The sequence below is a fragment of the Chiloscyllium plagiosum genome, unplaced genomic scaffold (genome assembly GCF_037043375.1).
Source record: "Chiloscyllium plagiosum isolate Xiang-an unplaced genomic scaffold, Cpla_swu_hap1 HiC_scaffold_40, whole genome shotgun sequence".
NCBI lineage: Eukaryota > Metazoa > Chordata > Chondrichthyes > Orectolobiformes > Hemiscylliidae > Chiloscyllium > Chiloscyllium plagiosum.
In genome coordinates, this window is record NW_028270178.1 from 31,947,110 (window position 1) to 32,084,906 (window position 137,797).

Genomic DNA, 137,797 nt, shown 5'->3' on the forward strand with positions numbered 1-137,797 from the left:
ATCTCACACTAAACCTATGCCCTCTAGTTCTGGACTCCCCGGTCCCAAGGAAAAGACTTTGTCTATTTATCCTATCCATGCCCCTCATGATTTTGTAAACCTCTATAGGATCACCCCTCAGCCTCCGATGCTCCAGGGAAAACAGCCCCAGCCTGTTCAGTTTCTCCCTATAGCTCATATCCTCCAACCCTGGCAACATCAGAGGGGAATGTCTTCTCTCACTGTTGAGTGTCTTTGGAACTCCCTGCCACAGAGAGCTCTGTGTTTTGTGTGTGTGTTGGGGGCAGAGATCTAATGTCTATTCAAGGTTGAGATAGGCAGTTTCTTGATTGGTTGGATAATCAAGGGTTATGGGCAAAGTGGATATGAGGAATGCTGGATCAATTATGATCCTACTGAATGGGTGGAACAGACTCAAGGAGCTGAACATCTACATTGTTCTAATTTCTTATGTCCTGAAAGGGAGTAATAGCAGATGACATGACTTAATTGATCAGACACTCCTCGAGACAATTAGAATGTAATAACAGCACTGATCTGACGATAGGGCATGGCTTGGAAATAGCAAGCAGCAGCTTTCAGTGACCAAAGTGCGTGCACCAAGTTTGTAACTGAACTTAACATCGCCTGCTGTCCAGTCAGAAACACAAGGACATCGAGGTAGTGGAGTGGGTCCAGAAATCGAGTGTCAACTCCATGCCCCCAGCCAAATGGAAAAGCAAAGCTGCAGTATGCCTTTCAATTCAACACCCTGCTTTATCAAGCATTACTTTAGTAATGTTTCCAAAACCACTTCATCAGGCTGTCTCCTGTTGCTTGAACTGGTTAAAGTCTCAAATAAAACAAAACAAAAGTTAGGATATGTGTTTAATTGGTAACCTAAACTTTCAGTGGTGAGACTTGCGAAGAGCAGAGAAGGGTGAGGAGACTTTTAACAGAGCTATTAAAAATCAGCAAATATTTAACAAGGTAAATGGGAAGGGCCTGCTTTCAGTGATTACAGATGTGAAACAAGACAACGCTCATTGAAGGTAATTGGTGAATTAACCAAAGCCAACTTGACAGCATTCTTCTTCACGCTGCGGGTTGCTGTGTTCTGAGACACACTCACTGAAAGGGAAATGGAAACTCATGCAATGGGACCTCATCAAAAGAAATCAGGTCAATGTATGAAACCTCTGCAAGATTAAAAGTGTGGGACAAATTCAACAACACTTCAACAAGCTCAAAGATGGCCAAATGTGCCCCTCCTGAACTCGAAGTGTGTGATGTTACTGTACAGAACCACGATAACATCAGACAATCACTTGCAGACGTTACCTGACATGTAGAAACATATCAGGGAGGTTTTTGGAAACAATTTGAGGCACTGAAGGATGGCCCGATTAATAAAGGGGCATTTTCAGCAATCCAATCCTCTTGGCCAGCTTTACAGCTGAGGTTCATCTTGACAACATGAAGAGGTCAACGGTGATCAGTGCTGAGAGAGATCAGCCTTGACCCCTGTGACTAAGATAGTCATGTGGCCTATTTGCTTTTTAACCTCTTCTTTCCCTGTGCAATCCCAACTTCAATCGCTTCAACAGAAGAGGAACCTTTGGACTAAAATGGAACATGATCAGCTGGCGACATTTCTGGAGGGAATGAAGGATGTCCCAAACCAAAGAGCCACCTTGGCTTCAAGAGGGAGCTGCTGTTTCCATCTGCAATTCCAAACGGCAAACTGGTCTTTCCAGGATCTTCCAGTAGCAACATTCAACGTGGACTTCGGAAATGCAATTGGGATTTCCTGGCTAAAAATATTAATGTGGAGATTGTTTCCTGTTTTACTTCAAGAATGTAGCTTCAAGAGCAGCATTAACCTGCCCTCCCAGACCACCACCCTCCCTACTCACCCGAACACCTCTCCCCAAATTACCCAACCTCTCCACAGCACCAACCCTCACCGCAGTCACATCCCTTTGCACAGCTCTGCCCTCAGCACAGGCCTCGCATCCACTCCCACCTAACTGGCAGCAGTCCATACCTCCACAGAATGATTCCCACCTCCTACTCTCTAATCAGAAACCTTACATGTGTGCACCACCCACAAACAGAGTAGGTTACAGAAGTGAGGCAGGTTGCAAGAGGTGACAGAGACATGGAAATTTGTAGCAGCTGAAAGAGCACAGAGAAGAGGAGTTGCCACAGACAGGGAAGGTTGCAGGAGCCTGGAACAGTACAAGAGAGAGGGAGTTTTGTAGCTGTTGCAGGAGATTATAACATTGGGAGGTTCAAGGAGCTGCAAAGGTTAAAAAGATAGAAATAGTTGTTGGAGTCTGAGGTTACAAACTTGGAGATTTCAATGGGCTGAGATCACAGAGATAGGGGCTGGAGGAGGTTAAAGAGGTAGGGAGGCAGTGTAGGGGCCAAATGAGGTTATGGAGATAGGGAGGGTGTAGGGAATACAGGAGGTTATAGACATAGGGAGGGATGTAGGGTCTGGAAGACGTTACAGAGATAGGGAGAGGTGTGTTACCTGATGGAGGTTAGACACGGAGGAGTGTAGGACCTGTATGGGCTTACAGATGTAGAGAGCGTACAGGACCTGAAGGAGATTACAGAGAAAGAGGGAGCGGAGAAATTGTAAAGGCTGAAGGGGGTTACAGATATAGGGAGGGGTGTAGGGACTAGAGTAGATTACAGAGAAAGGGAAGGGTATAGGGGCTGGAGGAGTCTATAGAGATAGGAAGGGGTCTAGGGGTTGAAGGAGGTTACAAAGATAGGGATGGTTGTCTGACTTGAATAAGATGGTGGTTGGACATAAAGCATACAGAAATGCGGAGGTTTTATGGGACTTAGACTGGAAGATATATGCAAGGTGAAGGAGTAATAGGAGATCAGGAAGAATTAGGTGCCTGCAGTGGTCACTGTGAGGGAGTGACCTACTTGCCCACACTGCCTTTAGACACATACGTGCTGCTGAGCAATACTGAATGAGAGATGTGAAACTATCCACCACTCAAACACCCTCTGACCTTCCTGAAAAGCTTACCATGCACACTCTGAGCGAGGACTGAACAGTGAAGGAATAAAACGAAAAAGGCAATGATACATTCCAGGAAACACAGCAGCAAGAGGAAGAATACCAGCATCAATGGCCCCAACTGTAAAACACAAAAGTGGGACACTCCAATCACCACTCTTCAGTGTGGGACCCACCCCTCATCCTTTACTTCTTGAACTCTATTCCTGATCAACAATGCAAACCCAGCCTCTTTCACTGTCTCGCACTCAATCCCCACTTTATAAGAGGTAGACATCTCCCCGAGCCCTGCTTCCTTTCTCTTCTTCCCCACCCCATGAACTGTCACTGTCTCCTCTCGCCAGCAGTGGCCCCTTCACCCAATCACTGCCCTATCACCATCATCCAATCCAGTGCTTCAGACTTGAGTGCAGTCTCCAACTCTGACGTTTGCCCTTCTCCTACCGGAGCACTGCTCTACTGTCACGTCCTCCCTCTTCCAGGTACAAATCCAATCCCTTTGCTGTGTCCTGTACCAATTTCTAAGGAACATTTCTTACTCTCCCCGCTTTTTTTCGTCAGTATTCACAATGGAAGAGGGCAATGTTAGTGAGAATACGGAGATACAGGCTACAAGATTAGGTGGGATTGAGGTTGACAAAGAAGAGGTTTTAGCAATTTTGGAAGACCTGAAAATAGATAAGACCTGGGAATGGATGGGATTTATTCTCAGATTCTCTGTAAAGCCCAGGAGCCTTTGGCTTCAATTCTTATGTCATCGTTGTTGACAGGAGTAGTGCCAGAAGACAGGAGGACAGCAAATGCTATTCCCTTGTTTAAGAATGGGAGTCAGGACAACACTGGTAATTATAGGCCAGTGAGCCTTACTTCGGTTGTACGTAACGTGTTGTAAAAGGTTATAAGGGACAGATTTATAATCATCTGGAAAGGAATAATTTGATTCAGGATAGTCAACAGTTTTGTGAAGGGTGGGTTGTGTCTCACTAACCTTATTGAGTTCTTTGAGAAGGTGACAAAACAAGTGGATGATGGTAAGGCAGTTGATGTGGTATAAATGGACTTCAATAAGGCGTTAGATAAGGTTCCACACAGTAGGCTATTGTACGAAATAGGCAGTTTTGGGATTGAAGGTGATTTAATGGTTTGGATCAGAAATTGACTGGCTGAAAGAAGACAGAGGGTGGTGGTTGATGAGAAATATTCATCCTGGAGCTCAGTTACCAATGGTGTGTCCCAAGGATCTGTTTTGGGGCTAGTGCTGTTTGTCATTTTTATAAATGACCTGGATGTGGGCGTAGAAGGATGGGTTAAAAATTTGCGGATGACACTAAGGTAGAGTTATGGATAGTGCCGAAGGATGTTTTGAGTTATTGTGGGATATATATAAGATGCAGAGATGGACTGAGAAGTGGCAAATAGAGTTTAATGAGGAAAAGTGTGAGGTAGTTCACTTCAGAAGTAACAGGAATGTACAGTACTCGGCTAATAGTAAAATTCTTGGCAGTGTAGATGAACAGAGATATCTCGGTGTCCAGGTGCATAAATCCCTGAAAGTTGCCACCCAGATTGATAAGGCTGTTAAGGCAGCATATGGTGTGTTGGTATTATTGGTAGGGAGATTGAGTTTCGGAGCCATAAGGTCATGCTTCAGTTGTACAAGACACTAGTAAGGCCTCACCTGAAGTATTGGGTGCAGTTCTGGTCACTGCATTATAAGAAGGACGTGGAAGCTTTGGAGGGAGTTCAGAGGAGATTTACTAGGATGTTGCCTGGTATGGAAGGAAGGTCTTATGAGGAAAGGCTGAGAGAACTGAGGCTGTTTTCATTGGAGAGAAGAAGGTTGAGAGGTGCTTAATCGAGATGTGTAAGATAATCAGAGGGTTAGATAGGGTGGACAGTGAGAGCCTTTTTCCTCAGATAGCGAAGGCTAACATGAGGGGACATAGCTTTAAATTGAGGGGTGATAGATTTAGGACAGCTATCAGGGGTAGTTTCTTTACTCAAAGTAGTAGGGGCGTGGAATGACCTGCCTCCAATAGGAGTAGGCTTGCTGACATTAAGGACATTTAAATGGGCATTGGACATACATATGGACAATAATGGAAGGGTGTAGGTTAGGGGGCATCAGATAAATTTTCGCAGGTCAGCGCAACATCGAGGCCGAAGGGCCTCTACCTCGCTGTAACATTCTATGTTCTCCCCACATCTGACCTGCACCCCAACGCCAAGACTGTCTCTCACTCTTAAATCTGACATCTTGCTAGATTTCTTCCCCGATGACGTAACCATCTCTCTCTTTTCCCAGCTCTGAATTCTGGCTCGCTCTCTCTCTTCCCTCCAGCCTCTCTCTCTCTCTCCCCCCCAGCCTCTCTCTCTCTCTCCCCCTACCCCCCCCCCCCCAAACACCCCCTTATTCCAAAGCACTGTCTCCACTTTGTACCACTGACTCCTTCTCTCCCTCTTTGAGAACAACCTCCCTTTCTCTCAAGTATCTGCTTTCTATTCTTCTCTCCCTCTTTCTAAATCTTACTGTTGCCGAACACTCACAACGGAAGAGCTACTCACAAAGTAAAAGCTTGAGGTTAGTGGTTCCATCAAGTTGAGTGTGACAAAGTAAACTCCTGTACCGACAATAGCTGCGATACAGCTGACTATGTGCATCACTATTATTGCTTGTTTCTGCAGGAAGTTTAAACAGGTTACTTTGCAATCAGCTCATTATCAAATCCACTTACAACTAAGATGTCCTCTCCCTTCTGGAGGAACTACTAACTGCGCCTCTCCCCCCTCACCACGTCTTCCTGAAATCGTTGACCACATCAGTGTCTCTTCTCCAGCCCTCTGGACCCAAAGAATAGGGAAAGTACAGGAGGAGTTCATTTGGCCCACATGCATGTCCAGTCTCAATGAAGCAGTGACTCAACTAGCGCCCCTCCCTGGTCAACTTCCCATTGTCCTGTGCATTCTTCCTTTGCAGATAACGTCCTGTTGAATTCCTCAACTGAAGCTGTTGCCACCAAACTCCTGGGCACCTAATTCCGAATCCTAACGACTCAGGTGGCAAAAAGCTCTGTTGCTGTCATTTCTTTTGTCAATTGAATTCAATTTTCTTCTGATTCCTGATCAGTTTATTTGTATTTATTCTATCCAAATCCCTCATGCTTTCAAACACATTAGAAAGAGGATCCAAACTTCTCCAATTTATCTGCAAAACAGATGACCCTCAGCCCTGGAACTATTTTTGTGAACTTTTTCTGCAATCTTTCAGAAAAGTCTGGTGCCAAATGCACCAGCTGTGACCCAGTATTCTACACAAGTTGCCCTGTCCAAAGAATAACCATTAACTACTCTGTACTGCTTCTCGTCACTCAGACAATTTTGGATCCATTTTTCTGCTATTCCTTTATCGAGGGAACTCTTAGCTGCACACCACTGCAGAGACTTTACCAAATGCCTTTTGTAATTTCCCTAGTTAATTATTCTAACCCTGGATTGTTCCATGTACTTGCCCAAAGTAAACCTAAACCTTTCATGATAATGACCACCGTCCCTCAATGCTCTCCACTCAACACACCTCACTCCCAAGAATCATTAACCAAACTGACCGTTCGGTTGTCATCCATTTTAACTCCCTCTCCCATTCCCCCGATGACATGTCCATCCTTGGCCTCCTCTACTGTCAGAGTGGAAACCCTTTGTCAGGACTGGGGAGGGGGAGCCCAAATGTTATATGCCACCTAAGATGCTTACAGACCAATGGACTCAACATTAATTTCACCAACTTCAAAATCCCTCCAACCCCAACCTTATCCCATGTCTAACCCCATCCTTCCCCCCCCTCACCTCCCTGATCTGACCGAACCTGTCCATCTTCCTACTCACCGATCTGCTCCAACCTTCCCACTGACCAATCACTAAAACCCTCTACCTTCACTCACCTATCAAGTTCCCACCTACCTTTCCCCCATCCCCATTAACACCTCCCTCTACATACTATTGGGTTCCCCTCCCCCTCCCCAGTCCTGGAGAAGGGTTTCCACCCGGAACGTTGACTTTCCTACTCTTTGGATGCTGCCTGACCTATTGTGCTTTTCCAGTTCCACATCTATTGACTCTGACTTCCAGCATCCGCAGTCCATGTTTGCTCCATGTTTGCTTGACTGAAATTGTGCTGATTCTGAAAATTGTCCTGAACACATTCTAGGAACTCTGTTGTACAACTGTCCCAGTCCAAATCACATGATTAAAATTCATTATAATTACTCGACAATTCTTATATTTCTCCCTAATGTCCCTGTAAACTGGTGGTGGTTTATAGATAGCAATAAGCAATATAGCTGCCCTGTTTTTGTTCGCAGAAAACTAATTCAAACCTTCAATCCTCTGGATATCTCTTCCTTGTACTGCAAAATTCTCCTTAATAATCATGACTTTCCTCCACCCTTCTTTCCTGAAAATCTTGTATCCACAAATAGTTAAAAATCACACAACACCAGGTTATAGCCCAAAACGTTTGTTTCGAAGCACTAACATTAACAACCACCTGATGAAGGAGCAGCATTCTGAAAGCTAGTGTCTGTTGAATTATAACCTGGTGTTGTGTGGTTTTTAACTTTGTCCACCCCAGTCCAACACCAGCACCTCCAAGTCATGACAAGTAGTTATGCTTGTCCAGTTGTGTCCTACTGAGGGCCAGGTTTCAGTTATACCCACAACATTAGATTTCCATGTGCCTATAACTCACCAGTCTTATTTACCTCACTCCACACATTCAGATATATCCTCAGATAGACATTATTCCTTTCCACTCAGCATGAAGCAACAACTATTTTGGTCTTTGCTCTTTGTACAAATCTCCGTCCACTCCATCCTTCCCATCTCAGCTTTTCAGCTGATCTTTCTATACACTGTTCTCTTATCTACTCACCTGATTTTCTTTTGGAAGACTCTGAACTTTCAATCTAACTCTCTGTCTTTGACATTCAATGGAATTGTCGCATATGAATCTCCCATTACACACGTGCTGAGGGCTGACCAATGATCTGTCAAAGCCACAAGCTCTCCCTGCGTGAAGGACAAGCTCATAGATAACATGACGTACTAACTCCACGGTTGACAGACTTTCCCTGCACATTGGCATCCTTCTTTAATATCACTTCTAGGTTCCCATATACCAAAGCTAATTCAGTTCAAATGTTCCCAGACTCATCCAGGAAGAAAAAGGATCCTGTTTCAGTTGCGGTCCAGTCTACCAGGGCCTGCTCAGGTCCCATTTCCCTTGAATTTATGTTCCTGTCCCAGAAATCAAAAACACTCCTCTCCAATACATTATCTTTCCAGCCACTCACTTATCTATTTTACGCTCGTACTACCACATTCACTTAAGCATTATATTGCAAAATAAAATGGAAATAACAACTGGGCTTGGGTCAGTTTATATCGTAAATTCCCACCTGGAGGATTTGAGAAGGGGATCTTCAGAGCTGAAAATGTGTTGCTGGAAAAGCGCAGCAGGTCAGGCAGCATCCAGGGAACAGGAGAATCGACGTTTCGGGCATAAGCCCTTCTTCAGGACCGAAACGTCGATTCTCTTGTTCCCTGGATGCTGCCTGACCTGCTGCGCTTTTCCAGCAACACATTTTCAGCTCTGATCTCCAGCATCTGGAGACCTCACTTTCTCCTCAAGGGGATCTTCAGGACAAACTGTGACCAGGTCGTGCAACACAATCCCAAGAAGTTAAAATGTTAAAAATACTTACGAGGTGGATATTCGCGGTGTTTATAATGTCCACCACCAGTGATCCTGCTATGATAAACTGTGGGATAGAAGTACACTGTGTAAGAAACATTGGTGGTGTAACAATAATTGTAAACTGAATATCAAAACACTTTGCAGCATACTCTGTATTTATAAATACATATGTAAAGGATTAAAATGTATGTGTACAGCATGAAGTAGCAATTATTTTGTATAAGTCTCCACCCATTCCATCCTCATCACAGCTTTTCAGCTGATCTTTCTATACACTTTTCTCTCAACTACTCACCTGATTTTCTTTTGGAAGAGTCTGAACTTTTAATCTAACTCTCTGTCTTTGACATTCAATAGAACTGTCACATATAAATCTCCCAATACTCACATGCTGAGGGCTGACCAATGATCTGCCAAGCTCTCCCTGCCAAAAGGACAAGCTCACAGATGCCAAAGGAGCACCATCGCTTGTGAGTGCCCATCCAAGTGACACACCATCCTGTCATGGAACTATATGGCAGTTCACTCATTGTCTGTGGATCAATATCCTGGAGCTCCGTTCCTAACAGAACTGTGGGCATACCAACACCCAAAAATCTATAGCAGTATAAAATCACAGCTCATGAGCACTTTCCCAACAGCTGTTAGGAAGGAATAATAAATACTGATTTAGGCAGCTACCTCCACATGCCTTGAACAAACATATTAAGAAAATTACTTTGATCACTATCTGTGGTAGCAAGTTCCACATCTCACCACTATGACTTGAACCTCTCCCTATCTGACCAGAAACTGAACTGGACTACCCATGCTGCAAAAACAGGTCAGGGGCTAGGGATTCTGTGTGAGTACTCACATCTTGTCTCTCCAAAATCCTAGTCATTATCCAGAAAGCACAAGTAAGAAATTTGGTGAAGTACTCTCCAGCAGACCTGGATGGGTGCAATTCACACAACACTCAAGAAATTCAACACCATCCTGGACAAGCAACCCGTTTTATTGGTGCCCCTCCCATTACTTAGAAAATTCACTCCCTCACCACTGTCACTCACTGGCAGCATTGTGTACCGTCTACAAGATATTCAGCAGTAACCACCAAGGAACTTTCCAAAGCTGGCATTTCTACCACCTAGGAACACAAAGGTAGCAAAAGCATAGGAATACACCACATACAACTTGTCCTTCCAGGCGACGCATCATCCTGACATGGAATTGCATCTACATTCCTTCACTTGCCAGGTGAAAATTCTGGAATTCTCTTTCTAATAAACACCCCAATGACTGTGGTTCACCACTAACTTCTTTGGAACAATTCTGCACAGGAAATAAATGCTAGCCCTAGCTAGAGGCTGACATTGCATGACTGAAGGAAAAAGATGATGTCTCTGCAATGACAGCTGAGAAAAACGTTGTGGATTTTAAAAATCAGTTATGAATGTAGGAAATGCTTAAAATATTCAGTAAGTCTGGCAGCATATTTCCTCTTGTCAACACCATGAGAACTTTACACCTTCCATTAAGTTACGTGCATAGAGAAAAGGAGTTCCAGTTTGTTTAAGGTCTTCCAATAGGTGTTCCAGAATTGGCCTTTGAAGACTGAGATGAAGTGACATTCCCGTATTCACAGGGCTGTGAATCTTTGAAATTCTCTAGCCTGGAGATTTAGGGGTATTCAACGATTGTGTTTATTCAAAGGCTGAGCTCTTTCGACTCTGAGCCAAGGGTTATGAGGTTTGGGTGAAACAGTAGAAGCGAGAGAGAAACCAGCAGTGATCATACTGAATACTCTTATTTTTGCTCTTGTGAATTTCTTTGGCCTTTTGAGTGATTTGTCAATATCGATAAGAAAACAAACGCACCAAAACTCCTGTCCACCAGGGAATCCCGATTAAAACAGCAAAGATGTAACTTTCAGTGAAATTCAGGGAAATACTGAACACCACCTGAGTGATTCCAATCATTATCTCGGTGATCTGCAAGAGAAGAAGAGTTCAGCTGTAATTCCACACCAGAATGTTAAGTTATTCAAATGGCAGGGAGACAATAGTACAGGTTTAGCAACAAAAACTCCTGGGTGAGACAGATAGAAATTATCATCCAGGATTTGGGTGAGAGAGAGAGAAACATTAATTAGAGTTCATGACAGATGAAAACATGAGACTATAACACAGAGGAGGTGTGAAACCATTCAGGATTTGTGCGTGACAGGAAAATATCAGGCAGGATTTGTTTGAGTTCCTCAGAATGTGAGGCTGTTACTAGTGGAGTACAGAAAGGGTCAGTGCAATATACATATTTTATATATATATGCTTGGATGCGCCGACCAATTATAATATTTTCCAATTTGCTGATAGCACCAAACTGAGTTAAGGGGACAAGAAGGGGACAGGGGAAGAGGGAGCAAGCTGTTTGGAAGGTGCAAAGAAGCCTCAAGAGGACTTTGACAGGCTTAGTAAATGGGTTGGAACATGACAAATGACATATAATGTAAATAGAGGTAGATTATTCACTTTGGTAGAATAAACTGAAAGACAGAATATTTCTTAAATAATGATCAGTTGGGAAATGCCAATTTCCAAAGGAATCTGGGTGGCTTTCTTGAGAAATCATTAAACGGTAGCATGTAGGTGCAGAAAGCTATTATAAAGGAAAACAATTCATTTTGAGAGAATCTGAGGACAGAAGAATACAACCACAATTGTCTAGAACCTTAGTGAGACGTCATATTGAGCAGTGTGTAGAGGAAATACTTGCCAGGGAGGGAGAACAATGTAGGTTTACCAGATTAATCCCTGGGATGATGGGATGTTTACATGGGGAGAATGGGAAACTAAGTCTGAGTCTGCAGAATTTCAAACAACAAGAAGTGATCTCATTGTAACTTAAAAATTCTTCCAAGGGCTAGATGGTGACATCTTGAAAAATGTCCATATTACAGAGGAGAATGTGCTGGATGTCTTGAAATGCATGAAGGTGGATAAATCCCCAGGACCTGAACAGGTGAACCTTAGAACTCTGTGGGAGGCCAGAGAAGTGACTGCTGGGCCTCTTGCTGAGATATTTGTATTGCTGATAGTCACAGCTGAGGTGCTGAAAGACTGGAGGTTGGCTAACGTGGTGCCACCGCTTAAGAAGGGCGGTAAGGATAAGCCAGGAAACTATAGACCAGTGAGCTGACGTCGGTGGTGGGCAAGTTGTTGGAGGGAAGTCTGAGGGTCAGGATGTACATGTATTTGGAAAGGCAAGGACTGATTTGGGATAGTCAACATGGCTTTGTGCGTGGGAAATCATGTCTCACAAACTTGATTGAGTTTTTTGAAGAAGTAACAAAGAAGATTGATGAGGGCAGAGCAGTAGATGTGATCTATATGGACTTCAGTAAGGCGTTCGACAAGGTTCCCCATGGGAGACTGGTTATTAAGGTTAGATCTCACAAAAATAGGGAGAACTAGCCATATGGATACAGATCTGGCTCAAACGAAAAAGGCAAAGGATGGTGGTGGAGGGTTGTTTTTCAGACTGGAGGCCTGTGACCAGTGGAGTGTCTCAAGAATCAGTGCTGACTCCACTTCTTTTCGTCATTTACAGAAATGATTTGAATGTGAACATAAAAGGTATGCTTAGTAAGTTTGCAGATGACACCAAAATTGGAGGTGTAGTGGACAGCAAAGAAGGTTACCTCAGATTACAACAGGATCTTGATCAGATAGGCCAGAGGGCTGAGAAGTGGCAGATGGAGTTTAATTTAGATAAATGCGAGGTGTTGCATTTCGGGCAAGCAAATCTCAGCAGGATTTATACACTCAATGGTAAGGTCCGAGGGAGTGTTGCTGAACAAAAAGACCTTAGAGTGCAGGTTCATAGCTCCTTGAAAGTCAAGTCGAAGGTAGATAGGATAGTGAAGAAGGCGTTTGATATGCTTTCCTTTATTGGTCAGAGTATTGAGTACAGGAATTGGGAGGTCATGTTGCGGCTGTACTGCAGATTGGTTAGGCCACAGTTGGAATAGTGCGTGCAATTCTGGTCTCCTTCCTATTGCAAAGGTGTTGTGAAACTTGAAATGGTTCAGAAAAGGTTTATAAGGACGTTGCCACGGTTGGAGGGTTTGAGCTACAGGAAGAGGCTGAACAGGCTGGGGCTGTTTTCACTGAAGCGTCGGAGGCTGAGGGGTGACCTTATACAGGTTTACAAAATCACGAGGGGCACGGATAAGATAAATAGACAAAGTCTTTTCCCTGGGGTTGTGGAGTCCAGAACTAGAGGGCATAGGTTTAGGGTGAGAGGGTCAAAGATACACAAGAGACCTAAGGGGCAATATTTTCACGCAGGTGGTACATGTATGGAACGAGTTGCCAGAGGAGGTGGTGGAGGCTGGTACAATTGCAACATTTAAAAGGCATTTGGATGGGTATATGAATAGGAAGGGTTTGGAAGGACATGGGTCGGGTGCTGGCAGGTGGGACGAGATTGGGTTGGGATATCTGGTCGGCACAGACGGGTTGGACCGAAGGGTCTGTTTCCATGCTGTATATCTCTAGGACTCTATGACTGAAGGATGAATATACATAGGATTTCAATGTGTATTACCTCTGGAACCAGCAGCCATAATCTCAAAGGTCTGTTAAGACTGAGATGAAGAGGAATTTCTTTATTGAGAGAATGGTAACTCTTCACAATTCTCTTCCCCAAAGGACTGTGAAAGCTCAATCATTAATCAAGTTTGAGATAGAACTGGTTTGACTTCTGGAGTGTAATGTCATAAGAAATGTGGAGAAAGTGTGGGAAAATGATATTGAGGACATGGTTAGTCATGATCTGCACGATTGAGACAGACTCGATGTACTTACATTTCAATGACAGATCAAGAAAAAACGTCATTTCGAGTTTGTTGTGGGAAACAGTGAAATATCAGGCATGACTTTAAAGTTATGGGAGGATAGCAGACGGGACCATGTCAGCAAGAGAGAGATATGAAATAGCTTTCATCCGTGAAAGAGGGAACTATTAGGCCAGCTCTGTGACAGAGAGAATATCTGACACAGCTGGAGAGAACCATCAGAGGTTGATGTGCTCGAAAAAGACATTATGATACATCTGAGTTAGCTCAGTTGGCTGGACAGCTGGTTTGTTATACAGAGTAACAACAAACAAGTTTAATACCTGAGGCTACAGTGAAGGACATTCCTTCTCAACCTCTCCCCTCAAATGACTCTCAAATGACAGAGCAGCTCGAGCGCCTGGCAGGAACTTTTAATTTGACGTGACAGGAATTGTGTGAGAGAGAAAGAAATATCAGAATGTGTGAAAAGCAGGAATATCAGTGAGGGGTTATGTGTGAGAGACAGGAATATTAGACAGGGGTTTATGTGTGAGAGACAGGAATATCAGACAGGGGTTTACGTGTGTGAGAGACAGGAATATCAGACAGGGGTTTGTGTGTGAGAGACAGGAATATCAGACAGGGGTTTATGTGAGAGAGAGATGAGAGGAATATCAGACAGGGGATTATGTGTGAGAGACAGGAATATCAGACAGGGGTTTATGTGTGAGAGACAGGAATATCAGACAGGGGTTTATGTGAGAGAGAGAGAGAAGAATATCAGACAGGGGATTATGTGTGAGAGAGAGGAATATCAGACAGGGAATTACGTGTGAGCGAGAGGGATATCAGGAAGGGTTTGTGTGTGTGAGAGAGGAATATCAGTCAGGGGTTTATGTGTGAGAGACAGAAATATCAATCAGGGTTTATGTGAGAGACAGGAAAATCAAACAGCGGTTTATGAGTGAGCGACAGGAATATCAGACAGGAATTTGTGAATGAGAGGGAGGAATACCAGTCAGGGTTTACGTGTGAGAGGCAGGAATATCAGACAGGTTTATGCGTGACAGAGAGGAATATCAGAAAAGGGTTTATGTGTGAGAGACAGGAATATCAGGCAGGAGTTTATGTATGAGAGAGAAGAGTATCAGTCAGGGATTATGTGTGAGAGAGAGGAATATCAAAAAAGGGGTTTGGGTGTGAGAGAGAGGAATATCAAACAGGGGTTTATCTCTGAGAGACAGGAATATCAGACAGGGTTTATGTGTGAGAGAGAGGAATATCAGACAGGGGTTTATGTGTGAGAGACAGGAATATCAGTCAGGGGTGCATGTGTGAGAGAGATGAATATCAGACAGGATTTATGCGTGAGAGAGAGGAATATCAGACACGGTTTGTGTGAGAGAAAGGAATATCAGATAGGGGTTTATGTGTGAGAGAGAGGAATATCAAACAGGGGTTTGTCTGTGAGAGACAGGGATATCAGACAGAGGTTTGTGTGTGAGAGAGAGGAATATCAGACAGGGGATTATGTGTAAGAGACAGGAATATCAGACAGAGGTTTATATGTGAGAGAGAGGAATATCAGAGGTTTATGTGAGAAAGACAGGAATATCAGGCAGGGGTCCTTGAGTGTGAGACAGGAATACCACACAAGGTTTATGTGTGAGAGACAGGAATACCAGACAGGTTTGCGTGTGTGAGAGAGATGAATATCAGACAGGGGTTTATATGTGAGAGACAGGAATATCAGTCAGGGGTGCATGTGTCAGAGACAGGAATATCAGAAAGGGTTTGTGTGAGAGAGAAAGGAACATCAAATAGGGGTTTATGTATGAGAAAGGTGAATATCAAACAGGGGTCCATGTGTGAGAGACAGGAATATCAGAAAGGGGTGCATGTGTGAGAGAGATGAATATCAGACAGGATTTATGCGTGAGAGAGAGGAATATCAGACACGGTTTGTGTGAGAGAAAGGAATATCAGATAGGGGTTTATGTGTGAGAGAGAGGAATATCAAACAGGGGTTTGTCTGTGAGAGACAGGGATATCAGACAGAGGTTTGTGTGTGAGAGAGAGGAATATCAGACAGGGGATTATGTGTAAGAGACAGGAATATCAGACAGAGGTTTATATGTGAGAGAGAGGAATATCAGACAGAGGTTTATGTGAGAAAGACAGGAATATCAGGCAGGGGTCCTTGAGTGTGAGACAGGAATACCACACGAGGTTTATGTGTGAGAGACAGGAATACCAGACAGGTTTGCGTGTGTGAGAGAGATGAATATCAGACAGGGGTTTATATGTGAGAGACAGGAATATCAGTCAGGGGTGCATGTGTCAGAGACAGGAATATCAGAAAGGGTTTGTGTGAGAGAGAAAGGAACATCAAATAGGGGTTTATGTATGAGAAAGGTGAATATCAAACAGGGGTCCATGTGTGAGAGACAGGAATATCAGAAAGGGGTGTATGTGTGAGAGAGGAATATCAGACAGGGCTTTGTGTGTGAGAGACTGGAATATCAAATAGGGGTTTATGTGTGAGAGAAAGGAATATCAAATAGGGGTTTATGTGCGAGAAAGGTGAATATCAGACAGGGATATATGTGTGAGAGAGAGCGGAATATCAGAAAGGGGTTAACGTGTGAGGGACAGGAATATCAAATATGGGTTTATGCGTGTGAGAGACAGGAATGTCAGACAGGGGTTTATGTGTGAGAGAAAGCGGAATATCAGAAAGGGGTGAACGTGTGAGGGACAGGAATATCAAATAGGGGTTTATGCGTGTGAGATACAGGAATGTCAGACAGGGGTTTATGTGTGAGAGAAAGCGGAATATCAGAAAGGGGTTAACGTGTGAGGGACAGGAATATCAAATAGAGGTTTATGTGTGAGAAAGGTGAATATCAGACAGGGATATATGTGTGAGAGAGAGTGGAATATCAGAAAGGGGTTAACGTGTGAGGGACAGGAATATCAAATAGGGGTTTATGTGTGTGAGAGACAGGAATATCAGACAGGGGTTTATGTGTGAGAGAGAGGAATACCAGACAGGGTTTATGTGTGAGAGAGAGGAATATCAGAAAGGGGTTAACGTGTCAGAGACAGGAATATCAAATATGGGTTAATGCTTGAGAGAGACAGGAATATCAGACAGGATTATGTCTGAGAGAGAGGATTATCAGACAGGGATTATGTGTGAGAAAGTGGAATATCAGACAGGGGTTTATGTGTAAGAGACAGGAATATCAGACAGAGGATTATATGTGAGAGAGAGGAATATCAGACAGGGGTTTATGTGAGAGAGAGAGGAATATCAGGCAGGGGTTTATGTGAGAGAGAGAGAGAGAGAGAGAGGAATATCAGGCAGGGGTCCTTGAGTGTGAGAGAGGAATACCAGACAAGGTTTATGTGTGAGAGACAGGAATAGCAGACAGGTTTGTGTGTGTGAGAGAGATGAATATCAGACAGGGGTATGTATGTGAGAGACAGGAATATCAGTCAGGGGTGTATGTGTGAGAGAGAGGGATATCAGGCAGGGCTTTGTGTGTGAGAGACAGGAATATCAGAAAGGATTTGTGTGTGAGAGAAAGGAATATCAAATAGGGTTTTATGTGTGAGAAAGGTGAATATCAGACAGGGATATATGTGTGAGAGAGAGCGGAATATCAGAAAGGGGTTAACGTGTGAGGGACAGGAATAACAAATAGGGGTTTATGCGTGTGTGAGAGAGGAATATCAAACAGGGGTTTATGTGTATGAGAGAGAGGAATATCAGACAGGGGTTTATGTGTATGAGAGAGAGGAATATCAGACAGGGTTTATGTGTGTGAGAGAGAGGAACATCAACCTGAGTTTATGTGAGAGAGAGAGAGGAATATCAAATACGGGTTAATGCTTGTGAGAGACAGGAATATCACACAGGGTTATGTCTGAGAGAGAGGAATATCAGACAGGGTTATGTCTGACAGAGAGGATTATCAGACAGGGATTATGTGTGAGAAAGTGGAATATCAGACAGGGGATTATGTGTAAGAGACAGGAATATCAGACTGAGGTTTATATGTGAGAGAGAGGAATATCCAACAGGGGTTTATGTGAGAGAGAGAGAGAGGAATATCAGGCAGGGGTTGATGCTTGAGAGACAGGAATATCCGACAGGTGGTGTTGTGAGAGAGAGAGGAATATCAGGTAGGGATTGATGCGTGAGAGACAGGAATATCAGACAGGGGTTTATGTGTGAGAGACAGGAATATCAGACAGGGGTTGATGTGTGAGAGAGAGGAAAATCACCCAGGGGTTCATGCGTGACAGACAGGAATATCAGACGGAGGTTATGTGTGAGAGAAAGGAAAATCAAACAGGGTTTATGTGCAAGAGACAGGAATATCAGACAGGGTTTGTGTCAGAAACAGGAATATCAATCATGGGTTTTTGTGTGTGAGAGAGAGGAATATCACGCAGGGGTTTATGTGTGTGAGAGAGGAGTATCAGTCAGGGTTTATGTGTGAGAGACAGGAATATCAGATTCGGGTTTATGTGTGAGAAAGAGGAATATCAAACAGGCGTCTATCTGTGAGAGACAGGAATATCAGACAGGGTTTATGTGTGAGAGACAGGAATATCAGTCAGGGGTTCTTGTGTGAGAGACTGGAAAATCAGACAGGGGTTTATGTGTGAGAGACAGGAATATCAGTCAGGGGTTCTTGTGTGAGAGACTGGAATATCAGACAGGGGTTTATGTGTGAGAGACAGGAATATCAGTCAGGGGTTCTTATGTGAGAGAGATTAATACCAGACAAGGTTTATGTGAGAGAGACAGGAATAACAGTCAGGAGTGTATGTGTGAGAGAGATGAATATCAGACAGGGGGTTATGTGTGAGAGACAGGAATATCAGTCAGGGGTTGATGTGTGAGAGACAGGAATATCAGACAGGGGTTCTTGTTGACAGAGATTAATACCAGACAAGGTTTATGTGAGAGAGAATGGAATATGAGAAAAGGGTCTATGTATGAGAGAGAGGAATATCAGATAGGGGTTTATGTTTGAGGGACAGGAATATTAAACAGGGGTTTGTCTGTGTGAGAGAGGAATATCAAACAGAGGTTTATCTGTGAGAGACAGGAATATCAGTCAGGGGTGTATGTGTGAGAGAGATGAATATCAGAAAGGATTTGTGAGTGAGAGAAGGAATATCAGACAGGGCTCTATGTGTGAAAGAGGAATGTTACACATGCGTTTATGTGTGAGAGACTGGAATATCAGACAGGGTTTATGTGTAAGAGACAGGAATATCAGACAGGGATTTATATGTGAGAGAGAGGAATATCAGACATGGGTTTATGTGTGTGAGAGAGAGGAATATCAGACATGGGTTTATGTGTGAGAGAGGAATATCAGGCAGGGGTTTCTGTATATGAGAGAGAGGAATATCAGAGAGGGGGTTTTGTGTGAGAGACAGAAATATCAGACAAGGGTTTATGTGTGTGAGAGACAGGAATATCAGACAGGGGTTTATGTTGGAGAGAGAGGAATATCAGACAGGGTTTGTGTGTGAGAGACAGGAATATCAGACAGGGGTTTATGTGTGAGAGAGGGGAATATCACACAGGAGTTCATGCGTGACAAACAGGAATATCAGACAGGGGTTTATATATGAGAGAGAGGAATATCAGTCAGGGGTTCTTGTGAGAGAGAGATTAATACCAGACAAGGTTTCTCTGTAAGAGACAGGAATATCAGTCAGGGGTGTATGTGTGTGAGAGAGATGATTATCAGACAGGGGTTTATGTGTGAAAGAGGAATATCAGACAGGGGTTCATGTGTCAGAGACTGGAATATCAGACAGGGTTTATGCGTGAGAGAGAGGAATATCAGACAGGGGTTTGTGTGTGAAAGAGGAATGTTACACAGGCGTTTATGTGTGAGAGACTGGAATATCAGACAGGGTTTATGTGTGAGAGACAGGAATATCAGACAGGGGTTTATGTTGGAGAGAGAGGAATATCAGACAGGGTTTGTGTGTGAGAGACAGGAATATCAGACAGGGGTTTATGTGTGAGAGAGGGGAATATCACACAGGGGTTCATGCGTGACAAACAGGAATATCAGACAGGGGTTTATATATGAGAGAGAGGAATATCAGTCAGGGGTTCTTGTGAGAGAGAGATTAATACCAGACAAGGTTTCTCTGTAAGAGACAGGAATATCAGTCAGGGGTGTATGTGTGTGAGAGAGATGATTATCAGACAGGGGTTTATGTGTGAAAGAGGAATATCAGACAGGGGTTCATGTGTCAGAGACTGGAATATCAGACAGGGTTTATGCGTGAGAGAGAGGAATATCAGACAGGGGTTTGTGTGTGAAAGAGGAATGTTACACAGGCGTTTATGTGTGAGAGACTGGAATATCAGACAGGGTTTATGTGTGAGAGACAGGAATATCAGACAGGGGTTTATGTGTGAGAGAGATGAATATGAGACAGGGGTTTATGTGTGAGAGACAGGAATATCAGACAGGAGTTTATGTGTGAGAGAAAGCAATATCAGTCAGGGTTTATGTGTGAGAGACAGGAATATCAGACAGGAGTGTATGTGTGAGAGACAGGAATATAAGACAGGAGTGTATGTGTGAGAGACAGGAATATCAGACAGGGGTTTAAGTGTGAGAGAAAGCGGAATATCAGAAAGGGGTTAACGTGTGAGGGACAGGAATATCAAATAGAGGTTTATGTGTGAGAAAGGTGAATATCAGACAGGGATATATGTGTGAGAGAGAGTGGAATATCAGAAAGCAGTTAACATGTGAGGGACAGGAAAATCAAATAGGGGTTTATGCGTGTGAGAGAAAGGACTATCAGACAGGGTTTATGTGTCAGAGACAGGAATATCAGACAGGGTTTATGTGTGAGAGAGAGGAATATCAGACAGGGGTTTGTGTGTGTGAGAAAGCAATACCAGTCAGGGGCTTAGATGTGAGAGAGCGGAATATCAGAAAGGGGTTAACGTGTGAGGGACAGGAATATCAAATAGGGGTTTATGTGTGTGAGAGACAGGAATATCAGACAGGGGTTCATGTGTGAGAGAGAGGAATACCAGACAGGGTTTATGTGTGAGAGAGAGGAATATCAGAAAGGGGTTAACGTGTCAGAGACAGGAATATCAAATAGGGGTTAATGCTTGAGAGAGACAGGAATAGCAGACAGGATTATGTCTGAGAGAGAGGATTATCAGACTGGGATTATGTGTGAGAAAGTGGAATATCAGACAGGGGTTTATGTGTAAGAGACAGGAATATCAGGCAGGGGATTATATGTGAGAGAGAGGAATATCAGACAGGGGTTTATGTGAGAGAGAGAGAGGAATATCAGGCAGGGATCCTTGAGTGTGAGAGAGGAATACCAGACAAGGTTTATGTGTGAGAGACAGGAATAGCAGACAGGTTTGTGTGTGTGAGAGAGATGAATATCAGACAGGGGTTTATATGAGAGAGACAGGAATATCAGTCAGGGGTGTATGTATGAGAGAGAGGAATATCAGACAGGGCTTTGTGTATGAGACAAAAGGAATACCAAATAGGGGTTTATGTGTGAGAAAGGTGAATATCAGACAGGGATAGATTTGTGAGAGAGAGAGAGCGGAATATCAGAAAGGGGTTAACGTGTGAGGGACAGGAATATCAGATAGGGGTTTATGTGTCTGAGAGACAGGAATATCAGACAGGGGTTTATGTGTGAGAGAGAGGAATATCAGACTGGGTTTACGTGAGAGAGAGAGGAACATCAGACTGAGTTTATGTGAGAGAGAGAGGAATACCAGACAGGGTTTATGTGTGAGAGAGTGGAATATCAGTCAGGGGTTAACGTGTCAGAGACAGGAATATCAAATAGGGGTTAATGCTTGTGAGAGACAGGAATATCACACAGGGTTATGTCTGAGAGAGAGGAATATCAGACAGGGTTATGTCTGAGAGAGAGGATTATCAGACAGGGATTATGTGTGAGAAAGTGGAATATCAGACAGGGGATTATGTGTAAAAGACAGGAATATCAGACTGAGGTTTATATGTGAGAGAGAGGAATATCCGACAGGGGTTTATGAGAGAGAGAGAGGAATATCAGGCAGGGGTTGATGCGTGAGAGACAGGAATATCAGACAGGGGGTTTTGTGTGAGAGACAGGAGTATCAGTCAGGGGTTGATGTGTGAGAGAGAGGAAAATCACCCAGCTGTTCATGCGTGACAGACAGGAATATCAGACGGAGGTTATGTGTGAGAGAAAGGAAAATCAAACAGGGTTTGTGTGCAAGAGACAGGAATATCAGACAGGGTTTGTGTCAGAAACAGGAATATCAATCATGGGTTTTTGTGTGTGAGAGAGAAGATTATCACGCAGGGGTTTAGTTGTGTGAGAGAGGAGTATCAGTCAGGGTTTATGTGTGAGACAGGAATATCAGATTCGGGTTTATGTGTGAGAGAGAGAAATATCAAACAGAGGTGTATGTGTGAGAGAGATGAATATCAGACAGGGGGTTATGTGTGAGAGACAGGAATATCAGACAGGGGTTCTTGTGTGACAGAGATAAATACCAGACAAGATTTATGTGAGAGAGAAAGGAATATCAGAAAAGGGTCTATGTTTGAGAGAGAGGAATATCAGATAGGGGTTCATGTTTGAGAGACAGGAATATTAAACAGGGGTTTGGCTGTGTGAGAGAGGAATATCAAACAGAGGTTTATCTGTGAGAGACAGGAATATCATTCAGGGGTGTATGTGTGAGAGAGATGAATATCAGAAAGGATTTGTGAGTGAGAGAGAGGAATATCAGACAAGGCTCTATGTGTGAAAGAGGAATGTTACACATGCGTTTATGTGTGAGAGACTGGAATATCAGACACGGTTTGTGTGTAAGAGACAGGAATATCAGACAGGGGTTTAAGTGTGAGAGAAAGCGGAATATCAGAAAGGGGTTAACGTGTGAGGGACAGGAATATCAAATAGAGGTTTATGTGTGAGAAAGGTGAATATCAGACAGGGATATATGTGTGAGAGAGAGTGGAATATCAGAAAGGGGTTAACGTGTGAGGGACAGGAATATCAAATAGGGGTTTATGTGTGTGAGAGACAGGAATATCAGACAGGGGTTTATGTGTGAGAGAGAGGAATACCAGACAGGGTTTATGTGTGAGAGAGAGGAATATCAGAAAGGGGTTAACGTGTCAGAGACAGGAATATCAAATATGGGTTAATGCTTGAGAGAGACAGGAATATCAGACAGGATTATGTCTGAGAGAGAGGATTATCAGACAGGGATTATGTGTGAGAAAGTGGAATATCAGACAGGGGTTTATGTGTAAGAGACAGGAATATCAGACAGAGGATTATATGTGAGAGAGAGGAATATCAGGCAGGGGTTTATGTGAGAGAGAGAGAGAGAGAGAGGAATATCAGGCAGGGGTCCTTGAGTGTGAGAGAGGAATACCAGACAAGGTTTATGTGTGAGAGACAGGAATAGCAGACAGGTTTGTGTGTGTGAGAGAGATGAATATCAGACAGGGGTATGTATGTGAGAGACAGGAATATCAGTCAGGGGTGTATGTGTGAGAGAGAGGGATATCAGGCAGGGCTTTGTGTGTGAGAGACAGGAATATCAGAAAGGATTTGTGTGTGAGAGAAAGGAATATCAAATAGGGTTTTATGTGTGAGAAAGGTGAATATCAGACAGGGATATATGTGTGAGAGAGAGCGGAATATCAGAAAGGGGTTAACGTGTGAGGGACAGGAATAACAAATAGGGGTTTATGCGTGTGTGAGAGAGGAATATCAAACAGGGGTTTATGTGTATGAGAGAGAGGAATATCAGACAGGGATTTATGTGTATGAGAGAGAGGAATATCAGACAGGGTTTATGTGTGTGAGAGAGAGGAACATCAACCTGAGTTTATGTGAGAGAGAGAGAGGAATATCAAATACGGGTTAATGCTTGTGAGAGACAGGAATATCACACAGGGTTATGTCTGAGAGAGAGGAATATCAGACAGGGTTATGTCTGACAGAGAGGATTATCAGACAGGGATTATGTGTGAGAAAGTGGAATATCAGACAGGGATATATGTGTGAGAGAGAGCGGAATATCAGAAAGGGGTTAACGTGTGAGGGACAGGAATATCAAATAGGGGTTTATGCGTGTGTGAGAGAGGAATATCAAACAGGGGTTTATGTGTATGAGAGAGAGGAATATCAGACAGGGGTTTATGTATATGAGAGAGAGGAATATCAGACAGGGTTTATGTGTGTGACATAGAGGAACATCAACCTGAGTTTATGTGAGAGAGAGAGAGGAATATCAAATACGGGTTAATGCTTGTGAGAGACAGGAATATCACACAGGATTATGTCTGAGAGAGAGGAATATCAGACAGGGTTATGTCTGACAGAGAGGATTATCAGACAGGGATTATGTGTGAGAAAGTGGAATATCAGACAGGGGATTATGTGTAAGAGACAGGAATATCAGACTGAGGTTTATATGTGAGAGAGAGGAATATCCAACAGGGGTTTATGTGAGAGAGAGAGAGAGGAATATCAGGCAGGGGTTGATGCTTGAGAGACAGGAATATCCGACAGGTGGTGTTGTGAGAGAGAGAGGAATATCAGGTAGGGATTGATGCGTGAGAGACAGGAATATCAGACAGGGGTTTATGTGTGAGAGACAGGAATATCAGACAGGGGTTGATGTGTGAGAGACAGGAATATCAGACAGGGGTTGATGTGTGAGAGAGAGGAAAATCACCCAGGGGTTCATGCGTGACAGACAGGAATATCAGACGGAGGTTATGTGTGAGAGAAAGGAAAATCAAACAGGGTTTATGTGCAAGAGACAGGAATATCAGACAGGGTTTGTGTCAGAAACAGGAATATCAATCATGGGTTTTTGTGTGTGAGAGAGAGGAATATCACGCAGGGGTTTATGTGTGTGAGAGAGGAGTATCAGTCAGGGTTTATGTGTGAGAGACAGGAATATCAGATTCGGGTTTATGTGTGAGAAAGAGGAATATCAAACAGGGGTCTATCTGTGAGAGACAGGAATATCAGACAGGGGTTCTTGTGTGAGAGACTGGAAAATCAGACAGGGGTTTATGTGTGAGAGACAGGAATATCAGTCAGGGGTTCTTATGTGAGAGAGATTAATACCAGACAAGGTTTATGTGAGAGAGACAGGAATAACAGTCAGGAGTGTATGTGTGAGAGAGATGAATATCAGACAGGGGGTTATGTGTGAGAGACAGGAATATCAGTCAGGGGTTGATGTGTGAGAGACAGGAATATCAGACAGGGGTTCTTGTTGACAGAGATTAATACCAGACAAGGTTTATGTGAGAGAGAATGGAATATGAGAAAAGGGTCTATGTATGAGAGAGAGGAATATCAGATAGGGGTTTATGTTTGAGGGACAGGAATATTAAACAGGGGTTTGTCTGTGTGAGAGAGGAATATCAAACAGAGGTTTATCTGTGAGAGACAGGAATATCAGTCAGGGGTGTATGTGTGAGAGAGATGAATATCAGAAAGGATTTGTGAGTGAGAGAAGGAATATCAGACAGGGCTCTATGTGTGAAAGAGGAATGTTACACATGCGTTTATGTGTGAGAGACTGGAATATCAGACAGGGTTTATGTGTAAGAGACAGGAATATCAGACAGGGATTTATATGTGAGAGAGAGGAATATCAGACATGGGTTTATGTGTGTGAGAGAGAGGAATATCAGACATGGGTTTATGTGTGAGAGAGGAATATCAGGCAGGGGTTTCTGTATATGAGAGAGAGAGGAATATCAGAGAGGGGGTTTTGTGTGAGAGACAGAAATATCAGACAAGGGTTTATGTGTGTGAGAGACAGGAAATCAGACAGGGGTTTATGTTGGAGAGAGAGGAATATCAGACAGGGTTTGTGTGTGAGAGACAGGAATATCAGACAGGGGTTTATGTGTGAGAGAGGGGAATATCACTCAGGGGTTCATGCGTGACAAACAGGAATATCAGACAGGGGTTTATATATGAGAGAGAGGAATATCAGTCAGGGGTTCTTGTGAGAGAGAGATTAATACCAGACAAGGTTTCTCTGTAAGAGACAGGAATATCAGTCAGGGGTGTATGTGTGTGAGAGAGATGATTATCAGACAGGGGTTTATGTGTGAAAGAGGAATTTCAGACAGGGGTTCATGTGTCAGAGACTGGAATATCAGACAGGGTTTATGCGTGAGAGAGAGGAATATCAGACAGGGGTTTGTGTGTGAAAGAGGAATGTTACACAGGCGTTTATGTGTGAGAGACTGGAATATCAGACAGGGTTTATGTGTGAGAGACAGGAATATCAGACAGGGGTTTATGTGTGAGAGAGATGAATATGAGACAGGGATATATGTGTGAGAGAGAGTGGAATATCAGAAAGCGGTTAACATGTGAGGGACAGGAAAATCAAATAGGGGTTTATGCGTGTGAGAGAAAGGACTATCAGACAGGGTTTATGTGTCAGAGACAGGAATATCAGACAGGGTTTATGTGTGAGAGAGAGGAATATCAGACAGGGGTTTGTGTGTGTGAGAAAGCAATACCAGTCAGGGGCTTAGATGTGAGAGAGCGGAATATCAGAAAGGGGTTAACGTGTGAGGGACAGGAATATCAAATAGGGGTTTATGTGTGTGAGAGACAGGAATATCAGACAGGGGTTCATGTGTGAGAGAGAGGAATACCAGACAGGGTTTATGTGTGAGAGAGAGGAATATCAGAAAGGGGTTAACGTGTCAGAGACAGGAATATCAAATAGGGATTAATGCTTGAGAGAGACAGGAATAGCAGACAGGATTATGTCTGAGAGAGAGGATTATCAGACTGGGATTATGTGTGAGAAAGTGGAATATCAGACAGGGGTTTATGTGTAAGAGACAGGAATATCAGGCAGGGGATTATATGTGAGAGAGAGGAATATCAGACAGGGGTTTATGTGAGAGAGAGAGAGGAATATCAGGCAGGGATCCTTGAGTGTGAGAGAGGAATACCAGACAAGGTTTATGTGTGAGAGACAGGAATAGCAGACAGGTTTGTGTGTGTGAGAGAGATGAATATCAGACAGGGGTTTATATGAGAGAGACAGGAATATCAGTCAGGGGTGTATGTATGAGAGAGAGGAATATCAGACAGGGCTTTGTGTATGAGACAAAAGGAATACCAAATAGGGGTTTATGTGTGAGAAAGGTGAATATCAGACAGGGATAGATTTGTGAGAGAGAGAGAGCAGAATATCAGAAAGGGGTTAACGTGTGAGGGACAGGAATATCAGATAGGGGTTTATGTGTCTGAGAGACAGGAATATCAGACAGGGGTTTATGTGTGAGAGAGAGGAATATCAGACTGGGTTTACGTGAGAGAGAGAGGAACATCAGACTGAGTTTATGTGAGAGAGAGAGGAATACCAGACAGGGTTTATGTGTGAGAGAGTGGAATATCAGTCAGGGGTTAACGTGTCAGAGACAGGAATATCAAATAGGGGTTAATGCTTGTGAGAGACAGGAATATCACACAGGGTTATGTCTGAGAGAGAGGAATATCAGACAGGGTTATGTCTGAGAGAGGGGATTATCAGACAGGGATTATGTGTGAGAAAGTGGAATATCAGACAGGGGATTATGTGTAAAAGACAGGAATATCAGACTGAGGTTTATATGTGAGAGAGAGGAATATCCGACAGGGGTTTATGAGAGAGAGAGAGGAATATCAGGCAGGGGTTGATGCGTGAGAGACAGGAATATCAGACAGGGGGTTTTGTGTGAGAGACAGGAGTATCAGTCAGGGGTTGATGTGTGAGAGAGAGGAAAATCACCCAGCTGTTCATGCGTGACAGACAGGAATATCAGACGGAGGTTATGTGTGAGAGAAAGGAAAATCAAACAGGGTTTGTGTGCAAGAGACAGGAATATCAGACAGGGTTTGTGTCAGAAACAGGAATATCAATCATGGGTTTTTGTGTGTGAGAGAGAAGATTATCACGCAGGGGTTTAGTTGTGTGAGAGAGGAGTATCAGTCAGGGTTTATGTGTGAGACAGGAATATCAGATTCGGGTTTATGTGTGAGAGAGAGAAATATCAAACAGAGGTGTATGTGTGAGAGAGATGAATATCAGACAGGGGGTTATGTGTGAGAGACAGGAATATCAGACAGGGGTTCTTGTGTGACAGAGATAAATACCAGACAAGATTTATGTGAGAGAGAAAGGAATATCAGAAAAGGGTCTATGTTTGAGAGAGAGGAATATCAGATAGGGGTTCATGTTTGAGAGACAGGAATATTAAACAGGGGTTTGGCTGTGTGAGAGAGGAATATCAAACAGAGGTTTATCTGTGAGAGACAGGAATATCATTCAGGGGTGTATGTGTGAGAGAGATGAATATCAGAAAGGATTTGTGAGTGAGAGAGAGGAATATCAGACAGGGCTCTATGTGTGAAAGAGGAATGTTACACATGCGTTTATGTGTGAGAGACTGGAATATCAGACACGGTTTGTGTGTAAGAGACAGGAATATCAGACAGGGATTTATATGTGAGAGAGAGGAATATCAGACAGGGGTTTATGTGTGAGAGAGGAATATCAGGCAGGGGTTTCTGTATATGAGAGAGAGGAATATCAGAGAGGGGGTTTTGTGTGAGAGACAGGAATATCAGACAGGGGGTTTTGTGTGAGAGACAGGAATATCAGACAGGAGTTTATGTATGAGAGAGAGGAATATCAGTCAGGGGCTTATATGTGAGAGAGAGGAATATCAGACAGGGTTCATGTGTGAGAGAGAGGAATATCAGACAGGGGTTCATGTGTGAGAGAGAGGTATATCAGACAGGTTTGCGTGTGTGAGAGAGGAATATCAGACAGGGCTTACGTGTGAAGCGAGGAATATCAGACACGGGTTCATGTGTGAGAGTGAGGAATATCAGACAGGGGTTTATGTGTGAGAGACAGGAATATCAGACAGGGGTTTATGTGTGAGAGACAGGAATATCAGACAGGGGTTTATGTGTGAGAGAGAGGAATATCAGACAGGGTTCATGTGTGAGAGAGAGGAATATCAGACAGGAGTTTATGTATGAGAGAGAGGAATATCAGTCAGGAGCTTATATGTGAGAAAGAGGAATATCAGACAGGGTTCATGTGAGAGAGATAGGAATATCAGACAGGTTTGTGTGGGTGAGAGAGGAATATCAGACAGGGTTTATGTGTGAGAGAGGGGAATATCAGACAGGAGTTTATGTGTGAGAGATAGGAATATCAGACAGGGGTTGATGTGAGAGAGAGAGGAATATCAGTCAGGGGTGTATGTGTGAGAGAGATGAATATGAGACAGGGGTTTATGTGTGAGAGACAGGAATATCAGACAGGGGTTTATATGTGAGAGAGAGGAATATCAGACATGGGTTCATGTGTCAGAGACAGGAATATCAGACAGGAGTTTATGTATGAGAGAGAGGAATATCAGTCAGGGGCTTATATTTGAGAAAGAGGAATATCAGACAGGGTTTATGTGTGAGAGATAGGAATATCAGACAGGGTTGCACGTGTGAGAGAGGAATATCAGACAGGGCTTACGTGTGAAGCGAGGAATATCAGACAGGGGTTCATGTGTGAGAGACAGGAGTGTATGTGCGAAAGAGAGGAATATCAGGCAGGGGTTTATATGTGAGAGAGAGAGGAATATCAGTCAGGGGTGTATGTGTGAGAGAGAGGAAGATCAGACAGGGCTTTGTGTGTGAGATATAGGAATATCAGAAAGGGTTTGTGTGAGAGAGAAAGGAATATCAAATAGGGGTTTATGTGTGAGAAAGGTGAATATCAGACAGGGATATATGTGTGAGAGAGAGAGCGGAATATCAGAAAGGGGTTAACGTGTGAGGGACAGGAATATCAAATAGGGGTTTATGCGTGTGAGAGACAGGAATCCCAGACAGGGGTTTATGTGTGAGAGAGAGGAATATCAGTCAGGGGTTTGTGTGTGAGATATAGGAATATCAGAAAGGGGTTAACGTGTCAGAGACAGGAATATCAAATACGGGTTAATGCTTGTGAGAGACAGGAATATCACACAGGATTATGTCTGAGAGAGAGGAATATCAGACAGGGTTATGTCTGACAGAGAGGATTATCAGACAGGGATTATGTGTGAGAAAGTGGAATATCAGACAGGGGATTATGTGTAAGAGACAGGAATATCAGACTGAGGTTTATATGTGAGAGAAAGGAATATCCGACAGGGGTTGATGTGAGAGAGAGAGTGGAATATCAGGCAGGGGTTGATGAGTGAGAGACAGGAATATCAGACAAGTGGTTTTGTGTGAGAGAGAGGAATATCAGGTAGGGATTGATGCGTGAGAGACAGGAATATCAGACAGGGGGTTTTGTGTGAGAGAAAGGAATATCAAATAGAGGTTTATGTATGAATGACAGGAATATCAGACAGGGGTTTATGTGCGAGAGACAGGAATATCAGTCATGGGTTTTTGTGTGTGAGAGAGAGGAATATCACGCAGGGGTTTATGTGTGTGAGAGAGGAGTATCAGTGAGGGTTTATGTGTGAGAGACAGGAATATCAGATTCGGGTTTATGTGTGAGAGAGAGGAATATCAAACAGGGGTTTGTGTGTGTGAGAGAGAGAGAGAGAGTGAGAGAGAGAGAGAGAGAGAGAGAGGAATATCAAACAGGAGGTCTATCTGTGAGAGACAGGAATATCAGACAGGATTTGTGTGTGAGAGACAGGAATATCAGTCAGGGGTTGATGTGTGAGAAAGAGGAATATCAGACAGGGGTTTATGTGTGAAAGAGAGGAATATCAGGCAGGGGTTCATGCGTGACAAACAGGAATATCAGACAGGGTTTTATGTGTGAGAGAAGAATATCAGTCAGTGTTTATGTGAGAGCGAGAGAGGAATATCAGAGAGAGGTTTCTGTGTGAGAGAGAGGAATATCACACAAGAGTTTATGAATGAGAGAAAGGAAAATCAGTCAGGGGTGCTTGTGAGAAAGAGATTAATACCAGACACGATTTCTGTGTGAGAGACAGGAATATCAGTCAGGGGTTCTTTAGAGAGAGAGATTAATACCAGACAAGGTTTCTCAGTGAGAGATAGGAATATCAGTCAGGGGTGTATGTGTGAGAGAGAGGAATATCAGACAGGGGTTTATGTGTGAAAGAGGAATATCAGACAGGCGTTTATGTGTGAGAGACTGGAATGTCAGACAGGGTTTATGTGTGAGACAGAGGAATATCAGAAACGGTTTCTGTGAAAAAGAAAGGAATATCAGACAGGGTTTACGTGTGAGAGGGAAAGGAATACCAGATAGCGGTTCATGTGTGAGAGACAGGATTATCAGACAGTGGATTATATGAGAGAGAGAGAGAGGAATATCAGACAGGGGTTTATGTGTCAGAGACAGGAATATCAGACAGGAGTTTATGTATGAGAGAGAGGAATATCAGTCAGGGGCTTATATGTGAGAGAGAGGAATATCAGACAGGGTTTATGTGTGAGACAGAGGAATATCAGACAGGGCTTACGTGTGTGAGAGAGGAATATCAGACGGGCTTACGTGTGAAGCAAGGAATATCAGACAGGGGTTCATGTGTGAGAGTGAGGAATATCAGACAGGGGTTTATGTGTGAGAGACAGGAATATCAGACAGGGGTTTATGTGTGAGAGAGAGGAATATCAGACAGGGTTCATGTGTGAGAGAGAGGAATATCAGACAGGAGTTTATGTGTGAGAGAGAGGAATATCAGTCAGGGGCTTATATGTGAGAGAGAGGAATATCAGACAGGGTTCATGTGTGAGAGAGAGGAATATCAGACAGGAGTTTATGTATGAGACAGAGGAATATCAGTCAGGGGCTTATATGTGAGAAAGAGGAATATCAGACAGGGTTCATGTGTGAGAGAGAGGAATATGAGACAGGGGTTTATGTGTGAGAGATAGGAATATCAGAGAGGTGTGCGCGTGTGAGAGAGGAATATCAGACAGGGCTTACGTGTGAAGCGAGGAATATCAGACAGGGGTTCATGTGTGAGAGACAGGAATATCAGACAGGGGTTTAAATATGAGAGAGAGGAATATCAGACAGGGTTTATGCGTGAGAGAAAGGAATATCAGACAGGGTTTATGCGTGACAGAGAGGAATATCAATCAGGGGCTCATGTGTGAGAGAGTATCAGACAGTGGTTCATTGTGAGAGAGAGGAATATTAGACAGGGTTTATGTGTGAGAGACAGGAATATCAGACAGGGGTTTATGTGTGAGAGAAAGCAATATCAGTCAGGATTTATGTGTGAGAGACAGGAATATCAGACAGGAGTATATGTGTGAGAGACAGGAATATCAGACAGGGGTTTGTGTGTGTGAGAAAGCAATACCAGTCAGGGGTTTATGTGTCAGAGACAGGAATATCAGACAGGGTTTACGTGTGAGAGAGAGGAACATCAGACAGGGGTTTGTGTGTGTGAGAAAGCAATACCAGTCAGGGGCTTATATGTGAGACAGAGGAATATCAGATAGGGGTTTATGTGTGAGAGAGAGGAATATCAGAGAGGGTTCATGTGTGAGAGAGGGGAATATGAGACAGGGGTTCATGTGTCAGAGACAGGAATATCAGACAGGGTTTATGCGCGAGAGAGAGGAATATCAGACAGGGGTTTGTGTGTGAGCGAGAGGAATATCAGACAGGTTTGTGTGGGTGAGAGAGGAATATCAGACAGGGTTTACGTGCGAGACCGAGGAATATCAGACAGGGTTTATGTGTGAGAGAGGGGAATATCAGACAGGAGTTTATGTGTGAGAGATAGGAATATCAGACAGGTTTGTGTGTGAGAGAGAGGAATATCGCACAGGGCTTACGTGCAAAATGAGAAATATCAGACAGGGTTTATCTGTGAGAGACAGGAATATCAGTCAGGGGTGTATATGTGATAGAGAGATATATCAGACAGAGATTTATGTGTGATGGTAAGAAATATCAGACGGGGGTTTGTGTGTGAGAGAGGAATATCAGTCAGAGGTTTATGGGTGAGAGACAAGAATATCAGTCAGGGTTTATGCGTGAGAGACAAGAATATCAGACAGGGGTTTATGTGTGAGAGAGGGGAATATCAGACAGGGGTTTATGTGAGAGAGAGAGGAATATCAGGCAGGGGTTTCTGTGTATGAGAGAGAGGAATATCAGACAGGGGGTTTTGTGTGAGAGACAGGAATATCAGACAGGGGTTTATGTGTAAGAGAGGGGAATATCAGACAGGGATTGACGTGAGAGAGAGAGGAATATCACACAGGGGTTCATGCGTGACAAACAGGAATATCAGACGGGGGTTATGTGTGAGAGAGAGAGAGGAATATCAGACAGGGTTTGTGTGTGAGAGAGAGGAATATCAGACAGGGTTTGTGTGAGAGAGACAGGAATATCAGACAGGGTTTGTGTGTGAGAGAGAGGAATATCAGGCAGGGGTTTCTGTGTATGAGAGAGAGGAATGTCAGACAGCGGGTTTTGTGTGAGAGACAGGAATATCAGACAGGGTTTGTGTGTGAGAGACAGGAATATCAGACAGGGGTTTACGTGTGAGAGGGAGGAATATCACACAGGGGTTCATGCGTGACAAATAGGAATATCAGATGGGGGTTATGTGTGAGAGAGAGAGGAATATCAGACAGGGTTTATGTATGAGAGAGAGGAATATCAGACAGGGTTTGTGTGAGAGAGAGGGGAATATCAGACAGGGGTTCATGCGTGACAAATAGTAATATCAGACGGGGGTTATGTGTGAGAGAGAGAGGAATATCAGACAGGGTTTATGCGTGAGAGAGAGGAATATCAGACAGGGTTTGTGTGAAACAGACAGGAATATCACTTAGGGTTTATGTGTGAGTGAGGGGAATATCAGACAGGGGTTGATGTGTGAGAGAGAGGAATATCACACAGGGGTTCATGCATGACAAATAGGAATATCAGACGGGGGTTATGTGTGAGAGAGACAGGAATATCAGACAGGGTTTATGTGTGAGTGAGAGGAATATCAAACAGGGGTTTGTGTGAGAGAGAGGAATATCAGAGAGGAGTTTATGTGTGAGAGACAGGAATATTAGACAGGGTTTAGGTGTGAGAGAGAGGAATATCAGACCGGGGTTTATGTGTGTGTGAGAGAATATCAGACAAGGGTTTGTGTGTGTGAGAGAGGAATATCAGACCGGGGACTATGTCTGGGAGAGAGAGGTGAATATCAGATTGGGGTTTAGGTGTGAGAGACAGGAATATTAGACAGGGTTTAGGTGTGAGAGAGAGGAATATCAGACAGGGGTTTGTGTGAGAGAGAGGAATATCAGAGAGGAGTTTATGTGTGAGAGTGAGGAATGTCAGAAAGGATTTATGTGTGAGAGTGTGGAATATCAGACCGGGGTGTATGTGTGGGAGAGAGAGGGGAATATCAGATTGGGGTTTATGTGTGAGAGAGAGGAATATCAGACATGGTTTATGTGAGAGAGAAAGGAATGTCAGACAGGGGTTTCTGTGTGAAAGAGAGGTTTATCAGACAGGGGTTTATGTGTGAGGGTGAGAAATATCAGACAAGGGTTTGTGTGTGAGAGACAGCAATATCAGTCGGGGTTGGTGTGTGAAAGAGAGGAATATCAGGCAGGGGTTTATGTGAGAGAGAGGAATATTAGACAGGGATTTGTGTGTGAAAGAGAGGAATTACAGGCAGGGGTTTCTGTGTGAGAGAGAGGAATATCAGTCAGGGTTTTATGGGTGAGAGACAGGAATATCAGACAGGAGTGTATGTGTGAGAGACAGGAATATAAGACAGGGGTTTATGTGTGAGAGACAGGAATATCAGACAGGTGTTTGCGTGTGTTTGAGAGGAATATCAGTCAGGGGTTTATGTGTGATAGACAAGAATATCAGTCAGGGTTTATGCGTGAGAGACAGGAATATCAGTCAGGGGTTCATGTGTGAGAGAAAGGAATATCAGACATAGGTTTATGTATGAGAGTGAGGAATGTCAGAAAGGATTTATGTGTGAGGGACAGGAATATCAGACAGGGGTTTCTGTGTGAGAGACAGGAATATCAGACAGGGGTTCATGTGTGAGACAGGAATATCAGACAGGAGTGTATGTGTGAGAGACAGGAATATCAGACAGGTGTTTGCGTGTGTGAGAGGGGAATATCAGTCAGGGGTTTATTTGTGTGAGAGAGAGGAATATCAGACAGGGGTTTATATGAGAGACAGGAATATCAGGCAGTGGTTTCGGTGTGAGAGAGAGGAATATCAGACAGTCTTTGTGTGTGAGAAAAAGGAATATCAGATATGGTTTCTGTGTGAGAGAGAGGAATATCAGACAGTGTTTACGAGTGAGAGAGAGGAATGTCAGACATTCTGTAAAATGTGCATTTCAGCCTGACAGACATTTCTGCTGCGTAATGGAATGCTTTAGACATTGTTGAAGGCAAGTTATCTCTGATTGGGAACGGGCAGCCAGTGATAGCAAACCAGGTAGAATGAGCAACAGTTGAAACATGGGTGAAATTGGTATGGAGAAGAAATATTTGGTTCTTACACCAAAAATCTTCAGTTCTCTGCTGAAAAAAGAGTTCACAATCCTGAGACAGTCATTCTCCTCCTCGACTATATCTAAGTACAGTGTTGAAATGTTTCTGTATTCAGGTAGCTGGAAGAAAAGGAAGATTAAGCACATTTCAGGGGATTCCAAGGTACTTTGTAGTCAGCGAATGAATAAATGACTCACTGTAAGGGTAAACAAATAAAAATTGTACATTTTAAACACAGCAATGTAAGATTTAAGCAGAGATAATCTTATTCAATGATGCAAGCTGAAAGAAAAATATTTGGCTCAGGATTCAAGGAGAATCCATTTTTAACCTCTTTATGCAGGTCACTCAGTACAGAAGAACCATTGCACTGTTGGAAAGTCAGCACTGAGGGAGCGCTGCACTGTCAGAGGGTCAGTATTGAGGGAGAATCACACTGCCAGAGGGTCAGTACTGCGAGAGTACCGCACTGTCAGATGGTCAGTACTGAGGGAGTGCCACACTGTCGGAGGGTTGGTACTGAGGGAGTACCGCACTGTCGGAGGGTCAGTACTGAAGGAGCAACACACTGTCAGGGGGTCAGTAACGAACATGTTTAAAAAGTGCCATGAGTCCACTTTGTGTGAACAAAGCTGTTTCCCACTCACCTGACTTAAACTCTTAGTGTCAAGCCCGAACCTCGACCCAGTCTGAAAAGAAATCACCAAAACATTTGGATGTTAGCAGTGGCACTATTGCCAAATACACTGGAATTAATTTACTGAGAAAATGCAAAGGACGTAGTTATTTGGGACAATGTGATGGAGTGCTGCACTATTGAAGGGTCAGTACTCAGGGAGTGCCGCACTGTTGGAGAGTCAATACTGAGGGTGCGCCAAACTGTCTGAGGGTCGGTACTGCAAGAGTATCGTGCTCAGAGGATCAGTACTGAGGGAGCGCTGCACTGTCAAAGGGTCAGTACTGAGGGATCACTGCACTGTCAGAGGGTCAGTACTGAGGGAGGGTCACACTGTCAGAGGATCAGTGCTGAGGGGGCGCTGCACTGTCAGAGGGTCAGTACTGAGGGAACACCACAGTGTCAGTGGGTCAGTACTGAGGGAATGCCGCATTGTTGAAGGGTCAGTACCGAGAGAGTGCCGCACTGGCGGAGGGTCAGTACTGAGTGAGCGCTGCACTGTCAGAGGGTCAGTAATGAACATGTTCAGAAAGTGGCATGAGTCTACTTTGTGTGAACAAAGCTGTTTCCCACTCACATGAGTTAAACTCTTGCTGTCAAGCCCGAACCTCGACCCAGTCTGAAAAGAAATCACCAAAACATTTGGATGTTAGCAGTGGCACTGTTGCCAAATACACTGGAATTAAGTTACTGAGAAAATGCAAAGGATGTAGTTGTTTGGGACAATGTGATGAAGTGCTGCACTATAGAGAGTCAGTGATCAGGGAGTGCAGCACTGTTGGAGAGTCAATACTGAGGGAGTGCCACACTGTCAGAGGGTCAGCACTGCGAGAGTACAGCACTGTCAGAGGTTCCGTCCTGAGGGAACACCACACTGTCAGAGGATCAGTACTGAGGGGACGTTGCACTGTCAGAGGGTCAGTGCTGAGGGGGCGATGCACTGTCAGAGGGTCAGTGCTATGGCAACACTGCACTGTCAGAGGGTCAGTGCTGAGGGGGCGATGCACTGTCAGAGGGTCAGTGCTATGGCAACACTGCACTGTCAGAGGGTCAGTGCTGAGGGAACACTGCACTGTCAGAGGGTCAGTGCTATGGCAACACTGCACTGTCAGAGGGTCAGTGCTGAGGGAACACTGCACTGTCAGAGGGTCAGTGCTATGGCAACACTGCACTGTCAGAGGGTCAGTGCTGAGGGAACACTGCACTGTCAGAGGGTCAGTGCTATGGCAACACTGCACTGTCAGAGGGTCAGTGCTGAGGGAACACTGCACTGTCAGAGGGTCAGTGCTATGGCAACACTGCACTGTCAGAGGGTCAGTGCTGAGGGAACACTACACTGTCAGAGGGTCAGTACTGAGGGGGCGCTGCACTGTCAGCGGGTCAGTACTGAGGGAATGCCGCACAGTTGGAGGGTAGGTACTGAGGGAATGCCGCACTGTTGAAGGGTCAGTATCGAGGGAGTGCCGCATTGGCGGAGGGTCAGTACTGAGTGAGCGCTGCACTGTCAAAGGGTCAGTAATGAACACGTTTAGAATGTGCCATGAGTCTACTTCTTGTTAACAAAGCTGCTTCCCACTCACCTGAGTTAAAGTCTTTCTGTCAATGCCTAACCTCGACTCTGTCTGAAAAGAAATCACCAAAACATTTGGATGTTAGCAGTGGCACTGTTGCCAAATACACTGGAATTAATTTACTGAGAAAATGCAAAGGATGCAGTTGTTTGGGACAATGTGATGGAGTGCTGCACTACTGGAGAGTTAGTACTGATGGAGTGCTGCACTGTTGGAGAGTCAGTACTGAGAGAATGCTGCAGTGTCCCAGGATCAACACTGAAAGAAAGCTGCACTGTCAGCGGATCCCAGGATCAATACTGAAAGAAAGCTGCACTGTCAGCGGATCAGTACTGAGGAAGCATCGCACCAGCGAAGGGTCTACACTAAGAGAGCTCTGTGCTATTGGAAGAATTATACTGCAGGAATGCAGCATTTTCAAGCAGCAATAGGTGCTGCACTGTCAGAGGGTCATTACTGAGGGCATACTGCCCTGTTTCAAAGGTGGGGGCAGTACTGAAGGAGCAAAGCACCATTGGGGGCAGTACTGACAGCACACAGGTGGTCCATTATGAGGCACCTACACTCTTTTGGGAGGCATGACTAAGGGATAGCTGCAATGTCAATGGTGTCACAATCAGATTAGATACTAAAAGAGACCGTCTGACTCCTTTCAGTGTGCTTCTTATAGTCATGTTGGGAAACATAATGGATAATTTGTGTACAGCAAGATCCCTCAAACAGCATCATGATAAAAGTTCAGAAAGTGCAATAGAATATAGAACATTACAGTGTAGTACAGGCCCTTCAGCCCTCGATGTTGCACTGACGATCTGAAGCCCACCTAATCTACACTATTCCATTCTCATCTAGCCATCACCATCTGAGAAAAAGGCTCTCACTACCCAAACCTCTGATTATCTTATACATCTCAATTAACTCACCTCTCAACCTTCTTCTCTCTAACAAAAACAGCCTCAAGTCCCTCAGCCTTTCCTCGTAAGACCTTCCCTCCATATCAGGCTCCATCCTATTAAATCTCCTCTGAACCATTTCCAAAGCTTCCACATCCTTCCTATGATGTGGTGACCAGAACTGTACATAATACACCAAACGTGGCCGCACCAGAGTTTTGTACTGCTGCAGCATAATCTCATGTTACCGAAACTCAATCCCTCTACCAATAAACACACCATATGCCTTCTTAACAACCTTATCAACTGGGTGGCAACTTTCAAGGATCTATGTATCTGGATGCAGAGATCTTTCTGCTCATCTCCACTGCCAAGAATCTTACCCTTAGACCAATATTCCGCATTCCTGTCACTTCTTCCAAAGTGAATCATCTCTCACTTTTCCATATTAAACTCCATTTGCCACTTCTCAGCCCAGCTCTGCAGCTTATCTATGTCTCCCTGAAATCCACAACTCTACCGACCTTAGTGTAATCCGCAAATTTACTAATCCATCCTTCTCTGCCCTCATCCAGGTCATTTATAAAAATGACAAACAACAGTGGACCCAAAACAGATCCTTGCGGCACACCACTGGCAATTGAACTCCAGGATAAATATTTCCCATCAACCACCACCCTTTGTCTTCTTTTATCAAGGCAATTTCTGATCCAAACCGCTGAATCACCCTCAAACCCATGCCTCCATGTTTTGTGCAATAGCTTACCGTGGGGAACCTTATTCAAAAGCCTTTACTGAAATCCATACACACCACATTATTGAGATTTATGAGAATGTGACCAAACAGGTGGATGAGGGTAAAGCAGTTAAAGTTTGTGAGGCACGACCTACCCTTCGCGTGTTGACTATCTCTAATCAACTTATTCATCTCTAGATGATTATAAATCCTATCTCTTATAACCCTTCCGACACTTGACCTACAACCAAACTATGGTTCATGGGTCTACAATTTCCAGGGTTGTCTCGACTCCTCTTCTTGAACAAGGGAACAGTATTTGCTATCCTCCAGTCTTCTGGCACTATTCCCATAGACAATGATGACAAAGATGAAAGCCAAAGGCTTGGCAACCTCTTTCCTGGCTTTTCATAGAATCCTAGGATAAATCCCATGTGGTCCAGTGGACTTATCTATTTTCAGACTTTGCAGAATTGCTAACACCTCCTCCTTATGCACCTTAATCCCATCTAGTCTAGTAGCAAGTATCCCAATATTCCCCTCAACCACATTGTCTTTTTCTAGTATGAATACTGACGAAAAGTATTCATTTCACACTTTATCTCCTCAGCTCCACGCACAACTTCCTACTACTACGCTTGATTGTCCCTAACCTTACTCTAGTCATTCTTTTATTCCTTATATACCTGTAGAAATCCTTACGGTTCTCCTTGATCCTATCCACCAACAACTTCTCATGTCTCCTCCTGGCTCTTCTCAGCTCTCTTTAGGTCTTTCCTGGCTAACTTGTAACTCTCAAGCGCCCTAACTGAGCCTTCATATCTCATCCTAACATAAGCCTTCTTCTTCCTCTTGAAAAGAGATTCGACTTCCTTAGTAAACCACAGCTCCCGAGCTCGACAACGTTCTCCCTGCCTGACCGGTACACACTTACCAAGGAGCCGCAGTAGCTGGTCCTTCAATAAGCTCCACATTTCAATTGTGCCCATCTCCTGCAGTTTCCTTCCCCATCCTATGCATCCTAAATCTTACCTAATCGCATTGTAACTGCCTTTCCCCCAGTATAACTTTTGCCCTGTGGTATGTACGTCATCTTTTCCATTACTAAAGTAAACATTATTGAATCATGGTCACTATCACCAAAGTGCTCACCTATCTCCAAATCTAACACCTAACCAGGTTCATTACCCAGAAACAATTCTAATGTGGCCTTGCTCTTTGTTGGCCTGTCTACATACTGTGTCAGGAAACTCTCCTGCACACATTGAACAAAAACTGACCTATCTAAAGTACTTGAACTACAGTATTCCCAGTCAATATTTGCAAAGTTAAAGTCTCCCATAACAACTACCCTGTTACTCTCACTCCTATCAAGGATCATCTTCACTATCCTACCCTCGACATCTCGAACTATTTGGAGGCCTATAGAAAACTCCCAACAAGGTAACCTCTCCTTTCCTGTTTCTAATCTCAGCCCATACTATCTCAGTAGGAGAGTCCTCAAATGTCCTTTCTGCAACTGTATTACTGCCCTTGTCTCAAAGTGCCACACCACCCCCTCGTTTACCATTTTCTCTGTTCTTACTGAAATATCTAAATCCCAGAACCTGCTCTACCCATGTCTCTGAAGTGGCCACAACATCAAAATCTCAGGTACCAACCCATGCTGCAAGTTTACCCACCTCATTCCGGACGCAATGAGTCTACTTTGTGTTCACAAAGCCTTTTCCCACTCACCTGAGTTAAAGTCTTTCTGTCAAGGCCTAACCTCGACTCTGTCTGAAAAGAAATCATCCAAACATCTGGATGTTAGCACTGTTACTGTTGCCAAATACACTGGAATTAATTTACTGAGAAAATGCGAACGATGTAGTTGTTTGGGACATTGTGAGGTTACTATGTTGCCTGCCAGTCACATGTACATGTTAACTGTTAACATGGGAATTCCTGCACATGTGAGATTCACAGTAGGAATTAATCAAAGTGATCTACGAATATCATCCATTGCGTTACCTGTCTACTGCTTTTGTCACGTATTCAAAAAACGTTGTCATGTTTGTCAGGAATGACATACCCTTCCTGAATCTATGCTGACACATCCTGATTAACTGAAACTGTTTGGGCTGATGAGTTACCCTACCCTTGATGATAGACTCCAACAATTTCCCCAGTGCAAATTGTGGCAGTACAGAGGGACAGCTGCACAGGCAGGAGGTCAGTACAGAGGGAATACTGCACTCTCTGGCTGCAATATACAGAGAATACTGCAGTGTCAAGGGACAGCAAAGAGAGACTATGGCACAATTTGGGGGTAAGTCCAGAGGTTGGGTGCACCTTCAGGAGTCAGTGCTGGGGGACTGCTGCACTATTAGTGGGGTAGTACACGTTACATGCTGCATCACTAGGGGTGAGTACTGAGACAGCAAACTCAAGGATTCTGCACTGAGATCACTACGCTGTTTTCAGACGTATGGTTAAGAGTGAGCTGCAATCTCAACCATGTCACTGTCCAGCGAGATGTTAAACTAAGTCTCTGTTCTCTTTTAGTGTACGGCCACTGTTCTCATGTAGGGAAATACAATGGCCCATTTGTGCAGCGCAAGATCCATTAAATAACACGATGATAAACGAGCACTTTCAGAAAGCAACTACACTAGGGCGACTTTTCTTTCTTGGTAAGGCCTCTTCCCTCTCATCGGATGTATACTCTCCCTCAGCATGTTGCAATGTCTGGGTCAAATGCGCAGAGCGAGTGTAATGACATGGGGTAAACTCTCCTGCTTAATTTAAAACCAGCAACACAGAAAAGATTTATCCCATGTAGTAATCTGTAAACTTCGAGTGGCCAAGAACTATTTAAAGTAAAAATAACAACTTTATTTCTTAAATTATAGCAGAGAATAATTAACTAATAATTATTTACAAGTCCTTACTCTAACCTATCTTTTACCTTCCCTTCTATATTAGTAGTCTGATTAAACTCCCGATTATAATTTACAAAACAAAACGCCTGATTAAAAACCAGGCAGCTTTCATTCTACTCTGTATTTCGGTCTTTTCTTCTGCTTGGGAATACTGTTTCACAGGTGACTGATCGATAAAGGGACCTTTTAAGAGAATGATTTTCTGGACAGTGCGCAGATGTTATTGGCTTGGCAGTTCTCCTCTCAATTATTTAATTTTCCCCAGTCTTGTACCCCCCCACCCCCAAAGCATCAGATTGTGTCATTGGCTTTTAAGATTGTCAATATACTCAATTCAAACTGGATCTGGGTATAATTTAAACTGATGGGCCTAATTTGAATCTGTTTTGTCATGGGCGGCACGTTGGCACAGTGGTTAGCACTACTGCCTCACAGCGCCAGAGATCCGGGATCAATTCCCGCCTCAGGGGACTGACTGTGTGGAGTTTGCATGTTCTCCCCGTGTCTGCGTGGGTTTCCTCCGGGTGCTCCGGTTTCCTCCCACAGTCACAAAGATGCGCAGGTTAGGTGAATTGGCCATGCTAAATTCCCGAAGTGTTAGGTAAGGGGTAAATGTAAGGGGTAAATGTAGGGGTATGGGTGGGTTGCGCTTCGGCGGGGCGGTGTGGACTTGGTGGGCCGAAGGGCCTGTTTCCACACTGTAAGTAATCTAATCATCTAGTCATTTCCAGGCAGCCAGCTAATTTAGCTTTCGACCAAGTGTTACATTGTTACCTCATTGAGAACGCTTGGTACTGTCAAGTAACTCTCTTAAAGGTACAGTACACCCTACATCTTCGTAACAGGGAGTGCTAGACCATTAGGGGTGCAGGACAGAGAGGGTGCTGCACTGTCAGGGGTCCAGTGATGAGATAGCAAACTCAGGCAGCTACAATGTTGATGGTGTCACTGTCACACGAAATCTGAATCCCAGGTTCTGTCTGCCCTCTATCACATTGCAGTCCACGATCAACATAACGTTCAATTTCTGATGAGAATGGTCTCTCAAATAACTTTATGATGAATGAGCACTTTCAGAAAACAGGGACAGGCTGACCAACCTGTCTTGGTAAAAGCCAATTCCTCTTTACTGAATCTGAGAACTTCAACAAAATATCTGAGCCAACCTGGAAACAAATCATCTATCACTCTGTGTAAAAACCTTGCCCAAAAATATTCTTTGAACTTTACCCCCTCACCTTAAATTGAGTATGAGACATTTCAGGTCTGAGAGGATGCAGCATAGTCTGGAAAGAAATGAAGAAAACATTTGGATGTTAGCAGTCTCACTGTTGCTAAACACATTAAAATTAATTTACTGAGAAAAACTCAAGGATACAGTAATTCAGGATTCTGGGAAGTTACCATGTAGCCTGCCAGTCACAGCTAAGAACTACATGGCAACCTGTGAACACAGGAAATCATTATTACACCTAACATTCATAAAGATGCGCAAGACACAATCATGAATCTTAAAACCCAGGAAGCCATTCAGCACTCAACTGCACCATGGTGGCAGTGCAGAGGGAGTCAGCAAAGAGTGCATGCAGCTGTGTTGGCGGCAGCATAGAACAAGTGTTGCACCATCAGGAAGGTCTATACACAGGGAGTGTGCACAGTCAGGGAGGACTCGACACAAGGAGTGTTGTACCAGAGAGACTGTATAGAGGGAATCCTGCACCAGAGACACTGTACAGAGTGAGTGCTGTACTATCAGGAAGTACTGTACACAGGGAGTATTGCACCAGAGATAATGCATACAGGGAATCCTGCCCCATGGACACTGTACAGAGTGAGTGATGCACGAGCAGAGACACTGTACAGGGGGCAAAGGGCTGTACCATCAGAGAGAGCTTTACAGTGCAAGTGCTGCATCATCAGAGACCCTGTACCGAGGGAGTGCCGAACTGTCAGGGAGGACTGTATAGAGGGAGTGCCACACCATCTGTCTGCCCTCTATCACTACGCAGTCCCTGTTGTCATGTGATCAACATAACAACCAATTTCTGTACAGAATGATCTCTCAAATAATATTGCGGTGAAAGAGCACTTTCAGAAAACAGGTATGTAAGGCTGACTAACTGGTAAAAGTTGATTCGCCCTTACCGAAGCTATGAACTTCACCGAAATGTCTGAGTCAACCTGAAAACAAATCACCAAAACATTTGCATGTTAACAATGTCACTGCTGCCAAATGCACTAGAATGAATTAACTGAGAAAACGGTGAAGGTGTGATAGTCAGGACCCCATGAGATATGCTGCCTGTTAGTCACAGCTAAAAACAGCACGGCTGCATACAACATAGAACAGTATAGCACAGGAACAGGCCCTGTTCATGCTTAACATGACACCAAATTAAACAAGTTCCTGCTGCCTACCCTGGCCAATATCCCTACATCCCTTGCTTATTCACGGGTTTATCTAAAAGCCATTTAAACACCTCTGTCATATCTGTTTCTATCATTACTTCTGGCAGCGTTCCAAGCACCTATCACTCTGTGTAAACATTTTGCCCAAACACATTCTTTGAGCTTTCCCCCCCTCTCCCCCTCACTTCAAATTCATGCTCTTTAGTACGAAACATTTCAACTTTGGGATAAAAATTCTGACCGTCAAACCTATTAATGCATCATAATTTAATAAACTTCTAACAGCTCTCCCCTTAGCCTCTGCCCTCCAGAGAAAATAACCGTAGTCTGCCAGCCACTTCTGAGAGCTCATACCCTCTAATCTGGGCAGCATCCTGATACACCTCTTCTGCACGCTTTCCAAGGCCTCCACATCCTTCCTGTAGTTTGGCAATCCCACACTTTCCACCTTGGTCCTTCCAACTCACTAGAACATGCCGGCCCTGAATTCTGATTAGGAGAATTTTAAACAATTCCCACATGTGAAATGTAGACTTGCCCAATAGCAGCTCCTCCCAATTAACACTCCCGAGCTTCTGGCTAATACTGTTATAATTTTCCCTCCCCCAATTTAGTACCTTCCCGCAAGGTCCTGATTTATCATTATTCATAACTGTCTTAAAACTTGAGGAGCTGTTTCCAAAATACTGCCCCACTGGAAGATTAGTCACCTGGCCAGGCTCATTTGCCAACACAAGATCCAGTATGACCCCTCCTCTAGTTGGACTATCCATATTCTGTTTTACAAATTCAGCTTGCATATACCTAACAAATCTGTCCCATCTAAGCTTCTTGCTGTGAGGGAGTCACAGTCAATTTCACAGGAGTTAAAGTCACCCACTATGGCAAACCTGTTATTTTGGCATTATTCTATAATCCACCTATATATCTGTTCCTCAATGTCCCGGTGACTGTTGGCAGCCCTATAGTGTAATGCCATCAGAGTGATTTCACCTTTCCTATTTTTGAGCTCTACCCATATTGCCATGGTGGATGACCCCAGCAATATGTCCTCTCTGACTACAACTGTGACATTCTCCCTGATTAATAATGCAACTCTCCATCTTCTTTTACTTTCTTCTCTATCTCGTCTAAAACATCGAAACCCTGGAACACTGCCCAGGCCTGTCCTGTCCCTCTCTGAAACCAAGTCCCTGTAATGGCCACAACATGAACTGATGTCTTATGTCATGATCCAGGCTCTAAGCTCATCCGCCTCAGCCAAAATACTCTTGCACTGAGAAATAAACACAATCAAACCCCTAGCCCCACTGTGTTCATTAACTGTGTCCCTATCTATTCTTCCTTTCAGACTTATTGATCATTATAACTGTCTTCCCCTCAATCTCTCAACTTGCTGCCCTGGTTCCCACCCCCCGCCACTCGAGTTTAAAGAGTAGTCCTTTGAGGATACTAGTTCCCCTCATATTAGGTACAACCCATCCCTCCTATACAGGTCACTCCTGTCCCAGAAGAGGTCCCACTGATTCAAGAACATGCAACCCTGTACCAGTGCCTTTGCCATGCACTTATCTGTCTTATTTTCCTGTTTTGACACTCACTAGCGGATGGCATCAGAAGTATTCCAGAGATTACAATCTTTGAGGTCTTGCTTTAACCTGCTGCTAACTCCCTGAACTCTTGGTGTAAGACTTTATTCCTCACTTTGCCCGTAACATTGGTACCAACATATACCACAATGAATAGGGTAAATACACAAGGCTTTTTCCCCTGGGGTGAGGGAGTCCAGAACTAGAGGGCATAGGTTTAGGGTGAGACAGAAAAGATATAAAAGACCTAAGGGGCAACTTTTTCACTCCAAGGGTAGAAAGGGCTGCCAGAGGAAGTGGTGGAGGCTGGTACAATTGCAACATTTAAGAGGCATCTGGATGGGTATATGATTAGGAAGGGTTTGGAGGGATATCGGCCGGGTGCTGGCAGGTGGGACTAGTTTGGGTTGGGATATCTGGTCGGCATGGACGGGTTGGACAGAAGGGCCTGTTTCCGTGCTGTACATCTCTATGACTCTAAAACCTCGAACTCATCACCTTCTCCTTTAATGATGCCGTGCAGCCATTCAGTGGCATCCTTGACCCTGGCTCCAGGGAGACAACACACTCACCTGCAGTCTTGACTTTGAATGCAGAAATGCCTTTCTGCTCCCCTGACGAAAGAATCTTCCATCATTACCGCTCTTCCTTTCCTCTTCCTCCCACCAGTTTGTAAGTGGGACTCCGGTAGACTGCTGCACTACCTATCTGTTCTTTCAGGGCTGTCTGATGGTCACCACCCATTCCCTTCCTTCCTCTAGGCCCTTGAGCTGTGGTGTGACCTCTCTAAACTTGCTACCCACATAACTCTCAGCCTCGAGAATGTGGCATGGGAGCTAAGAGATTATGAGCTCCAGCTTCTGCAAATGGGAACCCTTCCTCCACGTGTGGTCACCCAGGACACAGACAGCATCCAGGTCTCTCCACATGTGACAAGCTGTATATTCCACTTGGCTGGCCTCTCCTGACATCTCTTACATTTATAATTATCCCTTTAGACTGGAACAAAGTTTTACAACACCTTCAGCTGGTGAAAAACAGTCCCTATTGTCAATTACTCACTAACCAATCAGATTACCATGCTTTCCTGGGACATCTATCTTCTGTGTTATCCAAACTCTCAATCCCGCTCCCCCCTTACCAATTCCGTAGTTTCTGCCATCCCACTGGTCCCGGGGTAAGTCCTTGTAGGTCCCTGTTAACATGAGAAATTACAATTATCACTATTCACATTCATAATGGAGCTAGCTATACAATCATGAATCCAACAATCTAAGAAGCCATTCAGCCCTCGTCTCTTTACCACAGTGGCTGTAAGGGGGAGTGCTATACAATAAGGGGTTGCAGTGCAGAGGGAGTGCTGTACAATCAGGGGAGGCAATAGAGACAGAGTGCTACACAATCACAGGGACAGTACCCAGGGAGTGCAGCACTGTCAGATGCCAGTACAAAGGGAGTACTGCAATGTCACCAGGCAGTATAGACGGAATGCCATACCATCAGGGAGAAGCACAGAGGGAGTGCTGCACTGTCAGGGCGGCCATACAGAGTAAGTGATGCACCAGAGTTGTCAGGCCTTAGACAGCAAACTCAGGGAGTCCGTATTGACAGCATTACACTGTATTGTGAGACATGATTATGGGAGAGCTACAATGTTGATGGTGTCACTATCAGGTGAGATGTTAAACCAAGACACGTCTGCCCTCTTTCAGTGTTCAGTCACTGTTGTCATGTTGGGAAACACAATGGCCCATTTGTGCAAAGCAAGATGCATCAAATAACACTATGCTAAATGAGCACTTTCAGAAAGCAGCTGTATGAGAGAGAGAGAGTGTCAGCAAAGTTTCGTCCAACTCATTTGATCCACACTTCCCCTTTCAAATCTGACCCTTGACCCCACCTGGAAAGCACTTGGAAGTTCGCTATGCCACCATTTTCAATTAACTTGCAACTAATTTACTAAATAAATACTCAGGATGCAGTTTTTAGAACTCACTGAAATTACCATGTAGCCTGCTATTCACAACCAGGATTTCTTGAGTTATACTTCATAATGGAGTTAGCTACACAATCTTGAATCTAACAATCCAAGAAGCCATTCAGACCTCATCCCTGTACAATGGTGGGTGGGGGAAAGCACAGTTCAGAGGGAGGGCTGCACTGTCAGAGGGCGTACTGCATTGTCAGGGGATAAATGCTTCCACAGCAAACTCCGGGAATCTGTACTGAACAGCATTACACTGTTTTCAGAGACATGACTGAGAACTGCAATGTTGACAGTGTCAATGCAAGCAAGATATTAAACTATGGCTCTGTCAGCCTTCCTTCAATGGACAGTCACTGTTGTCACATGGTCCACACAATGTCCAAACTCTGCAGGGAAAAACATTATAAAGAATACTGTGATAAAGGAGCACTTTTGGAAATCAGCTATGTGAAGACAACAAATCTGTCTTGATAAAGCATTTTCTCCCTCACCAGATCTGTATCCGTCTTCAAAATTACTGACTTTGTTCCTTTCTGAAAAGAAATGAAGAAAACATTTGGATGTTAGCAGTGTCACTGTTACCAAACACACTGGAATTAATTTCTCTTGAGTTACCAGTTAACATGGGAAATTCCCATTATCACTGCTCACATTCATTATTCTGTTAGATACACAATCATGAATCACTGCGATAAATGCGAACTGTCAGAAAAAAGCTAAGCAAGGGAGACAAATGCGAGGTTACCCTGTAGCCAGCTGGTCACAGGTAGGAACTGCCTTGTCACCTATTAACGTGGGAAACTACTATGATTGCTCCTCACATTTGTAATTATGTTAATGACAAGACGGCCTTTGTGTGGAGCCTCAGAAAATGGGGGAGATATTAAATGAATATTTTGCATCAGTATTTACTGTGGAAAAGGATATAGAAGATATAGACTGTAGGGAAATAGATGGTGACATCTTGCAAAATGTCCAGATTACAGAGGAGGAAGTGCTGGATGTCTTGAAACGGTTAAAGGTGGATAAATCCCCAAGACCTGATCAGGTGTACCCGAGAACTCTGTGGGAAGCTAGAGAAGTGATTCCTGGGCCTCTTGCTGAGATATTTGTATCATCGATAGTCACAGGGGAGGTGCCGGAAGACTGGAGGTTGGCAAACGTGATGCCACTGTTTAAGAAGGGTGGTAAGGACAAGCCAGGGAACTATAGACCAGTGAGCCTGACCTCGGTGGTGGGCAAGTTGTTGGAGGGAATCCTGACAGACAGGATGTACATGTATTTGGAAAGGCAAGGACTGATTTGGGATAGTCAACATGGTATTGTGCGTGGGAAATCATGTCTCACAAACTTGATTGAGTTTTTTGAAGAAATAACAAAGAAGATTGATGAGGGCAGAGCAGTAGATGTGATCTGTATGGACTTCAGTAAGGCGTTCGACAAGGTTCCCCATGGGAGACTGGTTAGTAAGGTTAGATCTCACGGAATATAGGGAGAACTAGCCATTTGGATACAGAAATGGCTCAAAGGTAGAAGACAGAGGGTGGTGGTGGAGGGTTGTTTTTCAGACTGGAGGCCTGTGACCAATGGAGTGCCACAAGGATCGGTGCTGAGCCCTCTACTTTTTGTCATTTACATAAATGATTTGGATGCGAGCATAAGAGGTACAGTTAGTAAGTTTGCAGATGACACCAAAATTGGAGGTGTAATGGACAGCGAAGAGGGTTACCTCAGATTACAACAGGATCTGGACCAGATGGGCCAATGGGCTGAGAAGTGGTAGATGGAGTTTAATTTAGATAAATGCGAGGTGCTGCATTTTGGAAAAGCAAATCTTAGCAGGACTTATACACTTAATGGTAAGGTTCTAGGGAGTGTTGCTGAACAAAGAGACCTTGGAGTACAGGTTCATAGCTCCTCGAAAGTGGAGTCGCAGGTAGATAGGATAGTGAAGGCAGCGTTTGGTATGCTTTCCTTTATTGGTCACAGTATTAAGTACAGGAGTTGGGAGCTCATGTTGTGGCTGTACAGGACATTGGTTAGGCCACTGTTGGAATATTGCAAGTCTGGTCTCCTTCCTATCGTAAAGATGTTGTGAAACTTGAAAGGGTTGAGAAAAGATTTACAAGGATGTTACCAGGGTTGGAGGATCTGAGCCACAGGGAGAGGCTGAACAGGCTGGGGCTGTTTTTCCTAGAGCTTCGGAGGCTGAGGGGTGACCTTACAGAGGTTTACAAAATTATGAGGGGCATGGATAGGATAAATAGACAAAGTCTTTACCCTGGGGTCGGGGACTCAAGAACTAGAGGGCATAGATTTAGGGTCAGAGGGGAAAGATATAAAAGAGACCTCGGGGCAGCTTTTTCACGCAGAGGGTGGTACGTGTTTGGAATGAGCTGCCAGAGAATGTGGTGGAGGCTGGTACAATTGCAACATTTAAGAGGCATTTGGATGGGTATATGAATAGGAAGAGTTTGGAGGGATATGGGCCGGGTGCTGGCAGGTGGGACTAGATTGGGTTGGGACATCTGGTTAGCATGGACGGGTTGGACCAAAGGGTCTGTTTCCATGCTGTACATTTCTATGACTCTATGACACACTCAAGAATGTTCCAGCCCAGGGAACCATTCAGCAGTCATTCATGTGACAGCTAGAGGGCTCCACTGTCAGGGGTCAGTACTGAGACAGCAAACTCAGGGAGTCTGCACTGACATCATTACACTGTTTTCAGAGACACAGTGAAGGAAGAGCTGTAATGTTGATGGTCAGATCTGATGTTAAAGCAAGGCTTTGCCTCCCTTTCAGTGTAAAGTCACTGTTGTCATGTCAGTAAACATAACATCCAATTTATCCAAGTAAAATCTCTCAAATAACATTGTGATAATTGACAACGTTGAGAAAAACAGCGATGCAGGGTGATGAATTGGTCACGGTCAAGATGTTTAACCTCACCTGATCTGTTCTTATTGAAATTTTTGACACAGTCTGGAAAGAAATCACCATACCATGTGGGTGCTGGCAGTGTCATTGCTGCCAAATACAATGGAATTAATTTCCTGAGAAAATGTCAAGGATTCAGTAGTTCCAGACGCTGTCAGGTTACCAGCTGCTACCTGCACACTTACCTGTTAACAAATTACCCTGACTACTGTTCACATTCATAACCCTAGTTCCACAACAATGAACGTTACAACCCAGGAAGCTATGCAGCACTCCCCTCTGTATCACAGTGGACAATCGGGGGGGGAAGGCTAGATATATTAAGCTGTCTCATGGTGGGCAATCAGGAGGATGCTGGATGTATTACGGTGGGCAATCGGGGGGGGGGGGGGGGGGCTAGATGTATTACTCTGTATCATGGTGGGCAATCGGGGGGAAGGCTGGATGTATTACTCTGTATCATGGTAGGCAAACGGGGGGGGGGGGGAGGCTGGACGTATTACTCTGTATCATGGTGGGCAATCGGGGGGAAGGCTGGATGTATTACTCTGTATCATGGTGGGCAATCGGGGGGAAGGCTGGATGTATTACTCCGTATCATGGTAGGCAATCGGGGGGAGGCTGGATGTATTACTCTGTATCATGGTAGGCAATCGGGGGGAGGCTGGACGTATTACTCTGTATTACGGTGGGCAATCGGGGGGAGGCTGGGTGTATTACTCTGTATCATGGTAGGCAATCGGGGGGAGGCTGGATGTATTACTCTGTATCATGGTAGGCAAACGGAGGGGAGGCTGGACGTATTACTCTGTATCATGGTAGGCAATCGGGGGGAGGCTGGGTGTATTACTCTGTATCATGGTAGGCAATCGGGGGGAGGCTGGATGTATTACTCTGTATCATGGTAGGCAATCGGGGGGAGGCTGGACGTATTACTCTGTATTACGGTGGGCAATCGGGGGGAGGCTGGGTGTATTACTCTGTATCATGGTAGGCAATCGGGGGGAGGCTGGACGTATTACTCTGTATCATAGTGGGCAATCGGGGGGAGGCTGGATGTATTACTCTGTATCATGGTGGGCTATCGGGGGAGGGGAGGCTGGGTGTATTACTCTGTATCATGGTGGGCAATCGGGGGGAGGCTGGATGTATTGCTCTGTATCATGGTGGGCAATCGGGGGGAGGCTGGATGTATTACTCTGTATCATGGTGGGAAATTGGCGGGGGTGGGGAGGCTGGATGTATTACACAGTTACAGAGAACTGCACACAGCAAGGGCTCTGTAGAAAGAGTGTGCTGCATCATCTGGCTGGTCGTACAGAGGGTGTGCTGCACTGTCAGGAGGGGCAGCACACAGTGAGTGTTGCACTGTAAGGGAGAAATATACCGAGCTGGAGATGCACCTTCAGGGGGTCAGTATTGAGACAACAAGCTCAAGAAGTTTGTACTGACGACATTACGCTGTCTTCAGAGTTTCAAGGAAGTGAGAGTTGCAATGTTGGTGGGGTCACTGGCAGGCAGGGTAATAAACCAAGGCTCTCTCTCTGCTCTGAGTCGCTATGCAGTCCCTGTTGTCAGGGAGCCAACATAACTTTCAACTTCAGCAGGGAAAGATCTCTCAAATAACACAGCAACGAATGAGCACTTTCACAAAACAGCCATGAGGTTGAAAAATCTGTCTTCATGATTGCCCATTTGCCCTCACCAGATCTGTACTCTTCATCGCAAATCCTGTCCCTGACAGTTTGGGATTCAAATCACCGAAACATTTGGATGTTAACAGTGTCACTGTCATCAAATACAATGTACATTATAATTAATTTACTGAGAAAACGGGAAAGATGTAGTATTCAACGCCCCATGAGACACCATGTAGACTGCCCGTCACAGGTAAAAACTGCAGGGTTACCTGATCGCCTGGGAAATTACCATTATCCCAGCTTACATTCATATTGGAGTTAGCTACACAATCTTCAATCTAACAACTCAAGAAGAGATTCAGACCTCATCGCTGTACTATGGGGGGCAGTACAGAGGGAGGGCTGCACTGTTAGGGGCAGTACACAGGGAGTGCTGCTCTATCAGGGGATAAATGCTTCCACAGCAAACTTCGGGAATCTGTACTGACGGCATTACACTGTTTTCAGAGACATGACTGAGAGCTGCAATGTTGACAGTGTCAATGCAAGCAAGATGTTAAACTATGGCTCTGTCGGCCTTCTTTCAGTGGGCAGTCACTGTTGTCACATGGTCAATACAATGTCCAACTCCTGCTGGGACAAATATTATAAATGTGTGAGAAAGGAGCATTTTCAGGAAACAGCTATGCGAGTACATCAAATCTGTCTTGATAAAGCATCTTCTCCCTCACCAGATCTGTACCCTTCTTCAAAATGCCTGACTTCGCCCCTTTCTGGAAAGAAATGAAGAAAACATTTGGATGTTAGCAGTGTCAGTGTTACCAAACACACTGGGATTAATTTCCAGAGAGAACACTCAGAATTCATTAGTTTGGGACCCCATGGGGTTACCATGAAGCCGATTAATTACAGCTAGTAACGGTGCGGTTACCTGTTAACCCGGAAAATTGCCTTTATCATGTCCACATTCAAAACGATGCTAGATACATAATCATGAATCTTACAATGAATGAATCCATTCAGCCCCGACCCCTTTTACCAGGATTGCAGTGCAGATGGAGTACTGTGCCTATGGGATACAGTACAGAGTGAGTGCGGAAGGCAGCATCATCAGGGAGACTATACACAGCGAGTGTTACATGTTCAGGAGGCTGTGTGGAGGGAGTACTGCACTGTCAGAGAGGCTGAACAGACTGAATGTCTGTGGGTAAGCACTGAGACAGCAAACTCAGCAAATCTGTACTGACACCATTACCCTGTTTGCAGAGACACAATTAAGTGTGAGCTGCAATATTGTCACTGTCACTATCAGGAGAGATGTTAAACCAAAGTTCTGTCTGCCCTTTTTCAGTTTTTTATGTTATCATGTGGGCAACATAAATGTCCAATTTCTGCTGAAAAAGATCTCTCAAATAACACTGCAATGACTGAGCACTTTCCAAACACAGCTACATGAGGCCAGCCAAATGTCACAGTAATGGTCCATTTGCCCTCACCGGATCTGTACTCTTCATCGCAAGTGCTGTCCTCGACACAGTCTGGAAACAAATCACCAAAATATTTGGATGTTAGCAGTGTTGCTGATGTCAAGTACATTATAATTTATTTACTGAGAAAACAGGAAAGATGTAGTATTCAACGCCCCATGAGATACCATGTAGACTGCCCATCACAGCTAAAAACTGCAGGGTTACCAGTTCACCTGGGAAATTACCATTATCCCAGTTTACATTCATAATGGAGTTAGTGGACAATCATACATCTAACAACCCAAGAAGCCATTCACACCTCATCCCTGTACTATGGGGCAGTACAGAGGGAGGGCTGCACTGTCAGGGGATAAATGTTTATACAGCAAACTCAGAGTCTGTACTGACAGCATGACGCTGTGTTCAGAGACACGATTCAGAGCTGCAATGCTGACAGTGGCAATGCAGGCAAGATGTTAAACTGTGGCTCTGTCTGCCCTGTTTCAATGTACAGTCTCTGTTGTCATGTGGTCAACATAATATCCAACTTCTGCAGAAACAAATATTTCAGAGAGCACTATGATAAAGGAGCACTTTCAGAAAACAACAACACAAATACAACAAATCTGTTTTGATAAAGCAATTTCTCCCTCACCAGATCTGTACCCTTCTTCAAAATGCCTGACTTCGTCCCTTTCTGGAAAGAAACAAAGAAAACATTTAGATGTTAGCAGTGACACTGTTGTCAAAAACACTGGGATTTATTTCCTGACAGAACACTCTGAATTCATTAGTTTGGGACTCCATGAGGTTACATGAGTCACAGGTAGTATCTGCATTGTCACCTGCAGACCTTTGAAATTATTATTGTACTGTCCACATTCAAAACTATGTTAGATACATAATCATGAATCTTACAAAGAATGAAGCCATTTAGCCCCCATCCCCTCTACCAGGATTGCAGTGCAGACGGAGTATTGTGCCTATGGGATACAGTACAGAGTGAGTGCGGACGGCAGCATCATCAGGGAGACTATACACAGCGAGTGTTACATGTTCAGGAGGCTGTGTGGAGGGAGTACTGCACTGTCAGAGAGGCTGAACAGTCTGAATGCTGCATCATCAGTGGGTAAGCACTGAAACAGCAAACTCAGCGAATCTGTACTGACACCATTACCCTGTTTGCAGAGACACAATTAAATGTGAGCTGAAATGTTGACGGTGTCACTATCAGGAGAGATGTTAAACCAAAGTTCTGTCTGCCCTTTTTCAGTGTGCAGTCACTGTTGTCATGTGGGCAACATAATGACCAATTTCTTCCGAGAAAGATCTCTGAAATAACACTGCAATGACTGAGCACTTTTCAAACACAGCTACATGAGGCCAGCCAAATGTCACAGTAATGGTCCATTTGCCCTCACCGGATCTGTACTCTTCATCGCAAGTGCTGTCCTCGACACAGTCTGGAAACAAATCACCAAAAAGTATGGATGTTAGCAGTGTTACTGCTGCTATGTACTCTATAATTAATTTACTGAGAAAACAGGAAAGATGTAGTATTCAACATCCCATGAGATACCATGTAGACTGCCCATCACAGCTAAAAACTGCAGGGTTACCTGTTCATCTGGGAAATTACCATTATCACAGCTTACATTCATAATGGAGTTAGCTGGACAATCATACATCTAACAACCCAAGAAGCCATTCACACCATATCCCTGTACTAGTATAGAGTATAGAGGAAGTGCTGCACTGTCAGGGGATAAATATTTTGACAGCGATCACCGGGAGTCTGTACTGATAGCATGACACTGTGTTCAGAGACACGATTCAGAGCTGCAATGCTGACAGTGGCAATGCAGGCGAGATATTAAACTGTGGCTCTGTCTGCCTGTTTCAATGTACAGACTCTGTTGTCATGTGGTCAACATAATATCCATCTTCTGCAGAGACAAATATTTCGAATAGCATATGATAAAGGAGCACTTTCAGAAAACAGCTAAGCGAGTATGACAAATCTGTTTTGATAAAGCAATTTCTCCCTCACCAGATTAGATTAGATTAGATTACTTACAGTGTGGAAACAGGCCCTTCGGCCCAACAAGTCCACACCGACCCGCCGAAGCGTAACCCACCCAGACCCATTCTCCTACATTTACCCCTTCACCTAACACTTCGGGCAATTTAGCATGGCCAATTCACCTTCAAAATTTCTGACTTCTTCCCTTTTTGGAAAGAAATAAAGAAAACATTTGGATGTTAGCAGTGTCACTGTTGTCAAATACACTGGGATTAATTTCCTTACAGAAATACTCCAGATGGATTAGTTTGAGACTACATGAGGTTACCACGCAGCCCACTAATCACAGCTAGTACCTACGCGGTGGTATGACACGGGGTAATCCCCTCTGCAAATTTAAACCAGCCACACAGAAAAGTTCACCTCACACCCTAATCTGTTAAAATTCGAGAGGCAAGCAACAATCCGAGAGGTCACTATTTAAAGGAAACATTCACAATTTCATTTTTTACGTACAACAGCGAATATTAAAACCAACAACTGTTTACAACTCCTTTCTCTTAAACCGATCTTTTGCCTCCCGCTCAGCAATGCCGGTCCAGTTAAAAATCCTGATTATGATTTACAAAAATAAGATCACATTTCAAAATACCAGTCAGCTTTATCAAGTCTCCTTTGTAGATTTTATCTCGGTCAGTTTTAATTTTCTGCTGCGCACATTTCTTATTGACAGGTACCTTTCAGAGAGTTCTTCAACTCGCAGTCTATATTTGTGATGTCCTTGGCAGTTCCCCTTCTAACTGTTCAAAATGTCTAGTTTTATACCCCAAAACATCGGATTCGTTTCATTGCTTTAATATTATCAAAATCCTAAATTAAAATGTGCTTGGATTTCGGTATCTTGAGGTATAGTTTAAACTGACTGGCCAAATTTGACTTTGTTTCATGGCAACTCATCTGCAGCTGTTTATTTCCCAAGTGTTACATTGTTACTTTGTTCAGGAGTCTCTGTACTTCGTCAGTCCTTCTAGTTTTTCAATGCTCTTAAAGGTACAATACAGCTCCACATTTTAATAATAGCCGTTAACTGTTCACCTTGGAAATTATCAATATACAGTTCACATTCAAAACTACGCCAGATACATAATCATGAATCTTACAATGAAGGAAAGCATTCAGCCCTCATCCCCTTTACCAGGATTGCAGTGCAGACGGAGTACTGTGCCTCTGCGGTACAGTACAGAGTGAGTGAGGAAGGCAGCATCATCAGGGAGACTATACACAGCGAGTGTTACATGTTCAGGAGGCTGTGTGGAGGGAGTACTGCACTGTCAGGGAGGCTGAACAGACTGAATGCTGCATCATCAGTGGGTAAGCACTGAGACAGCAAACTCAGCAAATCTGTACTGACACCATTACCCTGTTTGCAGAGACACAATTAAGTGTGAGCTGAAATGTTGATGGTGCCACGATCAGGAGAGATGTTAAACCAAAGTTCTGTTTGCCCTTTTCGAGTGTGCAGTCACTGTTGTCATGTGGGCAACATAATGACCAATTTCTGCCAAGAAAGATCTCTCAAATAATGAATGACTGAGCACTTTCCAAACACAGCTACATGAGGCCAGCCAAATGTCACAGTAATGGTTCATTTGCCTTCACCGGATCTGTACTCTTCATCGCAAGTGCTGTCCTCGACACAGTCTGGAAACAAATCACCAAAATATTTGGACGTTAGCAGTGTTGCTGATGTCAAGTACGTTATAATTTATTTACTGAGAAAACAGGAAAGATGGAGTATTCAACACCCCATGAGATACCATGTAGACTGCCCATCACAGCTAAAAACTGCAGTGTTACCTGTTCACCTGGGAAATTACCATTATCCCAGTTTACATTCATAATGGAGTTAGCTGGACAATCATACATCTAACAACCCAAGAAGCCATTCACACCTCAACCCTGTACTATGGGGCAGTACAGAGGGAGGGCTGCACTGTCAGGGGATAAATGTTTATACAGCAAACTCAGAGTCTGTACTGACAGCATGACACTGTGTTCAGAGACACGATTCAGAGCTGCAATGTTGACAGTGGCAATGCAGGCAAGATGTTAAACTGTGGCTCTGTCTGCCCTGTTTCAATGTACAGTCTCTGTTGTCATGTGGTCAACATAATATCCAACTTCTGCAGAAACAAATATTTCAGAGAGCACTATGATAAAGGAGCACTTTCAGAAAACAACAACACAAATACAACAAATCTGTTTTGATAAAGCAATTTCTCCCTCACCAGATCTGTACCCTTCTTCAAAATGCCTGACTTCGTCCCTTTCTGGAAAGAAACAAAGAAAACATTTAGATGTTAGCAGTGTCAGTGTTGTCAAACACACTGGGATTTATTTCCTGACAGAACACTCTGAATTCATTAGTTTGGGACTCCATGAGGTTACATGAGTCACAGGTAGTATTTGCATTGTCACCTGCAGACCTTTGAAATTATTATTGTACTGTCCACATTCAAAACTATGTTAGATACATAATCATGAATCTTACAAAGAATGAAGCCATTTAGCCCCCATCCCCTCTACCAGGATTGCAGTGCAGATGGAGTACTGTGCCTATGGGATACAGTACAGAGTGAGTGCGGAAGGCAGCATCATCAGGGAGACTATACACAGCGAGTGTTACATGTTCAGGAGGCTGTGTGGAGGGAGTACTGCACTGTCAGAGAGCCTGAACAGACTGAATGCTGCATCATCAGTGGGTAAGCACTGAGACAGCAAACTCAGCGAATCTGTACTGACACCATTACCCTGTTTGCAGAGACACAATTAAATGTGAGCTGAAATGTTGACGATGTCACTATCAGGAGAGATGTTAAACCAAAGTTCTGTCTGCCCTTTTTCAGTGTGCAGTCACTGTTGTCATGTGGGCAACGTAATATCCAATTTCTTCCAAGAAAGATCTCTCAAATAACACTGCAATGACTGAGCACTTTCCAAACACAGCTACATGAGGCCAGCCAAATGTCACAGTAATGGTCCATTTGCCCTCACCGGATGTGTACTCTTCATCGCAAGTGCTGTCCTCGACACAGTCTGGAAACAAATCACCAAAATATTTGGATGTTAGCAGTGTTGCTGATGTCAAGTACATTATATTTTAATTACTGAGAAAACAGGAAAGATGTAGTATTCAACGCCCCATGAGATACCATGTAGACTGCCCATCACAGGTAAAAACTGCAGGGTTACCTGTTCACCTGGGAAATTACCATTATCACAGTTTACATTCATATTGGAGTTAGTGGACAATCATACATCTAACAACCCAAGAAGCCATTCACACCTCATCGCTGCGCTGGCAGGGGGTGGTACAGAGAGAGGGCTGCACTGTCAGGGGCCAGTACAGAGGGAGGGCTGCGCTGTCAGGGGGCGGTACAGAGGGAAGGCTGCGCTGTCAGGGGGCAGTACAGAGGGAGGACTGCTCTATCAGGGGATAAATGTTTCCACAGCAAACTTGGGGAATCTGTCCTGACAACATTACACTGTTTTCAGAGTCATGACTGAGAGCTGCAATGTTGACAGTGTCAATGCAAGCACGGTGGTAAACTATGGCTCTGTCAGCCTTCTTTCAGCGGCAGTCACTGTTGTGACACGGTCCACACAATTTCCAACTTCTGCAGAGACAAATATTTCAAATAACAGTGTGATAAAAGAGCACTTTTAGGAAACAGCTATGCGAGTACTACAAATCTGTCTCGATAAAGTATTTTCTCCCTCACCACATCTGTATCCTTCTTGAAAATTCCTGACTTCTTCCCTTTCTGGAAAGAAATGAAGAAAACATTTAGATGTTAGCAGTGTCACTGTTACCAAATACACCGGAACCAATCTCCAGAGTGAATACTCAGAATGCATCAGGGAGGCTGTGCACAGCAAGTGTTGCACCTGCAGTAGGCTGTACAACAGGAGTGCTGCACTGTCAGGAAGGCCGTACAAGAGCGAATGCTGCATTGTCAGAGTGTAAACACTGACACATGCCAATGTGACGCTGTTTTCAGAGACACAATTAAGTGTGAGCTGCAATGTTGACATTGTCCCTGTCAGACAAAACATGAAACTGAAGCTCTGTCTGCCCCTTTTCGATGTGCAGTCACCTTTGTCGTGCGGTCAACATAACACCCAATCTCTACAGGGAAAGATCTCTCAAATAACAGTGATTGATGAATGTACACTCTCAGAAAACAGCCACGTGCATCTGTCTTGGCAATGGCCTTGTCGCGTCTCTACGTTCTTCACCAAAATTCCTGCCCTCAACTCCGTCTGGAATGAAATCACCCAAACACGTGGATGTGAGCAGGTGTCACTGACCCCAAACGGACTGGGATTCAATTTCCTGAGGAAATGCTGAGGACACGGTGGGTTACCGTGTAGCCTGCGGGTCACAGCTGGGACCTCGCAATGTCCATCTGTGCGGCTGGGACATTACCATTATCCCTGAACATATCTGAAATAACCCCTCCAGTGTGTGTTTTATTATTGTTAATGGGTGACGGTGGGATGGGGAGAGGGGTGACCCTGCCTGTCCCTGAGGGTGGAGTGTGTCTGCCAGTGCCCGAGGGTGGGGAGGGGGATGTCTCTGCCTGTCCCTGAGGGTGCGGAGGGGGCTGTCACAGCCTGTCCCTGAGGGTAGGGGAGTGGACGGAGGGGGGGGGGGGTCACTGCGAGTCCCTGAAGGTGGAGGGGGGATTTGTCACTGCCTGTCCCTGAGAGTGGGGGAGTGGAAGGGGTGTCACTGCCTGTCCCTGAGGGTGGGGTGGGGAGGGGAGGAGGGTGTCACTGCCTGTCCCTGAGGGTGGGGAAGTGGAGGGGGGTGTCAGTGTCTGTCCCCGAGAGTGGGGAGGGTGTCACTGCCTGTTGCTGAGGAGGCGGGTGTCACTGCCTGTCCCTGAGGGTGGGGGAGGGGGGTGTCACTGCCTGTTCCTTAGGGTGGGGGGTGTCACTGCATGTCCCTGAGAGTGGGGGAGGGGAGGGAGGTGTCACTGCCTGTTCTGAGGGTGGGGGGTATCTGTCTGTCCCTGAGGGTGGGGTGGGGTGGGAGGGGGTGTCACTGTCCCTGTGGGTGGGGGAGGAGAGGGGGGTGTCACTGCCTGTCCCTGGGGGTGGGGGAGGGGAGTGTCACTGCCTGTTCCTGAGGGTGGGGGAGGGAAGGGGGGTGTCACTGCCTGTCCCTAGGGTGGGGCAGAGGAGGGGGGTGTATCAGTGCCTGTCCCTGAGGGTGGGGAGGGGTGTGTCACTGCCTGTCCCTAGGGTGGGGGAGGGGAGGGGAGTGTTACTGCCTGTTCTGAGGGTGGAGGGTAGCTGTCTGTCCCTGAGGGAGGGGGAGGGGTGTGTCACTGCCTGTTCCTGAGGGTGGGGGAGGGAAGGGGGGTGTCACTGCCTGTCCCTAGGGTGGGGGAGGGAAGGGGGGTGTTACTGCCTGTTCTGAGGGTGGAGGGTATCTGTCTGTCCCTGAGGGAGGGGGAGGGGTGTGTCACTGCCTGTCCCTGAGGGTGGGGGAGGGGAGTGTCACTGCCTGTCCCTGAGGGTGGGGGAGGGGAGTGTCACTGCCTGTCCCTGAGGGTGGGGGAGGGGAGGGGGGTGTCACTGCCTGTCCCTGAGGGAGGATGAGGGGAGGGGGGTGTCACTGCCTGTCCCTGAGGGTAGGGGAGGGGAGGGGGGTGTCACTGCCTGTTCTGAGAGTGGGGGAGGGGAGGGGGGTGTCACTGCATGTACCTGAGGGTAGGGGAGGGGAGGAGGGTGTCACTGCCTGTTCTGAGAGTGGGGGAGGGGAGGGGGGTGTCACTGCCTGTCCCTGAGGGAGGATGAGGGGAGGGGGTGTCACTGCCTGTCCCTGAGGGTGGGGGAGGGGAGGGGGGTGTCACTGCCTGTTCTGAGAGTGGGGGAGGGGAGGGGGGTGTCACTGCATGTACCTGAGGGTGGGGGAGGGGAGGGGGGTGTCACTGCCTGTCCCTGAGGGAGGATGAGGGGAGGGGGGTGTCACTGCCTGTCCCTGAGGGTGGGGGAGGGGAGGTGGTTGTCACTGCCTGTCCCTGAGGGTGGGGAAAGGAAGGGGGGTGTATCAATGCCTGTTCTGAGGGTGGGGGTATCTATCTGTCCCTGAGGGTAGGGTGGGGAGGGGGGTGTCACTGCCTGTCCCTGAGGGTGGGGGAGGGGAGGGGGGTGTATCAATGCCTGTTCTGAGGGTGGGGGTATCTATCTGTCCCTGAGGGTAGGGTGGGGAGGGGGGTGTCATTGCCTGTCCCTGAGGGTAGGGTGGGGAGTGGGGTGTCACTGCCTGTCCCTGAGGGAGGATGAGGGGAGGTGGTTGTCACTGCCTGTCCCTGAGGGTGGGGAAAGGGAGGGGGGTGTATCAGTGCCTGTCCCTGAGGGTGGGGGTATCTGTCTGTCCCTGAGGGTAGGGTGGGGAGGGGGGTGTCACTGTCTGTGCCTGAGGGTGGGGGAGGGGAGGGGGAGGGGATGTCACTACCTGTCCCTGAGGGTGGGGGAGGGGTGTGTCACTGCCTGTTCCTGAGGGTGGGGGAGGGAAGGGGGGTGTCACTGCCTGTCCCTAGGGTGGGGGAGGGGAGGGGAGGGGGTGTCACTGCCTGTCCCTGAGGGTGGGGAAGGGGAGGGGGGTGTATCAGTGCCTGTCCCTGAGGGTGGGGGAGGGGGGGTGTCACTCTCTGTCCCTGAGGGTGGGGGAGGGGTGTGTCACTGCCTGTCCCTGAGGGTGGGGGAGGGGGGGTGTCACTCTCCGTCCCTGAGGGTGGGATGTATCTCTCTGTCCCTGAGGGTGGGGGTATCTCTCTGTCCCTGAGGGTGGGGTGTATCTCTCTGTCCCTGAGGGTGGGGGGTATCTCTCTGTCCCTGAGAGTGGGGGGTGTCACTGCCTGTCCCTGAGGGTGGGGGGTATCTTCTGTCCCTGAGGGTGGGGGAGGGGAGGGGGGTGTCACTGCCTGTCCCTGAGGGTGGGGGGTATCTCTCTGTCCCTGAGGGTGGGGGGTATCTCTCTGTCCCTGAGGGATGGGGTGTATCTCTCTGTCCCTGAGGGTGGGGGGTGTCACTGCCTGTCCCTGAGGGTGGGGGGTATCTCTCTGTCCCTGAGGGTGGGGGGTGTCACTGCCTGTCCCTGAGGGTGGGGGGTATCTCTCTGTCCCTGAGGGTGGGGGTATCTCTCTGTCCCTGAGGGTGGGGGGTATCTCTCTGTCCCTGAGGGTGGGGTGTCACTCTCTGTCCCTGAGGGTGGGGGAGGGGAGGGGGGTGTCTCTCTGTCCCTGAGGGTGGGGTGTCACTCTCTGTCCCTGAGGGTGGGGGGGTCTCTCTGTCCCTGAGGGTGGGGGGTATCTCTCTGTCCCTGAGGGTGGGGGTATCTCTCTGTCCCTGAGGGTGGGGGGTATCTCTCTGTCCCTGAGGGTGGGGTGTCACTCTCTGTCCCTGAGGGTGGGGGGTATCTCTCTGTCCCTGAGGGTGGGGTGTCACTCTCTGTCCCTGAGGGTGGGGTTATCTCTCTGTCCCTGAGGGTGGGGTGTCACTCTCTGTCCCTGAGGGTGGGGGGTATCTCTCTGTCCCTGAGGGTGGGGGGTGTCTCTCTGTCCCTGAGGGTGGGGGGTGTCACTGCCTGTCCCTGAGGGTGGGGGGGGGGAGGGGGGTGTCTCTCTGTCCCTGAGGGTGGGGGGTGTCTCTCTGTCCCTGAGGGTGGGGGGTGTCTCTCTGTCCCTGAGGGTGGGGGGTGTCTCTCTGTCCCTGAGGGTGGGGGGGGGGAGGGGGGTGTCTCTCTGTCCCTGAGAGTGGGGGTGTCTCTCTGTCCCTGAGGGTGGGGGGTGTCTCTCTGTCCCTGAGGGTGGGGGTATCTCTCTGTCCCTGAGGGTGGGGGTGTCTCTCTGTCCCTGAGGGTGGGGGGTGTCTCTCTGTCCCTGAGGGTGGGGGGTGTCTCTCTGTCCCTGAGGGTGGGGGGGGGGTCTCTCCCTTTGAACAGCCCGAGGACTGTCCCACTGGCTCCCTCCAGCTTCACTGTGAAACCACATCATCATTTATTCACCAAACACCGAAAGACAGCGATTGAATCAGTCGCTTGGGGCGGGGAGGGGGGTGATGGTCTCCCTCCAGCATCCAGCCCACCCTCCCCCCCCCGTCCTCACCACTTTATCCATCGCCTTCCTCCCTCTTTCTTTCCTGTTTTTGTTTCTCAACCGTCGCCCCAGGAAAAGGCGGGAAAAGGGGATAGCCCTGAGCCGCATGCGCACTCCCGCGAGACAGGGGTGGGGCAAAGTCGACCGCGTGCGTACCGCCGTCAGGGCCGTGTGTGCAGGTACCCCGCGTGCGTGCTGCCGTCAGGGCCGTGTGTGCCGCTAACCCGCGTTCGCGCCGCCGTCAGGGCCGTGTGTGCCGCTAACCCGCGTGCGTGCTGCCGTCAGGGCCGTGCGTGCCGGTAACCCGCATGCGTGCTGCCGTCAGGGCCGTGCGTGCCGGTAACCCGCATGCGTGCTGCCGTCAGGGCCGTGTGTGCCGCTAACCCGCGTGCGCGCTGCCGTCAGGGCCGTGCGTGCCGGTAACCTGCGTCAGTTTCTCATTGATCTGCAGCCTCCATCTCCACCTTGTGGCTGCAGTAGGGGTTGCAGCTCCTCCTCCTCCTCCTTCGTGCAGCTCCTTGAATTTCTCACAGGGGAAATTTCACACTTTAAGGAAACTCTCTCTCACAAGTTGCATCAAGTTTTCCCCAGTGCGCTTCGTGGGGGTCTTTGCACCATGAATATTTCACGGCCGGGTTCACAAGGTGACCCAAAAACATGGCAAAGAAAGAAACTAGAAGATGTCTCTTCATTCTGATCAAACTCAAACTCAGCAAACTTGCAGATATCAGTGGTTCATTGCAGTTTCATTAAACTGTGCACAAATCTGGTGTTAAACTGTGGAATAAATCTGTGCACATTTGGGCAAAAATGGATCAATTTTTACAAAAAAAAGTGTGTTGTTTTGAGCAAATACCTTGTGTAAATATGTGGAATGAACTTGAGTTACTTTGGTCTTAAAAAGTTGTCTCAATCTGTACAAAACTCTTATCCTAATTTGTGAAATAAGCCTGTGCTCACCCGGGCAAAAATGTTGCCTCAATGTTTACAAAGAATTTTATGTTAAGTTGTGCAGAGGTCTTGTGTTAACACCTCTATTCCTGATGAAGGGCTTGTGCCCGAAACATCGATTTTCCTGCTCCCCGGATGCTGCCTGACCTGCTGTGCTTTTCCAGCACCACTCTAATCTAGACTCTGGTTTCCAGCATCTGCAGTCATTGTTTTTACCTAGTGTGAGTCTGTGACTGGGGCTGTTCAGGATTTGATCCTGCAGCTTTGTAAGTGTGTGAGAAAGTGTCAGTGTCAGTGTCTGTGTGTCTGAGAGTGTCAGTGTCGCTGTGTGTGTATTCCCAGGCTGGGTCAGTGAGGGGGAATAGGGAAAGGACAGGGACACATTGGCACATCCCTGGTCTAAACCACTGACCTGTGGCTTTCTCCCAACCCCGCCCCCACTGTAATCCCACAAAGTTTATGGTTGGTGTGTTCCATACCTGGGGGAGGTGTGTTCCAGATAGTGAGAGCTGGGAGCTGACTGGATGAGCTAGGATTTGGGAAGAGATGGGGTTTGAATGACAGACCTGGGGCTATTTAAACCTGGCTCAGGAAGCTATCATTCCTTTTGCTATGTGGTGAGGCCAGGGTTGAGTATTGGGGAAGTTCATCTCTCTCTCTCTCTCTCTCTCTCTGCACCTGAGAATGTGTGGGTTGTGTTTGAATCTCAATCCCAGGCTTGACCCTTTCAGCTGTCCTAAAACAGCCTCTGTCCCTGATGGGACACAGAGAGAGACCTTGGGGAGAGGGAGTTGGGAGCAGCTGGGATAGTGAGTATGGGTCTCCTTACCCTCTCCATGTCTCTCCTTGCCTCACTCTTTTCTCTACTTCACTGTTTCCCTCTTTCCTTTCTGTCTCTGTGTCTTTCTTTTCTTTTCTTTTCTTTCTTCTCTCTGCCTTTTGCTCTTGATGTCCCCCCCCCCCCCCGTGGTGGGTGATATTATCAGGCAGATAGAATGATCCTCAGCCAGGAACAGCAAGATCCCACAGGGCTGACAGAAACCAAGAAAGGTGTGAGGGGAGTGGAAAAATTCCATCAGTTCCAAGGAAGAGGTAAGATCCAGAGAGTTGTGGAAGGGAATCCACAGGGGAATGTGAACAGGCCGGAGGTGGGAAGGATGGGGACTGAAGGAAAGGTGTGGGACAGACAGAGGGACACGGAGCTGGGAACCCGGAGGTAGAGATGGGAGCTGGAGTGAGAGAGGGAGGCAGTGACATTGGTGGGATCAGACTGTGCAGCAGCTCCCCTTCCATCTTTTTGTTCCTGCCCCAGACCAGAACACGGCCATTACGGTAAAAATGTGTGTCTGTCTGTCTGTCTGATCACTGCAGAGCAGCTGACTAGAGGTTAGACTAACCACAGGCACATCGTAGGTGATGCTGGTTAAGGGTTCGATTAGTTGACTACTCACTGCCTGCAACAATGGCATTAGGGCAACTGATGCACAGCAAGATCCCACAAATGACAGTGCTGCAGAAGCTCAATAATCTGATCATTTTTATTTCCAGTTTAATTAATTCCTATCACCCCAGAATCAAATATTACAGCTATCTCACACTGCCTCTCTCTCTCTCTCTCTCTCTCTCTTCACTTTTCTGCTTTCCCAACAAAAGTTCCTCGGGATAGAAGTTGGGGGGGGTTTGCTGCAAAATTACACAGCAAGATCCCAGGTTTAAACACAACCCCACCACCCCCTTCCCCATCCCCATCCCTAATGCATTTCATAACACCACAGCAACATCAAAATACACACAAATTATATGAAAACAATTAACCAGAGGCTGGAAACATTATTAAACACACACACACATACGCACACAGTCTCAACCAGACTCTCTCTCTCTCACTCTCTCTCTCACTCTCTCACACACTCTCTCTCTCTCTCACACTCTCTCTCTCTCACACTCTCTGTCTCACACTCTCTCTCTCACACACACTCTCTTTCTCTCACACACTCTTTCTCTCACTCTCTCTCTCACTCTCTCTCTCTCACACACTCTCTCACACACTCTCTCTCACACACTCTCTCTCACACACTCTCTCTCTCACTCTCTCTCTCACTCTCTCTCTCTCACTCTCTCTCTCACTCTCTCTCTCTCACTCTCTCTCTCTCACTCTCTCTCTCACTCTCTCTCTCACTCTCTCTCTCACTCTCTCTCACATTCTCTCTCACATTCTCTCTCACACACTCTCTCACACACTCTCTCACACACTCTCTCACACACTCTCTCACACACTCTCTCACACACTCTCTCACTCTCTCACTCACTCACTCTCTCACTCACTCTCTCACTCACTCTCTCACTCACTCACACACACTCTCTCTCACTCACTCACACACACTCTCTCTCACTCACTCACTCTCTCTCTCACTCACACTCTCTCTCTCTCTCTCACTCACTCACACACTCTCTCTCTCTCTCTCGCAGGCACAATCTCTTGCAATCTCTCACTCTCTCTCTCTCTCCCCCCATCTCTCAGGCACACTCACACAAAGTGCGTACACACATTCTTCCCTTCACTCTCTCTTACAGGCACGTACTCTCGTTCTCTTTTGGACACACACACACACACTCGTATGCACACTCTCTCTCATGCTCTCACACAGTTTCTCACGTATGCACACACTTTCTCTTGCACGCACACATTCTCTCTTGCGCATGTGCACACTCTGTTGCACGTGCAGACATTCTTTCTCTCGCACATGCACTCTATCTCTCACGTGCACACTCACACGTTCACTTGTCCATGCACTCTCACACAAACACATCTCTCTCTCATATGTGCACACACTCTTTCTCTGTTGTACACATACATATTCTCTCTCTTGTGCATATGTGCACTCTCTCGCACACGCAGACACGCTCTTTTTCACGCACACTCTCTTCTCATGCACACAATCACTCGTTATCTTGTACACACACTCTCTCTGACATGCACACATACACTCACTCTTTCACAAATGCACACACTTACTTTCTTGCATACACACACACTTTCTCTCACACTCACACACTTTCTCTCACGCATGTGCACACTGTCTATCATACATGCTCACTCTCACAAGCACACACTCTTATCTCATGTGCACACACTCTCTCTGGCGCATGCACGCACTCGCTTTCTCTCACATGCACACACACTCTCTGTCGCACAGTCCCACACGCTCTCTTTCTCTCACATGCACATTCTCTGTCGTACGTACACACTCTTACACTCATGTATTCACGTTCTCTCGCATGCACTCTCTCACACATGCACGCACACTTTTCCTGTCACGCACACTCTCTCTCTTGCACAGGAACACACACTCTCTCTCTCACGTGCGTGTACACTGTCTCATGCACAAACTTTCTTTCTTTCATGCATTCTCTCTTGCACATACAGTCTCTCTTGCTCTCGCGCGCGCGGTCTCTCTCTCGAAAGCGCGCGCGGTCTCTCTCTCGAAAGCGCGTGCTCTCTCTCTCTCGAAAGCGCACGAGGTCTCTCTCTCTCGAAAGCGCGCGAGCTCTCTCTCTCTCACGTGCGCGCATGCGCTCTCTCTTTCTCTCTCTTGCGCGCTCTCTCTCGCGCGCTCTCTCTCTCGCGCTCTCTCTCTCGAAAGCTCTCTCTCTCTCGAAAGCACACTCTTTCTCTCTCTCTCTCTCGAAAGTGCACTCTCTCTCTCTATTTCTCTCTCTCTCGAAAGCGCGCGCTCTCTCGCGAAAGCGCACTCTCTCTCTCTCTCTCTCTCTCGAAAGCGTGCTCACTCTCTCTCTCTCTCTCTCAAAAGCGCGCGCACTCTCTCTCTCTCGAAAGCGCACTCTCTCTCTCTCTCGAAAGCGCGTGCTCTCTCTCTCTCGAAAGCGCGTGCTCTCTCTCTCTCGAAAGCGCATGATCTCTCTCTCTCGAAAGCGTGTGCTCTCTCTCTCTCGAAAGCGCGTGCTCTCTCTCTCTTGAAAGCGCGCACTCTCTCTCTCGAAAGCGCGCGCTCTCTCTCTCGAAAGCGCGCGCACTCTCTCTCCCTCCCTCTCTCGAACGCGCGCGCTCTCTCTCTCCCTCCCTCTCTCTCAAAAGCGCACTCTCTCTCTCTCGAAAGCGCGCGCTCTCTCTCTCCCTCCCTCTCTCTCAAAAGCGCACTCTCTCTCTCTCGAAAGTGCGTGCGCTCTCGCGAAAGCGCACTCTCTCTCTCTCTCTCTCTCTCTCTCAAAAGCGCGCGCTCTCTCTCTCTCAAAAGCGCGTGCTGTCTCTCTCTCGAAAGCGCGTGCTCTCTCTCTCGAAAGCGCGTGCTCTCTCTCTCGAAAGCGCGTGCTCTCTCTCTCGAAAGCGCGTGCTCTCTCTCTTGAAAGCGCGTGCTCTCTCTCTCTCGAAAGCGCGTGCTCTCCCTCTCTCGAAAGCGCGCGCACTCTCTCTCGAAAGCGCGCGCACTCTCTCTCTCGAAAGCGCGCGCACTCTCTCTCTCGAAAGCGAGCGCTCTCTCTCTCTCTCAAGCGCGTGCTCTCTCTCTCTTGAAAGCGCGCGTGTTCTCTCTGTCTCTTGAAAGCGCGCGCGGTCTCTCTCTCGAAAGCGCGTGCTCTCTCTCTCGAAAGCGCACGAGCTCTCTCTCTCTCACGTGCGCGCATGCGCTCTCTCTTTCTCTCTCTCGCGCGCTCTCACTCGCGCGCTCTCTCTCTCTCGCGCTCTCTCTCGAAAGCTCTCTCTCTCTCTCAAAAGCGCTCTCTCTCTCTCTCTCGAAAGTGCACTCTCTCTCTCTATTTCTCTCTCTCTCGAAAGCACGCGCTCTCTCTCTCTCTCTCTCTCGAAAGCGCGCTCTCTCTCTCTCGAAAGCACGTGCTCTCTCTCTCTCGAAAGCGCGCGTGCTCTCTCTCTCTCTCGAAAGCATGCGCTCTCTCTCTCGAAAGCGCGCTCTCTCTCAAGCACGCGCGCTCTCTGTCTCTCTCGAAAGCTCTGGCGCGCTCTCTCTCGAAAGCGCGTTCTCTCTCTCTCGAAAGTGCGCGCGCTCTCTCTCGAAAGTGCGCGCGCTCTCTCTCTCTCTCTCGAAAACGCGCGCACTCTCTCTCTCAAAAGCGCGCGCTCTCTCTCTCCCTCCCTCTCTCGAAAGCGCGCGTGCTCTCTCTCCCTCCCTCTCCCTCCCTCTCTCTCAAAAGCGCACTCTCTCTCTCTCTCGAAAGTGCGCGCTCTCTCGCAAAAGCGCACTCTCTCTCTCTCTCTCTCTCTCGAAAGCGTGCTCACTCTCTCCCTCTCTCTCTCTCAAAAGCGCGCGCACTCTCTCTCTCTCGAAAGCGCACTCTCCCTCTCTCTCTCGAAAGCGCGTGCTCGCTCTCTCTCGAAAGCGCGCGCTCTCTCTTTCCCTCCCTCTCTCTCAAAAGCGCACTCACTCTCTCTCTCGAAAGTGCGCGCTCTCTCGCGAAAGCGCACTCTCTCTCTCTCTCTCTCCTGAAAGCGTGCTCACTCTCTCCCTCTCTCTCTCTCAAAAGCGCGCGCACTCTCTCTCTCTCGAAAGCGCACTCTCCCTCTCTCTCTCGAAAGCGCGTGCTCGCTCTCTCTCGAAAGCGCGTGCTCGCTCTCTCTCGAAAGCGCGTGCTCTCTCTCTCTAAAGCGCGCGCTCTCTCTCTCTCTCGAAAGCGCGCGCTCTCTCTCTCTCGAAAGCGCGCGCTCTCTCTCTCTCTCGAAAGCGCGCACTCACTCTCTCTCTCGAAAGCGCGCGCACTCTCTCTCCCTCCCTCTCTCGAAAGCGTGTGCTCTCTCTCTCCCTCACTCACTCTCAAAAGCACACTCTCTCTCTCTCTCGAAAGCGCGCGCTCTCTCGCGAAAGCGCACTCTCTCTCTCTCTCGAAAGCGTGCTCACTCTCTCCCTCTCTCTCTCTCTCAAAAGCGCGCGCACTCTCTCTCTCTCGAAAGCGCACTCTCTCTCTCTCTCGAAAGCGCACTCTCTCTCTCTCTCGAAAGCGCGTGCTCTCTCTCTCTCGAAAGCGCGTGCTCTCTCTCTCTCGAAAGCGCGTGCTCTCTCTCTCTTGAAAGCGCGTGCTCTCTCTCTCTTGAAAGCGCGCGCTCTCTCTCGAAAGCGCGTGCTCTCTCTCTCTTGAAAGCGCATGCTCTCTCTCTCTTGAAAGCGCGTGCTCTCTCTCTCTTGAAAGCGCGCGCTCTCTCTCGAAAGCGCGCGCTCTCTCTCTCGAAAGCACGCGCTCTCTCTCTCGAAAGCGCGCGCACTCTCTCTCCCTCCCTCTCTCGAACGCGCGCGCACTCTCTCTCCCTCCCTCTCTCGAAAGCGCGCGCTCTCTCGCGAAAGCGCACTCTCTCTCTCTCTCGAAAGCGTGCTCACTCTCTCCCTCTCTCTCTCTCTCTCAAAAGCGCGCGCACTCTCTCTCTCGAAAGCGCACTCTCTCTCTCTCTCGAAAGCGCACTCTCTCTCTCTCGAAAGCGCGTGCTCTCTCTCTCTCGAAAGCGCGTGCTCTCTCTCTCTTGAAAGCGCGTGCTCTCTCTCTCTTGAAAGCGCGCGCTCTCTCTCTCGAAAGCGCGCGCTCTCTCTCTCGAAAGCGCGCGCTCTCACTCTCGAAAGCGCGCGCACTCTCTCTCCCTCCCTCTCTCGAACGCGCGCGCTCTCTCTCTCCCTCCCTCTCTCTCAAAAGCGCACTCTCTCTCTCTCGAAAGCGCGCGCTCTCTCTCTCCCTCCCTCTCTCTCAAAAGCGCACTCTCTCTCTCGAAAGTGCGTGCTCTCTTGCGAAAGCGCACTCTCTCTCTCTCTCTCTCAAAAGCACGCGCGCTCTCTCTCTCTCAAAAGCGCGTGCTCTCTCTCTCGAAAGCGCGTGCTCTCTCTCTCGAAAGCGCGTGCTCTCTCTCTGTCTAAAGCGCGTGCTCTCTCTCTCTCGAAAGCGCGCGCACTCTCTCTCTCGAAAGCGCGCGCACTCTCTCTCTCGAAAGCGCGCGCTCTCTCTCTCTCGAAAGCGCGCGCTCTCTCTCTCTCGAAAGCTCTCTCTCTCGAAAGCGCGCTCTCTATCTCTCGAAAACGCGCTCTCTCTCTCTATTTCTCTCTCTCTCGAAAGCGCGTGTGCGCTCTCTCTCTCTCTCTCGAAAGCGCCCGCTTTCTCTCTTTCTCTCTCTCTCTCTCTCGAAAGCACGTGCTCTCTCTCTCTCTCTCTCGAAAGCGCCCGTGCTCTCTCTCTCTCTCTCGAAAGCGCACGCTCTCCCTCAAGCGCGTTCTCTCTCTCTCTCTCAAAAGCGCTGGCGCTCTCTCTCTCTCTGTCTCGAAAGTGCGTGCTCTCTCTCGAAAGCGCGTGCTCTCTCTCTCTCGAAAGCGCGTGCTCTCTCTCTCTCGAAAGCGCGTGCTCTCTCTCTCTCGAAAGCGCGTGCTCACTCTCTCTCGAAAGCGCGCGTTCTCTCTCGAAAGAGCGAGCGCTCTCTCTCTCTCACGAAAGCACGCGCTCACTCTCTCTCTCGAAAGCGCGCTCACTCTCTCTCTCGAAAGTGCGCGCTCTCTCTCTCTTGAACGCGCGCCCTGTCTCTCTCTCAAGCGCGTTCTCTCTCTCTCTCTCGAAAGCGCTCTCTCTCTCTCTCATGCACGCGTGCTCTCTCTCTCTCTTGAAAGCGCTGGCGCTCTCTCTCTCTCGAAAGCGCTGGCGCTCTCTCTCTCTCTCTCTCGAAAGCGCTGGCGCTCTCTCTCTCTCTCTCTCAAAAGCGCTGGCGCTCTCTCTCTCTCTCTCGAAAGCGCGTGCTCACTCTCTCTCTCGAAAGCGCGTGCACTCTCTCTCCCTCCCTCTCTCGAAAGCGTGTGCTCTCTCTCTCCCTCCCTCTCTCTCAAAAGCGCACTCTCTCTCTCTCTCGAAAGCGCGTGCTCTCTCGCGAAAGCGCACTCTCTCTCTCTCTCTCGAAAGCGTGCTCACTCTCTCCCTCTCTCTCTCTCAAAAGCGCGCGCACTCTCTCTCTCTCGAAAGCGCACTCTCTCTCTCTCTCGAAAGCGCACTCTCTCTCTCTCGAAAGCGCGTGCTCTCTCTCTCGAAAGCGCGTGCTCTCTCTCTCTTGAAAGCGCGTGCTCTCTCTCTCTTGAAAGCGCGCGCTCTCTCTCTCGAAAGCACGCGCTCTCTCTCTCGAAAGCGCGCGCTCTCTCTCTCGAAAGCGCGCGCACTCTCTCTCCCTCCCTCTCGAACGCGCGCGCTCTCTCTCTCCCTCCCTCTCTCTCAAAAGCGCACTCTCTCTCTCTCGAAAGCGCGCGCTCTCTCTCTCCCTCCCTCTCTCTCAAAAGCGCACTCTCTCTCTCGAAAGTGCGTGCTCTCTCGCGAAAGCGCACTCTCTCTCTCTCTCTCTCAAAAGCGCGCGCGCTCTCTCTCTCTCAAAAGCGCGTGCTCTCTCTCTCTCAAAAGCGCGTGCTCTCTCTCTCTCGAAAGCGCGTGCTCTCTCTCGAAAGCGTGTGCTCTCTCTCTCTCGAAAGCGCGTGCTCTCTCTCTCTCTAAAGCGCGCGCACTCTCTCTCTCGAAAGCGCGCGCACTCTCTCTCTCGAAAGCGCGCGCACTCTCTCTCTCGAAAGCGCGCGCTCTCTCTCTCTCGAAAGCGCGCGCTCTCTCTCTCTCGAAAGCTCTCTCTCTCGAAAGCGCGCTCTCTCTCTCTCGAAAACGCGCTCTCTCTCTCTATTTCTCTCTCTCTCGAAAGCGCGTGTGCGCTCTCTCTCTCTCTCTCTCGAAAGCGCCCGCTTTCTCTCTTTCTCTCTCTCTCTCTCGAAAGCACGTGCTCTCTCTCTCTCTCTCTCGAAAGCGCCCGTGCTCTCTCTCTCTCTCGAAAGCGCATGCTCTCTCTCAAGCGCGTTCTCTCTCTCTCTCTCAAAAGCGCTGGCGCTCTCTCTCTCTCTGTCTCGAAAGTGCGTGCTGTCTCTCTCTCGAAAGCGCGTGCTCTCTCTCTCTCGAAAGCGCGTGCTCTCTCTCTCTCGAAAGCGCGTGCTCACTCTCTCTCGAAAGCGCGCGTTCTCTCTCGAAAGCGCGAGCGCTCTCTCTCTCTCTCGAAAGCACGCGCTCACTCTCTCTCTCGAAAGCGCGCTCACTCTCTCTCTCGAAAGTGCGCGCTCTCTCTCTCTTGAAAGCGCGCCCTGTCTCTCTCTCAAGCGCGTTCTCTCTCTCTCTCGAAAGCGCTCTCTCTCTCTCTCTCATGCACGCGTGCTCTCTCTCTCTCTCGAAAGCGCTGGCGCTCTCTCTCTCTCTCTCGAAAGCGCTGGCGCTCTCTCTCTCTCTCTCGAAAGCGCTGGTGCACTCTCTCGAAAGCGCGCGCTCTCTCTCTCTCTCTCTCTCGAAAGAGCGCCCTCTCTGTGTCTCTCTCTTGAAAGCGTGCTCTCTCTCTTGAAAGCGTGCTCTCTCTCTTGAAAGCGCGCGCTCTCTCTCTCTTGAAAGCACGCGCTCTCTCTCTCTCTCTCTCGAAAGCGCGCGCTCTCTCTCTATCTCGAAAGCGCGTGCTCTCTCTCTCTCTCGAAAGCGCGCGCTCTCTCTCTCTCTCGAAAGCACGCGCTCACTCTCTCTCTCGAAAGCGCGCTCACTCTCTCTCTCGAAAGTGCGCGCTCTCTCTCGAAAGCGCGCCCTGTCTCTCTCTCAAGCGCGTTCTCTCTCTCTCTCGAAAGCGCTCTCTCTCTCTCTCTCATGCACGCGTGCTCTCTCTCTCTCTCGAAAGCGCTGGCGTTCTCTCTCTCTCTCGAAAGCGCTGGCGCTCTCTCTCTCTCTCGAAAGCGCTGGCGCTCTCTCTCTCTCTCTCGAAAGCGCGTGCACTCTCTCGAAAGCGCGCGCTCTCTCTCTCTCTCGAAAGAGCGCCCTCTCTGTGTCTCTCTCTTGAAAGCGTGCTCTCTCTCTTGAAAGCGTGCTCTCTCTCTTGAAAGCGCGCGCTCTCTCTCTCTTGAAAGCGCGCGCTCCCTCGAAAGCGCACGCTCTCTCTCCCTCGAAAGCGCGCGCTCTCTCTCTCTCTCGAAAGCGCGCGCTCTCCCTCTCTCTCGAAAGCGCGCGCTCTCTCTCTCTCTCGAAAGCGCGCGCTCTCTCTCTCTCTCGAAAGCGCGCGCTCTCTCTCTCTCTCAAAAGCGCGCCCTCTCTGTGTCTCTCTCTCAAAAGCACGCGCTTTCTATCTCGAAAGCATGCTCACTCTCTCCCTCTCTCTCTCTCTCTCGAAAGCGCGCGCGCTCTCTCTCTCTCTCAAAAGCCCGCGCTCTCTCTCTCTCTCTCGAAAGCACACTAACTCTCCCTCTCTCTCACTCACGCGCGTGCATGCGCTCTCTCTCAAGCGCGCGCTTTCTCCCTCGCGCGCGCTCTCTCTCTCGAAAGCTCTCTCTCTCTCTCAGAAGCGCGCTCTCTCTCGAAAGCTCTCTCTCTCTCTCAAAAGCGCGCTCTCTCTCGAAAGCGCGCGCTCTCTCTCTCGAATGCGCGCGCTCTCTCTCTCGAATGCGCGCGCTCTCTCTCTCGAAAGCGCGCGCTCTCTCTCTCGAAAGCGCGCGCACTCTCTCTCCCTCCCTCTCTCGAACGTGCGCGCTCTCTCTCTCCCTCCCTCTCTCTCAAAAGCGCACTCTCTCTCTCTCGAAAGCGCGCGCTCTCTCTCTCCCTCCCTCTCTCTCAAAAGCGCACTCTCTCTCGAAAGTGCGTGCTCTCTCGCGAAAGCGCACTCTCTCTCTCTCTCTCAAAAGCGCGCGCGCTCTCTCTCTCTCTCAAAAGCGCGTGCTCTCTCTCTCTCGAAAGCGCGTGCTCTCTCTCTCGAAAGCGCGTGCTCTCTCTCTCGAAAGCGCGTGCTCTCTCTCTCTTGAAAGCGCGTGCTCTCCCTCTCTCGAAAGCGCGCGCACTCTCTCTCGAAAGCGCGCGCACTCTCTCTCAAAAGCGCGCGCACTCTCTCTCTCGAAAGCGCGCGCACTCTCTCTCTCGAAAAAGCGCGCTCTCTCTCTCTCGAAAGCGCGCGCTCTCTCTCTCTCGAAAGCTCTCTCTCTCGAAAGCGCGCTCTCTCTCTCTCTCTCGAAAACGCGCTCTCTCTCTCTCTATTTCTCTCTCTCTCGAAAGCGCGTGTGCGCTCTCTCTCTCTCTCTCGAAAGCGCCCGCTTTCTCTCTTTCTCTCTCTCTCTCTCTCGAAAGCGCGCGCACTCTCTCTCCCTCCCTCTCTCGAACGTGCGCGCTCTCTCTCTCCCTCCCTCTCTCTCAAAAGCGCACTCTCTCTCTCTCGAAAGCGCGCGCTCTCTCTCTCCCTCCCTCTCTCTCAAAAGCGCACTCTCTCTCGAAAGTGCGTGCTCTCTCGCGAAAGCGCACTCTCTCTCTCTCTCTCAAAAGCGCGCGCGCTCTCTCTCTCTCAAAAGCGCGTGCTCTCTCTCTCTCGAAAGCGCGTGCTCTCTCTCTCGAAAGCGCGTGCTCTCTCTCTCGAAAGCGCGTGCTCTCTCTCTCTTGAAAGCGCGTGCTCTCCCTCTCTCGAAAGCGCGCGCACTCTCTCTCGAAAGCGCGCGCACTCTCTCTCAAAAGCGCGCGCACTCTCTCTCTCGAAAGCGCGCGCACTCTCTCTCTCGAAAAAGCGCGCTCTCTCTCTCTCGAAAGCGCGCGCTCTCTCTCTCTCGAAAGCTCTCTCTCTCGAAAGCGCGCTCTCTCTCTCTCTCTCGAAAACGCGCTCTCTCTCTCTCTATTTCTCTCTCTCTCGAAAGCGCGTGTGCGCTCTCTCTCTCTCTCTCGAAAGCGCCCGCTTTCTCTCTTTCTCTCTCTCTCTCTCTCGAAAGCACGTGCTCTCTCTCTCTCTCTCGAAAGCGCCCGTGTTTTTCTCTCTCTCGAAAGCGCACGCTCTCTCTCAAGCGCGTTCTCTCTCTCTCTCTCAAAAGCGCTGGCGCTCTCTCTCTCTCTGTCTCGAAAGTGCGTGCTCTCTCTCTCTCGAAAGCGCGTGCTCTCTCTCTCGAAAGCGCGTGCTCTCTCTCTCTCGAAAGCGCGCGCACTCTCTCTCTCGAAAGCGCGCGCTCTCTCTCTCTCGAAAGCGCGCGCTCTCTCTCTCTCGAAAGCTCTCTCTCTCGAATGCGCGCTCTCTATCTCTCGAAAACGCGCTCTCTCTCTCTATTTCTCTCTCTCTCGAAAGCGTGTGTGCGCTCTCTCTCTCTCTCTCTCGAAAGCGCCCGCTTTCTCTCTTTCTCTCTCTCTCTCTCGAAAGCACGTGCTCTCTCTCTCTCTCTCTCGAAAGCGCCCGTGCTCTCTCTCTCTCTCGAAAGCGCACGCTCTCTCTCAAGCGCGTTCTCTCTCTCTCTCTCAAAAGCGCTGGCGCTCTCTCTCTCTCTGTCTCGAAAGTGCGTGCTCTCTCTCGAAAGCGCGTGCTCTCTCTCTCTCGAAAGCGCGTGCTCTCTCTCTCTCGAAAGCGCGTGCTCACTCTCTCTCGAAAGCGCGCGTTCTCTCTCGAAAGAGCGAGCGCTCTCTCTCTCTCTCGAAAGCACGCGCTCACTCACTCTCTCGAAAGCGCGCTCACTCTCTCTCTCTTGAAAGCGCGCCCTGTCTCTCTCTCAAGCACGTTCTCTCTCTCTCTCGAAAGCGCTCTCTCTCTCTCTCATGCACGCGTGCTCTCTCTCTCTCGAAAGCGCTGGCGCTCTCTCTCTCTCGAAAGCGCTGGCGCTCTCTCTCTCTCTCTCGAAAGCGCTGGCGCTCTCTCTCTCTCTCAAAAGCGCTGGCGCTCTCTCTCTCTCTCTCGAAAGCGCGTGCTCACTCTCTCTCTCGAAAGCGCGCGCACTCTCTCTCCCTCCCTCTCTCGAAAGCGTGTGCTCTCTCTCTCCCTCCCTCTCTCTCAAAAGCGCACTCTCTCTCTCTCTCGAAAGCGCGTGCTCTCTCGCGAAAGCGCACTCTCCCTCTCTCTCTCGAAAGCGTGCTCACTCTCTCCCTCTCTCTCTCTCAAAAGCGCGCGCACTCTCTCTCTCTCGAAAGCGCGCGCTCTCTCTCTCTCTCGAAAGCGCACTCTCTCTCTCTCTCGAAAGCGCGTGCTCTCTCTCTCGAAAGCGCGTGCTCTCTCTCTCTTGAAAGCGCGTGCTCTCTCTCTCTTGAAAGCGCGCGCTCTCTCTCTCGAAAGCGCGCGCTCTCTCTCTCGAAAGCGCGCGCACTCTCTCTCCCTCCCTCTCTCGAACGCGCGCGCTCTCTCTCTCCCTCCCTCTCTCTCAAAAGCGCACTCTCTCTCTCTCGAAAGCGCGCGCTCTCTCTCTCCCTCCCTCTCTCTCAAAAGCGCACTCTCTCTCTCGAAAGTGCGTGCTCTCTCGCGAAAGCGCACTCTCTCTCTCTCTCTCTCAAAAGCGCGCGCGCTCTCTCTCTCTCAAAAGCGCGTGCTCTCTCTCTCTCAAAAGCGCGTGCTCTCTCTCTCTCGAAAGCGCGTGCTCTCTCTCGAAAGCGCGTGCTCTCTCTCTCTCGAAAGCGCGTGCTCTCTCTCTCTCGAAAGCGCGCGCACTCTCTCTCTCGAAAGCGCGCGCACTCTCTCTCTCGAAAGTGCGCGCTCTCTCTCGAAAGCGCGCCCTGTCTCTCTCTCAAGCGCGTTCTCTCTCTCTCTCGAAAGCGCTCTCTCTCTCTCTCTCATGCACGCGTGCTCTCTCTCTCTCTCGAAAGCATGCGCTCTCTCTCTCGAAAGCGCGCTCTCTCTCAAGCACGCGCGCTCTCTGTCTCTCTCGAAAGCTCTGGCGCGCTCTCTCCCTCCCTCTCTCTCAAAAGCGCACTCTCTCTATCTCGAAAGCGCGCGCTCTCTCTCTATCTCGAAAGCCCGCGCTCTCTCTCTCTCTCGAAAGCGCGCGCTCTCTCTCTCTCTCGAAAGCACGCGCTCACTCTCTCTCTCGAAAGCGCGCTCACTCTCTCTCTCGAAAGTGCGCGCTCTCTCTCGAAAGCGCGCCCTGTCTCTCTCTCAAGCGCGTTCTCTCTCTCTCTCGAAAGCGCTCTCTCTCTCTCTCTCATGCACGCGTGCTCTCTCTCTCTCTCGAAAGCGCTGGCGCTCTCTCTCTCTCTCGAAAGCGCTGGCGCTCTCTCTCTCTCTCTCTCGAAAGCGCTGGCGCTCTCTCTCTCTCTCTCGAAAGCGCGTGCACTCTCTCGAAAGCGCGCGCTCTCTCTCTCTCTCGAAAGAGCGCCCTCTCTGTGTCTCTCTCTTGAAAGCGTGCTCTCTCTCTTGAAAGCGTGCTCTCTCTCTTGAAAGCGCGCGCTCTCTCTCTCTTGAAAGCGCGCGCTCCCTCGAAAGCGCACGCTCTCTCTCCCTCGAAAGCGCGCGCTCTCTCTCTCTCTCGAAAGCGCGCGCTCTCCCTCTCTCTCGAAAGCGCGCGCTCTCTCTCTCTCTCGAAAGCGCGCGCTCTCTCTCTCTCTCAAAAGCGCGCGCTCTCTCTCTCTCTCAAAAGCGCGCCCTCTCTGTGTCTCTCTCTCAAAAGCACGCGCTTTCTATCTCGAAAGCGTGCTCACTCTCTCCCTCTCTCTCTCTCTCTCGAAAGCGCGCGCGCTCTCTCTCTCTCTCAAAAGCCCGCGCTCTCTCTCTCTCTCTCGAAAGCACACTAACTCTCCCTCTCTCTCACTCACGCGCGTGCATGCGCTCTCTCTCAAGCGCGCGCTTTCTCCCTCGCGCGCGCTCTCTCTCTCGAAAGCTCTCTCTCTCTCTCAGAAGCGCGCTCTCTCTCGAAAGCGCGCGCTCTCTCTCTCGAATGCGCGCGCTCTCTCTCTCGAAAGCGCGCGCTCTCTCTCTCGAAAGCGCGCGCACTCTCTCTCCCTCCCTCTCTCGAACGTGCGCGCTCTCTCTCTCCCTCCCTCTCTCTCAAAAGCGCACTCTCTCTCTCTCGAAAGCGCGCGCTCTCTCTCTCCCTCCCTCTCTCTCAAAAGCGCACTCTCTCTCGAAAGTGCGTGCTCTCTCGCGAAAGCGCACTCTCTCTCTCTCTCAAAAGCGCGCGCGCTCTCTCTCTCTCAAAAGCGCGTGCTCTCTCTCTCTCGAAAGCGCGTGCTCTCTCCCTCGAAAGCGCGTGCTCTCTCTCTCGAAAGCGCGTGCTCTCTCTCTCTTGAAAGCGCGTGCTCTCCATCTCTCGAAAGCGCGCGCACTCTCTCTCGAAAGCGCGCGCACTCTCTCTCAAAAGCGCGCGCACTCTCTCTCTCGAAAGCGCGCGCACTCTCTCTCTCGAAAAAGCGCGCTCTCTCTCTCTCGAAAGCGCGCGCTCTCTCTCTCTCGAAAGCTCTCTCTCTCGAAAGCGCGCTCTCTCTCTCTCTCTCGAAAACGCGCTCTCTCTCTCTCTATTTCTCTCTCTCTCGAAAGCGCGTGTGCGCTCTCTCTCTCTCTCTCTCGAAAGCGCCCGCTTTCTCTCTTTCTCTCTCTCTCTCTCTCGAAAGCACGTGCTCTCTCTCTCTCTCTCGAAAGCGCCCGTGTTTTTCTCTCTCTCGAAAGCGCACGCTCTCTCTCAAGCGCGTTCTCTCTCTCTCTCTCAAAAGCGCTGGCGCTCTCTCTCTCTCTGTCTCGAAAGTGCGTGCTCTCTCTCTCTCGAAAGCGCGTGCTCTCTCTCTCTTGAAAGCGCGTGCTCTCTCTCTTTCGAAAGCGCGTGCTCTCTCTCTTTCGAAAGCGCGCGCTCTCTCTCTATCTCGAAAGCGCGCGCTCTCTCTCGAAAGCGCGAGCGCTCTCTCTCTCTCGAAAGCACGCGCTCACTCTCTCTCTCGAAAGCGCGCTCACTCTCTCTCTCGAAAGTGCGCGCTCTCTCTCTCTCTTGAAAGCGCGCCCTGTCTCTCTCTCAAGCGCGTTCTCTCTCTCTCTCGAAAGCGCTCTCTCTCTCTCTCATGCACGCGTGCTCTCTCTCTCTCTCGAAAGCGCTGGCGCTCTCTCTCTCTCTCTCGAAAGCGCTGGCGCTCTCTCTCTCTCTCTCGAAAGCGCGTGCACTCTCTCGAAAGCGCGCGCTCTCTCTCTCTCTCGAAAGAGCGCCCTCTCTGTGTCTCTCTCTTGAAAGCGTGCTCTCTCTCTTGAAAGCATGCTCTCTCTCTCGAAAGCGCGCGCTCTCTCTCTCTCGAAAGCGCGCGCTCTCTCTCTCTCTCTCTCGAAAGCGCGCGCTCTCTCTCTCTCGAAAGCGGCGCTCTCTCTCTCTCTCAAAAGCGCGCCCTCTCTGTGTCTCTCTCTCGAAAGCACGCGCTTTCTATCTCGAAAGCGTGCTCACTCTCTCCCTCTCTCTCTCTCTCGAAAGCGCGCGCGCTCTCTCTCTCTCTCAAAAGCGCGCGCTCTCTCTCTTTCGAAAGCCCGCGCTCTCTCTCTCTCTCTCGAAAGCACACTAACTCTCCCTCTCTCTCACTCACGCGCGTGCATGCGCTCTCTCTCAAGCGCGCGCTTTCTCTCTCGCGCGCGCTCTCTCTCTCGAAAGCTCTCTCTCTCTCTCAAAAGCGCTCTCTCTCTCGAAAGCGCGCGCTCTCTCTCTCGAAAGCGCACGCTCTCTCTCTCGAAAGCGCGCGCACTCTCTCTCCCTCCCTCTCTCGAACGCGCGCGCTCTCTCTCTCCCTCCCTCTCTCTCAAAAGCGCACTCTCTCTTTCTCGAAAGCGCGCGCTCTCTCTCTCCCTCCCTCTCTCTCAAAAGCGCACTCTCTCTCTCTCGAAAGTGCGTGCTCTCTCGCGAAAGCGCACTCTCTCTCTCTCTCTCAAAAGCGCGCGCGCTCTCTCTCTCTCAAAAGCGCGTGCTGTCTCTCTCTCGAAAGCGCGTGCTCTCTCTCTCGAAAGCGCGTGCTCTCTCTCTCGAAAGCGCGTGCTCTCCCTCTCTCGAAAGCGCGCGCACTCTCTCTCGAAAGCGCGCGCACTCTCTCTCTCGAAAGCGCGCGCACTCTCTCTCTCGAAAGCGCGCGCACTCTCTCTCTCGAAAGCGCGCGCTCTCTCTCTCTCGAAAGTGCGCGCTCTCTCTCTCTCGAAAGTGCGCGCTCTCTCTCTCTCAAGCGCGCTCTCTCTCTCTCAAGCGCGTGCTCTCTCTCTCTTGAAAGCGCGCGCGCTCTCTCTGTCTCTTGAAAGCGCACGCGGTCTCTCTCTCGAAAGCGCGTGCTCTCTCTCTCTCGAAAGCGCGTGCTCTCTCTCTCTCGAAAGCGCACGAACTCTCTCTCTCTCGAAAGCGCGCGAGCTCTCTCTCTCTCACGTGCGCGCATGCGCTCTCACTTTCTCTCTCTCGCGCGCTCTCTCTCGCGCGCTCTCTCTCTCTCGCGCTCTCTCTCTCGAAAGCTCTCTCTCTCTCTCAAAAGCGCTCTCTCTCTCTCTTTCTCTCTCTCTCGAAAGTGCACTCTCTCTCTCTATTTCTCTCTCTCTCGAAAGCGCGTGTGCGCTCTCTCTCTCGAAAGCACGCGCTCTCTCTCTCTCTCTCTCTCGAAAGCACGCGCTCTCTCTCTCTCTCACTCGAAAGCGCGCTCTCTCTCTCTCGAAAGCACGTGCTCTCTCTCTCTCGAAAGCGCGCGTGCTCTCTCTCTCTCTCGAAAGCATGCGCTCTCTCTCTCGAAAGCGCGCTCTCTCTCAAGCACGCGCGCTCTCTGTCTCTCTCGAAAGCTCTGGCGCGCTCTCTCCCTCCCTCTCTCTCAAAAGCGCACTCTCTCTCTCTCGAAAGCGCGCGCTCTCTCTCTCCCTCCCTCTCTCTCAAAAGCGCACTCTCTCTCGAAAGTGCGTGCTCTCTCGCGAAAGCGCACTCTCTCTCTCTCTCTCAAAAGCGCGCGCGCTCTCTCTCTCTCAAAAGCGCGTGCTCTCTCTCTCTCGAAAGCGCGTGCTCTCTCTCTCGAAAGCGCGTGCTCTCTCTCTCGAAAGCGCGTGCTCTCTCTCTCTCGAAAGCGCGTGCTCTCCCTCTCTCGAAAGCGCGCGCACTCTCTCTCTCGAAAGCGCGCGCACTCTCCCTCTCGAAAAAGCGCGCTCTCTCTCTCTCGAAAGCACGCGCTCTCTCTCTCTCGAAAGCTCTCTCTCTCGAAAGCGCGCTCTCTCTCTCTCTCGAAAACGCGCTCTCTCTCTCTCTATTTCTCTCTCTCTCGAAAGCGCGTGTGCGCTCTCTCTCTCTCTCTCTCGAAAGCGCCCGCTTTCTCTCTTTCTCTCTCTCTCTCTCTCGAAAGCACGTGCTCTCTCTCTCTCTCTCGAAAGCGCCCGTGTTTTTCTCTCTCTCGAAAGCGCACGCTCTCTCTCAAGCGCGTTCTCTCTCTCTCTCTCAAAAGCGCTGGCGCTCTCTCTCTCTCTGTCTCGAAAGTGCGTGCTCTCTCTCTCTCGAAAGCGCGTGCTCTCTCTCTTTCGAAAGCGCGTGCTCACTCTCTCTCGAAAGCGCGCGTTCTCTCTCGAAAGCGCGAGCGCTCTCTCTCTCTCGAAAGCACGCGCTCACTCTCTCTCTCGAAAGCGCGCTCACTCTCTCTCTCGAAAGTGCGCGCTCTCTCTCTCTCTTGAAAGCGCGCCCTGTCTCTCTCTCAAGCGCGTTCTCTCTCTCTCTCGAAAGCGCTCTCTCTCTCTCTCATGCACGCGTGCTCTCTCTCTCTCTCGAAAGCGCTGGCGCTCTCTCTCTCTCTCTCGAAAGCGCTGGCGCTCTCTCTCTCTCTCGAAAGCGCGTGCACTCTCTCGAAAGCGCGCGCTCTCTCTCTCTCTCGAAAGAGCGCCCTCTCTGTGTCTCTCTCTTGAAAGCGTTCTCTCTCGAAAGCGCGCGCTCTCTCTCTCTCGAAAGCGCGCGCTCTCTCTCTCTCTCGAAAGCACGCTCTCTCTCTCTCTCTCGAAAGCGCGCGCTCTCTCTCGAAAGCGCGCGCTCTCTCTCTCCCTCGAAAGCGCGCGCTCTCTCTCTCTTGAAAGCGCGTGCTCTCTCTCTCTTGAAAGCGCGTGCTCTCTCTCTCTTGAAAGCGCGCGCTCTCTCTCTCGAAAGCGCGCGCTCTCTCTCTCGAAAGCGCGCGCACTCTCTCTCCCTCCCTCTCTCGAACGCGCGCGCTCTCTCTCTCCCTCCCTCTCTCTCAAAAGCGCACTCTCTCTCTCTCGAAAGCGCGCGCTCTCTCTCTCCCTCCCTCTCTCTCAAAAGCGCACTCTCTCTCTCGAAAGTGCGTGCTCTCTTGCGAAAGCGCACTCTCTCTCTCTCTCTCAAAAGCACGTGCGCTCTCTCTCTCTCAAAAGCGCGTGCTCTCTCTCTCTCGAAAGCGCGTGCTCTCTCTCTCGAAAGCGCATGCTCTCTCTCTCGAAAGCGCGTGCTCTCTCTCTCTCTAAAGCGCGCGCTCTCTCTCTCTCGAAAGCGCGCGCACTCTCTCTCTCGAAAGCGCGCGCACTCTCTCTCTCGAAAGCGCGCGCTCTCTCTCTCTCGAAAGCTCTCTCTCTCGAAAGCGCGCTCTCTATCTCTCGAAAACGCGCTCTCTCTCTCTATTTCTCTCTCTCTCGAAAGCGCGTGTGCGCTCTCTCTCTCTCTCTCTCGAAAGCGCCCGCTTTCTCTCTTTCTCTCTCTCTCTCTCGAAAGCACGTGCTCTCTCTCTCTCTCTCTCTCGAAAGCGCCCGTGCTCTCTCTCTCTCTCGAAAGCGCACGCTCTCTCTCAAGCGCGTTCTCTCTCTCTCTCTCAAAAGCGCTGGCGCTCTCTCTCTCTCTGTCTCGAAAGTGCGTGCTCTCTCTCGAAAGCGCTGGCGCTCTCTCTCTCTCGAAAGCGCTGGCGCTCTCTCTCTCTCTCTCTCGAAAGCGCTGGCGCTCTCTCTCTCTCTCTCTCAAAAGCGCTGGCGCTCTCTCTCTCTCTCTCGAAAGCGCGTGCTCACTCTCTCTCTTGAAAGCGCGCGCACTCTCTCTCCCTCCCTCTCTCGAAAGCGTGTGCTCTCTCTCTCCCTCCCTCTCTCTCAAAAGCGCACTCTCTCTCTCTCTCGAAAGCGCGTGCTCTCTCGCGAAAGCGCACTCTCTCTCTCTCTCTCTCGAAAGCGTGCTCACTCTCTCCCTCTCTCTCTCTCAAAAGCGCGCGCACTCTCTCTCTCTCGAAAGCGCACTCTCTCTCTCTCTCGAAAGCGCACTCTCTCTCTCTCTCGAAAGCGCGTGCTCTCTCTCTCGAAAGCGCGTGCTATCTCTCTCTTGAAAGCGCGCGCTCTCTCTCTCTTGAAAGCGCGCGCTCTCTCTCTCGAAAGCGCGCGCTCTCTCTCTCGAAAGCGCGCGCACTCTCTCTCCCTCCCTCTCTCGAACGCGCGCGCTCTCTCTCTCCCTCCCTCTCTCTCAAAAGCGCACTCTCTCTCTCTCGAAAGCGCGCGCTCTCTCTCTCCCTCCCTCTCTCTCAAAAGCGCACTCTCTCTCTCGAAAGTGCGTGCTCTCTCGCGAAAGCGCACTCTCTCTCTCTCTCTCTCAAAAGCGCGCGCGCTCTCTCTCTCTCAAAAGCGCGTGCTCTCTCTCTCTCAAATGCGCGTGCTCTCTCTCTCTCGAAAGCGCGTGCTCTCTCTCGAAAGCGCGTACTCTCTCTCTCTCGAAAGCGCGTGCTCTCTCTCTCTCGAAAGCGCGCGCACTCTCTCTCTCGAAAGCGCACGCACTCTCTCTCTCGAAAGCGCGCGCTCTCTCTCTCTCGAAAGCGCGCGCTCTCTCTCTCTCGAAAGCTCTCTCTCTCGAAAGCGCGCTCTCTCTCTCTCGAAAACGCGCTCTCTCTCTCTATTTCTCTCTCTCTCGAAAGCGCGTGTGCGCTCTCTCTCTCTCTCTCTCGAAAGCGCCCGCTTTCTCTCTTTCTCTCTCTCTCTCTCGAAAGCACGTGCTCTCTCTCTCTCTCTCTCGAAAGCGCCCGTGCTCTCTCTCTCTCTCGAAAGCGCACACTCTCTCTCAAGCGCGTTCTCTCTCTCTCTCTCTCAAAAGCGCTGGCGCTCTCTCTCTCTGTCTCGAAAGTGCGTGCTGTCTCTCTCTCGAAAGCGCGTGCTCTCTCTCTCTCGAAAGCGCGTGCTCTCTCTCTCTCGAAAGCGCGTGCTCACTCTCTCTCGAAAGCGCGCGTTCTCTCTCGAAAGCGCGAGCGCTCTCTCTCTCTCTCGAAAGCACGCGCTCACTCTCTCTCTCGAAAGCGCGCTCACTCTCTCTCTCGAAAGTGCGCGCTCTCTCTCTCTTGAAAGCGCGCCCTGTCTCTCTCTCAAGCGCGTTCTCTCTCTCTCTCGAAAGCGCTCTCTCTCTCTCTCATGCACGCGTGCTCTCTCTCTCTCTCTCGAAAGCGCTGGCACTCTCTCTCTCTCTCTCGAAAGCGCTGGCGCACTCTCTCTCTCTCTCGAAAGCGCTGGTGCACTCTCTCGAAAGCGCGCGCTCTCTCTCTCTCTCTCGAAAGAGCGCCCTCTCTGTGTCTCTCTCTTGAAAGCGTGCTCTCTCTTGAAAGCGTGCTCTCTCTCTTGAAAGCGTGCTCTCTCTCTTGAAAGCGCGCGCTCTCTCTCTCTTGAAAGCGCGCGCTCTCTCTCTCTCTCTCGAAAGCGCGCGCTCTCTCTCTATCTCGAAAGCGCGCGCTCTCTCTCTCTCTCGGTGTCTCTCTCTTGAAAGCGTGCTCTCTCTTGAAAGCGTGCTCTCTCTCTTGAAAGCGTGCTCTCTCTCTTGAAAGCGCGCGCTCTCTCTCTCTTGAAAGCGCGCGCTCTCTCTCTCTCTCTCGAAAGCGCGCGCTCTCTCTCTATCTCGAAAGCGCGCGCTCTCTCTCTCTCTCGAAAGCGCGCGCTCTCTCTCTCTCTCGTAAGCACGCGCTCACTCTCTCTCTCGAAAGCGCGCTCACTCTCTCTCTCGAAAGTGCGCGCTCTCTCTCGAAAGCGCGCCCTGTCTCTCTCTCAAGCGCGTTCTCTCTCTCTCTCGAAAGCGCTCTCTCTCTCTCTCTCATGCACGCGTGCTCTCTCTCTCTCTCGAAAGCGCTGGCGCTCTCTCTCTCTCTCTCGAAAGCGCTGGCGCTCTCTCTCTCTCTCTCGAAAGCGCGTGCACTCTCTCGAAAGCGCGCGCTCTCTCTCTCTCTCTCTCGAAAGCGCTGGCGCTCTCTCTCTCTCTCTCTCGAAAGCGCTGGCGCTCTCTCTCTCTCGAAAGCGCGTGCACTCTCTCGAAAGCGCGCGCTCTCTCTCTCTCTCGAAAGAGCGCCCTCTCTGTGTCTCTCTCTTGAAAGCGTGCTCTCTCTCTTGAAAGCGTGCTCTCTCTCTTGAAAGCGCGCGCTCCCTCGAAAGCGCACGCTCTCTCTCCCTCGAAAGCGCGCGCTCTCTCTCTCTCTCGAAAGCGCGCGCTCTCCCTCTCTCTCGAAAGCGCGCGCTCTCTCTCTCTCTCGAAAGCGCGCGCTCTCTCTCTCTCTCAAAAGCGCGCCCTCTCTGTGTCTCTCTCTCGAAAGCACGCGCTTTCTATCTCGAAAGCGTGCTCACTCTCTCCCTCTCTCTCTCTCTCTCGAAAGCGCGCGCGCTCTCTCTCTCTCTCAAAAGCCCGCGCTCTCTCTCTCTCTCTCGAAAGCACACTAACTCTCCCTCTCTCTCACTCACGCGCGTGCATGCGCTCTCTCTCAAGCGCGCGCTTTCTCTCTCGCGCGCGCTCTCTCTCTCGAAAGCTCTCTCTCTCTCGAAAGCGCGCTCTCTCTCGAAAGCGCGCGCTCTCTCTCTCGAATGCGCGCGCTCTCTCTCTCTCTCGAAAGCGCGCGCTCTCCCTCTCTCTCGAAAGCGCGCGCTCTCTCTCTCTCTCTCTCTCGAAAGCGCGCGCTCTCTCTCTCTCTCGAAAGCGCGCGCTCTCTCTCTCTCTCAAAAGCGCGCCCTCTCTGTGTCTCTCTCTCGAAAGCACGCGCTTTCTATCTCGAAAGCGTGCTCACTCTCTCCCTCTCTCTCTCTCTCTCGAAAGCGCGCGCGCTCTCTCTCTCTCTCAAAAGCCCGCGCTCTCTCTCTCTCTCTCGAAAGCACACTAACTCTCCCTCTCTCTCACTCACGCGCGTGCATGCGCTCTCTCTCAAGCGCGCGCTCTCTCTCTCGAAAGCTCTCTCTCTCTCTCAAAAGCGCGCTCTCTCTCGAAAGCGCGCGCTCTCTCTCTCGAATGCGCGCGCTCTCTCTCTCGAAAGCGTGCGCTCTCTCTCTCGAAAGCGCGCGCTCTCTCTCTCGAAAGCGCGCGCACTCTCTCTCCCTCCCTCTCTCGAACGTGCGCGCTCTCTCTCTCCCTCCCTCTCTCTCAAAAGCGCACTCTCTCTCTCTCGAAAGCGCGCGCTCTCTCTCTCCCTCCCTCTCTCTCAAAAGCGCACTCTCTCTCGAAAGTGCGTGCTCTCTCGCGAAAGCGCACTCTCTCTCTCTCTCTCAAAAGCGCGCGCGCTCTCTCTCTCTCAAAAGCGCGTGCTCTCTCTCTCTCGAAAGCGCGTGCTCTCTCTCTCGAAAGCGCGTGCTCTCTCTCTCGAAAGCGCGTGCTCTCTCTCTCTCGAAAGCGCGTGCTCTCCCTCTCTCGAAAGCGCGCGCACTCTCTCTCGAAAGCGCGCGCACTCTCTCTCGAAAGCGCGCGCACTCTCTCTCTCGAAAGCGCGCGCACTCTCTCTCTCGAAAAAGCGCGCTCTCTCTCTCTCGAAAGCGCGCGCTCTCTCTCTCTCGAAAGCTCTCTCTCTCGAAAGCGCGCTCTCTCTCTCTCTCTCGAAAACGCGCTCTCTCTCTCTCTATTTCTCTCTCTCTCGAAAGCGCGTGTGCGCTCTCTCTCTCTCTCTCTCGAAAGCGCCCGCTTTCTCTCTTTCTCTCTCTCTCTCTCTCGAAAGCACGTGCTCTCTCTCTCTCTCTCGAAAGCGCCCGTGTTTTTCTCTCTCTCGAAAGCGCACGCTCTCTCTCAAGCGCATTCTCTCTCTCTCTCTCAAAAGCGCTGGCGCTCTCTCTCTCTCTGTCTCGAAAGTGCGTGCTCTCTCTCTCTCGAAAGCGCGTGCTCTCTCTCTCTTGAAAGCGCGTGCTCTCTCTCTTTCGAAAGCGCGTGCTCTCTCTCGAAAGCGCGTGCTCACTCTCTCTCGAAAGCGCGCGTTCTCTCTCGAAAGCGCGAGTGCTCTCTCTCTCTCGAAAGCACGCGCTCACTCTCTCTCTCGAAAGCGCGCTCACTCTCTCTCTCGAAAGTGCGCGCTCTCTCTCTCTTGAAAGCGCGCCCTGTCTCTCTCTCAAGCACGTTCTCTCTCTCTCTCGAAAGCGCTCTCTCTCTCTCTCTCATGCACGCGTGCTCTCTCTCTCTCTCGAAAGCGCTGGCGCTCTCTCTCTCTCTCTCGAAAGCGCTGGCGCTCTCTCTCTCTCTCTCGAAAGCGCGTGCACTCTCTCGAAAGCGCGCGCTCTCTCTCTCTCTCGAAAGAGCGCCCTCTCTGTGTCTCTCTCTTGAAAGCGTGCTCTCTCTCTTGAAAGCGTGCTCTCTCTCTCGAAAGCGCGCGCTCTCTCTCTCTCGAAAGCGCGCGCTCTCTCTCTCTCTCGAAAGCGCGCGCTCTCTCTCTCTCTCGAAAGCGCGCGCTCTCTCTCTCTCTCTCTCGAAAGCGCGCGCTCTCTCTCTCTCGAAAGCGCGCGCTCTCTCTCTCTCTCAAAAGCGCGCCCTCTCTGTGTCTCTCTCTCGAAAGCACGCGCTTTCTATCTCGAAAGCGTGCTCACTCTCTCCCTCTCTCTCTCTCTCGAAAGCGCGCGCGCTCTCTCTCTCTCTCAAAAGCGCGCGCTCTCTCTCTTTCGAAAGCCCGCGCTCTCTCTCTCTCTCTAGAAAGCACACTAACTCTCCCTCTCTCTCACTCACGGGTGTGCATGCGCTCTCTCTCAAGCGCGCGCTTTCTCTCTCGCGCGCGCTCTCTCTCTCGAAAGCTCTCTCTCTCTCTCAAAAGCGCTCTCTCTCTCGAAAGCGCGCGCTCTCTCTCTCGAAAGCGCGCGCTCTCTCTCTCGAAAGCGCGCGCACTCTCTCTCCCTCCCTCTCTCGAACGCGCACGCTCTCTCTCTCCCTCCCTCTCTCTCAAAAGCGCACTCTCTCTTTCTCGAAAGCGCGCGCTCTCTCTCTCCCTCCCTCTCTCTCAAAAGCGCACTCTCTCTCTCTCGAAAGTGCGTGCTCTCTCGCGAAAGCGCACTCTCTCTCTCTCTCAAAAGCGCGCGCGCTCTCTCTCTCTCAAAAGCGCGTGCTGTCTCTCTCTCGAAAGCGCGTGCTCTCTCTCTCGAAAGCGCGTGCTCTCTCTCTCGAAAGCGCGTGCTCTCCCTCTCTCGAAAGCGCGCGCACTCTCTCTCGAAAGCGCGCGCACTCTCTCTCTCGAAAGCGCGCGCACTCTCTCTCTCGAAAGCGCGCGCACTCTCTCTCTCGAAAGCGCGCGCTCTCTCTCTCTCGAAAGTGCGCGCTCTCTCTCTCTCGAAAGTGCGCGCTCTCTCTCTCTCGAAAGCGCTCTCTCTCTCTCTCATGCACGCGTGCTCTCTCTCTCTCTCGAAAGCGCTGGCGCTCTCTCTCTCTCTCTCGAAAGCGCTGGCGCTCTCTCTCTCTCTCTCGAAAGCGCTGGTGCACTCTCTCGAAAGCGCGCGCTCTCTCTCTCTCTCTCGAAAGAGCGCCCTCTCTGTGTCTCTCTCTTGAAAGCGTGCTCTCTCTCTTGAAAGCGTGCTCTCTCTCTTGAAAGCGCGCGCTCTCTCTCTATCTCGAAAGCGCGCGCTCTCTCTCTCTCTCGAAAGCGCGCGCTCTCTCTCTCTCTCGAAAGCACGCGCTCACTCTCTCTCTCGAAAGCGCGCTCACTCTCTCTCTCGAAAGTGCGCGCTCTCTCTCGAAAGCGCGCCCTGTCTCTCTCTCAAGCGCGTTCTCTCTCTCTCTCGAAAGCGCTCTCTCTCTCTCTCTCATGCACGCGTGCTCTCTCTCTCTCTCGAAAGCGCTGGCGCTCTCTCTCTCTCTCGAAAGCGCTGGCGCTCTCTCTCTCTCTCTCTCGAAAGCGCTGGCGCTCTCTCTCTCTCGAAAGCGCGTGCACTCTCTCGAAAGCGCGCGCTCTCTCTCTCTCTCGAAAGAGCGCCCTCTCTGTGTCTCTCTCTTGAAAGCGTGCTCTCTCTCTTGAAAGCGTGCTCTCTCTCTTGAAAGCGCGCGCTCTCTCTCTCTTGAAAGCGCGCGCTCTCTCTCTCTCTCGAAAGCGCGCGCTCTCTCTCTCTCTCAAAAGCGCGCGCTCTCTCTCTCTCTCAAAAGCGCGCCCTCTCTGTGTCTCTCTCTCGAAAGCACGCGCTTTCTATCTCGAAAGCGTGCTCACTCTCTCCCTCTCTCTCTCTCTCTCGAAAGCGCGCGCGCTCTCTCTCTCTCTCAAAAGCCCGCGCTCTCTCTCTCTCTCTCGAAAGCACACTAACTCTCCCTCTCTCTCACTCACGCGCGTGCATGCGCTCTCTCTCAAGCGCGCGCTTTCTCTCTCGCGCGCGCTCTCTCTCTCGAAAGCTCTCTCTCTCTCTCAAAAGCGCGCTCTCTCTCGAAAGCGCGCGCTCTCTCTCTCGAATGCGCGCGCTCTCTCTCTCGAAAGCGCGCGCTCTCTCTCTCGAAAGCGCGCGCACTCTCTCTCCCTCCCTCTCTCGAACGTGCGCGCTCTCTCTCTCCCTCCCTCTCTCTCAAAAGCGCACTCTCTCTCTCTCGAAAGCGCGCGCTCTCTCTCTCCCTCCCTCTCTCTCAAAAGCGCACTCTCCCTCTCTCGAAAGTGCGTGCTCTCTCGCGAAAGCGCACTCTCTCTCTCTCTCTCAAAAGCGCGCGCGCTCTCTCTCTCTCAAAAGCGCGTGCTCTCTCTCTCTCAAAAGCGCGTGCTCTCTCTCTCGAAAGCGCGTGCTCTCTCTCTCGAAAGCGCGTGCTCTCTCTCTCTCGAAAGCGCGTGCTCTCCCTCTCTCGAAAGCGCGCGCACTCTCTCTCGAAAGCGCGCGCACTCTCTCTCGAAAGCGCGCGCTCTCTCTCTCTCGAAAGCTCTCTCTCTCGAAAGCGCGCTCTCTCTCTCGAAAAAGCGCGCTCTCTCTCTCTCGAAAGCGCGCGCTCTCTCTCTCTCGAAAGCTCTCTCTCTCGAAAGCGCGCTCTCTCTCTCTCTCTCGAAAACGCGCTCTCTCTCTCTCTATTTCTCTCTCTCTCGAAAGCGCGTGTGCGCTCTCTCTCTCTCTCTCTCGAAAGCGCCCGCTTTCTCTCTTTCTCTCTCTCTCTCTCTCGAAAGCACGTGCTCTCTCTCTCTCTCTCGAAAGCGCCCGTGTTTTTCTCTCTCTCGAAAGCGCACGCTCTCTCTCAAGCGCATTCTCTCTCTCTCTCTCAAAAGCGCTGGCGCTCTCACTCTCTCTGTCTCGAAAGTGCGTGCTCTCTCTCTCTCGAAAGCGAGTGCTCTCTCTCTCTTGAAAGCGCGTGCTCTCTCTCTTTCGAAAGCGCGTGCTCTCTCTCGAAAGCGCGTGCTCACTCTCTCTCGAAAGCGCGCGTTCTCTCTCGAAAGCGCGAGCGCTCTCTCTCTCTCGAAAGCACGCGCTCACTCTCTCTCTCGAAAGCGCGCTCACTCTCTCTCTCGAAAGTGCGCGCTCTCTCTCTCTTGAACGCGCGCCCTGTCTCTCTCTCAAGCGCGTTCTCTCTCTCTCGAAAGCGCTCTCTCTCTCTCTCATGCACGCGTGCTCTCTCTCTCTCTTGAAAGCGCTGGCGCTCTCTCTCTCTCGAAAGCGCGTGCTCTCTCTCTCTCGAAAGCGCGTGCTCTCTCTCTCTCGAAAGCGCACGAACTCTCTCTCTCTCGAAAGCGCGCGAGCTCTCTCTCTCTCACGTGCGCGCATGCGCTCTCACTTTCTCTCTCTCGCGCGCTCTCTCTCGCGCGCTCTCTCTCTCTCGCGCTCTCTCTCTCGAAAGCTCTCTCTCTCTCTCAAAAGCGCTCTCTCTCTCTCTTTCTCTCTCTCTCGAAAGTGCACTCTCTCTCTCTCTATTTCTCTCTCTCTCGAAAGCGCGTGTGCGCTCTCTCTCTCGAAAGCACGCGCTCTCTCTCTCTCTGTCTCTCGAAAGCACGCGCTCTCTCTCTCTCTCTCTCGAAAGCGCGCTCTCTCTCTCTCGAAAGCACGTGCTCTCTCTCTCTCGAAAGCGCGCGTGCTCTCTCTCTCTCTCGAAAGCATGCGCTCTCTCTCTCGAAAGCGCGCTCTCTCTCAAGCACGCGCGCTCTCTGTCTCTCTCGAAAGCTCTGGCGCGCTCTCTCTCGAACGTGCGCGCTCTCTCTCTCCCTCCCTCTCTCTCAAAAGCGCACTCTCTCTCTCTCGAAAGCGCGCGCTCTCTCTCTCCCTCCCTCTCTCTCAAAAGCGCACTCTCTCTCGAAAGTGCGTGCTCTCTCGCGAAAGCGCACTCTCTCTCTCTCTCAAAAGCGCGCGCGCTCTCTCTCTCTCAAAAGCGCGTGCTCTCTCTCTCTCGAAAGCGCGTGCTCTCTCTCTCGAAAGCGCGTGCTCTCTCTCTCTCGAAAGCGCGTGCTCTCCCTCTCTCGAAAGCGCGCGCACTCTCTCTCTCGAAAGCGCGCGCACTCTCTCTCTCGAAAAAGCGCGCTCTCTCTCTCTCGAAAGCGCGCGCTCTCTCTCTCTCGAAAGCTCTCTCTCTCGAAAGCGCGCTCTCTCTCTCTCTCTCGAAAACGCGCTCTCTCTCTCTCTATTTCTCTCTCTCTCGAAAGCGCGTGTGCGCTCTCTCTCTCTCTCTCTCGAAAGCGCCCGCTTTCTCTCTTTCTCTCTCTCTCTCTCTCGAAAGCACGTGCTCTCTCTCTCTCTCTCGAAAGCGCCCGTGTTTTTCTCTCTCTCAAAAGCGCACGCTCTCTCAAGCGCGTTCTCTCTCTCTCTCTCAAAAGCGCTGGCGCTCTCTCTCTCTCTGTCTCGAAAGTGCGTGCTCTCTCTCTCTCGAAAGCGCGTGCTCTCTCTCTTTCGAAAGCGCGTGCTCACTCTCTCTCGAAAGCGCGCGTTCTCTCTCGAAAGCGCGAGCGCTCTCTCTCTCTCGAAAGCACGCGCTCACTCTCTCTCTCGAAAGCGCGCTCACTCTCTCTCTCGAAAGTGCGCGCTCTCTCTCTCTCTTGAAAGCGCGCCCTGTCTCTCTCTCAAGCGCGTTCTCTCTCTCTCGAAAGCGCTCTCTCTCTCTCTCATGCACGCGTGCTCTCTCTCTCTCTCGAAAGCGCTGGCGCTCTCTCTCTCTCTCTCGAAATCGCTGGCGCTCTCTCTCTCTCTCTCGAAAGCGCGTGCACTCTCTCGAAAGCGCGCGCTCTCTCTCTCTCTCGAAAGAGCGCCCTCTCTGTGTCTCTCTCTTGAAAGCGTTCTCTCTCGAAAGCGCGCGCTCTCTCTCTCTCGAAAGCGCGCGCTCTCTCTCTCTCTCGAAAGCGCGCGCTCTCTCTCTCTCTCGAAAGCGCGCGCTCTCTCTCTCTCTCTCTCTCGAAAGCGCGCGCTCTCTCTCTCTCTCGAAAGCGCGCGCTCTCTCTCTCTCTCAAAAGCGCGCCTCTCTGTGTCTCTCTCTCGAAAGCACGCGCTTTCTATCTCGAAAGCGTGCTCACTCTCTCCCTCTCTCTCTCTCTCGAAAGCGCGCGCGCGCTCTCTCTCTCTCAAAAGCGCGCGCTCTCTCTCTTTCGAAAGCCCGCGCTCTCTCTCTCTCTCTCGAAAGCACACTAACTCTCCCTCTCTCTCACTCACGGGTGTGCATGCGCTCTCTCTCAAGCGCGCGCTTTCTCTCTCGAAAGCTCTCTCTCTCTCTCGAAAGCTCTCTCTCTCTCTCAAAAGCGCTCTCTCTCTCGAAAGCGCGCGCTCTCTCTCTCGAAAGTGCGCGCTCTCTCTCTCGAAAGCGCGCGCTCTCTCTCTCGAAAGCGCGCGCACTCTCTCTCCCTCCCTCTCTCGAACGCGCGCGCTCTCTCTCTCCCTCCCTCTCTCTCAAAAGCGCACTCTCTCTTTCTCGAAAGCGCGCGCTCTCTCTCTCCCTCCCTCTCTCTCAAAAGCGCACTCTCTCTCTCTCGAAAGTGCGTGCTCTCTCGCGAAAGCGCACTCTCTCTCTCTCTCTCTCAAAAGCGCGCGCGCTCTCTCTCTCTCAAAAGCGCGTGCTGTCTCTCTCTCGAAAGCGCGTGCTCTCTCTCTCGAAAGCGCGTGCTCTCCCTCTCTCGAAAGCGCGCGCACTCTCTCTCGAAAGCGCGCGCACTCTCTCTCTCGAAAGCGCGCGCTCTCTCTCTCTCGAAAGCGCGCGCTCTCTCTCTCTCGAAAGTGCGCGCTCTCTCTCTCTCTCAAGCGCGTGCTCTCTCTCTCTTGAAAGCGCGCGCGCTCTCTCTGTCTCTTGAAAGCGCACGCGGTCTCTCTCTCGAAAGCGCGTGCTCTCTCTCTCTCGAAAGCGCGTGCTCTCTCTCTCTCGAAAGCGCACGAACTCTCTCTCTCTCGAAAGCGCGCGAGCTCTCTCTCTCTCACGTGCGCGCATGCGCTCTCACTTTCTCTCTCTCGCGCGCTCTCTCTCTCGCTCTCTCTCTCGAAAGCTCTCTCTCTCTCTCAAAAGCGCTCTCTCTCTCTCTTTCTCTCTCTCTCGAAAGTGCACTCTCTCTCTCTATTTCTCTCTCTCTCGAAAGCGCGTGTGCGCTCTCTCTCTCGAAAGCACGCGCTCTCTCTCTCTCTCTCTCGAAAGCACGCGCTCTCTCTCTCTCTCTCTCGAAAGCGCGCTCTCTCTCTCTCGAAAGCACGTGCTCTCTCTCTCTCTCGAAAGCGCGCGTGCTCTCTCTCTCTCTCGAAAGCATGCGCTCTCTCTCTCGAAAGCGCGCTCTCTCTCAAGCACGCGCGCTCTCTGTCTCTCTCGAAAGCTCTGGCGTGCTCTCTCTCGAAAGCGCGTTCTCTCTCTCTCGAAAGTGCGCGCGCTCTCTCTCTCTCTCTCGAAAACGCGCGCACTCTCTCTCAAAAGCGCGCGCTCTCTCTCTCCCTCCCTCTCTCGAAAGCGCGCGTGCTCTCTCTCCCTCCCTCTCTCTCGAAAGCGCGTGCTCTCTCTCTCGAAAGTGCGCGCTCTCTCGCGAAAGCGCACTCTCTCTCTCTCTCTCTCTCTCGAAAGCGTGCTCACTCTCTCCCTCTCTCTCTCTCAAAAGCGCGCGCACTCTCTCTCTCGAAAGCGCACTCTCCCTCTCTCTCTCGAAAGCGCGTGCTCGCTCTCTCTCGAAAGCGCGCGCTCTCTCTTTCCCTCCCTCTCTCTCAAAAGCGCACTCTCTCTCTCTCTCGAAAGTGCGCGCTCTCTCGCGAAAGCGCACTCTCTCTCTCTCTCTCCTGAAAGCGTGCTCACTCTCTCCCTCTCTCTCTCTCAAAAGCGCGCGCACTCTCTCTCTCTCGAAAGCGCACTCTCCCTCTCTCTCTCGAAAGCGCGTGCTCGCTCTCTCTCGAAAGCGCGTGCTCGCTCTCTCTCGAAAGCGCGTGCTCACTCTCTCTCGAAAGCGCGTGCTCTCTCTCTCTCTAAAGCGCGCGCTCTCTCTCTCTCTCGAAAGCGCACGCTCACTCTCACTCTCGAAAGCGCGCGCACTCTCTCTCCCTCCCTCTCTCGAAAGCGTGTGCTCTCTCTCTCCCTCCCTCTCTCTCAAAAGCGCACTCTCTCTCTCTCGAAAGCGCGCGCTCTCTCTCGCGAAAGCGCACTATCTCTCTCTCTCGAAAGCGTGCTCACTCTCTCCCTCTCTCTCTCTCTCGAAAGCGCACTCTCTCTCTCTCTCTCGAAAGCGCGTGCTCTCTCTCTCTCGAAAGCGCGTGCTCTCTCTCTCTTGAAAGCGCGCGCTCTCTCTCTCGAAAGCGCGCGCACTCTCTCTCCCTCCCTCTCTCGAACGCGCGCGCTCTCTCTCTCCCTCCCTCTCAAAAGCGCACTCTCTCTCTCTCGAAAGCGCGCGCTCTCTCTCTCCCTCCCTCTCTCTCAAAAGCGCACTCTCTCTCTCGAAAGTGCGTGCTCTCTCGCGAAAGCGCACTCTCTCTCTCTCTCTCTCAAAAGCGCGCGCGCTCTCTCTCTCAAAAGCGCGTGCTCTCTCTCTCTCGAAAGCGCGTGCTCTATCTCTCGAAAGCGCGTGCTCTCTCTCTCGAAAGCGCGTGCTCTCTCTCTCGAAAGCGCGTGCTCTCTCTCTCTCGAAAGCGCGTGCTCTCCCTCTCTCGAAAGCGCGCGCACTCTCTCTCTCGAAAGCGCGCGCACTCTCTCTCTCGAAAAAGCGCGCTCTCTCTCGAAAGCGCGCGCTCTCTCTCTCGAAAGCGCGCGCTCTCTCTCTCTCGAAAGCTCTCTCTCTCGAAAGCGCGCTCTCTCTCTCTCGAAAACGCGCTCTCTCTCTCTATTTCTCTCTCTCTCGAAAGCGCGTGTGCGCTCTCTCTCTCTCTCTCGAAAGCGCCCGCTTTCTCTCTTTCTCTCTCTCTCTCTCTCGAAAGCACGTGCTCTCTCTCTCTCTCTCGAAAGCGCCCGTGCTCTCTCTCTCTCTCGAAAGCGCACGCTCTCTCTCAAGCGCGTTCTCTCTCTCTCTCTCAAAAGCGCTGGCGCTCTCTCTCTCTCTGTCTCGAAAGTGCGTGCTCGCTCTCTCTCGAAAGCGCGTGCTCTCTCTCTCTTGAAAGCGCGTGCTCTCTCTCTCTCGAAAGCGCGTGCTCACTCTCTCTCGAAAGCGCGTGTTCTCTCTCGAAAGCGCGAGCGCTCTCTCTCTCTCGAAAGCACGCGCTCACTCTCTCTCTCGAAAGCGCGCTCACTCTCTCTCTCGAAAGTGCGCGCTCTCTCTCTCTTGAAAGCGCGCCCTGTCTCTCTCTCAAGCACGTTCTCTCTCTCTCTCAAAAGCGCTCTCTCTCTCTCTCATGCACGCGTGCTCTCTCTCTCTCTCGAAAGCGCTGGCGCTCTCTCTCTCTCTCGAAAGCGCTGGCGCTCTCTCTCTCTCTCTTGAAAGCGCTGGCGCTCTCTCTCTCTCTCTCAAAAGCGCGTGCACTCTCTCGAAAGCGCGCGCTCGCTCTCTCTCTCGAAAGAGCGCCCTCTCTGTGTCTCTCTCTTGAAAGCGTGCTCTCTCTCTTGAAAGCGTGCTCTCTCTCTTGAAAGCGCGCGCTCTCTCTCTCTTGAAAGCGTGCTCTCTCTCTTGAAAGCGCGCGCTCTCTCTCTCTTGAAAGCGCGCGCTCTCTCGAAAGCGCGCGCTCTCTCTCCCTCGAAAGCGCGCGCTCTCTCTCTCGAAAGCGCGCGCACTCTCTCTCTCTCAAAAGCGCGCCCTCTCTGTGTCTCTCTCTCGAAAGCACGCGCTTTCTATCTCGAAAGCGTGCTCACTCTCTCCCTCTCTCTCTCTCTCGAAAGCGCGCGCGCTCTCTCTCTCTCAAAAGCGCGCGCTCTCTCTCTTTCGAAAGCCCGCGCTCTCTCTCTCTCTCTCTCGAAAGCACACTAACTCTCCCTCTCTCTCACTCACGCGTGTGCATGCGCTCTCTCTCAAGCGCGCGCTTTCTCTCTCGCGCGCGCTCTCTCTCTCGAAAGCTCTCTCTCTCTCTCTCAAAAGCGCGCTCTCTCTCGAAAGCGCGCGCTCTCTCTCTCGAAAGCGCGCGCACTCTCTCCCTCCCTCTCTACAACGTGCGCGCTCTCTCTCTCCCTCCCTCTCTCTCAAAAGCGCCCTCTCTCTCTCTCGAAAGCGCGCGCTCTCTCTCTCCCTCCCTCTCTCTCAAAAGCGCACTCTCCCTCTCTCGAAAGTGCGTGCTCTCTCGCGAAAGCGCACTCTCTCTCTCTCTCAAAAGCGCGCGCGCTCTCTCTCTCTCAAAAGCGCGTGCTCTCTCTCTCTCGAAAGCGCATGCTCTCTCTCTCGAAAGCGCGTGCTCTCTCTCTCAAAAGCGCGTGCTCTCTCTCTCTCGAAAGCGCGTGCTCTCCCTCTCTCGAAAGCGCGCGCACTCCCTCTCTCGAAAGCGCGCGCACTCCCTCTCTCGAAAGCGCGCGCACTCCCTCTCTCGAAAGCGCGCGCACTCTCTCTCTCGAAAGCGCGCGCTCTCTCTCTCGAAAGCGCGCGCTCTCTCTCTCTCGAAAGCTCTCTCTCTCGAAAGCGCGCTCTCTCTCTCTCTCTCGAAAACGCGCTCTCTCTCTCTATTTCTCTCTCTCTCGAAAGCGCGTGTGCGCTCTCTCTCTCTCTCTCTCTCGAAAGCGCCCGCTTTCTCTCTTTCTCTCTCTCTCTCGAAAGCACGTGCTCTCTCTCTCTCTCTCGAAAGCGCCCGTGCTCTCTCTCTCTCTCGAAAGCGCACGCTCTCTCTCAAGCGCGTTCTCTCTCTCTCTCTCAAAAGCGCTGGCGCTCTCTCTCTCTCTGTCTCGAAAGTGCGTGCTCTCTCTCTCTCGAAAGCGCATGCTCTCTCTCTCTTGAAAGCGCGTGCTCTCTCTCTCTCGAAAGCGCGTGCTCACTCTCTCTCGAAAGCGCGCGTTCTCTCTCGAAAGCGCGAGCGCTCTCTCTCTCTCTCTCGAAAGCACGCGCTCACTCTCTCTCTCGAAAGCGTGCTCACTCTCTCTCTCGAAAGTGCGCGCTCTCTCTCTCTTGAAAGCGCGCCCTGTCTCTCTCTCAAGCGCGTTCTCTCTCTCTCTCGAAAGCGCTCTCTCTCTCTCTCTCATGCACGCGTGCTCTCTCTCTCTCTCGAAAGCGCTGGCGCTCTCTCTCTCTCTCTCGAAAGCGCGTGCACTCTCTCGAAAGCGCGCGCTCTCTCTCTCTCGAAAGAGCGCCCTCTCTGTGTCTCTCTCTTGAAAGCGTGCTCTCTCTCTTGAAAGCGTGCTCTCTCTCTTGAAAGCGTGCTCTCTCTCTTGAAAGCGCGCGCTCTCTCTCTCGAAAGCGCGCGCTCTCTCGAAAGCGCGCGCTCTCTCTCCCTCGAAAGCGCGCGCTCTCTCTCCCTCGAAAGCGCGCGCTCTCTCTCTCTCTCGAAAGCGCGCGCTCTCTCTCTCTCTCGAAAGCGCGCGCGCTCTCTCTCTCTCAAAAGCGCGCGCTCTCTCTCTTTCGAAAGCCCACGCTCTCTCTCTCTCTCTCGAAAGCACACTAACTCTCCCTCTCTCTCACTCACGCGTGTGCATGCGCTCTCTCTCAAGCGCGCGCTTTCTCTCTCGCGCGCGCTCTCTCTCTCGAAAGCTCTCTCTCTCTCTCAAAAGCGCGCTCTCTCTCGAAAGCGCGCGCTCTCTCTCGAAAGCGCGCACTCTCTCTCCCTCCCTCTCTCGAACGTGCGCGCTCTCTCTCTCCCTCCCTCTCTCTCAAAAGCGCACTCTCTCTCCCTCCCTCTCTCGAAAGCGCGCGCTCTCTCTCTCCCTCCCTCTCTCTCAAAAGCGCACTCTCTCTCTCTCGAAAGCGCGCGCTCTCTCTCTCCCTCCCTCTCTCTCAAAAGCGCACTCTCCCTCTCTCGAAAGTGCGTGCTCTCTCGCGAAAGCGCACTCTCTCTCTCTCTAACTCAAAAGCGCGCGCGCTCTCTCTCTCTCGAAAGCGCGCGCTCTCTCTCCCTCGAAAGCGCGCGCTCTCTCTCTCTCGAAAGCGCGTGCTCTCTCTCTCGAAAGCGCGTGCTCTCTCTCTCTCGAAAGCGCGTGCTCTCTCTCTCTCGAAAGCGCGTGCTCTCCCTCTCTCGAAAGCGCGCGCACTCTCTCTCGAAAGCGCGCGCACTCTCTCTCTCGAAAGCGCGCGCACTCTCTCTCGAAAGCGCGCGCTCTCTCTCTCTCGAAAGCTCTCTCTCTCGAAAGCGCGCTCTCTCTCTCTCTCGAAAACGCGCTCTCTCTCTCTATTTCTCTCTCTCTCGAAAGCGCGTGTGCGCTCTCTCTCTCTCTCTCTCGAAAGCGCCCGCTTTCTCTCTTTCTCTCTCTCTCTCTCTCGAAAGCACGTGCTCTCTCTCTCTCTCTCGAAAGCGCCCGTGCTCTCTCTCTCTCTCGAAAGCGCACGCTCTCTCTCAAGCGCGTTCTCTCTCTCTCAAAAGCGCTGGCGCTCTCTCTCTCTCTGTCTCGAAAGTGCGTGCTCTCTCTCTCTCGAAAGCGCATGCTCTCTCTCTCTTGAAAGCGCGTGCTCTCTCTCTCTCGAAAGCGCGTGCTCTCTCTCTCTCGAAAGCGCGTGCTCACTCTCTCTCGAAAGCGCGCGTTCTCTCTCGAAAGCGCGAGCGCTCTCTCTCTCTCTCTCGAAAGCACGCGCTCACTCTCTCTCTCGAAAGCGCGCTCACTCTCTCTCTCGAAAGTGCGCGCTCTCTCTCTCTTGAAAGCGCGCCCTGTCTCTCTCTCAAGCGTGTTCTCTCTCTCGAAAGCGCTCTCTCTCTCTCTCTCATGCACGCGTGCTCTCTCTCTCTCTCGAAAGCGCTGGCGCTCTCTCTCTCTCTCTCGAAAGCGCTGGCGCTCTCTCTCTCTCTCTCGAAAGCGCGTGCACTCTCTCGAAAGCGCGCGCTCTCTCTCTCTCTCGAAAGAGCGCCCTCTCTGTGTCTCTCTCTTGAAAGCGTGCTCTCTCTCTTGAAAGCGTGCTCTCTCTCTTGAAAGCGCGCGCGCTCTCTCTCTCGAAAGCGCGCGCTCTCTCGAAAGCGCGCGCTCTCTCTCCCTCGAAAGCGCGCACTCTCTCTCCCTCGAAAGCGCGCGCTCTCTCTCCCTCGAAAGCGCGCGCTCTCTCTCTCTCTCGAAAGCGCGCGCGCTCTCTCTCTCTCGAAAGCGCGCGCGCTCTCTCTCTCTCTCGAAAGCGCGCGCTCTCTCTCTCTCTCGAAAGCGCTCTCTCTCTCTCTCTCTCGAAAGCGCACTCTCTCTCTCGAAAGCGCGTGCTCTCTCTCTCTCGAAAGCGCGCTCTCTCTCTCGAAAGCACTCTCTCTCGAAAGCGCGTGCTCTCTCTCTCTCTCGAAAGCGCTCTCTCTCTCTCTCTCTCGAAAGCGCACTCTCTCTCTCGAAAGCGCGTGCTCTCTCTCTCTCGAAAGCGCTCTCTCTCTCTCTCTCTCTCTCGAAAGCGCGCGTGCTCTCTCTCCCGAAAGCGCTCTCTCTCTCTCTCGAAAGTGGCTCTCTCTCTCTCGAAAGTGGCTCTCTCTCTCTCGAAAGCGCGCGCTCTCTCTCTCGAAAGCGCGCGTTCTCACTCTCTCGAAAGCGCGCGTTCTCACTCTCTCGAAAGCGCGCGTTCTCTCTCTCTCGAAAGCGCGCGTTCTCTCTCACTCGAAAGCGCGCTCTCTCTCTCTCTCGAAAGCGCGCTCTCTCTCTCGAAAACGCGCTCTCTCTCTCTCTCTCGAAAGCGCGCACTCTCTCACTCTCGAAAGCGCGCTCTCTCTCTTTCTCGAAACTGTGCGTGCTCTCTCTCTCTCGAAAGCGTGCGCTCTCTCTCGAAAGCGTGCGCTCTCTCTCTCGAAAGTGCGCGCTCTCTCTCTCGAAAGTGCGCGCGTTCTCACTCTCTCGTAAGCGCGCGTTCTCTCTCTCTCGAAAGCGCGCGTTCTCTCTCTCTCTAAAGCGCGCACTCTCTCTCTCGAAAGCGCCCGTTCTCTCTCTCTCGAAAGCGCGCGTTCTCTCTCTCTCGAAAGCGCGCGTTCTCTCTCTCTCGAAAGCGCGCGTTCTCTCTCTCTCGAAAGTGCGCGCTCTCTCTCTCTCTCGAAAGCGCGCTCTCTCTCTCGAATGTGCTCTCTCTCTCGCTCTCTCGAAAGCGCGCGCTCTCTCTCTCTCTCGAAAGCGCGTGTGCTCTCTCTCTCCCACAAGCGCTCTCTCTCTCTCGAAAGCGCGCACTCGCTCTCTCTCGAAAGAGTGCTCTCTCTCTATTTCTCTCTCTCTCAAAAGCGCTCTCTCTCTCTCTCTAACACGCGCTCTCTCTCTCTCTCTCTCGAAAGCGCGCGCGCTCTCTCTCTCAAAAGCGCGCGCTCTCTCTCTTTCGAAAGCCCGCGCTCTCTCTCTCTCTCGAAAGCACACTAACTCTCCCTCTCTCTCACTCACGCGCGTGCATGCGCTCTCTCTCAAGCGCGCGCTTTCTCTCTCGCGCGCGCTCTCTCTCTCGAAAGCTCTCTCTCTCTCTCTCTCAAAAGCGCGCTCTCTCTCTCTCTCGAAAGCGTGCTCTCTCTCTATTTCTCTCTCTCTCAAAAGCGCGTGTGCTCTCTCTCTATCGAAAGCGCACGCTCTCTCTCTCTCTTGAAAGCGCGCGTTCTCTCTCTCTCTCTCTCTCTAAGTGCTCTCTCTCTCTCTCGAAAGCACACGCACTCTCTCAAGCGTGCTCTCTCTCTCTCTCTCTCGAATGCGCTCTCTCACTCTCTCTCAATCACGCGCGCTCTCTCTCTCGAAAGCACTCTCTCTCGAAAGCGCGTGCTCTATCTCTCTCTCGAAAGCGCTCTCTCTCTCGAAAGCGCACTCTCTCTCTCGAAAGCGCGTGCTCTCTCTCTCTCGAAAGCGCTCTCTCTCTCTCTCTCTCTCTCGAAAGCGCGCGTGCTCTCTCTCTCCCGAAAGCGCTCTCTCTCTCTCTCTCGAAAGTGGCTCTCTCTCTCTCGAAAGTGGCTCTCTCTCTCTCGAAAGCGCGCGCTCTCTCTCTCGAAAGCGCGCGTTCTCACTCTCTCGAAAGCGCGCGTTCTCACTCTCTCGTAAGCGCGCGTTCTCTCTCTCTCGAAAGCGCGCGTTCTCTCTCTCTCTCGAAAGCGCGCGTTCTCTCTCTCTCGAAAGCGCCCGTTCTCTCTCTCTCGAAAGCGCGCGTTCTCTCTCTCTCGAAAGCGCGCGTTCTCTCTCTCGAAAGTGCGCGCTCTCTCTCTCTCTCGAAAGCGCGCGTTCTCTCTCTCTCTCGAAAGCGCGCTCTCTCTCTCTCGAATGCGCGCTCTCTCTCTCTCTCTCGAAAGCGCGCTCTCTCTCTCGAAAGCGCTCTCTCTCTCTCTCTCGAAAGCGCGCGCTCTCTCTCTCTCTCGAAAGCGCGCGCTCTCTCTCTCTGTCTCGAAAGCGCGCGCTCTCTCTCTCCCTCGAAAGAGCGCGCGCTCTCTCTCTCAAAAGCGCGCGCTCTCTCTCTTTCGAAAGCCCGCGCTCTCTCTCTCTCTCGAAAGCACACTAACTCTCCCTCTCTCTCACTCACGCGCGTGCATGCGCTCTCTCTCAAGCGCGCGCTTTCTCTCTCGCGCGCTCTCTCTCTCTCTCTAACACGTGCTCTCTCTCTCTCTCGAAAGCGCGCGCGCTCTCTCTCTCAAAAGCGCGCGCTCTCTCTCTTTCGAAAGCCCGCGCTCTCTCTCTCTCTCGAAAGCACACTAACTCTCCCTCTCTCTCACTCACGCGCGTGCATGCGCTCTCTCTCAAGCGCGCGCTTTCTCTCTCGCGCGCTGTCTCTCTCTCGAAAGCTCTCTCTCTCTCTCTCTCAAAAGCGCGCTCTCTCTCTCTCTCGAAAGCGTGCTCTCTCTCTATTTCTCTCTCTCTCAAAAGCGCGTGTGCTCTCTCTCTCTATCGAAAGCGCACGCTCTCTCTCTCTCTTGAAAGCGCGCGTTCTCTCTCTCTCTCTCTCTAAGTGCTCTCTCTCTCTCGAAAGCACACGCACTCTCTCAAGCGTGCTCTCTCTCTCTCTCTCTCTCGAATGCGCTCTCTCACTCTCTCTCAATCACGCGCGCTCTCTCTCTCGAAAGCACTCTCTCTCGAAAGCGCGTGCTCTATCTCTCTCTCGAAAGCACTCTCTCTCTCTCTCTCTCGAAAGCGCACTCTCTCTCTCGAAAGCGCGTGCTCTCTCTCTCTCGAAAGCGCTCTCTCTCTCTCTCTCTCTCGAAAGCGCACGTGCTCTCTCTCTCCCGAAAGCGCTCTCTCTCTCTCTCTCGAAAGTGGCTCTCTCTCTCTCGAAAGTGGCTCTCTCTCTCTCGAAAGCGCGCGCTCTCTCTCTCGAAAGCGCGCGTTCTCTCTCTCTCGAAAGCGCGCGTTCTCACTCTCTCGTAAGCGCGCGTTCTCTCTCTCTCGAAAGCGCGCGTTCTCTCTCTCTCTCGAAAGCGCGCGTTCTCTCTCTCTCGAAAGCGCCCGTTCTCTCTCTCTCGAAAGCGCGCGTTCTCTCTCTCTCGAAAGCGCGCGTTCTCTCTCTCGAAAGCGCGCGTTCTCTCTCTCTCGAAAGTGCGCGCTCTCTCTCTCTCTCGAAAGCGCGCGTTCTCTCTCTCTCTCGAAAGCGCGCTCTCTCTCTCTCGAATGCGCGCTCTCTCTCTCTCTCTCGAATGCGCGCTCTCTCTCTCTCTCTCGAAAGCGCGCTCTCTCTCTCTCTCGAAAGCGCGCTCTCTCTCTCTCTCGAAAGCGCTCTCTCTCTCTCTCGAAAGCGCGCGCTCTCTCTCTCTCTCGAAAGCGCGCGCTCTCTCTCTCTCTCGAAAGCGCGCGCTCTCTCTCTCTGTCTCGAAAGCGCGCGCTCTCTCTCTCCCTCGAAAGAGCGCGCGCTCTCGATCTCTCTCTCAAGCGCTCTCTCTCTCTCTCTCTCAAACACGCGCTCCCTCTTTCTCTCAAACACGCGCTCTCTCTCTCTTGAAAGCACGCGCTCTCTCTCTTGAAAGCGCGCGCTCTCTCTCTCGAAAGTGCGCACTCTCTCTCTCTCGAACGCGCGCTCTCTCTCTCTCTCAAGCGCTCTCTCTCTCTCTCAAACACGCGCTCTCTTTGTCAAACACGCGCTCTCTCTCTCTTGAAAGCGCGCGCTCTCTCTCTTGAAAGCGCGCGCTCTCTCTCTCTCTTGAAAGCGCGCGCTCTCTCTCTCTTGAAAGCGCGCGCTCTCTCTCTCTTGAAAGCGCGCGCTCTCTCTCTCTCTTGAAAGCGCGCTCTCTCTCTCTCTTGAAAGCGCGCGCTCTCTCTCTCTTGAAAGCGCGCGCTCTCTCTCTCTTGAAAGCGCGCTCTCTCTCTCTCGAAAGAGTGCTCTCTCTCTATTTCTCTCTCTCTCTCTCAAGCGCTCTCTCTCTCTCTCAAACACGCGCTCTCTCTTTCTCTCAAACACGCGCTCTCTCTTTCTCTCAAACACGCGCTGTCACTCTCTTGAAAGCGCGCGCTCTCTCTCTTGAAAGCGCGCGCTCTCTCTCTCTTGAAAGCGCGCGCTCTCTCTCTCTTGAAAGCGGGCGCTCTCTCTCTCTTGAAAGCGGGCGCTCTCTCTCTCTTGAAAGCGCGTGCTCTCTCTCTCTCTTGAAAGCGCGCGCTCTCTCTCGAAAGCACACTAACTCTCTCTCTCACTCAAGCGCGTGCACGCGCTCTCTCTCTCAAGCGCGCGCTTTCTCTCTCGCGCGCTCTCTCTCTCGAAAGCTCTCTCTCTCTCAAAAGCGCGCTCTCTCTCTCTCGAAAGAGTGCTCTCTCTCTATTTCTCTCTCTCTCAAAAGCGCTCTCTCTCTCTCAAACACGCGCTCTCTCTCTCTTGAAAGCGCGCGCTCTCTCTCGAAAGCGCGCGCGCTCTCTCTCGAAAGCACTCTCTCTCGAAAGCGTGTGCTCTCTCACTCTCTCTCGAAAGTGCTCTCTCTCTCTCTCTCTCTCGAAAGCGCACTCTCTCTCTCGAAAGCGCGTGCTCTCTCTCTCTCAAAAGCGCTCTCTCTCTCTCTCTCTCTCGAAAGCGCGCGTGCTCTCTCTCTCCCGAAAGCGCTCTCTCTCTCTCTCGAAAGTGGCTCTCTCTCTCTCGAAAGCGCGCGCTCTCTCTCTCTCGAAAGCACGCGCTCTCTCTCTCTCGAAAGCGCGCGTTCTCTCTCTCTCGAAAGCGCGCGTTCTCTCTCTCTCGAAAGTGCGCGCTCTCTCTCTCGAAAGCGCGCGCGCTCTCTCTCTCTCTCTCTCGAAAGCGTGCTCTCTCTTTCTCGAAAGTGCGCGCTCTCTCTCTCTCTCTAAAGAGCGCTCTCTCTCTCTCTTTAAAGCACGCTCTCTCTCTCGAAAGCGCGCGTGCTCTCTCTCTCTCTCGAAAGTGTGCGCTCTCTCTCTCTCCCGAAAGCGCTCTCTCTCTCTCTCTCAAAAGCGCGCGCTCTCTCTCTCTCGAAAGCGCGCTCTCTCTCTTTCTCGAAACTGTGCGTGCTCTCTCTCTCTCGAAAGCGTGCGCTCTCTCTCAAAAGCGCGCGCTCTCTCTCTCTCGAAAGCGCGCTCTCTCTCTTTCTCGAAACTGTGCGTGCTCTCTCTCTCTCGAAAGCGTGCGCTCTCTCTCGAAAGAGCGCGCTCTCTCTCGAAAGCGCTCTCTCTCTCTCTCTCTCTCGAAAGTGCGCACTCTCTCTCTCTCTTGAAAGCGCACGCTCTCTCTCTCTCTCGAATGCGCGCTCTCTCTCTCTCAAGCGCTCTCTCTCTCTCTCAAACACGCGCTCTCTCTTTCTCTCAAACACGCGCTGTCTCTCTCTTGAAAGCGCGCGCTCTCTCTCTTGAAAGCACGCGCTCTCTCTCTCGCGCTCTCTCTCTCTCGATAGCTCTCTCTATCTCTCAAATGCGCGCTTTCTCTCTCTCGAAAGCGTGTGTGCTCTCTCTCTCTCTCTATCTATCGAAAGCGGGCGCTCTCTCTCTCTCGAAAGCGCACGCTCTCTCTCTCTCTCTCTAAGCGCTCTCGCTCTCTCGAAAGCGGGCGTGCTCTCTCTCTCGAAAGCGCGCGCTCTCTCTCTCTCTCTCAAAAGCGCGCTCTCTCTCTCTCAAGCGTGCTCTCTCTCTCTCCCTCTCTCTCAAAAGCGCTCTCTCACTCTCTCTCAAGCACGCATGCTCTCTCTCGCAAGTGCGCGCTCTCTCTCTCTCGAAAGCGCGCGCGCGCTCTCTCTCTCGAAAGCGCGCTCTCTCTCTCTCGAAAGCGCGCGCGCTCTCTCTCTCTCGAAAGCGCGCTCTCTCTCTCTCGAAAGCGCGCTCTCTCTCTCTCGAAAACGCACTCTCTCTCTCTCTCGAAAGCGCGCGCTCTCTCTCTCTCGAAAGCGCGCTCTCTCTCTTTCTCGAAACTGTGCGTGCTCTCTCTCTCTCGAAAGCGTGCGCTCTCTCTCGAAAGAGCACGCTCTCTCTCTCTCGAAAGCGCGCTCTCTCTCTCTCTCTCTCTCTCGAAAGCACTCTCTCTCTCTCTCTCTCGAAAGTGCGCACTCTCTCTCTCTCGAAAGTGCGCGCTCTCTCCCTCTCTTGAAAGCGCACGCTCTCTCTCTCTCTCTAACGCGTGCGCTCTCTCTCCCGCGAAAGCGCGCGCGCTCTCTATCTCTCTCTCTTTCGAAAGCGCGCGCTCTCTCTCTCTCTCTCAAGCGCTCTCTCTCTCTCTCTCAAACACGCGCTCTCTCTTTCTCTCAAACACACGCTGTCTCTCTCTCGAAAGCGCGCGCGCTCTCTCTCTCTCGAAAGTGCGCGCGCTCTCTCTCAATCTCGAAAGTGCATGCTCTCTCTCTCTCGAAAGCGCGCTCTCTCTCTCTCTCGAAAGCGCGCGATCTCTCACTCTCGAAAGCGTGCTCTCTCTCTTTCTCGAAAATGTGCGTGCTCTCTCTCTCGAAAGCGTGCTCTCTCTCTCGAAAGTGCGCTCACTCTCTCTCTCTCTCTCTCGAAAGCGCTCTCTCACTCTCTCTCAAGCACGCACGCTCTCTCTCTCTCGAAAGCGCGCTCTCTCTCTCTCAAAAGCGCGCTCTCTCTCTCTCTCTCGAAAGCGCGCGCTCTCTCTGTCTCTCTCGAAAGCGCACTCTCTCTCCCTCAAAAGCGCGCGCTCTCTCTCTCTCGAAAGCGCGCTCTCTCTCTTTCTCGAAACTGTGCGTGCTCTCTCTCTCTCGAAAGCGTGCTCTCTCTCTCTCTCGAAAGAGCGCGCTCTCTCTCGAAAGCGCGCTCTCTCTCTCTCTCGAAAGTGCGCACTCTCTCTCTTGAAAGCGCACGCTCTCTCTCTCTCTCTCGAACGCGCGCGCTCTCTCTCTCTCAAGCGCTCTCTCTCTCTCTTAAACACGCGCTCTCTCTTTCTCTCAAACACGCGCTGTCACTCTCTTGAAAGCGCGCGCTCTCTCTCTCTTGAAAGCGCGCGCTCTCTCTCTCTTGAAAGCGCGCGCTCTCTCTCTCTTGAAAGCGCGCGCTCTCTCTGGAAAGCGCGCGCTCTCTCTCTCTTGAAAGCGGGCGCTCTCTCTCTCTTGAAAGCGGGCGCTCTCTCTCTCTTGAAAGCGGGCGCTCTCTCTCTCTCTTGAAAGCGCGTGCTCTCTCTCTCTTGAAAGCGCGCGCTCTCTCTCTCTTGAAAGCGCGTGCTCTCTCTCGAAAGCACACTAACTCTCTCTCTCACTCAAGCGCGTGCACGCGCTCTCTCTCTCAAGCGCGCGCTTTCTCTCTCGCGCGCTCTCTCTCTCGAAAGCTCTCTCTCTCTCAAAAGCGCGCTCTCTCTCTCTCGAAAGAGTGCTCTCTCTCTATTTCTCTCTCTCTCAAAAGCGCTCTCTCTCTCTCAAACACGCGCTCTCTCTCTCTTGAAAGCGCGCGCTCTCTCTCGAAAGCGCGCGCGCTCTCTCTCTCTCTCAAAAGCGCGCGCTCTCTCTCTTTCGAAAGCCCGCGCTCTCTGTCTCTCGAAAGCACACTAACTCTCCCTCTCTCTCACTCACGCGCGTGCATGCGCTCTCTCTCAAGCGCGCGCTTTCTCTCTCATGCACTCTCTCTCTCGAAAGCTCTCTCTCTCTCTCAAAAGCGCGCTCTCTCTCTCTCTCGAAAGCGTGCTCTCTCTCTATTTCTCTCTCTCTCAAAAGCGCGTGTGCTCTCTCTCTCGAAAGCGCGTGCTCTCTCTCTCTCTCTCTCGAAAGCCCGCTCTCTTTCTCTCTCTCAAAAGCACACTAACTCTCTCTCTCTCTCACGCGCGCACACGCGCTCGCTGTCTCTCAAGCGCGCGCTCTGTCTCTCGCGCTCTCTCTCTCGATAGCTCTCTCTATCTCTCAAAAGCGCGCTTTCTCTCTCTCGAAAGCGTGTGTGCTCTCTCTCTCTCTCTCTCTATCGAAAGCGGGCGCTCTCTCTCTATCGAAAGCGCACGCTCTCTCTCTCTCTCTCTCTCTAAGCGCTCTTGCTCTCTCGAAAGCGGGCGTGCTCTCTCGAAAGCGCGCGCTCTCTCTCTCTCAAAAGCGCGCTCTCTCTCTCTCAAGCGTGCTCTCTCTCTCTCCCTCTCTCTCAAAAGCGCTCTCTCACTCTCTCTCTCGCAAGTGCGCGCGCTCTCTCTCTCTCGCTAGTGCGCGCGCTCTCTCTCTCTCGTATGTGCGCGCGCTCTCTCTCTCGAAAGCGCGCGCGCTCTCTCTCTCTCGAAAGCACGCTCTCTCTCTCGAAAGCGCGCTCTCTCTCTCTCTCGAAAATGCACTCTCTCTCTCTCGAAAGCGCGCGCTCTCTCTCGAAAGAGCACGCTCTCTCTCTCTCAAAAGCGCGCTCTCTCTCTCTCGCAAGCGCGCTCTCTCTCTTTCTCGAAACTGTGCGTGCTCTCTCTCTCTCAAAAGCGCGCTCTCTCTCTCTCAAGCGTGCTCTCTCTCTCTCCCTCTCTCTCAAAAGCGCTCTCTCACTCTCTCTCAAGCACGCATGTTCTCTCTCGCAAGTGCGCGCGCTCTCTCTCTCTCGCTAGTGCGCGCGCTCTCTCTCTCTCGCTAGTGCGCGCGCTCTCTCTCTCTCGCAAGTGCACGCGCTCTCTCTCTCGAAAGCGCGCGCGCTCTCTCTCTCTCGAAAGCACGCTCTCTCTCTCGAAAGCGCGCCCTCTCTCTCGAAAGAGCACGCTCTCTCTCTCTCAAAAGCGCGCTCTCTCTCTCTCTCTCTCGAAAGCGCGCTCTCTCTCTTTCTCGAAACTGTGCGTGCTCTCTCTCTCTCGAAAGCGTGCGCTCTCTCTCAAAAGAGCACGCTCTCTCTCTCTCGAAAGCACTCTCTCTCTCTCTCGAAAGTGCGCGCTCTCTCTCTCTCTCGAAAGTGCGCGCTCTCTCTCTCTCTAAAGCGCGCTCTCTCTCTTTCTCGAAACTGTGCGTGCTCTCTCTCTCTCGAAAGCATGCGCTCTCTCTCAAAAGAGCACGCTCTCTCTCTCTCGAAAGCACTCTCTCTCTCTCTCGAAAGTGCGCGCTCTCTCTCTCTCTCGAAAGTGCGCGCGCTCTCTCTCTCGAAAGCGCGCGCTCTCTCCCTCTCTTGAAAGCGCACGCTCTCTCTCTCTCTAACGCGTGCGCTCTCTCTCCCGCGAAAGCGCGCGCGCTCTCTATCTCTCTCTCTTTCGAAAGCGCGCACTCTCTCTCTCTCTCAAGCGCTCTCTCTCTCTCTCTCAAACACGCGCTCTCTCTTTCTCTCAAACACACGCTGTCTCTCTCTCAAAAGCACGCTCTCTCTCTCTCTCGAAAGCGCTCTCTCACTCTCTCTCAAGCACGCACGCTCTCTCTCTCTCGTAAATGCGCACGCTCTCTCTCTCTCTCTCGAAAGTGCGCGCGCTCTCTCTCAATCTCGAAAGTGCATGCTCTCTCTCTTTCGAAAGCGCGCTCTCTCTCTCTCTCTCTCGAAAGCGCGCGATCTCTCACTCTCGAAAGCGTGCTCTCTCTCTTTTTCGAAAATGTGCGTGCTCTCTCTCTCTCGAAAGTGTGCGCTCTCTCTCTCTCGAAAGCGCACTCTCTCTCTCTCTCGAAAGCGCTCTCTCACTCTCTCTCAAGCACGCGCGCTCTCTCTCTCTCTCGAAAGCGCGCTCTCTCTCTCTCTCTCTCGAAAGCGCGCGATCTCTCACTCTCGAAAACGTGCTCTCTCTCTTTCTCGAAACTGTGCGTGCTCTCTCCCTCTCGAAAGCGTGCGCTCTCTCTCTCTCGAAAGCATGCGCTCTCTCTCTCTCGAAAGTGCGCACTCTCTCTCTCTTGAAAGCGCACGCTCTCTCTCTCGAACGCGCGCTCTCTCTCTCTCTCAAGCGCTCTCTCTCTCTCTCAAACACGCGCTCTCTTTCTCAAACACGCGCTCTCTCTCTCTTGAAAGCGTGCGCTCTCTCTCTCTCGAAAGAGCGCGCTCTCTCTCGAAAGCGCGCTCTCTCTCTCTCGAAAGTGCGCACTCTCTCTCTCTCTTGAAAGCGCACGCTCTCTCTCTCTCTCTCGAACGCGCGCTCTCTCTCTCTCTCAAGCGCTCTCTCTCTCTCTCAAACACGCGCTCTCTTTGTCAAACACGCGCTCTCTCTCTCTTGAAAGCGCGCGCTCTCTCTCTTGAAAGCGCGCGCTCTCTCTCTCTTGAAAGTGCGCGCTCTCTCTCTCTTGAAAGCGCGCGCTCTCTCTCTCTCTTGAAAGCGCGCGCTCTCTCTCTCTCTTGAAAGCGCGCTCTCTCTCTCTCTTGAAAGCGCGCTCTCTCTCTCTCTTGAAAGCGCGCGCTCTCTCTCTCTTGAAAGCGCGCGCTCTCTCTCTCTTGAAAGCGCGCTCTCTCTCTCTCGAAAGAGTGCTCTCTCTCTATTTCTCTCTCTCTCTCTCAAGCGCTCTCTCTCTCTCTCAAACACGCGCTCTCTCTTTCTCTCAAACACGCGCTCTCTCTTTCTCTCAAACACGCGCTCTCTCTCTCTTGAAAGCGCGCGCTCTCTCTCTCTTGAAAGCGCGCGCTCTCTCTCTCTTGAAAGCGCGCGCTCTCTCTGGAAAGCGCGCGCTCTCTCTCTCTTGAAAGCGGGCGCTCTCTCTCTCTTGAAAGCGGGCGCTCTCTCTCTCTTGAAAGTGGGCGCTCTCTCTCTCTCTTGAAAGCGCGTGCTCTCTCTCTCTTGAAAGCGCGCGCTCTCTCTCTCTTGAAACGCGCGCTCTCTCTCGAAAGCACACTAACTCTCTCTCTCACTCAAGCGCGTGCACGCGCTCTCTCTCTCAAGCGCGCGCTTTCTCTCTCGCGCGCTCTCTCTCTCGCGCGCTCTCTCTCTCTCAAAAGCGCGCTCTCTCTCTCTCTCGAAAGAGTGCTCTCTCTCTATTTCTCTCTCTCTCAAAAGCACGCTCTCTCTCTCTCTCACTCTCTCTCAAGCACGCACGCTCTCTCTCTCTCGTAAATGCGCACGCTCTCTCTCTCTCTCTCGAAAGTGCGCGCGCTCTCTCTCAATCTCGAAAGTGCATGCTCTCTCTCTCTCGAAAGCGCGCTCTCTCTCTCTCTCTCTCTCGAAAGCGCGCGATCTCTCACTCTCGAAAGCGTGCTCTCTCTCTTTCTCGAAAATGTGCGTGCTCTCTCTCTCTCGAAAGTGTGCGCTCTCTCTCTCTCGAAAGCGCGCTCTCTCTCTCTCTCGAAAGCGCTCTCTCACTCTCTCTCAAGCACGCGCGCTCTCTCTCTCTCTCGAAAGCGCGCTCTCTCTCTCTCTCTCTCGAAAGCGCGCGATCTCTCACTCTCGAAAACGTGCTCTCTCTCTTTCTCGAAACTGTGCGTGCTCTCTCCCTCTCGAAAGCGTGCGCTCTCTCTCTCTCGAAAGCATGCGCTCTCTCTCTCTCGAAAGTGCGCACTCTCTCTCTCTTGAAAGCGCACGCTCTCTCTCTCGAACGCGCGCTCTCTCTCTCTCTCAAGCGCTCTCTCTCTCTCAAACACGCGCTCTCTTTCTCAAACACGCGCTCTCTCTCTCTTGAAAGCGTGCGCTCTCTCTCTCTCGAAAGAGCGCGCTCTCTCTCGAAAGCGCGCTCTCTCTCTCTCGAAAGTGCGCTCTCCCTCTCTCGAAAGTGCGCGCTCTCTCTCTCTCAAAAGCGCGCTCTCTCTCTCTCGAAAGAGTGCTCTCTCTCTATTTCTCTCTCTCTCAAAAGCACGCTCTCTCTCTCTCTCACTATCTCTCAAGCACGCACGCTCTCTCTCTCTCGTAAATGCGCACGCTCTCTCTCTCTCTCTCGAAAGTGCGCGCGCTCTCTCTCAATCTCGAAAGTGCATGCTCTCTCTATCTCGAAAGCGCGCTCTCTCTCTCTCTCTCGAAAGCGCGCGATCTCTCACTCTCGAAAGCGTGCTCTCTCTCTTTCTCGAAAATGTGCGTGCTCTCTCTCTCTCGAAAGTGTGCGCTCTCTCTCTCTCGAAAGCGCGCTCTCTCTCTCTCTCGAAAGCGCTCTCTCACTCTCTCTCAAGCACGCGCGCTCTCTCTCTCTCTCGAAAGCGCGCTCTCTCTCTCTCTCTCTCGAAAGCGCGCGATCTCTCACTCTCGAAAACGTGCTCTCTCTCTTTCTCGAAACTGTGCGTGCTCTCTCCCTCTCGAAAGCGTGCGCTCTCTCTCTCTCGAAAGCATGCGCTCTCTCTCTCTCGAAAGTGCGCACTCTCTCTCTCTTGAAAGCGCACGCTCTCTCTCTCGAACGCGCGCTCTCTCTCTCTCTCAAGCGCTCTCTCTCTCTCTCAAACACGCGCTCTCTTTCTCAAACACGCGCTCTCTCTCTCTTGAAAGCGTGCGCTCTCTCTCTCTCGAAAGAGCGCGCTCTCTCTCGAAAGCGCGCTCTCTCTCTCTCGAAAGTGCGCACTCTCTCTCTCTCGAACGCGCGCTCTCTCTCTCTCTCAAGCGCTCTCTCTCTCTCTCAAACACGCGCTCTCTTTGTCAAACACGCGCTCTCTCTCTCTTGAAAGCGCGCGCTCTCTCTCTTGAAAGCGCGCGCTCTCTCTCTCTCTTGAAAGCGCGCGCTCTCTCTCTCTTGAAAGCGCGCGCTCTCTCTCTCTTGAAAGCGCGCGCTCTCTCTCTCTCTTGAAAGCGCGCTCTCTCTCTCTCTTGAAAGCGCGCGCTCTCTCTCTCTTGAAAGCGCGCGCTCTCTCTCTCTTGAAAGCGCGCTCTCTCTCTCTCGAAAGAGTGCTCTCTCTCTATTTCTCTCTCTCTCTCTCAAGCGCTCTCTCTCTCTCTCAAACACGCGCTCTCTCTTTCTCTCAAACACGCGCTCTCTCTTTCTCTCAAACACGCGCTGTCACTCTCTTGAAAGCGCGCGCTCTCTCTCTCTTGAAAGCGCGCGCTCTCTCTCTCTTGAAAGCGCGCGCTCTCTCTCTCTTGAAAGCGCGCGCTCTCTCTCTCTTGAAAGCGGGCGCTCTCTCTCTCTTGAAAGCGGGGGCTCTCTCTCTCTTGAAAGCGCGTGCTCTCTCTCTCTCTTGAAAGCGCGCGCTCTCTCTCGAAAGCACACTAACTCTCTCTCTCACTCAAGCGCGTGCACGCGCTCTCTCTCTCAAGCGCGCGCTTTCTCTCTCGCGCGCTCTCTCTCTCGAAAGCTCTCTCTCTCTCAAAAGCGCGCTCTCTCTCTCTCGAAAGAGTGCTCTCTCTCTATTTCTCTCTCTCTCAAAAGCGCTCTCTCTCTCTCAAACACGCGCTCTCTCTCTCTTGAAAGCGCGCGCTCTCTCTCGAAAGCGCGCGCGCTCTCTCTCGAAAGCACTCTCTCTCGAAAGCGTGTGCTCTCTCACTCTCTCTCGAAAGTGCTCTCTCTCTCTCTCTCTCTCGAAAGCGCACTCTCTCTCTCGAAAGCGCGTGCTCTCTCTCTCTCAAAAGCGCTCTCTCTCTCTCTCTCTCTCGAAAGCGCGCGTGCTCTCTCTCTCCCGAAAGCGCTCTCTCTCTCTCTCTCGAAAGTGGCTCTCTCTCTCTCGAAAGTGCGTGCTCTCTCTCTCAAAAGCGCGCGCTCTCTCTCTCTCGAAAGCGCGCGCTCTCTCTCTCTCGAAAGCGCGCGCTCTCTCTCTCTCGAAAGCGCGCGTTCTCTCTCTCTCGAAAGCGCGCGTTCTCTCTCTCTCGAAAGTGCGCGCTCTCTCTCTCGAAAGCGCGCGCGCTCTCTCTCTCTCTCTCTCGAAAGCGTGCTGTCTCTTTCTCGAAAGTGCGCGCTCTCTCTCTCTCTCTAAAGAGCGCTCTCTCTCTCTCTTTAAAGCACGCTCTCTCTCTCGAAAGCGCGCGTGCTCTCTCTCTCTCTCGAAAGTGTGCGCTCTCTCTCTCTCCCGAAAGCGCTCTCTCTCTCTCTCTCTCTCTCTCTCTCTCGAAAGTGGCTCTCTCTCTCTCGAAAGCGCGCGCTCTCTCTCTCGAAAGCGCGCGTTCTCACTCTCTCGAAAGCGCGCGTTCTCACTCTCTCGAAAGCGCGCGTTCTCACTCTCTCGAAAGCGCATGTTCTCTCTCTCTCTCGAAAGCGCGCGTTCTCTCTCTCGAAAGCGCACGCTCTCTCTCTCGAAAGCGCGCGTTCTCTCTCTCTCGAAAGCGTGCGTTCTCTCTCTCTCGAAAGTGCGCGCGCTCTCTCTCTCTCGAAAGCGCGCGTTCTCTCTCTCGAAAGCGCGCTCTCTCTCTCTCAAAAGCGCGCTCTCTCTCTCTCTCTCGAAAGCGCGCGCTCTATCTCTCTCGAAACTGCGCTCTCTCTCTCTCTCTCTAAAGAGCGCTCTCTCTCTCTTTAAAGCACGCTCTCTCTCTCGAAAGCGCGCGTGCTCTTTCTCTCTCTCGAAAGTGTGCGCTCTCTCTCTCTCTCGAAAGCGCGCGCTCTCTCTCTCTCTCGAAAGCGGGCGTGCTCTCTCTCTCCCCCGAAAGCGCGCTCTCTCTCTCTCTCTCTCTCTCGAAAGTGGCTCTCTCTCTCTCGAAAGTGGCTCTCTCTCTCGAAAGCGTGCGCTCTCTCTCTCGAAAGCGCGCGTTCTCTCTCTCTCGAAAGCGCGCGTTCTCTCTCTCTCGAAAGCGCGCGTTCTCTCTCTCTCGAAAGCGCGCGTTCTCTCTCTCTCGAAAGTGCGCGCTCTCTCTCTCGAAAGTGCGCACGAGCTCTCTCTCTCTCTCGAAAGCGCGCGTTCTCTCTCTCTCTCGAAAGCGCGCTCTCTCTCTCACGAAAGCGCGCTCTCTCTCTCTCGAAAGCGCACGCTCTATCACTCTCGAAAGTGCGCTCTCTCTCTCTCTCTCTAACGAGCGCTCTCACTCTCTCTCGAAAGCGCGCGCTCTCTCTCTCTCTCGAAAACGCGTGCTCTCACTCTCTCTCTCGAAAGCGCGTGCTCTCTCACTCTCTCTCGAAAGCGCTCTCTCTCTCTCTCTCGAAAGCGCACTCTCTCTCTCGAAAGCGCGTGCTCTCTCTCTCTCGAAAGCGCTCTCTCTCTCTCGAAAGTGGCTCTCTCTCTCTCGAAAGTGGCTCTCTCTCTCTCGAAAGTGGCTCTCTCTCTCTCGAAAGCGCGCGCTCTCTCTCTCGAAAGCACGCGTTCTCACTCTCTCGAAAGCGCGCGTTCTCACTCTCTCGAAAGCGCGCGTTCTCTCTCTCTCTCGAAAGCGCGCGTTCTCTCTCTCGAAAGCGCGCGCTCTCTCTCTCGAAAGCGCGCGTTTTCTCTCTCTCGAAAGCACGCGTTCTCTCTCTCTCTCGAAAGCGCGCTCTCTCTCTCTCGAAAGCGCGCTCTCTCTCTCTCTCTCGAAAGCGCGCGCTCTATCTCTCTCGAAAGTGCGCTCTCTCTCTCTCTCTCTAAAGAGCGCTCTCTCTCTCTTTAAAGCACGCTCTCTCTCTCGAAAGCGCGCGTGCTCTTTCTCTCTCTCGAAAGTGTGCACTCTCTCTCTCTCTCGAAAGCGCGCGCTCTCTCTCTCTCTCGAAAATGCGCACGCTCTCTCTCTCTCGAAAGCACGCTCTCTCTCTCTCGAAAGCGCTCTCTCTCTCTCTCTCTCTCGAAAGCGCGCGTGCTCTCTCTCTCCCGAAAGCGCTCTCTCTCTCTCTCTCTCGAAAGTGGCTCTCTCTCTCTCGAAAGCGCGCGCTCTCTCTCTCGAAAGCGCGCGTTCTCACTCTCTCAAAAGCGCACGTTCTCTCTCTCTCTCGAAAGTGCGCGCGTTCTCTCTCTCTCTCTCGAAAGCGCGCGTTCTCTCTCTCTCGAAAGCGCACGTTCTCACTCTCTCGAAAGCGCGCGTTCTCACTCTCTCGAAAGCGCGCGTTCTCTCTCTCTCGAAAGCGCGCGTTCTCTCTCTCTCGAAAGCGCGCGCTCTCTCTCTCGAAAGTGCGCGCGCTCTCTCTCTCTCTCTCGAAAGCGTGCGTGCTCTCTCTCTCTCTCTCGAAAGCGCGCGTTCTCTCTCTCTCTCGAAAGTGCGCTCTCTCTCTCTCGAAAGCACTCTCTCTCTCTCTCGAAAGTGCGCGCTCTCTCTCTCTCTCGAAAGTGCACGCTCTCTCCCTCTCTTGAAAGCGCACGCTCTCTCTCTCTCTCTAACGCGTGCGCTCTCTCTCCCGCGAAAGCGCGCGCGCTCTCTATCTCTCTCTCTTTCGAAAGCGCGCGCTCTCTCTCTCTCTCTCAAGCGCTCTCTCTCTCTCTCTCAAACACGCGCTCTCTCTTTCTCTCAAACACACGCTGTCTCTCGAAAGCGCGCGCGCTCTCTCTCAATCTCGAAAGTGCATGCTCTCTCTCGAAAGCGCGCTCTCTCTCTCTCTCGAAAGCGCACGATCTCTCACTCTCGAAAGCGTGCTCTCTCTCTTTCTCGAAAATGTGCGTGCTCTCTCTCTCTTGAAAGCGTGCGCTCTCTCTCGAAAGAGCGCGCTCTCTCTCTCTCGAAAGAGCGCGCTCTCTCTCTCTCGAAAGCGCTCTCTCACTCTCTCTCAAGCACGCGCGCTCTCTCTCTCTCTCTCGAAAGCGCGCTCTCTCTCTCTCGAAAGCGCGCGCTCTCTCTCTCTCGAAAGTGCGCACTCTCTCTCTCTCTTGAAAGCGCACGCTCTCTCTCTCTCTCAAGCGCTCTCTCTCTCTCTCAAACACGCGCTCTCTCTTTCTCTCAAACACGCGCTGTCTCTCTCTTGAAAGCGCGCGCTCTCTCTCTTGAAAGCGCGCGCTCTCTCTCTCGCGCTCTCTCTCTCTCGATAGCTCTCTCTATCTCTCAAATGCGCGCTTTCTCTCTCTCGAAAGCGTGTGTGCTCTCTCTCTCTCTCTCTCTCTATCTATCGAAAGCGGGCGCTCTCTCTCTCTCGAAAGCGCACGCTCTCTCTCTCTCTCTCTCTCTCTAAGCGCTCTCGCTCTCTCGAAAGTGGGCGTGCTCTCTCTCTCGAAAGCGCGCGCTCTCTCTCTCTCAAAAGCGCGCTCTCTCTCTCTCAAGCGTGCTCTCTCTCTCCCTCTCTCTCAAAAGCGCTCTCTCACACTCTCTCAAGCACGCATGCTCTCTCTCGCAAGTGCGCGCGCTCTCTCTCTCTCGAAAGCGCGCGCGCTCTCTCTCTCTCGAAAGCGTGCGCGCTCTCTCTCTCGAAAGCGCGCTCTCTCTCTCTCGAAAGCGCGCTCTCTCTCTCTCGAAAACGCACTCTCTCTCTCTCTCGAAAGCGCGCGCTCTCTCTCTCTCGAAAGCGCGCTCTATCTCTTTCTCGAAACTGTGCGTGCTCTCTTTCTCTCGAAAGCGTGCGCTCTCTCTCGAAAGAGCACGCTCTCTCTCTCTCGAAAGCGCGCTCTCTCTCTCTCTCTCTCGAAAGCACTCTCTCTCTCTCTCTCTCTCGAAAGTGCGCACTCTCTCTCTCTCTCGAAAGCACTCTCTCTCTCGAAAGTGCGCGCTCTCTCCCTCTCGAAAGCGCGCTCTATCTCTTTCTCGAAACTGTGCGTGCTCTCTTTCTCTCGAAAGCGTGCGCTCTCTCTCGAAAGAGCACGCTCTCTCTCTCTCGAAAGCGCGCTCTCTCTCTCTCTCTCTCGAAAGCACTCTCTCTCTCTCTCTCTCTCGAAAGTGCGCACTCTCTCTCTCTCTCGAAAGCACTCTCTCTCTCTCTCGAAAGTGCGCGCTCTCTCTCTCTCGAAAGCGCGCTCTCTCTCTTTCTCGAAACTGTGCGTGCTCTCTCTCTCTCGAAAGCGTGCGCTCTCTCTCGAAAGCGCTCTCTCTCTCTCTCTCTCTCTCGAAAGCACTCTCTCTCTCTCTCTCTCGAAAGTGCGCACTCTCTCTCTCTCGAAAGTGCGCGCTCTCTCCCTCTCTTGAAAGCGCACGCTCTCTCTCTCTCTCTAACGCGTGCGCTCTCTCTCCCGCGAAAGCGCGCGCGCTCTCTATCTCTCTCTCTTTCGAAAGCGCGCGCTCTCTCTCTCTCTCAAGCGCTCTCTCTCTCTCTCTCAAACACGCGCTCTCTCTTTCTCTCAAACACACGCTGTCTCTCTCTCGAAAGCGCGCGCGCTCTCTCTCAATCTCGAAAGTGCATGCTCTCTCTCGAAAGCGCGCTCTCTCTCTCTCTCGAAAGCGCGCGATCTCTCACTCTCGAAAGCGTGCTCTCTCTCTTTCTCGAAAATGTGCGTGCTCTCTCTCTCTCGAAAGCGTGCGCTCTCTCTCGAAAGAGCGCGCTCTCTCTCTCAAAAGTGCGCGCTCTCTCTCTCTCGAAAGCGCGCTCTCTCTCTCTCTCTCTCGAAAGCGCTCTCTCACTCTCTCTCAAGCACGCGCGCTCTCTCTCTCTCTCTCAAAAGCGCGCTCTCTCTCTCTCGAAAGCGCGCGCTCTCTCTGTCTCTCTCGAAAGCGCACTCTCTCTCTCAAAAGCGCCCGCTCTCTCTCTCTCGAAAGCGCGCTCTCTCTTTCTCGAAACTGTGCGTGCTCTCTCTCTCTCGAAAGCGTGCGCTCTCTCTCTCTCTCGAAAGAGCGCGCTCTCTCTCGAAAGCGCGCGCTCTCTCTCTCTTGAAAGCGCACGCTCTCTCTCTCTCTCGAACGCGCGCTCTCTCTCTCTCTCAAGCGCTCTCTCTCTCTCTCAAACACGCGCTCTCTCTTTCTCTCAAACACGCGCTGTCTCTCTCTTGAAAGCGCGTGCTCTCTCTCTCGAAAGCGCGCGCTCTCTCTCTCGCGCTCTCTCTCTCTCGATAGCTCTCTCTATCTCTCAAATGCGCGCTTTCTCTCTCTCGAAAGCGTGTGTGCTCTCTCTCTCTCTCTCTCTATCTATCGAAAGCGGGCGCTCTCTCTCTCTCGAAAGCGCACGCTCTCTCTCTCTCTCTCTCTCTAAGCGCTCTCGCTCTCTCGAAAGTGGGCGTGCTCTCTCTCTCGAAAGCGCGCGCTCTCTCTCTCTCAAAAGCGCGCTCTCTCTCTCTCAAGCGTGCTCTCTCTCTCTCCCTCTCTCTCAAAAGCGCTCTCTCACTCTCTCTCAAGCACGCATGCTCTCTCTCGCAAGCGCGCGCGCTCTCTCTCTCTCGAAAGCGCGCTCTCTCTCTCTCGAAAGCGCGCTCTCTCTCTCTCGAAAACGCACTCTCTCTCTCTCTCTCGAAAGCGCGCGCTCTCTCTCTCTCGAAAGCGCGCGCTCTCTCTCTTTCTCGAAACCGTGCGTGATCTCTCTCTCTCGAAAGCGTGCGCTCTCTCTCGAAAGAGCACGCTCTCTCTCTCTCGAAAGCACTCTCTCTCTCTCTCTCGAAAGTGCGCGCTCTCTCTCTCTCTCGAAAGTGCGCGCTCTCTCCCTCTCTTGAAAGCGCACGCTCTCTCTCTCTCTAACGCGTGCGCTCTCTCTCCCGCGAAAGCGCGCGCGCTCTCTATGTCTCTCTCTTTCGAAAGCGCGCGCTCTCTCTCTCTCTCTCAAGCACTCTCTCTCTCTCTCTCAAACACGCGCTCTCTCTTTCTCTCAAACACACGCTGTCTCTCGAAAGCGCGCGCGCTCTCTCTCAATCTCGAAAGTGCATGCTCTCTCTCGAAAGCGCGCTCTCTCTCTCTCTCGAAAGCGCACGATCTCTCACTCTCGAAAGCGTGCTCTCTCTCTTTCTCGAAAATGTGCGTGCTCTCTCTCTCTTGAAAGCGTGCGCTCTCTCTCGAAAGAGCGCGCTCTCTCTCTCTCGAAAGAGCGCGCTCTCTCTCTCGAAAGCGCTCTCTCACTCTCTCTCAAGCACGCGCGCTCTCTCTCTCTCTCTCGAAAGCGCGCTCTCTCTCTCTCGAAAGCGCGCGCTCTCTCTGTCTCTCTCGAAAGCGCACTCTCTCTCTCTCAAAAGCGCGCGCTCTCTCTCTCTCGAAAGCGCGCTCTCTCTCTTTCTCGAAACTGTGCGTGCTCTCTCTCTCTCGAAAGCGTGCGCTCTCTCTCTCTCGAAAGAGCGCGCTCTCTCTCGAAAGCGCGCTCTCTCTCTCTCTCGAAAGTGCGCACTCTCTCTCTCTTGAAAGCGCACGCTCTCTCTCTCTCTCAAGCGCTCTCTCTCTCTCTCAAACACGCGCTCTCTCTTTCTCTCAAACACGCGCTGTCTCTCTCTTGAAAGCGCGCGCTCTCTCTCTTGAAAGCGCGCGCTCTCTCTCTCGCGCTCTCTCTCTCTCGATAGCTCTCTCTATCTCTCAAATGCGCGCTTTCTCTCTCTCGAAAGCGTGTGTGCTCTCTCTCTCTCTCTCTCTCTATCTATCGAAAGCGGGCGCTCTCTCTCTCTCGAAAGCGCACGCTCTCTCTCTCTCTCTCTCTCTCTAAGCGCTCTCGCTCTCTCGAAAGTGGGCGTGCTCTCTCTCTCGAAAGCGCGCGCTCTCTCTCTCTCAAAAGCGCGCTCTCTCTCTCTCAAGCGTGCTCTCTCTCTCCCTCTCTCTCAAAAGCGCTCTCTCACTCTCTCTCAAGCACGCATGCTCTCTCTCGCAAGCGCGCGCGCTCTCTCTCTCTCGAAAGCGCGCTCTCTCTCTCTCGAAAGCGCGCTCTCTCTCTCTCGAAAACGCACTCTCTCTCTCTCTCGAAAGCGCGCGCTCTCTCTCTCTCGAAAGCGCGCGCTCTCTCTCTTTCTCGAAACCGTGCGTGATCTCTCTCTCTCGAAAGCGTGCGCTCTCTCTCGAAAGAGCACGCTCTCTCTCTCTCGAAAGCGCGCTCTCTCTCTCTCTCTCTCGAAAGCACTCTCTCTCTCTCTCTCGAAAGTGCGCGCTCTCTCTCTCTCTCGAAAGTGCGCGCTCTCTCCCTCTCTTGAAAGCGCACGCTCTCTCTCTCTCTAACGCGTGCGCTCTCTCTCCCGCGAAAGCGCGCGCGCTCTCTATGTCTCTCTCTTTCGAAAGCGCGCGCTCTCTCTCTCTCTCTCAAGCGCTCTCTCTCTCTCTCTCAAACACGCGCTCTCTCTTTCTCTCAAACACACGCTGTCTCTCGAAAGCGCGCGCGCTCTCTCTCAATCTCGAAAGTGCATGCTCTCTCTCGAAAGCGCGCTCTCTCTCTCTCTCGAAAGCGCACGATCTCTCACTCTCGAAAGCGTGCTCTCTCTCTTTCTCGAAAATGTGCGTGCTCTCTCTCTCTTGAAAGCGTGCGCTCTCTCTCGAAAGAGCGCGCTCTCTCTCTCTCGAAAGAGCGCGCTCTCTCTCTCTCGAAAGCGCTCTCTCACTCTCTCTCAAGCACGCGCGCTCTCTCTCTCTCTCTCGAAAGCGCGCTCTCTCTCTCTCGAAAGCGCGCGCTCTCTCTGTCTCTCTCGAAAGCGCACTCTCTCTCTCTCAAAAGCGCGCGCTCTCTCTCTCTCGAAAGCGCGCTCTCTCTCTTTCTCGAAACTGTGCGTGCTCTCTCTCTCTCGAAAGCGTGCGCTCTCTCTCTCTCGAAAGAGCGCGCTCTCTCTCGAAAGCGCGCTCTCTCTCTCTCTCGAAAGTGCGCACTCTCTCTCTCTCTTGAAAGCGCACGCTCTCTCTCTCTCAAGCGCTCTCTCTCTCTCTCAAACACGCGCTCTCTCTTTCTCTCAAACACGCGCTGTCTCTCTCTTGAAAGCGCGCGCTCTCTCTCTTGAAAGCGCGCGCTCTCTCTCTCGCGCTCTCTCTCTCTCGATAGCTCTCTCTATCTCTCAAATGCGCGCTTTCTCTCTCTCGAAAGCGTGTGTGCTCTCTCTCTCTCTCTCTCTCTATCTATCGAAAGCGGGCGCTCTCTCTCTCTCGAAAGCGCACGCTCTCTCTCTCTCTCTCTCTCTCTAAGCGCTCTCGCTCTCTCGAAAGTGGGCGTGCTCTCTCTCTCGAAAGCGCGCGCTCTCTCTCTCTCAAAAGCGCGCTCTCTCTCTCTCAAGCGTGCTCTCTCTCTCCCTCTCTCTCAAAAGCGCTCTCTCACACTCTCTCAAGCACGCATGCTCTCTCTCGCAAGTGCGCGCGCTCTCTCTCTCTCGAAAGCGCGCGCGCTCTCTCTCTCTCGAAAGCGTGCGCGCTCTCTCTCTCGAAAGCGCGCTCTCTCTCTCTCGAAAACGCACTCTCTCTCTCTCTCGAAAGCGCGCGCTCTCTCTCTCTCGAAAGCGCGCTCTATCTCTTTCTCGAAACTGTGCGTGCTCTCTTTCTCTCGAAAGCGTGCGCTCTCTCTCGAAAGAGCACGCTCTCTCTCTCTCGAAAGCGCGCTCTCTCTCTCTCTCTCTCGAAAGCACTCTCTCTCTCTCTCTCTCTCGAAAGTGCGCACTCTCTCTCTCTCTCGAAAGCACTCTCTCTCTCGAAAGTGCGCGCTCTCTCCCTCTCGAAAGCGCGCTCTATCTCTTTCTCGAAACTGTGCGTGCTCTCTTTCTCTCGAAAGCGTGCGCTCTCTCTCGAAAGAGCACGCTCTCTCTCTCTCGAAAGCGCGCTCTCTCTCTCTCTCTCTCGAAAGCACTCTCTCTCTCTCTCTCTCGAAAGTGCGCACTCTCTCTCTCTCTCGAAAGCACTCTCTCTCTCTCTCGAAAGTGCGCGCTCTCTCTCTCTCGAAAGCGCGCTCTCTCTCTTTCTCGAAACTGTGCGTGCTCTCTCTCTCTCGAAAGCGTGCGCTCTCTCTCGAAAGAGCACGCTCTCTCTCTCTCGAAAGCGCTCTCTCTCTCTCTCTCTCTCTCTCGAAAGCACTCTCTCTCTCTCTCTCTCTCGAAAGTGCGCACTCTCTCTCTCTCGAAAGTGCGCGCTCTCTCCCTCTCTTGAAAGCGCACGCTCTCTCTCTCTCTCTAACGCGTGCGCTCTCTCTCCCGCGAAAGCGCGCGCGCTCTCTATCTCTCTCTCTTTCGAAAGCGCGCGCTCTCTCTCTCTCTCAAGCTCTCTCTCTCTCTCAAACACGCGCTCTCTCTTTCTCTCAAACACACGCTGTCTCTCTCTCGAAAGCGCGCGCGCTCTCTCTCAATCTCGAAAGTGCATGCTCTCTCTCGAAAGCGCGCTCTCTCTCTCTCTCGAAAGCGCGCGATCTCTCACTCTCGAAAGCGTGCTCTCTCTCTTTCTCGAAAATGTGCGTGCTCTCTCTCTCTCGAAAGCGTGCGCTCTCTCTCGAAAGAGCGCGCTCTCTCTCTCAAAAGTGCGCGCTCTCTCTCTCTCGAAAGCGCGCTCTCTCTCTCTCTCTCTCGAAAGCGCTCTCTCACTCTCTCTCAAGCACGCGCACTCTCTCTCTCTCTCTCAAAAGCGCGCTCTCTCTCTCTCGAAAGCGCGCGCTCTCTCTGTCTCTCTCGAAAGCGCACTCTCTCTCTCAAAAGCGCGCGCTCTCTCTCTCTCGAAAGCGCGCTCTCTCTTTCTCGAAACTGTGCGTGCTCTCTCTCTCTCGAAAGCGTGCACTCTCTCTCTCTCTCGAAAGAGCGCGCTCTCTCTCGAAAGCGCGCTCTCTCTCTCTCTTGAAAGCGCACGCTCTCTCTCTCTCTCTCGAACGCGCGCTCTCTCTCTCTCTCAAGCGCTCTCTCTCTCTCTCTCAAACACGCGCTCTCTCTTTCTCTCAAACACGCGCTGTCTCTCTCTTGAAAGCGCGTGCTCTCTCTCTTGAAAGCGCGCGCTCTCTCTCTCGCGCTCTCTCTCTCTCGATAGCTCTCTCTATCTCTCAAATGCGCGCTTTCTCTCTCTCGAAAGCGTGTGTGCTCTCTCTCTCTCTCTCTCTATCTATCGAAAGCGGGCGCTCTCTCTCTCTCGAAAGCGCACGCTCTCTCTCTCTCTCTCTCTCTAAGCGCTCTCGCTCTCTCGAAAGTGGGCGTGCTCTCTCTCTCGAAAGCGCGCGCTCTCTCTCTCTCAAAAGCGCGCTCTCTCTCTCTCAAGCGTGCTCTCTCTCTCTCCCTCTCTCTCAAAAGCGCTCTCTCACTCTCTCTCAAGCACGCATGCTCTCTCTCGCAAGCGCGCGCGCTCTCTCTCTCTCGAAAGCGCGCTCTCTCTCTCTCGAAAGCGCGCTCTCTCTCTCTCGAAAACGCACTCTCTCTCTCTCTCGAAAGCGCGCGCTCTCTCTCTCTCGAAAGCGCGCGCTCTCTCTCTTTCTCGAAACCGTGCGTGATCTCTCTCTCTCGAAAGCGTGCGCTCTCTCTCGAAAGAGCACGCTCTCTCTCTCTCGAAAGCGCGCTCTCTCTCTCTCTCTCGAAAGCACTCTCTCTCTCTCTCTCGAAAGTGCGCGCTCTCTCTCTCTCTCGAAAGTGCGCGCTCTCTCCCTCTCTTGAAAGCGCACGCTCTCTCTCTCTAACGCGTGCGCTCTCTCTCCCGCGAAAGCGCGCGCGCTCTCTATGTCTCTCTCTTTCGAAAGCGCGCGCTCTCTCTCTCTCTCTCAAGCGCTCTCTCTCTCTCTCTCAAACACGCGCTCTCTCTTTCTCTCAAACAGACGCTGTCTCTCTCTCGAAAGCGCGCGCGCTCTCTCTCTCTCGAAAGTGCGCGCGCTCTCTCTCAATCTCGAAAGTGCATGCTCTCTCTCTCTCGAAAGCGCGCTCTCTCTCTCTCTCGAAAGCGCGCGATCTCTCACTCTCGAAAGCGTGCTTTCTCTCTTTCTCGAAAATGTGCGTGCTCTCTCTCTCGAAAGCGTGCGCTCTCTCTCGAAAGAGCGCGCTCTCTCTCTCTCGAAAGTGCGCGCTCTCTCTCTCTCGAAAGCGCGCTCTCTCTCTCTCTCTCTCTCTCTCGAAAGCGCTCTCTCACTCTCTCTCAAGCACGCGCGCTCTCTCTCTCTCTCGAAAGCGCGCTCTCTCTCTCTCTCTCGAAAGCGCGCTCTCTCTCTCTCAAAAGCGCGCTCTCTCTCTCTCTCTCAAAAGCGCGCGCTCTCTCTCTCTCGAAAGCGCGCTCTCTCTCTTTCTCGAAACTGTGCGTGCTCTCTCTCTCTCGAAAGCGTGCGCTCTCTCTTTCTCGAATGTGCGCACTCTCTCTCTTGAAAGCGCACGCTCTCTCTCTCGAACGCGCGCTCTCTCTCTCTCTCAAGCGCTCTATCTCTCTCTCAAACACGCGCTCTCTCTTTCTCTCAAACACGCGCTGTCTCTCTCTTGAAAGCGCGCGCTCTCTCTCTTGAAAGCGCGCGCTCTCTCTCTTGAAAGCGCGCGCTCTCTCTCTCGCGCTCTCTCTCTCTCGATACCTCTCTCTATCTCTCAAATGCGCGCTTTCTCTCTCTCGAAAGCGTGTGTGCTCTCTCTCTCTCTCTATCTATCGAAAGCGGGCGCTCTCTCTCTCTCGAAAGCGCACGCTCTCTCTCTCTCTCTCTCTCGAAGCGCTCTCGCTCTCTCGAAAGCCGGCGTGCTCTCTCTCTCGAAAGCGCGCGCTCTCTCTCTCTCAAAAGCGCGCTCTCTCTCTCTCTCAAGCGTGCTCTCTCTCTCTCCCTCTCTCTCAAAAGCGCTCTCTCACTCTCTCTCAAGCACGTATGCTCTCTCTCGCAAGTGCGCGCGCTCTCTCTCTCTCTCTCGAAAGCGCGCTCTCTCTCTCTCGAAAACGCACTCTCTCTCTCTCTCTCGAAAGCGCGCGCTCTCTCTCTCGAAAGCGCGCTCTCTCTCTTTCTCGAAACTGTGCGTGCTCTCTCTCTCTCGAAAGCGTGCGCTCTCTCTCGAAAGAGCACGCTCTCCCTCTCTCGAAAGCGCGCTCTCTCTCTCTCTCTCTCGAAAGCACTCTCTCTCTCTCTCTCGAAAGTGCGCGCTCTCTCTCTCTCTCGAAAGTGCGCGCTCTCTCCCTCTCTTGAAAGCGCACGCTCTCTCTCTCTCTAACGCGTGTGCTCTCTCTCCCGCGAAAGCGCGCGCGCTCTCTATCTCTCTCTCTTTCGAAAGCGCGCGCTCTCTCTCTCTCTCAAGCGCTCTCTCTCTCTCTCAAACACGCGCTCTCTCTTTCTCTCAAACACACGCTGTCTCTCTCTCGAAAGCGCGCGCGCTCTCTCTCTCTCGAAAGTGCGCGCGCTCTCTCTCTCTCGAAAGTGCGCGCGCTCTCTCTCAATCTCGAAAGTGCATGCTCTCTCTCTCTCGAAAGCGCGCTCTCTCTCTCTCTCGAAAGCGCGCGATCTCGCAGTCTCGAAAGTGTGCTCTCTCTCTTTCTCGAAAATGTGCGTGCTCTCTCTCTCGAAAGCGTGCGCTCTCTCTCAAAAGAGCGCGCTCTCTCTCTCTCGAAAGTGCGCGCTCTCTCTCTCTCGAAAGCGCGCTCTCTCTCTCTCTCTCTCTCTCGAAAGCGCTCTCTCACTCTCTCTCAAGCACGCGCGCTCTCTCTCTCTCTCGAAAGCGCGCTCTCTCTCTCTCGAAAGCGCGCTCTCTCTCTCTCTCTCTCTCTCGAAAGCGCTCTCTCACTCTCTCTCAAGCACGCGCGCTCTCTCTCTCTCTCGAAAGCACGCTCTCTCTCTCTCTCTCGAAAGCGCGCTCTCTCTCTCTCAAAAGCGCGCTCTCTCTCTCTTGAAAGCGCGCGCTCTCTCTGTCTCTCTCGAAAGCGCACTCTCTCTCAAAAGCGCGCGCTCTCTCTCTCTCGAAAGCGCGCTCTCTCTCTTTCTCGAAACTGTGCGTGCTCTCTCTCTCTCGAAAGCGTGCGCTCTCTCTTTCTCGAAAGTGCGCACTCTCTCTCTCTCTTGAAAGCGCACGCTCTCTCTCTCTCTCTCGAACGCGCGCTCTCTCTCTCTCTCGAAAGCGCGCGATCTCGCAGTCTCGAAAGCGTGCTCTCTCTCTTTCTCGAAAATGTGCGTGCTCTCTCTCTCGAAAGCGTGCGCTCTCTCTCAAAAGAGCGCGCTCTCTCTCTCTCGAAAGTGCGCGCTCTCTCTCTCTCGAAAGCGCGCTCTCTCTCTCTCTCTCTCGAAAGCGCTCTCTCACTCTCTCTCAAGCACGCGCGCTCTCTCTCTCTCTCGAAAGCGCGCTCTCTCTCTCTCGAAAGCGCGCTCTCTCTCTCTCTCGAAAGCGCGCGCTCTCTCTGTCTCTCTCGAAAGCGCACGCTCTCTCTCTCAAAAGCGCGCGCTCTCTCTCTCTCAAAAGCGCGCTCTCTCTCTTTCTCGAAACTGTGCGTGCTCTCTCTCTCTCGAAAGCGTGCGCTCTCTCTCTCGAAAGTGCGCACTCTCTCTCTCTCTTGAAAGCGCACGCTCTCTCTCTCTCTCGAACGCGCGCTCTCTCTCTCTCTCTCAAGCGCTCTCTCTCTCTCTCAAACACGCGCTCTCTCTTTCTCTCAAACACGCGCTCTCTCTTTCTCTCAAACATGCGCTGTGTCTCTCTTGAAAGCGCGCGCTCTCTCTCTTGAAAGCGCGCGCTCTCTCTCTCTTGAAAGCGCGCGCTCTCTCTCTCTTGAAAGCGGGCGCTCTCTCTCTTGAAAGCGGGCGCTCTCTCTCTCTTGAAAGCGCGTGCTCTCTCTCTCTCTTGAAAGCGCGCGCTCTCTCTCGAAAGCACACTAACTCTCTCTCTCACTCAAGCACGTGCACGCGCTCTCTCTCTCAAGCGCGCGCTTTCTCTCTCGCGCGCTCTCTCTCTCGAAAGCTCTCTCTCTCTCAAAAGCGCGCTCTCTCTCTCTCGAAAGAGTGCTCTCTCTCTATTTCTCTCTCTCTCAAAAGCGCTCTCTCTCAAACACGTGCTCTCTCTCTCTCAAAAGCGCGCGCTCTCTCTCTTTCGAAAGCCCGCGCTCTCTCTCTCGAAAGCACACTAACTCTCCCTCTCTCTCACTCACGCGCGTGCATGCGCTCTCTCTCAAGCGCGCGCTTTCTCTCTCGCGCACTCTCTCTCTCGAAAGCTCTCTCTCTCTCTCAAAAGCGCGCTCTCTCTCTCGAAAGCGTGCTCTCTCTCTATTTCTCTCTCTCTCAAAAGCGCGTGTGCTCTCTCTCTCGAAAGCGCGCGCTCTCTCTCTCTCTTGAAAGCGCGCGTTCTCTCTCTCTCTCTCTAAGCGCTCTCTCTCTCTCTCTCGAAAGCACACGCTCTCTCTCTCTCTCAAGCGTACTCTCTCTCTCTCTCTCTCTCTCTCGAATGCGCTCTCTCACTCTCTCTCAATCACGCACGCTCTCTCTCTCGAAAGCGCACGCTCTCTCTCTCGAAAGCACTCTCTCTCGAAAGCGCGTGCTCTCTCTCTCTCTCTCTCTCGAAAGCGCGCGTGCTCTCTCTCTCCCGAAAGCGCTCTCTGTCTCTCTCTCAAAAGTGGCTCTCTCTCTCGAAAGCGCGTGCTCTCTCTCTCTCTCTCTCGAAAGCCCGCTCTCTTTCTCTCTCTCAAAAGCACACTAACTCTCTCTCTCTATCACGCGCGCACACGCGCTCGCTGTCTATCAAGCGCGCGCTCTGTCTCTCGCGCTCTCTCTCTCTCGATAGCTCTCTCTATCTCTCAAATGCGCGCTTTCTCTCTCTCGAAAGCGTGTGTGCTCTCTCTCTCTCTCTATCTATCGAAAGCGGGCGCTCTCTCTCTCGAAAGCGCACGCTCTCTCTCTCTCTCTCTCTAAGCGCTCTCGCTCTCTCGAAAGCGGGCGTGCTCTCTCTCTCGAAAGCACGCGCTCTCTCTCTCTCAAAAGCGCGCTCTCTCTCTCAAGCGTGCTCCCTCTCTCTCCCTCTCTCTCAAAAGCGCTCTCTCACTCTCTCTCAAGCACGCATGCTCTCTCTCGCAAGTGCGCGCTCTCTCTCTCTCGCAAGTGCGCGCGCTCTCTCTCTCGCAAGTGCGCGCGCTCTCTCTCTCTCGCAAGTGCGCGCGCTCTCTCTCTCGCAAGTGCGCGCGCTCTCTCTCTCTCGCAAGTGCGCAGGCTCTCTCTCGCAAGTGCGCGCGCTCTCTCTCTCTCTCGCAAGTGCGCGCGCTCTCTCTCTCTCGCAAGTGCGCGCGCTCTCTCTCGCAAGTGCGCGGGCTCTCTCTCGCAAGTGCGCGCGCTCTCTCTCTCTCTCGCAAGTGCGCGCGCTCTCTCTCTCTCGCAAGTGCGCGCGCTCTCTCTCTCTCGCAAGTGCGCGCGCTCTCTCTCTCGAAAGCACGCTCTCTCTCTCTCGAAAGCGCGCTCTCTCTCTCTCGAAAGCGCGCGCTCTCTCTCGAAAGAGCATACTCTCTCTCTCTCAAAAGCGCTCTCTCTCTCTCTCTCTCTCTCGAAAGCGCGCTCTCTCTCTTTCTCGAAACTGTGCGTGCTCTCTCTCTCTCGAAAGCGTGCGCTCTCTCTCGAAAGAGCACGCTCTCTCTCTCTCGAAAGCGCGCTCTCTCTCTCTCGAAAGCGCGCTCACTCTCTCTCTCTCTCTCGAAAGTGCGCGCTCTCTCTCTCTCTCGAAAGTGTGCGCTCTCTCTCTCTCGAAAGCGCGCGCTCTCTCCCTCTCTTGAAAGCGCACGCTCTCTCTCTCTCTCTAACGCGTGCGCTCTCTCTCCCGCGAAAGCGCACGCGCTCTCTATCTCTCTCTCTTTCGAAAGCGCGCGCTCTCTCTCTCTCTCAAGCGCTCTCTCTCTCTCAAACACGCGCTCTCTCTTTCTCTCAAACACACGCTGTCTCTCTCTCGAAAGCGCGCGCGCTCTCTCTCTCTCAAAAGCACGCTCTCTCTCTCTCTCTCTCTCTTGAAAGCGCGCGCTCTCTCTCTCTTGAAAGCGCGCGCTCTCTCTCTCTTGAAAGCGCGCGCTCTCTCTCTCTTGAAAGCGCGCGCTCTCTCTCTCTTGAAAGCGCGCTCTCTCTCTCTCGAAAGAGTGCTCTCTCTCTATTTCTCTCTCTCTCAAAAGCGCTCTCTCTCTCTCTCAAACACACGCTCTCTCTTGAAAGCGCGCGTTCTGTCTCTCGAAAGCGCGCGCGCTCGCTCTCTCTCAAAAGCACGCACTCTCTCTCTTTCGAAAGCCTGCGCTCTCTCTCTCTCTCTCGAAAGCACACTAACTCTCCCTCTCTCTCACTCACGCGCGTGCATGTGCTCTCTCTCAAGCGCGCGCTTTCTCTCTCGCACACTCTCTCTCTCTCGAAAGCTCTCTCTCTCTCTCAAAAGCGCGCTCTCTCTCTCTCTCTCGAAAGCGTGCTCTCTCTCTATTTCTCTCTCTCTCAAACGCGCGTGTGCTCTCTCTCTATTGAAAGCGCGCGCTCTCTCTCTTGAAAGCGCGCGTTCTCTCTCTCTCTCTCTATAAGCGCTCTCTCTCTCTCTCGAAAGCACACGCTCTCTCTCTCTCTCTCTCTCGAATGCGCTCTCTCACTCTCTCTCAATCACGCGCGCTCTCTCTCTCGAAAGCGCACGCTCTCTCTCTCGAAAGCACTCTCTCTCGAAAGCGCGTGCTCTCTCTCTCTCGAAAGCGCTCTCTCTCTCTCTCTCTCGAAAGCGCACTCTCTCTCTCGAAAGCGCGTGCTCTCTCTCAAAAGCGCTCTCTCTCTCTCTCTCTCTCTCGAAAGCGCGCGTGCTCTCTCTCTCCCGAAAGCGCTCTCTCTCTCTCTCGAAAGTGGCTCTCTCTCTCTCGAAAGCGCGTGCTCTCTCTCTCGAAAGCGCGCGTTCTCACTCTCTCGAAAGCGCGCGTTCTCACTCTCTCGAAAGCACACGTTCTCTCTCTTTCGAAAGCGCGCGTTCTCTCTCTCTCGAAAGCGCGCGTTCTCTCTCTCTCGAAAGCGCGCGTTCTCTCTCTCTCGAAAGCGCGCGCTCTCTCTCTCTCGAAAGCGCGCGTTCTCTCTCGCTCGAAAGCGCGCGTTCTCTCTCTCTCGAAAGCGCGCGTTCTCTCTCTATCGAAAGTGCGCGCTCTGTCTCTCGAAAGCGCGCGCGCTCTCTCTCTCTCGAAGGCGTGCTCTCTCTCTCTCTCTAAAGAGCGCTCTCTCTCTCTTTAAAGCACGCTCTCTCTCTCTCGAAAGCGCGCGTGCTCTCTCTCTCGAAAGTGTGCGCTCTCTCTCTCTCCCGAAAGCGCGCTCTCTCTCTCTCTCTCTCTCTCTCTCGAAAGTGGCTCTCTCTCTCTCGAAAGTGGCTCTCTCTCTCTCGAAAGCGCGTGCTCTCTCTCTCGAAAGCGCGCGTTCTCACTCTCTCGAAAGCGCGCGTTCTCTCTCTCTTTCGAAAGCGCGCGTTCTCTCTCTCTCTCGAAAGCGCGCGTTCTCTCTCTCTCGAAAGCGCGCGTGCTCTCTCTCTCGAAAGTGCGCGCGCTCTCTCTCTCTCTCTCTCGAAAGCGCGCGTTCTCTCTCTCTCTCGAAAGCGTGCGCACTCTCTCTCTCTCTTGAAAGCGCACGCTCTCTCTCTCTCTCTCGAACGCGCGCTCTCTCTCTCTCTCAAGCGCTCTCTCTCTCTCTCAAACACGCGCTCTCTCTTTCTCTCAAACACGCGCTCTCTCTTTCTCTCAAACATGGGCTGTCTCTCTCTTGAAAGCGCGCGCTCTCTCTTGAAAGCGCGCGCTCTCTCTCTCTTGAAAGCGCGCGCTCTCTCTTGAAAGCGCGCACTCTCTCTCTCTTGAAAGCGCGCGCTCTCTCTCTCTGGAAAGCGCGCGCTCTCTCTGGAAAGCGCGCGCTCTCTCTCTCTTGAAAGCGGGCGCGCTCTCTCTCTCTTGAAAGCGGGCGCTCTCTCTCTCTTGAAAGCGCGTGCTCTCTCTCTCTTGAAAGCGCGCGCTCTCTCTCGAAAGCACACTAACTCTCTCTCTCACTCAAGCGCGTGCACGCGCTCTCTCTCAAGCGCGCGCTTTCTCTCTCACGCGCTCTCTCTCTCGAAAGCTCTCTCTCTCTCAAAAGCGCGCTCTCTCTCTCTCGAAAGAGTGCTCTCTCTCTATTTCTCTCTCTCTCAAAAGCGCTCTCTCTCTCTCAAACACGCGCTCTCTCTCTCTCTCAAAAGCGCGCGCTCTCTCTCTTTCGAAAGCCCGCGCTCTCTCTCTCTCGAAAGCACACTAACTCTCCCTCTCTCTCACTCACGCGCGTGCATGCGCTCTCTCTCAAGCGCGCGCTTTCTCTCTCGCGCACTCTCTCTCTCGAAAGCTCTCTCTCTCTCTCAAAAGCGCGCTCTCTCTCTCTCGAAAGCGTGCTCTCTCTCTATTTCTCTCTCTCTCAAAAGCGCGTGTGCTCTCTCTCTCGAAAGCGCGCGCTCTCTCTCTCTCTTGAAAGCGCGCGTTCTCTCTCTCTCTCTAAGCGCTCTCTCTCTCTCTCGAAAGCACACGCTCTCTCTCTCAAGCGTACTCTCTCTCTCTCTCTCTCTCTCGAATGCGCTCTCTCACTCTCTCTCAATCACGCGCGCTCTCTCTCTCTCGAAAGCACACGCTCTCTCTCTCTCAAGCGTACTCTCTCTCTCTCTCTCTCGAATGCGCTCTCTCACTCTCTCTCAATCACGCGCGCTCTCTCTCTCTCGAAAGCGCACGCTCTCTCTCTCGAAAGCACTCTCTCTCGAAAGCGCGTGCTCTCTCTCTCTCTCTCTCGAAAGTGCACTCTCTCTCTCGAAAGCGCGTGCTCTCTCTCTCTCTCGAAAGCGCTCTCTCTCTCTCTCTCTCTCTCGAAAGCGCGCGTGCTCTCTCTCTCCCGAAAGCGCTCTCTGTCTCTCTCTCGAAAGTGGCTCTCTCTCTCGAAAGCGCGTGCCCTCTCTCTCTCTCTCTCTCGAAAGCGCATGCTCTCTCTCTCTCTCTCTCGAAAGCGCGTGCTCTCTCTCTCTCTCTCTCTCTCGAAAGCGCGTGCTCTCTCTCTCTCTCGAAAGCGCGTGCTCTCTCTCTCTCTCTCGAAAGCGCGTGCTCTCTCTCTCTCTCTTTCTCTCTCTCAAAAGCACACTAACTCTCTCTCAAGCGTGCGCTCTCTCTCTCTCTCGATAGCTCTCTCTATCTCTCAAAAGCGCGCTTTCTCTCTCTCGAAAGCGTGTGTGCTCTCTCTCTCTCTCTCTCTCTCTATCTATCGAAAGCGGGCGCTCTCTCTCTCTCTCGAAAGCGCACACGCTCTCTCTCTCTCTCTCTCTAAGCGCTCTCTCTCTCTCTCTCAAAAGCGCGCTCTCTCTCTCTCCCTCTCTCTCAAAAGCGCTCTCTCACTCTCTCTCAAGCACGCATGCTCTCTCTCGCAAGTGCGCGCTCTCTCTCTCTCGCAAGTGCGCGCGCTCTCTCTCTCTCGCAAGTGCGCGCGCTCTCTCTCTCGCAAGTGCGCGCGCTCTCTCTCTCTCGCAAGTGCGCGCGCTCTCTCTCTCTCGCAAGTGCGCGCGCTCTCTCTCTCTCGCAAATGCGCGCGCTCTCTCTCTCTCGCAAGTGCGCGCGCTCTCTCTCTCTCGCAAGTGCGCGCTCTCTCTCTCTCGCAAGCGCGCGCGCTCTCTCTCTCTCGCAAGCGCGCGCGCTCTCTCTCTCTCGAAAGCGCGCGCGCTTTCTCTCTCTCGAAAGCACGCTCTCTCTCTCTCTCGAAAGCGCGCTCTCTCTCTCTCGAAAGCGCGCGCTCTCTCTCGAAAGAGCACGCTCTCTCTCTCTCAAAAGCGCGCTCTCTCTCTCTCTCTCGAAAGCGCGCTCTCTCTCTCTCTCGAAAGTGCGCGCTCTCTCTCTCTCGAAAGCGCGCGCTCTCTCCCTCTCTTGAAAGCGCACGCTCTCTCTCTCTCTCTAACGCGTGCGCTCTCTCTCCCGCGAAAGCGCACGCGCTCTCTATCTCTCTCTCTTTCGAAAGCGCGCGCTCTCTCTCTCTCTCTCAAGCGCTCTCTCTCTCTCTCTCAAACACGCGCTCTCTCTTTCTCTCAAACACACGCTGTCTCTCTCTCGAAAGCGCGCGCGCTGTCTCTCTCTCAAAAGCACGCTCTCTCTCTCTCTCTCTCTCGAAAGCGCTCTCTCACTCTCTCTCAAGCACGCACGCTCTCTCTCGTAAATGCGCACGCTCTCTCTCTCTCTCTCGAAAGTGCGCGCGCTCTCTCTCAATCTCGAAAGTGCATGCTCTCTCTCTCTCGAAAGCGCGCTCTCTCTCTCTCTCGAAAGCGCGCGATCTCTCACTCTCGAAAGCGTGCTCTCTCTCTTTCTCGAAAATGTGCGTGCTCTCTCTCTCTCGAAAGCGTGCGCTCTCTCTCGAAAGAGCGCGCTCTCTATCTCGAAAGCGCGCTCTCTCTCTCTCTCGAAAGCACTCTCTCACTCTCTCTCAAGCACGCGCGCTCTCTCTCTCTCTCGAAAGCGCGCTCTCTCTCTCTCTCTCTCAAAAGCGCGCGATCTCTCACTCTCGAATGCGTGCTCTCTCTCTTTCTCGAAACTGTGCGTGCTCTCTCCCTCTCGAAAGCGTGCGCTCTCTCTCTCTCGAAAGCGTGCGCTATCTCTCTCTCGAAAGAGCGCGCTCTCTCTCGAAAGCGCACTCTCTCTCTCTTGAAAGCGCACGCTCTCTCTCTCTCTCGAACGCGTGCTCTCTCTCTCTCTCTCAAGCGCTCTCTCTCAAGCGCTCTCTCTCTCTCAAACACGCGCTCTCTTTCTCAAACACGTGCGCTCTCTCTCTTGAAAGCGCGCGCTCTCTCTCTCTTGAAAGCGCGCGCTCTCTCTCTCTTGAAAGCGCGCGCTCTCTCTCTCTTGAAAGCGCGTGTTCTCTCTCTCTCTCTCTCTAAGCGCTCTCTCTCTCTCTCGAAAGCACACGCTCTCTCTCTCTCTCTCGAATGCGCTCTCTCACTCTCTCTCAATCACGAGCGCTCTCTCTCTCGAAAGCGCACGCTCTCTCTCTCGAAAGCACTCTCTCTCGAAAGCGCGTGCTCTCTCTCTCTCTCTCGAAAGCGCTCTGTCTCTCTCTCTCTCTCGAAAGCGCACTCTCTCTCTCGAAAGCGCGTGCTCTCTCTCTCTCTCTCTCTCTCTCTCGAAAGCGCGCGTGCTCTCTCTCTCCCAAAAGCGCTCTCTCTCTCTCTCTCGAAAGTGGCTCTCTCTCTCTCGAAAGCGCGTGCTCTCTCTCTCGAAAGCGCGCGTTCTCACTCTCTCGAAAGCGCGCGTTCTCACTCTCTCGAAAGAGCTCGTTCTCTCTCTTTCGAAAGCGCGCGTTCTCTCTCTCTCGAAAGCGCGCGCTCTCTCTCTCGAAAGCGCGCGTTCTCTCTCTCTCGAAAGCGCGCGTGCTCTCTCTCTCGAAAGTGCGCGCGCTCTCTCTCTCTCTCGAAAGCGCGCGTTCTCTCTCTCTCTCGAAAGCGTGCGCTCTCTCTCGAAAGTGCGCACTCTCTCTCTCTCTCGAAAGCGCACGTTCTCTCTCTTTCGAAAGCGCGCGTGCTCTCTCTTTCGAAAGCGCGCGTTCTCTCTCTCTCGAAAGCGCGCGTTCTCTCTCTCTCGAAAGTGCGCGCTCTCTCTCTCGAAAGCGCGCGCGCTCTCTCTCTCTCTCTCTCGAAAGCGTGCACTCTCTCTCTCGAAAGTGCGCGCTCTCTCTCTCTCTCTAAAGAGCGCTCTCTCTCTCTTTAAAGCACGCTCTCTCTCTCGAAAGCGCGCGTGCTCTCTCTCTCTCTCTCAAAAGTGTGCGCTCTCTCTCTCTCCCGAAAGCGCTCTCTCTCTCTCTCTCGAAAGTGGCTCTCTCTCTCTCGAAAGCGCGCGCTCTCTCTCTCGAAAGCGCGCGTTCTCAGTCTCTCGAAAGCGCGCGTTCTCACTCTCTCGAAAGCGCGCGTTCTCTCTCTCTCTCGAAAGCGCGCGTTCTCTCTCTCTCGAAAGCGCGCGTTCTCTCTCTCTCGAAAGCGCGCGTGCTCTCTCTCTCGAAAGTGCGCGCGCTCTCTCTCTCTCTCGAAAGCGCGCGTTCTCTCTCTCTCTCGAAAGCGTGCGCTCTCTCTCTCTCGAAAGTGCGCACTCTCTCTCTCTCTCGAAAGCGCACGTTCTCTCTCTTTCGAAAGCGCGCGTTCTCTCTCTCTCGAAAGCGCGCGTTCTCTCTCTCTCGAAAGCGCGCGTTCACTCTCTCTCGAAAGCGCGCGCTCTCTCTCTCTCGAAAGCGCGCGTTCTCTCTCGCTCGAAAGCGCGCGTTCTCTCTCTCTCGAAAGCGCGCGTTCTCTCTCTCTCGAAAGTGCGCGCTCTCTCTCTCGAAAGCGCGCGCGCTCTCTCTCTCTCTCTCTCGAAAGCGTGCACTCTCTCTCTCGAAAGTGCGCGCTCTCTCTCTCTCTCTAAAGAGCGCTCTCTCTCTCTTTAAAGCACGCTCTCTCTCTCGAAAGCGCGCGTGCTCTCTCTCTCTCTCGAAAGTGTGCGCTCTCTCTCTCTCCCGAAAGCGCTCTCTCTCTCTCTCTCTCTCTCTCTCTCTCTCTCGAAAGTGGCTCTCTCTCTCTCGAAAGCGCGCGCTCTCTCTCTCGAAAGCGCGCGTTCTCACTCTCTCGAAAGCGCGCTTTCTCACTCTCTCGAAAGCGCGCGTTCTCTCTCTCTATCGAAAGTGCGCGCGCTCTCTCTCTCTCTCTCTCGAAAGCGCGCGTTCTCTCTCTCTCTCGAAAGCGCGCTCTCTCTCTCTCGAAAGCG

At 51.4% G+C, this 137,797-nt stretch overlaps 1 protein-coding gene and 1 long non-coding RNA gene across 2 annotated transcripts; both read right to left on the reverse strand.

The window, feature by feature from the left end:
• Positions 1–866: 866 nt before the first annotated feature.
• On the reverse strand, positions 867–55,516 carry LOC122544131 (uncharacterized). Its single transcript, XM_087981576.1, has 17 exons — positions 55,480–55,516; positions 54,714–54,755; positions 54,086–54,127; positions 53,321–53,362; positions 48,501–48,542; positions 47,164–47,217; positions 44,170–44,205; positions 43,263–43,310; positions 40,838–40,879; positions 37,481–37,522; positions 36,478–36,519; positions 35,872–35,913; positions 35,233–35,343; positions 10,637–10,750; positions 8,785–8,841; positions 3,035–3,146; positions 867–1,793 (listed from the first exon to the last, which is right to left on the reverse strand). Exons 1-17 carry the CDS (start codon positions 55,495–55,497, stop codon positions 1,756–1,758), a joined length of 924 nt encoding a protein of 307 aa, XP_087837702.1. The 5' UTR covers positions 55,498–55,516; the 3' UTR covers positions 867–1,755.
• A 2,218-nt stretch (positions 55,517–57,734) lies between these two features.
• Positions 57,735–59,178, reverse strand: LOC148138443 (uncharacterized). Its single transcript, XR_015753964.1, has 3 exons — positions 59,136–59,178; positions 58,370–58,411; positions 57,735–57,782 (listed from the first exon to the last, which is right to left on the reverse strand). It is a non-coding gene; the product is annotated as an uncharacterized LOC148138443 (long non-coding RNA).
• Positions 59,179–137,797: the final 78,619 nt, after the last annotated feature.

Coding starts and splice junctions, on each gene's coding strand:
- LOC122544131 (XM_087981576.1), bottom strand. Junction 36,520..37,480: donor ACAGAAAGACTTTAACTCAG/GTGAGTGGGAAG, acceptor ATTTCTTTTCAG/ACTGGGTCGAGGTTCGGGCT. Junction 8,842..10,636: donor CCTGGTGGACAGGAGTTTTG/GTGCGTTTGTTT, acceptor TCTATCCCACAG/TTTATCATAGCAGGATCACT.